The sequence below is a fragment of the Molossus molossus genome, unplaced genomic scaffold, assembly GCF_014108415.1.
Source record: "Molossus molossus isolate mMolMol1 unplaced genomic scaffold, mMolMol1.p scaffold_m16_p_17, whole genome shotgun sequence".
NCBI lineage: Eukaryota > Metazoa > Chordata > Mammalia > Chiroptera > Molossidae > Molossus > Molossus molossus.
Window position 1 is genome coordinate 23,996,121 of NW_023425352.1, and position 115,376 is coordinate 24,111,496.

Genomic DNA, 115,376 nt, shown 5'->3' on the forward strand with positions numbered 1-115,376 from the left:
GAGGAACGTCTCTCCGAGGCCTTCCCCTAGACCGCCCGTCCGCTCCCGGGATGGACCTGTCTCCTGGAGTCTGAGGAGGTCAACCTGCCAGAGGGGGACCTCACTTGTCAAAATGCTGTAGATCTCCAAATGTAGACCAACGAGACAGACCAGACTCAGACTCTGAACTGGGTTCAAATTAAGAGAGCTTTATTAACCGTGCCGCAACTGTCCCATCCTACGCAGAGGAGAGAGCAGCCCCAAGCTTGGGGTTCGCGGGGGAGGGTTGCTCATATAGTTGTCTTAGCCCCTGTTAAGAAATGTGGGCCAAAGGTTTGCGAGCAAGCAAGCACGTACAGAAGCAGATATCTGCAGTTAGCCGTTACGCCCGAGGGATGAATTAACTATACAATGGGTTAACTCTGGCTGATGTATATTTCCTTCCTTGCTTAATGGAATAATTTTTACTGTAGTTCACTTAGCATGTGTTTGTCCTTCACAATATTTTCATTGAAAGGCATCCAATCCCCTCAGTAAATAATACTTACCAAAAGGCAAGCCCAGCAAATGTAAAAATGTGTTAAATGTTAAACGTCCTTTGATATGATTATTATTGTTACTACTATTTTACACTAAATGATCAATAGGATACATTGTGATCCTCACTCCCCTCCCCAACGTCATGCTCTGATACAACCCAGCTCTGCTACCCTGACTCATGAGAAAAGATACTGTCACCAGGAGTTCATTGTACAAGGGTGTATTATCCATAATAACCTATATATGTCCATCAATGGATAAATTTTTTAAATGTGGGGTATCTACCTATCATCTATCTATCAATCTGCCTATTCTCTCCCACACATACTGGAATATTATTTAGCTTTTATTTTTTTATCCTCACCCGAGGACATTTTTCGATATTTTTTTCAGATAGAGTGGGAGGGAGAGAAAGAGAGAAACATCGACGTGAAAGGGACACATCAAGTGGTTGCCACCTGCACGACCCAACCAGGGCCGGGGACCAGCTGCAACCGAGGTACGTGCCCTTCGTGGGAACCGAACCCGGGTCTCTCCGGACCGCAGGCCAACGCTCTAACCGCTGAGCCAAACCGGCCAGGGCATATTATTTAGCTTTTAAGAAAATAAGGCCCTGGCCCATTTGGCTCAGCAGTTAGAGCATCGGCCTGCCGTCCGGAGAGACCCGGGTTCAGTTCCCACTAAGGGCACATACCTCAGTTGCAATTTGTCCCCGGCCCTGGTTGGGTCGTACGGGTGGCAATCACTCGATGTGTCCCTTTCACATGAATGTTTCTCTCTCTCTCTCTCTCCCTCCCATTCTATCTGAACAAAAAATGGAAAAATGTCCTCGGGTGAGGAAAAGAAAAGAAGGAAACCCTGCTATTTACAACATGGATGAACTTGGAAGATATTATCCTAAGTAATATATCAGACACAGAAAGACTTATAATGCATGACCTCACTTACATGTGGAATCTAAAATAGTCAAACCTATAAAAATAGAGTAGAATGGTGTTTGAAAACTGTGCCCCAATTGTTGGCTGTTCAATACTCTCTTTTTCCTCTTAGAACAATGCTATGATAAATATATAGATTTTCGTCCTTTTTCATACCTGCTTAGTGAGCTCTCCCCCAAACCCTTGTCCTGGATCCTTCCTTCTCAGTTTTAGTTGAACTTTAAATCTTACCTCCTCATAGATGCCTGACCTCTCTGTTTTATTAAGTTTTCCCATTATTATCCAACACAGTACTCTTCACGTTCATAGAATTATGCTCAATTTCTATTGCAAATGTAGTTTGTTTGGCTGTTTGCTGCCTAAAACTTGACTCGATTCTACGTTCCATCGGGGCTCCTGGGCTGTCCACAGTGTCTGACACAGTATTGGTGCTTACTAAATAAATGGAAAGAGTGAATCCTTGACTATACCCTAGGTTAAATTTCTAAAATGGAATGGAAGGGGCAAAGGCTAAGCTAAGTATAAATTATTACTTAATTTCTACCCAATCCTCCAGTGGAGAGATTTCACAATAGCATTTATACAACTGCTTGAATCTTCTTTCCAGTTAGCCAAAGAGTATGGCCCTGTGTTCACGCTGTACTTTGGTCCCAAGCCTGTCGTGGTCTTGCATGGATATGAGGTGGTGAAGGAAGCGCTGGTCAACCAAGGTGATGAATTCCTCGGTAGAGGGCCTTTTCCAATTATTTCAGATGTCCTGAAAGGATATGGTATGTTTCAAATCAAAATATGGGTTAATTTCTTTAGCAAGAAATGATTAACTAACAATAAATGTCTGATGTGCACCAAGCAACTGATTAGATGCTACAGTACTGCAATGTAATTTTGATGCTATTACCCAGAGTTAGTGCAGACGCCATAGGTTAAAGGCATCATCCCCAAGACTGCCCTCACTTCAGATGCTAGCCATAATTCAGGGATTCCCAGGTCACCCATGTTTCTGACCAACTGGTGAAAAATTCAGGGGTTCCTGTGACCTCCTTAGGTCTAATAGTTGGTAGACTTATTCACAGAACTCAGGAAGGTGCTAACTTGCAATTATAGTTTTATTATATGAAGGATGGAAATGAAGAGACACATAGGGCAAGGGTTGAGAGAGTCCCAATCACAGAACTTCTCTGTCCTCTCCCTGGGAATCGGAATGTGTCACCCTCTGGGCACATTGATGTGTTCACCAACCAGGAAGCTCACCTGAGCTTTGGTGTAGAGTTCCTATTACATGAGCATGATGGATTGAGTCATTGACTACATGAGTGAACCCAATCTCTAGCTCCCTCTACTTCCTGAAAGTCGAGAGATCAGTTGATATCCTTTGCCTCAAGCCCTAACCTTCTAAACCCATCCTTTGTCTTTCCGCATAGCCAGCCCCATCTTTGTTTTTATTTTGATTGTGTAATATTTGGTATATGTAAAAGAATACAGTTAATACCTCCAAACCACTTAAAATTGTAAAATTGCAAGTCCCAGAGAAGTAGAGTTGATTCTGTTGAAGAACAAAATTCAACTGAGTAAATTTGAAGATTGAATTGGTTTTATGAAGCTATCCAACATATCGGACAGCTTCTGTTCTATCAACAAGAACGACTTCTGAGGGGTTGTACAAAAGGGAAGGTGTTAACAGGCAGACAGGTATGGGAGGGGAGTTATTAGCAAAAGGAAAGAAAGACTTATTCTTAGGTCAAGTCCTCTACTTTTGGGAGAAAGGGAATGGCAGGAGTTTTATCATGTAGATTACCTGGCTGCATAGATTAGGAAATTCCAGACTGATGGGTTTAAAATTCCGCTCCTGGGAGAGGCTGAAACTGCAGTCAGGTTAGTAATTAAGTTTTTTTTTTTTTTTTTTTTTATCCTCACCCGAGGACATTTTTCCATTTTTTGTACAGATAGAGCGGGAGGGAGAGAGAGGAAGGGCGAGAGAGAGAGAGAGAGAGAGAGAAACATCGATGTGAAGGGACACATCGAGTGGCTGCCACCCGCACGACCAACCAGGGCCGGGGACAAACTGCAACCGAAGTACATGCCCTTAGCGGGAACCGAACCCGGGTCTCTGCGGACCGCAGGCTGACGCTCTAACCGCTGAGCCAAACTGGCCAGGGCAGTAATTAAGTTTTGATTTGGTGACGTGGCTTAGCAAAAGTGACTCCATTTTGGCCCGTATTTCTTTTATTAACAATTCCCCCCTTTCAATCAAACTCTCAGACTGAGAGGTACGATCACATTTTAGAGCATGAGCCCCACTCTCCGCGCCTGCTGTGCAGTTCTCTCCGCTTTCATTGATCTGATATTCACGGGTCGCAGCTTCGGGTTCACAATCCTTAAACAGGCATTCCTTTTCTTCTTCTTCTTTTACTTCTTTTACTTTATTGATTTTAGAGAGAGAGGAAGGTTGAGGGAGAGAGATGGAAACATCAATGAGAGAGAACATAAATTGGCCGCCTCCTGCATGCCCCTCACTGGGGATTGGGCCCACAACCTGGGCATGTGCCCTGATTGGGAATTGAACTGGTGACTTCTTGGTGGGTCAACGCTCAACCACTGAGCCACACCGGCTGGGCAGTTTTCTTTTCTTTGTGACAATTATTTCACCCAAACCCCAAAATAGGTTGTGCTCTTAAATTGCCATTTGCTGCCCTGGCCGGTTTGGCTCAGCGGTTAGAGCGTCGGCCTGCGGTCCGGAGAGACCCGGGTTCAGTTCCTGCTAAGGGCATGTACTTCGGTTGCAGTTTGTCCCCGGCCCCAGTTGGGGTCGTGTGGGTGGCGGCCACTCGATGTGTCTCTCTCACGTCGAGGTTTCTCTCTTTCTCCCTCTCTTCCTCCTGCTCTATCTGAAGATAAATGCAAAAGTGTCCTCAGGTGAGGATTAAAAAAAAAAATTTGCCATTTGCTGAATCCCTGCTAAGGGGCAGTGGAAACAGTTGCAAGTAGACACAAGATATTAGCTTTAGGGAAGATCGACTCTGTGACACTAAGTCCTTTCCTGCTCCTTGCTTCTTTCCCTAGGACTCATTTTCAGTAATGGAGAGACATGGAAGCAAATGCGACGCTTCTCCCTCATGACCCTGAGGAACTTTGGAATGGGGAAGAGAAGCCTTGAGGAGAGGATCCAGGAGGAAGCCAAGTACCTGGTGGAGGAGCTCAGAAAAACAAAGGGTGAATTCCACTCCGTTGGGGACAAGGGGACTTCCCACACACACCGCTCCCAGTCAAAGCTCCTCCTTTGGGAATCCCTTTGTGGTCCATCACCTGCTCTCTTTAATCAGGGAGCTGGCTAGGAAAAGGGTTAGGAAGAAAATGATGCAGGGCTTTTAGTTAGGACTCTCAAGTCCTTTAGTTTAGACTCATTTTCCAACTTCAGCACTTACTGGAATATAAATTTGGACAAGTTTCTTAACTTCTCTAAGATGCAGTTTCCACATCTGAAAAATGGGGCTAACACATCAAACCTCTGAATGAGAGTGAAATAATTGAGTTTGCAAGACAGTCACATGTTATCCATTATATAGTAAATGCTCCATAATGTCAACTGTGGCTCTTATGACTACTAAAGTATTCATATAATAACATAATTGATATTATTATTAGCATAGTGTAATACTATCCAGTAGCAGTATTATTAGAAGGTGTTTACATCCTAATTTGGAAAAGTTTATAGGAAATAAATTCTATGTAAACATCTGAGCAGGGAGAAGGTGAAAATTCTATTTTTTAAAAATAATGATTTAAAATTTTTTTTCTTTTAATTTTTTTTTTTTTAATCCTTACCCGAGGACATTTTTCCATTTTTTGTTCAGATAAAGTGGGAGGGAGAGAGAGAGAAAGAGAGAGAGAGAAACATTGACGTGAAAGGGACACATTGAGTAGCTGCCACCCTCACGACCAACTAGGGCCGGGAACAGCCAAGGTACGTGCCCTTAGCGGGAACCGAACCCAGGTTTCTCTGGACCGAAAGCTGACACTCTCTAACCACTGAGCCAAACTGGCCAGGGCATGATTAAAAATTTTTTTGATTATATAGATTATTTATTTACTTAATGTTTATTTATTGATTTTTGTTACAAATGTTCCTCCTTTTTCCCCCATTGACACCCTCCTCCCAATTCCCCCACCTCCAGCATTATCGTCTATGTTCTTGTTTACACATACATGCATATAAGTTCTGTGGTTTATCTCTTCCCTCCCCCGATGTCCACCTCTTCTGAGGTTTGTCATTTTGCACCCCACTTTCATGTCTTTGAACTTGCTTTGTTCATTATATTCCACAAATAAGTGAGATCATGTGGTATTTGTCTTTTTTATTTTTTATTTTAATTTTGTTACAGATGTTTCTCCTTTTTTTTCCCCCATTGACACCCTCCTCCTCATTCCCCTCACCCCGTCCCCGGCTTTGTTGTCCATGTTCATTGGTTATGCATATAAGTTCTGTGGTTTATCTCTTCCTCCCCCCACCACCCCCGTTTCTGAGGGTTGTCAGTCTGTACCCTACTTCCATGTCTCTGGGTCTACTCTATTCCTTAGACTGTTATGTTCATTATATTCCACAAATAAGTGAGATCATGTGGTATTTGTCTTTTTCAGCTTGGCTTGTTTCACTTAGGATAATAGTCTCCAGGATAATACTCCTCCATGTCGTCTCTAAGGATAAGAGATCTTTCTTTCTTACTGCTGCATAGTATTCCATTGTGTACATGTACCACAGCTTTTTTTTTTTTTTTTTTATCCTCACCCGAGGACATTTTTCCAATTTTTGTACAGATAGAGTGGGAGGGAGAGAGAGAGAGAGAGAAACATCGACGTGAAAGGGACACATCGAGTGGCTGCCACCCGCACGACCAACCAGGGCCGGGGACAAACTGCAACCGAAGTACGTGCCCTTAGCGGGAACCGAACCCGGGTCTCTCCGGACCGCAGGCCAACGCTCTAACCGCTGAGCCAAACCGGCCAGGGCCCACAGCTTTTTTATCTACTCATCTACTGATGGACACTTGGGCTGTTTCTAGATCTTAGCAATTGTAAATAGTGCTACTATGAACATAGGGGTACATACATTCTTTCTGATTGGTGTTGTGAAAATTCTATTATGTTGTTCATTTTTCACATCAGCTCAGCCCTTTGACCCTACTTTCATCCTCTCACTTGCTCCCTGCAATGTGATCTGCTCCATCCTCTTCAACTCGCGTTTCCAGTACCACGATGAGAAGTTCCTTCACCTGATGGGTTTGTTAAATGAAAATTTTCAGAGAGTAAACTCTCTATGGAACCAGGTAAGGCCAAGGCTCTGTACTCTTGGTTGATCTCATTGGTCCACTGGCAGCTTGCAGGCTGGGTAAAGGGCTATGAGCTCCACTCCCCTACTCCAGGAATAAGGTGCCAACGTCAGCATTCATGGTCACCTTCCCTCCATGTATGTCGAGTGAATGAGTGCAAGGACAGTTATCCCAGCATTATCAGAAGTTGCCCTCTGCTTGCCTCTATGGGTTTACTCACACAGAAGAAGACAGATAAGACATTCCCAGTTGCATATATTTCTTTTAAGCCCCTCCACCCATTTTCTCCTGTATGACTCCGGGGTTGGCCAAAGCTGGGATGAGCAAGGAGATGAACAGGGGCTGCTCTTTTGTATGTAATATTTATCTTCCCTTCTCTTCTGCTTGGAAGTAGAGGAAGGGATTATCTGGTTAGACCACACAGAGGGTTAGACACGCCATTTAGAAACTCTGGCCTCTTTACAAACTGAATGTCCTGTGTGTTTTCCCCTCATACTTAGATGTATAATCTGTGGCCGAACCTCATAAGGCATCTTCCCGGAGAGCACAGATCATTTTCCAAAAGGATTCAAGATGTTAAAGATTTCATTCTGGAAAAAGTGAAAGAGCACCAAGAGTCCCTGGATCAGAATAACCCTCGAGACTACCTCGACTGTTTCCTCAGCAAGATGGAACAGGTATGTATGCACCGTCTCCAATACCGCGTCTCCTTCCCCAGAGAGCACGGTCACACCGTGTAGGTAATTCTTGGTATTTTGATTTTTATGGCAATGGGGTACACTATTATCAGTAATAATAGAACTTCAAAAATGGTCTGAAGCCCTCTTTTTCCTTTGTATTTTTATTTACTTCCTATACTTGTACATTAGCATTTAAATATTCTCGATACATATTTAGGACGACCTCCATGCTATACATACATACATAGAAATGCATGTTTCTGAACATATATTTACCTTGGGGTGGATAAAACACATGCATTTTCTTTACGCTTCACTTACACACATGTAGTCAGCCATTTTTGCAGTCTGTCATAGACCCATACATTATAAAAAAACGGATTGTGTTTTCTCATAGAAACAACTTCGTTATTTGAAATGAGTGGAGGCTAGCCCTGGCCGGTTTGGCTCAGTGGTTAGAGCGTCGGCCCATAAATCAGAGAGTCCCGGGTTTGGTTCCTGCTAAGGGCATGTACCTCGCTTGCAGTTTGTCCCTGGCCCCCGTTGGGGTTGTGTGGGTGGCGATCAGTCAATGTGTCTCTCACATCAATGTTTCTCTCTCTCTCTCCCTCCCTCTCTCCCTCCTGCTCTATCTAAAGATAAATGCAAAAAGTGTCCTTGAGTAAGGATTAAAAAAAAAACAGAGAAAACAGTGAAATGGGTGGTGGCTAAAGATTCTACAGCAAACACATTATACATTAACCATGAGTGGTATTAAAACTATTGAATAGTTGCCCTGGCCGGTTTGGCTCAGTGGTTAGAGCATCGGCCTGGGGTCCAGAGAGACCCAGGTTCAGTTCTTGCTAAGGGCACATACCTCGGTTGCAGTTTGTCCCCAGACCTGGTTGGGTCATGCAGAAGGCAGCCACTCGATGTGTCCCTTTCACGTCGATGTTTCTCTGTCTCTCTCTCTTTTCCCTTTCTCTGCCTCCCACTCTATCTGTCCTCAGGTGAGGATTAAAAAACTATTGAATAGCAAATACTCATCCACCCACTAACCCTCAGACTGTCTCAAAAAATACTAGTATGACTGTGCACAAGTACATCAGTAGGAAAGCAGCCAAGATGGTGAGCAGCAACAGATTGGAAAAATGATATTTCATGTATAAACATATATAACAACTAAAAATATGAAAATTATACTTTGAACCCTATAAAACTAACATTATCTATGCAAATGTCCCTCAAGTATATTTAAATGAAAGAAAAATACCATTCAATCATTATCAGAAATGTGCAAATTATAGCAAACATTTAATTAATGATAACTTGTTTAGTCTTAAGTTCTAAAGGGCTGGTTTGGATAGCCTGTTTCCTTAGAAAACATGTCTAAGAAAGGTGTGCCAAAGCTCCTTTACTGCTCAGAAATTTCCTTGGAGTCAGTAGAGGCATTTAAACTCATCAAAATATCCTCTTCACTCCAAAGGAAAATGTTGTGATGTAAAGGACATCCTGGAGGGGTCAGCAGTAGATGCAGAGAGAACAGTTAGGAGTTGCCTGAAGGTCAGTTTCCTGGTAGCAGAGCCTAAAACAGGGATTGATATGAAAATTATTTAAGGGAGATCTTTCTTTCTTACAGCTGCATAATATTCCATTGTGTACATGTACCACAGCTTTTTTATCCACTCATCTATTGATGGCCCCTTAGGCTGTTTCCAGATCTTAGCAATTGTAAATAGTGCTGCTATGAACATAGAGGTACATATATTCTTTCTGATTCATGTGTCAGGCTTCTTAGGATATATTCCTAGAAGTAGGATCACTGGGTCAAATGGCAGTTCAATTTTTAATTTTTTGAGGAAAACACCAAAGACCACATGATCTCACTTATTTATGGAATATAGTGAACAAAATAAGCTGATGAACAAAATAGACCCAGAGATGTAGAAAAAAGTAGGATACAGTCCAGCCAGTGTGGCTCAGTGGTTAGAAAGAGATACAAACATTGATGAGAGAGAACATTGATTGGCTGCCTCCTGCATACCCCCCACTGGGTATTGGGCCCACAACTTGGGGATGTGCCCTGACCAGGAATCGAACCGGTGACCTCTTGGCGCATGGGTCAATGCTCAACCACTGAGCCACGCTGGCTGGACTGTTTCTACTTCTTTCTACATCTCTAGGTCTATTTTGTTCATCAGCTTCTTTACTAGTAAAGAAGCATGATTGTGGAGCTCTGATGAGTCATTGCCTTCCTTTTAACTCATGTAGCCATTAATTCTACCATCTACAGGAGAAACAACCCAGTGTCTGAATTTCACTTGGAGAACTTGGTACACTGTGGATCCAATTTGTTTGCAGCAGGAACAGAGACAACCAGTTCCACCCTGAGATATGGGCTCCTGCTCCTAATGAAGCATCCAGAATGGAAGGTACAGTAAATATTCTAGTGGCCAAATAAAAAATAAGATCCAGGCACCAGATGAGGGTGGAAAGATACTGCTCACAGTGACTGCTTCGCTTTCTCTGAGCTGCCTTGTAGAGCATCATGCGAAGGACCATCTATGTGTTTTTGCTTTGGTAGACCAGAATTCTAATAATACTGATAAGGAAGAAACACCTTTAAGAACTCAAAGGCAGTCATCTAAGTTGAAAACAGAGGGTCTTCTGAATCCTTACTCTTATATACGAGGTGCAGTGCCACAGAGTAAGCCCTGTTTTGATGAGGGACTCATGGGTCGCCATGCTGGATCCTCATCTCGGGCCTGTCAATACCTGGCTATGTGACTTCAAACAAGTTACTTCATCTTTCAGGCCTCTGTTTTCCCGACCTGAAAATGGACCAGATTCCCCAAAGGGGATTTTTATCTTTGATATATCTTAACATTCAGAAATGAAATTGTAGTAGCTCGATTTTCTCAAGCACATTCTCAGAGCATAGGTCTTACAAAGCCAGTGTTTATACTGCTCAACAAAATGGCATTTACCATTCCTACAAAACATGTACAAGACTGGATGAATGTGACAAAGGAGATGCTCCCACTAGAGTGAGGATCAAACATTTTCCTTCAATAGCTGCTTTGCCAGGAATCATGGGTTTAACCATAATCTCTGCCACAAAGGTCCTCGCCTCACCTGTATATGAGAACAAACTAATGAAGCCAGAAGGCTGAGAACATAGTTAACAAGCCTTTATGTTTCCTTCAGCAAACTTTCTGGTATTTACAGCAAAATAGAAAGGAGAAATTCCATCAGGAGCAGAGCAAAGGGCTGTTTAGCAATATGTCTTTGACCTTGGGGACCTTTTCTAGACCACTTTCTGTTGTATATTGCAAGCATTTAGGTAATTTCCAGGTATCCAGGGAACACATCTCTTGAGTGGCATTCATGATTCATGTCTCTGCAGCCAAAGTTCATGAAGAAATTGACAGAGTGATTGGACACAACCAGAGCCCCAGTATGAAGGACAAGATGAAGATGCCCTACACAGAGGCTGTGTTGAATGAGATACAAAGATACATCAACCTCTTGCCTTCTAATTTACCCCATGCTGTGACCCGGGACACGAAATTCAGACAATATGTCATCCCCAAGGTTAGATGTGTCTGGGGAAATTGACTGGGATAGAAGGGGTTGCACGGGCCCTCAGTGGGGCCTGTGAGAGGCTCTCAGTTCTATTGCCAGAAGAGAGGCAGTTGTGCATAATGGAAAGCACACAAGGTCAGAGTCAGATGGCCTAGGTTTGAAATCTGTCACTGCCATGCAGTGTACCCTCAGGTCATTCTGTCACCTCTGTAGACCTGTCTCTGCCTTCCTAGAATGGGAGGGGCTGACCTGGGGCTTTGAAGGCCCTTCCCATTCTCATAAAAAAGGTATTATGGGAGCAGTGATTTCCATTCATGAGAATCTTATGGGAAATGAAATCTGATTTTTCATGATAGATTATATAAAAGGGGAAGTGGAGCCCTGGCTGGTTTGGCTCAGCAGTTAGAGCATTAACCTGCGGTCTGGAGAGACCCGGGTTTGGTTCCCGCTAAGGGCACGTACCTTGGTTGCAGTTTGTCCCCGGCCCTGGATGGGTCGTGCAGGTGGCAGCCACTCGATGTGTCCCTTTCACATGGATGTCTCTCTCTCTCTCTCTCCCTCCCTCTCTCCCTCCCTCTCTCCCCCTCCCTCCCTCCCTCCCTGCCTCCCTCCCACTCTATCTGAACAAAAAATGAAAAAATGTCCTCAGGTAAGGATAAAAAAAGGGGGGGGGGGATGGAAAATGTGTCTGTGGCTTTAAGGTAATCAAGCCAAATGTCAACCTTCTTTGACCGAAATGTGCTCCTCCCAGGACTTTATGTACCAGGACATTTGAGGTATTGCTGCCCCTAAAAGTTAATATTTATAGAACACTTAGTGTTTACCAAAACCTTTTCATGCACACTATGGATGTAGTCAGTCTCCTGTAGTGATTAGGGGCTTGGATTTAAATAATTCCATTTAATTAATTCCAGAGCATAGAAGAGGAAGAAAGGTGCCAAACTTGATCAAAGTATTACAGAACAGAATAAAAATGCTACAAAACAGCCACCAATCTTACTTAAAATATCAATACAAAATTCTGTTAGCACGTGAAGTCTAGCATCACATTAAAAACACTACTCCAGCCCTGGCCGGTTTGGCTCAGCGGTTAGAGCGTCGGCCTGCGGCCCAGAGAGACCCCGGTTCCGTTCCCGCTAAGGGCATGTACCTCGGTTGCAGTTTGTCCCTGGCCCTGGTTGGTCGTGCGGGTGGCAACCACTTGATGTGTCCCTTTCACATCGATGTTTCCCTCTCTCTCTCTCTCTCTCTCTTCCTCTCTCTCCCTTCCACTCTATCTGAACAAAAAATGGAAAAATGTCCTTGGGTGAGGATTAAAAAAAACAAAAAATACTACATCTACAAGTGGAGATAATCAAGAATACAGGAATGCTCTAACATAAGGAAATCTAGTTTAATAAAATTTATCATATAAATAGAATTTAGGAGAAAATTACATGATAATCTCATTTATACAGAAAATGCTTTTGATAATATTCAATGTCCATTAACAAATTTTTTTCTTTATCGATTTTAGAACGAGAGAAAAGGACAGGGAGAGAGAGAGATAGAAACATCGATGAGAGAGAACATTGGTCAGCTGCCTCTTGCATGCCCCGCACTGGGGATTTGGCCCACAACCTGGGCATGTGCCCTGACCGGGAATCAAACCGGCGACCTCTTGGTGCATGGGTCATTGCTCAACCACTGAACCACACCGGCCAGGCTCAATGTCCATTTTTAATTCAAAATTTTATTTTCCAATTACAGTTGACATTTAATATTATATTAGTTTCAGGTGTACAATATAGTGGTTAGACATTTATATAACTTACAAAGTGATCCCTCTGATAAGTCTCGTACCCACCTGGCACCACACACAGTTATTGCAATATTATTTGACTATATTCCTTATGCTGTACTTTATATCCCTGTGACCATTTTGTAACTGCTGATTTGTATTTCATTTTTATTTTTTTTAACCCTTAATAAAGTAGGAATAGCCCTGGCCGGTTTGGCTCAGCGGTTAGAGCGTCGGCCTGCGGTCCTGAGAGACCCGGGTTCGGTTCCCGCTAAGGGCACGTACCTCGGTTGCAGTTTGTCCCCGGCCCTGGTCGGTTGTGCGGGTGGCAGCCACTCGATGTGTTCCTTTCACATCGATGTTTCTCTCTCTCTCTGTTCCTCTCTCTCCCTCCCACTCTACCTGAACAAAAAATGGAAAGAGTCCTCGGATGAGGATAAAAAATAAAAAATAAAAAAAAAGTAGGAATAGATGAATAGCTCTTTAGCCAGAAAAAAACCCCATATATTTCCCAAATCATGCTTATTGGTGAAAGATTAAAAGTATTCCTAATATCAGGAATAAAGCAAGGCTATCTATCATTACTAATATTATTCACATAGAATTCAGAAAAAAGTAATGATAAAACATTTAAAAGAAAGAAGCAACTTTGTAAATTATATAGTGGTATCTGGAAAATACAAGAAAATTAGCTGAAGCACCATTACAAAAACAGAATTATTCAGTGGTTAGTTACAAATTTATTATTTAAAAAATCAATTGCCACCTATATAAAATAAAAATAAAAATATAATGAAAATGTTTTCATTAGCCCTGGCCAGTTTGGCTCAGCGGTTGAGTGTCAGCCTGCGGACCAGAGAGTCCCAGATTTGGTTCCTGCTAGGGGCACGTACCACACACAAAAAAAAATTTAAATAATAAAAACAAGGACAAAATACTTAGGAATAAGCTGAACAAAAATATTCAAGATTTATAAAAAGAAAACTTTAGAATGTTAATGAGAGACATAAAATGTTTGGATAAATTATAAGACTTATTCTGTGTTTGGGTAGAAAAATAACAATTGTTCCCAAATCAATCTATACATTTATGAGATCTCAATGAAGATATTTATCAGATTTTCTTGGAACTAAACTAGCATATCCTAAATTTGATATGAAAAGTAAAACATAGTCAGGGATAGATCCTTCCAAATGTTAAAATAGAATATAAAGTCACAGTTATTTAAGCAGTGTAATACAGCTTCTTGAAAAGACAGATCAAATGAATAAAGTCTAGAAATAAACTTAATTATACATGAAAACTTAGTACTTGAAAAAGGTGACTTTCCCCTACAGGGAAAGTATGGATTATTCAAGAGAGGTTGGAAAACTCCTGGAGGAGTGGAAAATTAATAATAACAGACTCCTACCTCACACCTAACATGAAAATTTATTCTTGGTGGCTCAAATATATATATGTGTAGAATATTAAAGTACCAGGAATAAAACCAATTTTTTTTTGAGAATTTCAAAGTTCCAAAAGACTTCTAACATTGACCCTCCATCCCCCAAAAAAGAAGACTAAGAAGGCCATGTATTTAAAAATCAATAAATTTGGCTATATGCAAATAAGAAAAATCTGCCTGGAAAAAGAAACAAAGTCAAAAAATAAATGACAAACTTAGAGGAAATGTTGCATAGTTCATAAGAGGAAAGGACTAATTACTGAAAAATAAAATGAACTCCTACAGTCAGTTTGAACAAACCCAAAAAGCAACAGATGTAGTACAAGAAAGACAATTAAAATTGGAATAGTAATAGTTACAAATGGTTTTTAAATGTGTAAAAAATATACTTACACAATGAGATATATTGAAAATAAAAATTATAAAGAAAATTCTTTTTATTATAATATGTTGGCAACATATTATAATATGTTGGCAGGATTGTAATATGTGGTTCAGTGGTTGAGCATGGACCCATGCATCAAGAGGTTGTTGGTTCGATTCCTGGTCAGGACACATGTCTAGGTTGTGGGCCTGATCCCCAGTGGAGGGCATACAGGAGGCGGCCAATCATTGTTCTCTCTGATCGATATTTCTCTCTCTCTCTTCCTCTCACTTCCTCTCTCTCTAAAATCAATAAAGGGGGAAAAAAGCATATAGTTTTGCTAGTGGTATAAATTGGTGTAACTTTTATGGAAGGCAATATGGTACTATCTATAAACATTCAAAACATACAATTTGAATTCCACTACTAGGAATTTATCCTTTGCATGTATTTTTTTCCAAATAAGATTATTTATAAGATTATTTATTGTGGGCAGGATAGGGAGGAGGGTGTCGTGGGGGGGGGGGGGACAGGAGAAACATCTGTAACAAAAATTAACTAATTAATTTTTAAAATATTATTTATTGCAATAATAGTTGTGATATTTGAAGACTGAAAAATCCCCAAATGTTCATTTATAAAAGACTTTAAAATTTTCTTTATTTCTATAAAGTGGAATACTAAGCAAGCTATAGCACATTATAGGATGCTACTATTTGTGTGAAAATAGTGGAGGATGTATATGTGTGTCCTTTTTATTTTTTAATCCATAAAATATCTCCCAAAGGATATATCATAAAATGGTAACATTAATCATATCAAGAAGAAAACCAGGAGATGTGAGTATAAGAAGAGAAACTTATTTTTACTTTTTTATACATTTTTGGGGTATTTTATTCCATGTGCATGTATTGCCTACTCCAGTGATTCTAAATTTATGTTTAAGAACATACAAAATAAAGTAAAAATGAGAAAAAGAAGGGGTGCTTGGGTCAAAGTCTAAACATGTCACCTGCTAAAAGTATAACCTCAAGTAAGCCATTTTTTCTCTCTGCATTGCAATTTCCTCACTTATACAATGGGAACAAAAAGAGCCTGCTGGGTACAGTTGAAGTGAGAATTAAATAGTTTATAAAGAGCTAACTAAGCACAGTGTGTGGCAAATGTGAAGCATCCAATATAAATGGTAGTTTTCAATATTATTTTGCCATTTAAGCCTCACAAAAATCTGTAAATTAGGAGAAAGCCTGTGTTTTTGTTACCCCACCCCATTTTACAAATGAGGGAAGGAGAGTCTGATTCAGTAGATTCAAGGTTTCATATCTCTCGTTCTCCCCTTTACACCTGAATTGAGAAAGGAACAGATTGTGAAAAAGTGGGGTCTTCCCACGTGAGGCAGCAGTTCCAGTAAAGTTCATGTCTAGACAATGTGGGTTGCAAACCCCCATTTATCAACAACAATTCGATTATTGCACATTGACCATAACAGCACTCTTACCAAAGAGAACCATCCTATTACTCGATAAAACATGTTGTATGATAGCGTGTGTAAAATAGCCATAAATCGAGACAATCACTCACCAGGCAAGCTTAAGGGTGTTCAGTCCTGTTCAGTCCACTATAATTACGAGTGTTAGCCTTGTTTATGAAGCCAGGATAGGCATGATAAAGTACAACTCCTCTCTTGTTTCTTGGTTCCAGGGCACGACTGTATTCCCGTTGTTGTCTTCGGTCTTACATGATTGCAAGGAATTCCCCAATCCAGAGAAGTTTGACCCAGGCCACTTTTTGGATAAAAACGGCTGCCTCAGAAAAACAGATTACTTTGTACCTTTTTCCCTTGGTAAATACAAATAAATCCATCCATAACACACACATGTACATTTTGGACAACTTTTAGTTTCACTGAATTTAGGACATAACTAAGTGATAGCAAAGTCAACCAAGTGAACCTTACAGTTTCTGATGTAACTGCACAGAGCCTTTAAGTCTGTGCACCAGCCCTGGCCGGTTTTGCTCAGCTGTTAGAGCGTTGGCTTGCAGTCAAGAGAGACCTGGGTTTGGTTCCCGCTAAGGGCATGTACCTCCGTTGCAGTTTGTCCCGGCCCTGGTTGGGTTGTGCAGGTGGCAGCCGCTCGATGTGACCCTTTCACATCGATGTTTCTCTCTCTCTCCCTCCCACTCTATCTGAACAAAAAATGGGAAAATGTCCTCCAGTGAGGATAAAAAAAAAGAAAAAAAAAGTCTGTGCACCAGTAGGATTAGGCAAGTCACCCAGGGACTCTTGTTGTTGAGTGACTGAGTATAATGTTCGTTTTTAAAGAAACCAACAATCCAATTCAAATGTCACCTATTACCAGATGACAAAGAGACCTGCTCTTGCAAACTCTTATCTGTTGATTTCCCCTTTGTAATATTGACTTTTCCAAAGCAAATGCACAAGTTTTTTCCCCTTCTTTTTAAATTATTAACGATTATTAACTTTCTGATTCTTAAGAGTCAGAGGCCATCAAAGAAACCTCAGCTACTTCATATTTTTTCTCCTCTGAAATCGGAGCCCCTCATACTCTTGCCTCTTTGCAAGAGCTAGTGGGCTCCCCACTACTACTTCCCATAAGCTCATAAAAACAATTTAGGATTGGTCAGCAAACATTCTTTTTCTTCATCTTATTTAATCATTTGCTAAATATTTTCAAAAATAACAGCTAATATGTTTTGTTTCTACAATGATAATACATGTTCAACATAAAAGATGAAAAATGCAGAAAAGCAGAGAGAGAGAAATAAAAATCATTTGCAGCCCTGGCCGGTTTGGCTCAGCGTCGGCCTGCAGTCCTGAGAGACGCGGGTTCGGTTCCCGCTAGGGGCGCATGCCTCGGTTGCAGTTTGTCCCCGGCCCTGGTTGGTTGTGCAGGTGGCAGCCACTCGATGTGTCCCTTTCACATCGATGTTTCCCTCTCTCTCTCTCTCTGTTCCTCTCTCTCCCTCCCACTCTACCTGAACAAAAAATGGAAAAATGTCCTCGGGTGAGGATAAAAAAAAAAAATCATTTGCAATTTCACCCCACAGAGATAATCACTGTTAATTGTCTAAGTATGCATAATGAATGTATATTTTAAAATTTTGGTTCCTTCTGTACAATCTTTGATCATTTGTTTTCATTTAGTTTGTTGTGATAAAAGACAGACTGTAGTATTAAATAATCTTCCACATAAACTTATTTAGGTTGCATTGTATGATAGATGCAGAAGGATTTATTTCATTAATTCATTTTAGATGGATATACAGTGTTCATCTAACTCATCAATATCATAAATAGGGATGTGACATCCTAACAGGTGCATCTCTCATTCCTAAGGATAAATCCCCAGAAGGAGAGTTACCCACTTAAAAAGAGAAAATTTCTTAACAGAGTTTTGACATATACTGACATGTATCCCTGTACAGATTTATTGTCCTCCCTCAGTTGATAAGCATCCCTTTTCTGGTCAGTGTTTTCAATGGCTCTTAGGGGCATACTGTATTTGTTTTTTGTTTGTTTTGTTTGGTTTTGTTTTGTTTGGCATATTGTGTTTGAATTTGGAGCAAGCTAATGGGACTGTTTCCTCCTTCCAGGAAAACGGCTCTGTGTTGGAGAGGGCCTGGCCCGCATGGAGCTGTTCCTCTTCCTTACCACCATCCTGCAGAACTTCTCCCTGAAGTCCCTGGTGGAGCCCACGGAACTAACCACCAAACCCCTTGTTTCTGGGCTTCTCAACCTGCCTCCGCCTTTCAAGCTGTGCCTTGTTCCTAGATGAAAGAACTTTCCTCTTTCAACAATTTAATTCAAAGTAATTGCTTTTTCTCTTACTCCCTGCATCCCACCCCCACCCCAACAGCCTTTCTCTTCATTTTAAAAACTGCATAGAACAGAAATACTACTCTCTAAAAACTTGATGGACATTTGTTTAAATCTGTAAATCCCTTGACAAAAAAAGAGCTGTGTCCTGAAAACTCCAAGGATACAAACAATGTATTTATATCCTGTACAATTCTTTATAAACCATGCTGTAGCAGAACCAAGACCAGGCCCGCAAAAGGCTCTTGTCAAGCACAATCAGCAATATGGTGGGGCCTTCACTCTTTCTTTGGCTTTGGACATATACCGATTTTCTGTAGATTTTTCAAACAGAGAAATTAATAAAATAGCCTATGTGTATGATTTCTATTTCCAATTGAAAGCATCTGTATGGCCCTGGCCGGTTTGGCTCAGCAGTTAAAGCATTGGCCCACGGACCAGAGAGTCCCGGGTTCAGTTCCCACTAAGGGCACGTACCTCGGTTGCAGTTTGTCCCCAGCCCCGGTTGGGGTCATGCGGGTGGCAAACACTCGATGTGTCTCTCTCACATCGATGTTTCTCTCTCTCTCTCTTCTTCCCTCTCTCCCTCCCATTCTATCTGAAGATAAATGCAAAAAATGCCCTTGGGTGAGGATAAAAAAATAAATAAATAAATAAATAAGAAAGCACCTGTATGATTTGTGCCACATTCACAAAATAAATCCTTACTTCCACAATAGATTTTCTTTGTATGTTTGACTTTATTTCAAGTCAAAAATTCCTTTCCTTGATATGACCTCTCTAGGATTAGGATAAAATAAATAGATGAAATTGAATGGTAATCTATCACAAATCTCTCCCTGCCCCACCCCCATCTATTTGCATGGAGCTCAAAGAGCCTTCTTGGATAAGAAGTCACACCACATCCGGCAGTCAGGATTCAGACACACATAGCCGTGTCCTATTGAGAAAGAGGTGAGAGGTGGGGCTGAAAGTTGAAGAGCAAGAGGAATTGTGAGAAAAGACTAAGCACTTCCAAGACAACAGTGACCCAGAAAATAGCTGCAACTACCCCAGCAGTGGCCCAGCTGTGAGCAGCAGCTGCCACAAAAGGATGGCTCAGACACCGGCAGGCAGCCCGACCTCTAGGGACACTGAGGGAAAGGAGCTTTAAAAGTAGAGCTGAGCCCTGGCCGGTTTGGCTCAGCGGTTAGAGTGTTGGCCTGCGGTCCTGAGAGACCCGGGTTCGGTTCCTGCTAAGGGCATGTACCTCGGTTGCAGTTTGTCCCCGGCACTGGTCGGTTGTGCGGGTGGCTGCCACTCGATGTGTCCCTTTCACATCGATGTTTCTCTCTCTCTCTCTGTTCCTCTCTCTCCCCCCCACTCTACCTGAACAAAAAATGGAAAAATGTCCTCGGGTGAGGATAAAAAAAAAAAAAAAAAAAGTAGAGTTGAGCATCGTATAATCTTTGTGCTATGTACCATTGCATGTATTCATATTTGATAAATATTATTTAATTTGCCTTTGTTTTATCAAACAATATTTCTCCTTAGTGAGTTCAAGATTTATTTTAAAAATCTGTAGAATAAATATTTCCCATAAGACATCAAAGTAAAGCTAAGACTTTCCTTCACAAATGATGTCCTTCACAAATATACCTATATTTGCTATTTTCCAATTTACATAAAAATAATTTTGTATTAAAAAAAAAAAAAAGTAGAGCTGAGCTTCTGGGTAAATACCCCAAAGAATTGAAAGCAAGACTTGAACAGATATTTATTTATACATCCATGTTCCTACAAGCATTATTTACAATAGCCAAAATGTAGAAACAATCCAAATATCCTTTGACAGATGAATGGATAAGCAAAATATGACTGCACATATATGTACAATGGAATATTATTCAGCCTGAAAAAAGGAAGGATATTCTGACACATGCTACAACATGACTGAACCTTGAAGACACTATAAAAGTTGAAAGAAGCCAGACACAAAAGACCACATACTGTATTACTCCTTTATATGAAATATCCAGAATAGGCAAATCCTTAGAGATAGAAAGTGGATTAGCTGGAATTTTCTTGGGGGGTGGTGAAAGAATTAAAAAGTCAGATTGCAGTACTGATTGCACAACTCTGTACATTCTCAGAACCACTGAACTGTATCCTTAAGTGGGTGAATTTTTAAAGTATGGAAATTATATCTCAATAAAGCTGTCTTTTCAAAAAAAAAAAAAAAAGGGATATGTACGCAAGCACAAAATCGTTAATAATTAGCATACATTGTCCTGATAAATGGAAGCACAATGACTAGTAAGTACTTTATGGCTAATTGGTATCTTTTAAACCCTGCCTCAGGGCATACAACAGTCAAAACTCAGGTTCAAGACTGTATCCCAGCTCAAGAAAATCTGGAACATCAGTATGGAATTGGAACAGGCCAGCAAGGGGAAGGGAAGATCCTAGCACCAGGCATGACCAGAACTAGAGGGTGTTGGACCACTTATGGGGAGTTAACAATCCAATCTAGAGTTTCCAAGGGGGCTGGGCAAACAGAGACTAGGTTAAGGCTGACACTAAAATGGGAGAGAAAGAAGAAACGGATTGAATTTCATGCATAGGTAAATAGTAGATATTTCTACAAATTTGCAATCACAGCAAGGCAGGTTTAGGACAAAATATCTTTGACCTTAGTGATGTATGTCAGTATTAAGTCTCACAGACCTTACTAAACAATCCAGCACTAAAAGTTATAATATATTAAGAGTGGTCAGTTCTAGCTGTAAATTTTTTGTGAAGCTGCATTCTACTTCATATTTACGGTCATTTTGGATGAAATAACCCCGATACATTTCCAGTTCCGGGGCTTTTATAAACCAAGCCCAAGAAGCTTGTTCAGGCCTCTCTCTCCTATTTACTTTCTCTGTTAGTTTCTAACACATATATATTTAATCTTCAATGATGATCCAGTTGCTCAAAGTGAAAAAAATGTTGGTCTTAGATCATTATTTTTATCTTCAGGGTTGGTGCTTGTTTCAGGAGGGAACACAAAACAGAATAAAGCTAATAGGTTTTAAAAGCTTATTATATCATATTTTCTAGCTGTGTGGCCTTGGGCAGGTCCGGACTTGCTCTAATCTTCATCTAAAAAAATGAAATTAGTAACACCTACCTTCTAGGGGGGTTAGGGAATTGAGGATGTATGTATTTTCCTTGGCAATTAGGAGAAGCTCATAGATTATGGTTGTTTTTTTTCTTAGTTATCAGCTCATTGAAAACTCTATCACAATCAATGCAAATTCAGGTTTTAAGTTTTAAGCCATTCATTGCTTTTCTCTAGTCTGTTTCATGTTTTGTTTTGTTTTGTTTTCTTTATTGATTTGAGAGAGAGAGGAAGGGAAAGAGAGAGAGAGAAAGATAGAACATTGATTGGCCGTCTCCTGCATGCCCCCTACTGGGGATCTGGCCCACAACCTGGGCATGTGCCCTGACCAGGAATTGAAATGGTGACCTCTTGGTGCATGGGTCGATGCTCAACCACTGAGCCACACTGGCCAGGCTAGTTCATGGTTTAATGTGTAAATTCTAGGCTTGGTCACAATCCAATCAATTAATATTTGTTATTATATTTCTCTGATATAATATTGACATGTTGGATTTCTTTTATACTTCATATCATAATATTGTATTTCTCTGAATCTAAGATGTTTTAAGATACACTCCAGTTTCAGAGACATTAAAATGTGAAATAAACAGCACCTTAGAATCGATGAAATATAGTCATTCCCTACTATGTTTGGACACAGGATCCATCACAGGTCCACTTAACAGAGCTGCTCAAAGTCTAACTTATGTTAGTCCCTTCATGACTAACTTTGATTAGATTACTTTGAATCAGACCCTTCCCGTTAACCTTCCCGTTAACCTTCTGCCTGATACCCTGACACCCAATAAGACGTCATATCAGTAAATACACATTACATTAGTTTTTTTGAACTCAGAAAGAACCCCTTGACTCCCAACAAGGCGGATCACACAGGTACAGGGTATTTACAAATTAGGCAACACTGGTACACAGAATAGATTCAGAGTCCACGCTCTTCAGGCTTTCCATTGGCTAGAGGGCAATGTGAATCAACATGTCACTGAACCAATGATGGCCCTGTTGGAGGAAGGGTTAGTGGGGACACGTGGAAGAGCCAGGATTACTGCAATTCCATGTAATCATTTCCTGTCCTGTTCTAAAGTCAACCAAATGTTAATGCAGAGGAGATATTTCATTATTTATTATAGCTTTTCAACATGTATTTAATATATGTTATATACCAGGTATAGGAGGGACTGGAAGTCCAGAAGCAAATAAGATATTTATTGTCTCTGGCCTTAAGGACCTTATATTTTAATCAAGGAAGACAAAACAAACAAAAACAAAACAAGCCAACAATTACGTATAATACTGTTCGTAGAGAAGTTAAGTGCAGAGTTTTTTGGAAGCACAAAGGACAATGAAGTCGGACCAGTAAGTGATAGGAAAGGTTTAGAGAAAATGATGCCTAGACTTAGTTTGGAAACGCAAATAGGAGTTAGCCAAACGGAGGGAGAAGATACATATGTTCGAACCCTCTTTTCTGTTGGTGTATTTTACCATAATTTTTTTTTTTAATCAGAGAAAACATATACAGAGACTTTTGAAAGATAGCAAATAGTTTGGTGTGACGAGCAGGAAGAAAGGGTGCTGGGGAAGATCATAAACATCAGGTCATGGGGTCCCTGCTGAGGGAGAGGAGCTGGGCCTGCACCAAGGAGAACGGAGAACCAGGCAAGGAGCTGAGCAGTGGCCGCAGGGCAGGCGGAGACACGACGCGATTGGCTGCGGGGGCGCCGGGGGAACACCCGCGGGCAGCGGCGTGCCGTGCGCAGGGAGGGGGCTGGACCCCGGGCCGGAAGTGGCTCCAGGGAAGGATGAATGAGAGCGCCACGAGGCGGCTGGCAGTGGAGGTGAAAAACAAGGGCCAGTTACGTGGTGAGGATGGCAGGAAAGGAAACTGGGCGGGCTTAGAGGTCGAGAGCACTTGGGAAATGGGTGAGAAGGATTCAGAACGGCTCCCATGTTCTTCACTTGGGCAACAGGTGGTGCCATTGCCCAAGAAGAGCTGCTGGGGGAAGAGATGCTGCGTGTAGATGCAGACAGGTTGTATTTGAGGTCCCTGGGGAATAGGCAGCAGGGGAACGTATCCTGGTCAAGGCAGTAAGAAAATAATAAATATGACTAATATATAACAGCACTCTATAGTATATCCAAAACTTACTGAAATGAGGCGTGATTAGTAAAGACAATGAGGGGGATGGGGCCCCAGGGGAGTTTATCTGGACAGGAGGAGCAGCCTGGTTATAGAGAGCACTGAAAATCCGACACTAGAGGTTGAGCTGGATTCAAAAAGTAGAGGAAACCTCAGAAGGATTTACCTTACTGGAAACCTCTGAAAGGCACATTTAGAGAAAAACATATTCGAGAATATTTGTTCTGGTTGAAGATAGTGGGAACGGGGCATTTTGAATTGACTTCCAACTGAAAGCAAAATAAAAGATCGAAAAAGAAAAAGAAACTTCCACCTTTAATAAATAAGGGAAAAGTTATAAAAACAAAACTATGAAGAATGACTGCCAAATGGAGAGAATTTTGACCTTATACCTGTGAGGACACAGAGCCAGCACATCCCTGCACAGACTTCAGGAGAGATCATTCTAACAGTAAGTGTCAGGTTGCTGAGCATGGATTGAAGAATCACTGTCTAAAGGCGAACTATGACTGAAAAAACATAGGAGCATACCAGTCACCACCCCTTAATGAATTATATGTTCTTTCTTTTAGGGCCATTAGTTGGCAACTATCATTACATCTTTTGAAGAGACATTTTTCTAAAGGTAAGTAATTACTTGAGCTTTCTTTCAACTTCTTTTTCTTCTGTTAAATATAAAAAATAATACCATACTTTTTATTTTTAAAAGCACAAAGACTGTGTTTTATTTTTGAAAGCATAAAGACTTTTCTGTAAAGTTATTTATCTAGCCTTCTATCTGTGTTCCCTGGAATCAGCTGAGTAGGGTATCAGGCTCACTGTGCCCAAAGGCTCAGAGTCCAGGCCCTCCTTCACCACTTACTAGTTATGTGACTGGGGAAATCCCTCCTCTGGACTGTTGTGGGAATAAATAACTAAAACTAGCTGGGACCCTGTGAAGCAATGTGGAATTGTGGAGTATTATTCATGTTTGCCTCAGGCAGAGTGGAGACTTGGTATTCCAGGCAGGGTCAGCTTTGAGGACATTGAGAAACCAGAAAGAAGGAAATGCCTAAAATTGTGGTGAGGAGCAGAAACAGAAAGAACCCTGAAGATGCCATTTGACCTGGGCCGATGGTCATGTGCAGGGCTGGCTTCCAGGATTTGAGTCAAGACCCTGGGAGGATGTCAGAAAAGTAAGCGTTTTGCTCCAACCTCTTCTCAAGATCCCGATTCTGTCTAAGACTTAGGGTATTGGAAGTATATTCATTTCCTATTGCTGTAGTAAAAAATTACCACAAACAATCCAGATTCATGATCTCACAGGTCTGGAGTTCAGAATTCGGGCATGAGTCTCACAGGACTCAGACGATGGTGTCGGCAGGGCTGTGCTCCTTTCTGGATGCTCTGGGGGGAGTGTTTCCTGGCTTTTTGCAGTTTCTAGAGGCTGCCTGCCCTTGGCCTCCTTTCTCCATTTTCAAAGTCAGCAATGTCTGCTCCAGTCTTTCTCACATCTCATCACTCTGCCTCTGACCCTCATGCCTCCCTCTTTCACTTATAAGGACACTGGTGAGTACGCTGGGCCCACCTGGATAATCCCTCCATTTGAACATCAGCTGATTAACAAACTAAACTACGTCTGCAAACTTCATTCCCCTTGCCATACAGTGTGTCATTTTCACAGGTCCCAGGAATTAGGATGTGGGCACCTCTTGGGGGCCATTATTACACCTACCATAGGGGGAAACAAGACTCTCTGTAGCTCAACTCCCACATATCCTACAGCAAGTCCTCCTTGACTCCCCAAAACTAAGTTAGGGGATCCTGCTTGGTGTTCCCATGCGGTTACACCCGTCACTCTTCCCCTGTGTTGTGCTTGTTCACTCATCTGTATCTTTTAGGATAGAAACTGCCTTTTTCACTCTTGATTGTCTGACTCTTCACTAGAATGTAAACACCGCATAGTCAGGGTCTTTGTTGGCTTTATTATAGATCTAAAATAATAACATAAGTAAAGCCTTTAGTTGTTATTAGTAAAAGATATATATATAATTTGTTGAATGAATGGTTTCCCATCATCTAGCATGGCCTCTAGCACAGAATAGATGCTTAATGCTGCTACTACTATTAATGCTGCTAATAATATTTACTAAGTCCTTACTATGTGCTAGGCACCATGCAAAAAGCCTTACATATATTATATTATTTGATCCACACAGTTTTTTTTTCATCCTATGCAAAAGGAAACTGAGGTATAAAGAAGTTAATTCATTTGCCTAAAGTCAGATGACCTAAAAGGAGTTGAACTTATATTTAACATCATGACCCTCTGCGTTATGCTAATTGAAATAAGTCAAACAGAGAAAGATAAACACTTTTATGTGGAATAAAAATTTTAAAAACCTTGTAGAAATAGAGGTTGCTAGGGGCTGGGGTGGGGTGGGGGAAATGAGATGTTGGTCAAAGGGTACACACTCCCAGCTATAAGATGCGTGAGTTCTGGGGATCTAATGTACAGCATGGTGACTATAGTCAACAATACCATATCATATACTTGCAAGTTGCCAAGAAAGTAGATCTTAAATGTTCTCACCACACACACACACACACACACACACACACACACACACACACAACTATGTGAGGTGATGGAGGCGGTAACTAACCTTATTGTGGTAATCGTTTTGTGACACATACGTGTACCAAATCATCACATTGTACACCTTAAATGTATACAATGTTATATGTCAATTGTATCTCAATGAAGCCAGAAAAAAATTTTAATATCACATTTCTCTGACACTTAAAGTCCTTTTAGATCTGGTTGCATTGAGAGGCATTGTGTGCCCTCTGGCTTCAGGGCACATGCTCTGGTACTCTGGAATCCGGGGAAGGAGTGCCAACTCAGCCCTGATATACAGAAGGTATTCTCTGTTTACAAAGTTCAAACAGGCAGGGAGGGTGTGTCTCTCTCCTAGAGAATGAAAGTCATCTATTTAGCATTAGCAAAGTCCCTGTAAGAACTAATGGGAGTTCTGTGGAAGAATAATTTGGGATTATCTGGGGCCTCTAAGCCAACTTTCAGTAGTGACAGTAGCTATTGTCCTAGATCAAGGACTTAATGTGTGACAGCATTAGTGACTCGTTATCCGCCTCCTCCCTTAGCCCTGCCTTCACCACCTGGGGTGTCAGAAAATCATGGGATCTTAGCAGCAGGTATAATAAGGCAGTAGCCCTGTGGTCCTGCCAACTTGGTACTTATCTTGGGCCAACCCTCTGGATCATCTGTGGGCCAGATCGGCCTGGCTACAGAGTGTTCACCTAATAAAGCCAAGAGGGAATAGCTGTCTTTACTGACAGTTTATAAAAGCCTAGGCTTTCCTTGGGACAGTTTGCTGAAGGCAGAGCAGCAGGGTGCAAGAGGAAAAACCAATAATGGGTTTGTTCATTGGTTCATTCAACAGATGTGCACCTATACCAGGCTCTGTGCTAGAGACTGGTGATCATCCGGAGGGCAGGCACAGAGTATCAGCAGGGTTGCCCTGTCTTCCAACACCTAACACCTGGCACAATGGCTAAGTGCATAACAAGCAAAGTAGTAAGAACTGGAGACACAAAGACTGATTATAACAACAATTGCAAAAGGACATGAGGAAGACCAAGATTTAGAGCTGGGCGAAGCTACCTGGGCAAACAGCAGGAGCACTTGCGGGAGGCAGGTGATGAGGGCATGCTTAGGAAACAGTAGGCGTGGCAGCGGGGCTGCACTGGAGTGAGGAACAGGACAAGTCACAACTGGACCGGGTAGGAAGGACTTGAAGACCAGGCTGAGGCCTCCGCTGAAACTTAGTTTGTATTTTAAACAACATCATTGAGATAGTATTTACATACCATAAAATTCACCAATTTTAAGTGTAGAATTCAATGCTTTCTAGTAAGTTTACCGGGTTGTGCAACCATTCCCATCAGCCAGTTTTAGAACATCCTCATCACATTTCCAAGATCCCTTATGCCCATTTACGGTGAATGCCCATCCCCAGCCCCAGGCAATCACTATTCTACTATGTCTCTGTAGCTTTACTTTTTTTTTTTTTTATCCTCATCCAAGGACATTTTTCCATTTTTGTTCAGATAGAGTGGGAGAGGAAGAGAGAGAGAGAAACATCGACGTGAAAGGGACACATCGAGTGGCTGCCTCCCGCATGAGCCAGGGACAAACTGCAACTGAGGTACGTGCCCTTAGCGGGAACCGAACCCAGGTATCTCTGGATTGTGGGTCAGCGCTCTAACTGCTGAGCCAAACTAGCCAGGGCTGTGGGTTTACTTTCGCAGGAAATTTCAAACAAATGAAATCATACAATATGTGTTTTTCACTTAGCATAGTGGTTTTGAAGTCCATCCATGTTATGGTATTTGAATTTTATTCCTTTCTATTGTTGAACAATGTTCAACTGTACAAATATACTACATTTCATTTATCCACTGGTTGATGGACATTTTAGTAGCTTCTACTTGGGCTATTATGAATAATGCTGCTGTGAACATTCTTGTGTCTTGTTCTCTCAGGTAGGTTCTCAGGAGTGCAATGGTTGGGTTGTATGGTAAATTTATAGTTAACTTTTAGGGGCTGTACTTGATTTAAAAAAAAAAATTTACTTTATTATTGACAGTATTACAGATGTATCCCATTTTCTCCCCTATCTCACCCCTCCACCCAATCCCCACCCCACCCCAGGCTGTCCCCATGCTAATGTCTGTGTCCATGGGTTATGCATATATGTATATATATTCTTTGGGTAACCTCATCTTGTCTCCACCCCCCCCCCGAAGCTCTGTTATTCTGTTTCATGCATCCATACCTCTGCACCTATTTTGTTCATCAGTTTATTTTGTTCTTTCGATTCCACTTATAAGTAAGATCATGTGATATTTGTCTTTCTTTAACTGGTTTATTTTGCTTAGCATAATAGTCTCCAGGTCCATCCATGCTGTCTTAAAGGGTAAGAGATCCTTCTTTTTTTTATAGCTGCAGTATGTAAATGTAACACAGCTCTTGTATCCACTCATCTACTGATGGACACTTGGGCTGTTTCCAGATCTTAGCTATTATAAATAGCGCTGCTGTAAACATAGGGGTACATATATTCTTTCTGATTGGTGTTTTGGGATTCGTAGGATATATTCCCAGAAGTGGGATCTCTGGGTCAAACAGCAGATCCGTTTTTAATTTTTTTAGGAAACTCCATACTGGTTTCCACAGTGGCTGCACCAGTCTGCATTCCCACCAGCAGTGTATCAGGGTTTCCTTTTCTCCACATCCCCACCAGCAATTGTTTGTTGATTTACTGATGGTAGACATTCTGACAGGTGTAAGGGGATACCTTATTGTAGTTTTAATTTGCATATCTCTGGTGATTAGTGACATTGAGCATTTTTTCATGTGTCTATTCGCCATCTGTATGTCCTCTTTGGAGAAGTGTTTATTCCGGTCATTTGCCTTTTTTTTTTAAATCCTCACTCAAGGATATATTTCCACTGATTCTTTCAGATAGAGTAGGAGGGAGTGAGGGAAAAAGAGAAAAAGAGAAACGTCAATGTGAGACAGACCCACGGAATGGTTGCCTCCTGAATGACCGTGACCAGGGTTGGGGATCGAACTCGCAACCAAGGTACGTGCCCTTGACTGGAAATTGAACCCATGACTCTTTGGTCCTCAAGCCAGTGCTCTAACATCTGAGCCAAACCTGCCAGGGAGCTTTATCCATTTTTAATTGGGTTGTTTATCTTCCTTTTTTTGAATTGTATGAGTACTTATATATTTTGGAAATTAACCCCTTATCCGATGTATCATTGGCAGATATATTCTCCCATACAGTGGGTTCCCTTTTCATTTTAATGCTGGTTTCTTTTGCTGTGTAGAAGCTTTTTAGTTTGATGTAGTCCCATTTGTTAATTTTTTCCTTTGTTTCCCTTGCCCCAGGCAATGTATTGGTAAAAATACTGGTACGTGAGATGTCTGAGATTTTACTGCCCATGTTTTCTTGTAGGATTTTTATGGTTTTAAAAGCTACATTTAAGTCTTTTATTCATTAACATTTTTTATATGTTTTTATTGATTTTTTTAGAGAAAGAGGAAGGAAGAGAGAGATAGAAACATCGATGGGAGAGAGAAACATCAATCGCCTGCCTCCTGCACACCCCCTACTGGGGATTGAGCCTAAACCCAGGTGTATGCCCTGACCCAGAATTGAATCCGGACCTCTCAGTCCATGGGATGACACTCAATCCACTGAGCCACACTGGCTGGACAAGTCTTTTTTCCATTTTGAGTTTATTCTTGTGTATGGTGTAAGTTGGTGGTCTAGTTTTATTTTTTGTCCTGACTTGTTTTTAGAGCAGCTTTTTTGAGATATAATTTGTATACCATAAAATTCACCTGCTCTAAGTACACAATTCAATGCATTTTGGTATGTTTGCAAAGTTGCACAATCACCACAATCTAATTTTAGAACACTCATGGAGAAGAAACCTTGTGCTCATTTATAGTTGCTCTACATTTCCACTGCCAGCCCTAGGCACCTCCAGTTTACTTTCTGTCTCTATATATTTGCCTTTTCTAAACATTTCATGTAAATTACATTATATGATACATGGTTTTTGTGTATGACTTCATTCACTGAGCATAATATTTTTAAGTTTCATTCACTCCTTTTCATGCCGAATGATATCCCAGTGTATGGATAGGCCATATTTTGTTTACCCAATCACTAGTTAATGAATACTTGGGTTGTTTCCACTTTTGTCTATTTTGAATAATACTGCTATGAACATTCACGAACACGTTTTTGTGTGGACATATGTTTTCATTTCTTTTAGATAGATACCTAGAAGTGAAATTGCTGGATCATATAGTAAGTATATATTTAATCTTTTAAGAAATTGCAAAACTGTTTTCCATTTATATTAAAACTGTTGCACCATTTATATTCCCATTGGCAATATATGGGGTGGGCAAAAGTACGTTTATAGTTGTAATACAAATAAAAATACAATAATTAATAAATAAAAATACAAGAATAACCTACTTTTGCCCACTCCTGTATGTGGGTTCCTGTTTCTTCCTATTCTCACCAACACTTATTATTGTGTCTTTTTTATTATAGCCATTCTAGTGGATGCAACGTGATACCTCACTGTGGTTTTATTTTATTTTTTTTATTCTCACCTGAGGACATTTTTTTCCATTTATTATTCAGATAGAGTGGGAGGGAGAGAGAGAGAGAGAAACATCGACGTGAAAGGGACACATTGAGTGGCTGCCACCCGCATGACCAATCAGGGCCGGGGATAAACTGCAACCGAGGTATGCGCCCTTAGCGGGAACCGAACCCAGGTCTCTCTGGAATGCAGGCTGACACTCTAACTGCTGAGCCAAATCGGCCAGTGCTAACTGTGATTTTATTTATTTATTTATTTATTTATTCATTTATTTATTTATTCTGACCCGAGGACATTTTTCCATTTTTTGTTCAGGTAGAGTGGGAGGGAGAGAGAGGAACAGAGAGAGAGAGAGAAACATTGACATGAAAGGAACACATCGAGTGGCTGCCACCCGCACGACCGACCAGGGCCGGGGAAAAAACTGCAACCGAGGTACGTGCCCTTAGCGGGAACCGAACCCGGGTCTCTCGGACCGCAGGCCGACGCTCTAACCGCTGAGCCAAACTGGCGAGGGCCTAACTGTGATTTTAAATTGCATTTCCTGCCTGGCCAGTGTGGCTCAGTGGTTGAGCATTGACCCATACACCAGGAGGTCGCTGGTTCGATTCCCAGTCAGGGCACATGCCCAGGTCGTGGGCCAAATCCCTAGTGGGGGGCATGCAGGAGGCAGCCAGTTGATGTTCTCTCTCATAGATGTTTCTAACTCTCCCTCCCTCTCCCTTCCTCTCTCTATAAAGTCAATAAAGAAAAATAAATTAATTAATAAATTGTATTTCCTTCATGGCCAGTGATGTTGAACATCTTTAAATGTGCTTGTTAGCCATTCATATATCCACTTGAATAAAATGTCTATTCAAATCTTTTGCTCATTTTTAAATTGGGTTGTTTGTTTTATTATTGCATTGTAAGAGTTCTTGATGTAGTCTGGATATACTGTCAGATATATGATTTTAAATTGTTTATTCCCACCCTGTGGTGTATTTTTCATTTGTTCAGTGATGTCCGTTGAAAGATTTTGGAGGAGGAAGGGGCAAGACAGAGCTGTGCTTCAGAGGATGGTCTCGCAGCAGTCTGTGCGGCGGCTAGAAAGGCACAGAGAGCTCGGTTTCGATTCAGTTCTTTATGATATAATACAGGGAACAAGCAGAGGCCACGTTTCTCAAAATTCTCTGGGAATCAAAGGGTTATAAGCAGCTATTTATTGAAGGCTGTTTCCAGTGCAGTTAATCAGTAAACCAGAATCAGTGAAACTACCCAGTCTGGGGAAGTGCAAAAACCCTTCAAAAGGTTTTCCCGCATTAGGAGAGGCAGAGAATGGGGGAGGGGAGCTGAGTGACTATTCCAGAGCTACATAGTAACTTCACGCTCTGGAAGGGACAGTTCTGAACCTCCTTCCCAGGTGCTGACCCGCTGGTGTTTACGGCAGGAAACTGGGAAGAGCTGGTTCCCAGCCCTTGGATTTTGACTGGTGAAGAAGACAGATTTTGGGGAGCGGCGGGGCTCATTTCAGTGGTTCTCTCTGAAAAAGCCCAGCAAGATGTCAGGCCTGCTCTCAGTCTTCCTCCACCTCCTCCTTCTCTTCAAGTTGGGTGCCCCAGTGACCTTTCGCCACCACCACTACGATGACCTCGTGAGGACGCTGTACAAGGTGCACAACGAATGCCCCTACATCACTCGTGTTTACAGTATCGGGCGCAGTGTGAAGGGGAGACACCTCTACGTGCTGGAATTCAGCGACTACCCTGGAATCCACGAGCCCTGTAAGCCCTGAGCAGTGCTTGGAGTGGATAGGGCAGGACCCTTCCTTACAAATCCAGTAATCGGGGTGGGGGGGGGATGTCACCTCCACCTATAAAATATCACCTCTTTTTTAGCCTGTGCTAAGTATTCTTTCCTGCGAAGCTCTCAAACAGCCTCTACCTTTGGGAGCTGCAATCTCGGTTCAGGCTCCAGTTCGTCCCTCTGTTTTAGGTTCTAGTTACTCAAGACCTTAATGGTAAGATGAGTCTTCTTCCCTGCTCCCATCCTGTCCCTTTCCTTTCCTCCCATTACCCCCTTTCCCCCCTTGCTATAATTCTGTCTGTTCCTATCCAATGCCCGAGGAGACATAAGCAGAAACAATTAGCTCTTCTAATTCTGCCAGGAAACGTAGAAGGGTTCAGGGATATTTCTTTGGAATGCTGGAGAGGGCTTGAGGTCTGGGGTATTAGCTTTATTCATTGGGTTATTTTTTGTTAGTTTGTTTCTATTATAAAAGCAATCAATGTTTGGATTAAAATTAGAAATTAGAGAAGGGAAAAAAAACCTCACTCATAATCCCACCACTCACAGATGACTGTTGTTAATATATTGATGTATATATTCTTCCAGACTCTTTTCTATGGATAGTTAACCCCTCCTCACACATACATAGTTTATTTTCCAAAATTGGAATCGTACTATAGCTACATTTCTCATTTCATAGTACTTTATGAATGGCATCCATGTCTGTAATTGTAGAGCTACATCATCATTTTTGGCTGTATAATATTCCACAGCATGGTTGTGTTTTACTTCATTTATTGGTGGATATATAAGTTGTTTCTAATTTCTCACTGCTTTGCCTATAACAATTGTGATATTCAAGTGATATCAGTTCCTCCTTCAAACTGTCAACCTCAACTTTCTTTTCTGCTCCATTTCCAGGCCCTCCACCCTAGGCCCAACCTCATCATGACCTGCCTAAATGATTGTACTGGGCTCCTAGCTGACCTCCTAACCCTGACTGCTCCCCACTCTCTGAGCCTTCCATTCAGCAGAGATGCCAGAAGGATTTTCCTACATGCTGATATAATTTTCTCACCCCACTGTTAAAAACCTTCAATGACAACCTCACACCAGTGGGTTCTGTCCATGGCAGCTTCAGAATATTACATGGCCAATGGGGAGGGGCAGGGGTGGTGAGAGGTGGCTCAAGGAAGGTGCGTGAGTTATTGAGGATCAGGGCCTTGCTTTGAAGCTTCACTAACACAGAAAGTACCTGCTTTTACTCTTGCCATGTGTTCATTGTGGAAGCTTGTGGGTGCTAATGGACATTGTAGGGTTAGACCCTCTGCATGCCCCCTTCTGGGCGCCCCCTCTGCTTTCCAGCATTCAAGCCTTGCTTGAGGCTTTTTCATTTAGATCCCTCTTTTCTCTGATACCTATAACTTAGCTATTCATCCATTTATTCCTTTTATTTATTTGTTATTCATTCCACAAATATTACTGATTATCTGTTATATGCAAGCACTTTTGTCAACTCTGAATATACAACAGAGAATAAAATGAAGACCCTAATTCTAACTGGGTAAGACTGACAATAAACGGCTCAGTATATGTACAGTATTGGGAGAAAAGTAAGTGCTATAGAAGAAAACAGAATATCATAGAGTACTATGGATTGAGTAGGAGAGAGGTCAATGCTACTTCGAAAAAGCTTTGTCAAGGTGATATTTGAGCATGAGATGGTCAAAAATCTGGTATTGGGAAAGAAAACACTGCAGACAGAGGAAAGAGCAGGAGCTTGGCAAGTGTGAGGAACAGCAAGGAGGCCCCTGCAGCTCCAGCAGAGTGAACAAACAATGGGAGAGCACGGGGTAGGTCAGAGCAGTATGGTCAGGGAAACCGGCAGGAAGAGATGGCTTAGGGTTTTATAGGCTTTGGTAAAGATGTTGGCTTTTCCTTTGAGTGAAGTGAGAAGCCACTGGAGAGTTTTAAGCAGAAGAGTGATATGATCTGACTGAAAAAAATTTAAAGATCACTCAGAGCAGTAGTCAGCAGACTACAGCCCTAGGGCCAGTTATCTGCTTTGGTAAATAAAGTTTCTTTGAAACACAGTCCCGCCTATTTGTTTTTGTATTGTCTATGGCTGCTTTTCCTGCCAGAGTTCAGTAGCTGTGACAGAGACAATATAGCCCACAAATCCGAAGTATTTACTATCTGGCTCTTTACAGAAAAAGTTTGCAGACCCCTGACTCAGGAGAATGCATTTTAATGGGGCTGGGCAGATGCAAAGAGTTAAATTAGGAGATTTATTGTAATAGTCTAGGTGTGAGAGTATGGGGGCTTCAACCAAATGATAGCAGTGGTTGTTATGAGAAATGGTTGTATTCTGCATATATTGGAAGTAGAGACAAAAGAATTTGACATTGAGCACCTACCAAGTGCAAGACCTTATGCTGGTTTCTATAGGGCAGTAGTTGCTAAATTTTGGATTTTGTAGAAGTTAAAAAAATTTTTTTTTATATAAATAAGAGAGCTTGGAGGAGAATAAAATATATTTTCCAAATTTTATTTACTGATCAAAGATGTTGAAGAACACTACCTGCTATCTGCTATCACCATCCTTTCCTAAAAGAAGGGATATTTTATCACCAAAAAAAGTGAGAAAGACATAACCTAAGATTAAAGACTACACATTATGGAAAATTTACTACATGATCCTTGTGGGGCATAGACATTTGGGGGGGGGGGGTGAGACTGCTGTAGGTATACTAAGATAAATAACAATTCATGTCCTGAAATTTTAAAAATTTGTATATGTTGCAAAGACCAGGTGCAGTAAAGAAAATAGTTATGTGCAAAATTAGGCAAAACTCAGTAGAAAGTGGTGAGTACCATAAAAGGGAAGTTCAACAGTGAGTTCACTCCCAACAGAGAAAGCCCAAGATGGCTTCCCTACAAGGATGTTGAGAAGGACTTGGAAGTATGGAGATGAAGAGATGCAGGATTAGAAAAATCATGGAGGCAGGAAGGTGGGTGGAAGGGAAATCATGGAGGGTGAAAGATAAATCAAATGGCCAGAGCTTTTCTCTTCCTTTTAAAAGGGGGCAAGAATGATTTTCTTTAAGTGGTTCTAGAGGCTCTTTTCATGACCCAGGTTCTTACGTTAATTGAGCAATTAATATAGCTGATGAGAAGATTAAGGAATGAGACATAGGTAGATTCCTTACTACTCTGTGCCTCAAAATACAGCATTCTCAGATATTAAGGAGAGATTTTAGTTTCCTAACCAAGATGATTAGAAACTGCCATGCTATAACTTAAAGAATTTTGGGGAGCAGGTCTTGGGAAAACACCATTATGCTAAAAGATTTGTCTCTGAGAAGCAGTGAGCTACTGTACATGCTTCCTGGGCTTTGGCCTCTATCAGATTAATTAGCTAGGTGACTTCAGATGAGTTACTTAACCTCATCCCTCCCCAATATCCTCATCCTGAGGCCAATAATGACCACTTTACAGGTTTTCTGTGAAGATTAGTTGTAGTGAGCATAAATGCCAAGTATGCAGTAGGGATTCAATAAATGGTTGTCATTATTATCCCTGGCACAAATTTTTGTAGCATTTGTAATTGCAATTTGTTCAAAAGGGGCTCAGGGATGATTGGAAAAGACCCAACAGAAGCATGAGATTCTCTTTGATTTGCTATTGAAAAGGTCCCTTTGCAAGGTTAGGGATCAATGGCACTTGCACGCTTTCCCCATCTTTTATCGTTCTGCGTGTTTTTCTCACACTTGCAGTGGAACCTGAAGTCAAGTACGTGGGGAACATGCACGGCAACGAGGTGCTGGGCCGCGAGCTGCTGCTGCAGCTGTCGGAGTTCCTGTGCGAGGAGTTCCGGAACGGGAACCTGCGCATCGCCCGGCTGGTCCAGGACACGCGCATTCACATCATGCCCTCCATGAACCCCGACGGCTACGAGGTGGCCGCCGCCCAGGTACTGACCGGTGCAGAGAGTACAGCCCTCTTAAGGAATAAAGTAGAAGCCAGTAAACAATGTGTCCTTTCTGTTCCACTGTCAGTGTCACTATGTAATAGAGAAAAAAAGAAAAACCCACAATAGAAATGTACTAAAGTATGAAGGCTTGGGTTCAGGCCTATAAAACCCTAGCAATGAATGTGGGCTCTCTCTGAGCTTAGTTCCCTCAACACCTTTCCAGCTGACCTCCTGGTTTTATTGGGAAGGTCAAGGAGGTAATATTTGTGACAACACTTTGTAAACTGGAAAATACTATACTGGCGTGAAGGGATATTGCAAAATAGACCCCCTTTCTTGAACTTTCAGCTTCGAATCCTAGATGCTCTGCTTCCTCCCACAAGACACTTACCTTTGCATTGGGTGGGTGGATGTCAGAGAGATCATCAAGCTTTTCCCAGAACTGCAAGTGAGAAGTTAATTTTAGATACTTTGTTTTATTTCTGTAGGTTTTTTTCTTCTACTAGTATAGTACTCAGCTTTTAAAATTTATTTTAGAGTTGCATTTGCAGGGGAGAGAGGAAAAAAATGTCTGTGAGCTTTTACTTTATTCATTAACATAAATTCGAAATGTCAGTGTGCCTAACTTGAAAGCAGTGATTTTTTTTTCCCCTGTGGCTATGCATTAGAATCATAAATGAATATTTTGAAATACAGATTCCCAGATTTTCCTCCCTCCCCATTCCTGCAACTGATTTAGCATGTTCAAGGGTGAAGCCGGGCACCTGCCTTACACAATGAATACGTTCCTTTGAAAACGATGTTCAAACAGGATTTGTTTTGGGGGGGGATGGGTAGGGGGTATATAAATTTAAAAAAAAATTTTTTTTTAAATTTAAAAATCTGTTTCGGGTAGTCTTGAAACTTTTTCTTATTTTTTAAGATTAGACGTCACTGCTTTACTTAAATTTTATTTTATTGTGGTAAAAACACTCGAGATGTGTCCTCTTAACAACATTTTAAGTGTATGATACAGTATTGTTAGCTATAGGTACAGAGTTCAGCAGATTCCCAGCACTTATCCTTCCTGCTCAACCAAAACTTAATGTCCATTATTTAGTATTAGTTCCCATTTCCCTCTTCCCACAGCCCCTGGCAACCACCCTCCACTCTGATTCCATGAATCTGACCATGCTGTCCCATAAAAGTAGAACCACACAGTGTCTGTCCTTCCATGACCCAAGAGTATTTTAAATATACTTGAGGATAGGGCTGGAGGGAGAGTAGAGGCAGGAAGGGAATGGAGCCAAGATATTGAACCCAGCACAAATGTGACCTTTGCAATCTCACAACTTCCTGCTGATGTGACCTAACAAATGAAGAAGCAAAGCTTTTCCCCCTCACTGGAAATCAGAGGTGCCCAAGATTTGAATTTCCAAAAGAGTAGGAAGATTTGAAGGAGGTGTGGGGGTGGGGGAACCCCAGCCTGCCTGCTGTCCTCCCCGTGGTCCTTCCCTGTGCTGTGGGGAAACCGAAGAAGCACTTAGACCTGCCCACATCTCTTGGGGGATGAGGTAGGGGTGGGAGGAAGTGGGGGAAACCCCTGCCAGCTCACTAAATCCTATAGGTATCTTTGGAGAGCCAGTCCCTTCTGCTCACCTGCTGTATACTTGTTCAGAGGGAGCAAATCTTGAACCTAAACCCAAAGAGGACCCATCAGGTTCTCCAACTCCCAGAGCTACCTGCCATCCCCGGAGGAAACCTGTCCGCATGGCCACATAGGGGGGGCCAGCCTGGCCACCGAACTTTAAAGCCAGCTGTGGGTAAGGCAGAATAATGCCCCATCCCACTCCCTCAAAGACGTCCAAGTCCTAATCCCTGGACCTATGGATGTTGTGTTACATGCAAGGGGGAATTAAGGTTGCAGATGGAATGAAGGCGGCTAATCAGCTGACCTTAACATTTCCTGAATGCTCTGGGTGGGCCCAGTGTCATCAATCACAAGCCCTTTAGATGTGGAACAAGGAGGCAGAAGGTCAGAGTCAGAGATTTGAAGATGTTGTGCTGCTGCCTTTGAAGATGAAAGAAGGGATCATGAACCAAGGAATGTGGGTGGCCTGTAGATGCTGAAACAGATTTCCTAGAGCCTGTGGAGGAAACACAGCCCTGCTGAAACCTCGATTTTAGTCCCGTGAGACCCACCTCAGTCTTCTGCTCTCTAAAACTCCGAAGGATAATGAACTCGTGCTGTTTTAAGTCACTAAGTTGGTGACAATTTGTTATAGCAGTAATAGGAAACTGACACACCACCAACCCTGTTTATGGGAACCTTCTCTTAAGGGAATTCCTTATCTGCCCGCCTAGCTAATGAGCCTGTGAGAGTGGTAGTACTGATAGGTAAATTAACATATCTGTTCAGGCGAACAGGTAGAGCTAGTTTCACACAGACAAGTAGTGAAAAACCCCTAGAAGCATAAGAAAAAAACCATTATCTTATAGAAGTGGAAAATCAAGCTCAAAACTGAAAAATCAGATAAGTATTTTTCACTGGAATTGATGTAGGCAAATGTAAGAGAACTTGAAAAAAATAGTATGTTCTCAATGAGATCTAAGAATAAAATCTGAGCAGGACGCCATAAAAATGAAGAAATCTGCAAACAATAATAATAATAATAAGTTTCTTAGGAAAATATGAGACTGGTAACACATCTGTGAGTTTTCAGCTGCCCAGCATTGAGCCACTCACCTTACTTCTAGGAACAGCCACCAAATGGGGTTCTACTCTCTCAGCCCACAAAGCTCCAGTGGACACTCTTGCCCTTCTTCAGTGCCATCAAAACCATTAAATGGAATTTATGTTAGTTATTTATGTGAATGTCTGTCTCCCCATATATACTATGAATTCTTAGAATGATAAAATAATGTCTCATTATCTTTCGCCAATGTCTGTCAGAGATGGACTTGAATAAGTGTTGGTTAACTAAATGGATGAATGAATACATAACCAAATACATGATAAAATTTCAACTGTAAGCATGAGGTTGATATTACTCAGAAGAAAGATAAGCAAGGATACTAAATTTAAAAAGTGGTGGTGGGGTTTTCATGGTGCAGCCACTTTGGAAAATAGTTGAGCTATTTCTGAAACAGTTAAATATAGACTTGTCTTATGATCCAGAGTGCTGTTAGGTGTCTACACAAGGGGAATGAAAACACACGTCCACACAAAGTGTGGACAGCAGCATTATTCACAATAGTCAAAAAGTGTAAACAACAAAATTCCCCCCAAATTCATGTCTACCTGTAAATATGACCTTTTTTGAAAGTGAGGTTTTGCATGTGTAATCAAGTTAAGATAAACTCGTACTGGATTAGGGTGGACACTGAACCAAATATGCCTATTGTCCTTATAAGAAGAAACAAATTTATACAGAGACACAAACAGATGGGGGAGAAGACCGTACGAAGAGGGAAGCGGAAATTGGAGTGATTCATCTATAAGCTAGGGAACACCAAGGCTTGCCAGCAGCCACCAGAAACTAGAAGAGACACAGAAGGATTCTCCCCTAGAACTTTAGCTAGCAGGCCCTGCTGACACTTTGATTTCAAACTTCCAGCTTCCAGAATTGTGGGAGAACAAATTTCTGTTGTTATAAGCCATCTAGTTTGTGGTAATTTGTTATGGCAGCCCTAGACAACTAATACAGTCTATTAATTGGTGAATGGGTAAACAAAATGTGGTAAATTCATATAATGAAACTATTCATCAATAAAAGGGAATGAAATTCTGACATATGCTACGAGAGGAGCCTCGGAAACATTGTCTAGTGAAAAAAGCCAAAGGCGTAATGTATGATCCCACATATGTGAATGTCCAGAAAAGGCAGATCTACAGAGACAAGGGATTACCTGGGGCTGGAGTGAGAATGAATGACTGTAGGTGGGCATGACGTTTCTTTTTAGGGTGATAGATTATGGTGATGGTTGTCCAACTCAGTCAGAATCCAAAAATTCATTGAGTTGTACACTTCAGATGGGTAAATTTTATGGTATATTAGTTATATTTTAATAAAGCTTTTTTGGGAAAACAAAATAGGAGTTCCCATTATCCTGAAACACCCTATTCTGGTTAGAGCTTCTCCTGGGATCTATACCTTCAGCACATGGTCTACAGGGAAACTTGAACCACGCCACTAGGACTTTGGATAAGTTAAAGAGGAAAATGTTATATCATTTGATAGTAGACTAAGCTAATACCTAAAAAGAACTATATAGTACTCTTAAAATATAGGATTCAGTCTGAAATCTTCACTTCTCATCTTTCCATTTTCACCTTAGGGCCCAGACACTTCTGGATATCTGGTTGGCAGGAACAACGCAAATGGAGTGGACCTGAACCGCAACTTCCCCGACCTCAATACCTACATCTACTACAATGAGAAATATGGAGGCCTCAACCACCACTTGCCCCTTCCAGACAACTGGAAAAGCCAGGTATGAGAAGACATTTGCATGCAGAAGCAGGTAAATCAACATCTGGAATTTCTTCTGGAAATCTTCCCATCAACTAAACAAGCAAGAATTCGACATCAACTCAACTCCATGTTGTGTCTAGAGCAATAATAACTGTCTTATGCCTCTTTGTATTTATTCCCTCCCCAGTGTAGGGACCTCCATGGGGCACCTGCTCACAGAGTGTGTGATGTTAGTAGCCATAGTAGTGAGGGAAGTGGAAGAGGGTATCACACAGTTGCACAGTATTTTATGATTCTTCAGCATTTTAGTTGATCATCGTAACACTGTGTGGTGAATGCATCTCTGTTACTCATCTCTGTTTTATAGATATTACACTTATAGAAAAGACAATTTAAATTCATACAGCTATAATTGATGGAGTCAGGGTTAAAACCCATGTCTTCTGACTCCTAATCCAACATTCTTTCTACTGCACTGCACTGTAAATCTCTTTTGCATGTGAACTGCGTGCTCATCAACAATTAGCAATAGAAAGAAGTTCAGAGAGTCTTACCCTGATGTGTAGTTCCTCCTCTTTCCTTTCTGTATGAGCCTTCACCACTTTACTGCACTCCCATTCCCTTACTCTCCAGGCGGAGGACCCCATTTGATGCTCCCAAGCCTCTCCCCAGGAGGCCTGCAATGGCAGCCCTGGTGATGTGAATGGTTTCATCCTGCTGGTGGGCCTGCTCGTGAGAATAACTACTGTTATCCTCAGTATCACTACCACCTGTTTTTCACACTGTATGGGATAATTCTAAAAGTTCTGTTTGTGAGTAGCTGAACTTAGAGATGGAGGAGAGAAACATGAAACAGGTGTTAGGCTTTCTATTGGGAGTTTTCCAGATGGAACAGTCTCCGTTGGAAATGAAGCAAAAGTCATGCTGACATGTTTAGATTTCAGCAAGCGGCTATGCTCTTGGCTCAAGTAAATAATAAATAAAAATAACTTTGTGCTAGTTAGCATGTTCAGCCAGAGGGTGTTCTGCTTTACTAACTTGTTGAAGTAAAATAAAGTGACTGAGCCAATAATAATCTGAATCTTAGACGATCAAAAAGAGAAGGAGCCCTGGCTGGTTTGGCTCAGTGGTTAGAGTGCCAGCCCGCAGACCAAAGAGTCGTGGGTTCGATTCTAGTCAAGGGCACATACTCCAGTGCGGTTTGATCCCTGGGCCTGGGTCGTGCAGGACACAACCAATTGATGTGTCTCTCTCACTTCAATGTTTCTCTCTTTCCTTCCCTCCCTCCCTTCCACTCTATCTAAAAATCAATGAAAAAATATCCTCAGGTAAGGATTTAAATATGTGTGTGTGTGTGTGTGTGTGTGTGTGTGTGTGTGTGTGTATGTATACCTATATATATTTTAGAGGGAGAGAGAGAAACATTGATTTGTTGTTCCACTTACTTATGCATTCATTAGTTGCTTCTTGTATATGCCCTGATCAGAGATCGAACCTGCAACCTTGGTGTATGAGATGACACTCTAACCAACTGAGCTATAGAGCTAGGGCCATCCACTTAATTTTTATTTATTTTTTATTTATTTATTTTTAATCCTCACCGGAGGACACTTTTCCATTTTTTTGTTCAGGAAGAGTGGGAGGGAGAGAGAGGAACAGAGAGAGAGAGAGAAACATCGATGTGAAAGGGATACATCGAGTGGCTGCCACCTGCACAACCGACCAGAGCCGGGGACAAACTGCAACCGAGGTACGTGCCCCTAGCGGGAACCGAACCCGGGTCTCTCAGGACCGCAGGCTGACACTCTAACCGCTGAGCCAAACCGGCCAGGGCCATCCACTTAATTTTTAAAACCATCATGCAAAAGGTCAAAATTTCTCCATCTACACTTCTCATATATGTAGGACCTGTCCTATTCAGACATGCTTTCTCCTCAGGCTACTTTCTGACAAATGTACTCGAATGGCTCTCATCTCTCCATAGGTGGAACCTGAGACCCGGGCTGTGATCCAGTGGATACGCTCCCTCAACTTTGTCCTTTCAGCCAATCTCCATGGAGGGGCAGTGGTGGCCAATTACCCGTATGACAAGTCCCTGGAACATCGGGTCAGAGGTTCCCGCCGTGCTGCCAGTACCCCCACGCCTGATGACAAGCTTTTCCAGAAGGTATGCAGAATGGTGGCTTGTCCAGCCAGGAACGTGGGGCCCAGGAGAGTGACACAGGTCAAGTCTGTAACACAGGACTCTGTTAGGTACAAGTCCACAGAAAATAATTGAAAACACTGCTTGCTCATTAGGAGCTTACAGTCTAGTAAATTACATTTTGTTTGAGTGATCAGCCAAAAATTCATAAAAAAGTAAATATATAAGAAAGCTTTATAGTACAATTACCACAGTATAAAAAAGTACTTAAGCTAATGACAAGCAAGAAATATGCCAAAAGACTAATAGTGCTGCTGATAAACAAGTGGCATTAAATGTTAGTTTTAGGGGCTCTGATTTGCAATGTTATGATAGTAAGGCTATATTAATGAAAAATAGACCATGCACATAAAATGGTTTACATGATAGTTCAAAACAGAAGTAGAATAAAATTAACAGATTAATCTTTTTTTTTTTTTTATCCTCACCCGAGGATATTTTTTCCATTTTTTTGTACAGATAGAGTGGGAGGGAGAGAGAGGAAGGGAGAGAGAGAGAGAAACATCGACGTGAAGGGACACATCGAGTGGCTGCCACCCTCACGACCAACCAGGGCCGGGCACAAACTGCAACCGAAGTACATGCCCTTAGCGGGATCCGAACCCGGGTCTCTCCGGACCGCAGGCTGACGCTCTAACCGCTGAGCCAAACTGGCCAGGGCCAGATTAATTGTTTTATAGTTAATGAATTATTAATAATACAAGTTACATAAATAATTACTGTTACAATTACAATAACATTTATTATCAATTCATCAATTAATGTATTGCATAGAGAATAATGCCAGTTGTTGCTTTGTGAAACAAGTATATCTCATTTTGTTCACTGATATAAAATAGTAGTGAAAGAGAATTAATAGAGATTCTAAGTATATTCCTCTCTTTTTAGCACACAACTCACCCCCAAAACACAGTTATTTTCTGGCAAAGTCCTATCTTACTTGCTTCTTTCTTTTACAAAACTCAGCTAGAAAACAGTACACTTAGAAAGGGATTAAGACGTACAAATTGCCAGTTTTAAAAATAGCCACAGGGATGTAAAGTACAGCATAGGGAATATAGGCAATAATATTATAATGACTATGTGTGGTGTCAGATGGGTACTAGACTCAACAGGTGATCACTTCATAAGGTATGTAAGTGTCTAATCATTATGTTGTATATCTGAAATATAATACTGTATGTCAACTGTAACTGAAAAAAAAAGAAATGGTACACATAGAAGGGAGCTTATGTATCATCTAGTGCCACCCCTCACTTTGCATTTGGAGAAATTTAGTCCCAAGATAGTGGAAAAATCAAAATACAGGTTTCTTAACTCTAGTCCACTACACACACACACACACACACACACACACACACACACAGCCCATCTCTATCTCTGCTGGTATTTTCTTTCACTAAAGCAAATAATCAGTTGTTTATACCTAGTGGGATTTCTTAGCTTTACCCTACTTCTGAGTATGAACATTGCCCTATGAGTTGGGTACACTCAAGGTCATTTCTGCCCACTTTTCCTACAGCTGGCCAAAGTCTACTCTTACGCACATGGATGGATGCACCATGGTTGGAACTGTGGGGATTACTTCCCAGACGGCATCACCAACGGGGCTTCCTGGTATTCTCTCAGCAAGGGTAAGCGGGGGGCCTGGTACAGCGGTGCTGCAGCTCAGTAAGGTGGAGTTCACTTCTCCTTCTGAATTATCTTTTCTCCCCCTCAGAGAAATGATTGGAATATTATAGAAACTTGCATCCAAGTAGAGATCTGAACATGGCAAAATCTTAAGTGAGCTTTTAATGGCATGTTAAAATGAAGGCAGGGACACCTTATGGCCTTTTTAAAGCTGGTGGTTTTGCCCGGTCATTGTGACCCAGTAGATTGAGCATCATTCCACGCATCAAGAGGTCACCGGTTCGGTTCCCAGTCAGGACACATCCCCAGTAAGGGGCGTGCAGGAGGCAGCCAATCCATGGTTCTCTCTCACATTGATGTTTCTATCTCTTTCTCCTTCTCCTTCTCTATCTTTAAAAGTCAATAAAATATATATATATATATATATTTTTTTTTTCTTTATCCTCACCCGAGGACATTTTTCCATTTTTTGTACAGGTAGAATGGGAGGGAGAGAGAGAGAGAGAAACATCGATGTGAAGGGACACATCGAGTGGCTGCCACCCGCACGACCAACCAGGGCCGGGGACAAACTGCAACCGAAGTACGTGCCCTTAGCGGGAACCGAACCCGGGTCTCTCTGTACCGCAGGCCGACGCTCTAACCGCTGAGCCAAACTGGCCAGGGCCAATAAGAAATATTTTTAAAAAATAACAAAACAAAATAAAACTGGTGGTTTGCACAAAATATTGGGGCACAGGAGGGAAATAATATAGTCAGGTGGTTAAGTGTGGGCTTCAAGGGTACATTGGATTGAAACCCAGCTCTCCCAGTTACCAGTTATGTGGCTTCAGCCTAATTACTTAACCTCTATGAGCTTTGGTTTTTTTTTAATCTATATTAAGGATAACAATATGTGCCCCATAATTTTTATGTAAATATTAGATAAATAATGCACATAAAGCATTTGGAAATGCCTGGCTTATAAATGCTAGCCTTTTTCTAAGTAGCACAGAGTTATGCCTCGCATAGCAACAAGTGAGCAGAGGAGCTGGCCTGGACACACAGTTCCTCTGGTATACGCTGCATACCCTGCCTGCCCATCTCCCGTGATCAGGAATCTGCCCGGCCATGGCCATTGGTAATGCAGCAGAAACCTCTGCAGGAGGCTTCTCTCTCTACTCCCTGGGCCTTCCCCATCAGTGTTGAGATAGAACCTCTGTTTATGAAACTCCAGTAGACAGAGAACCTAAGGGTAGGGAAGAGGCTGAAGCAGGAAGCTGGGATCTTTTAGGAATCATGTTTTAGCAGTTGTCTTTTCCTATCCTCTCAAATCTGACCTGACCAGAGCCCAGGCAGCAGAAAGCTCACTAGTGAGGACTGAGCTGATAGCTGGTCCTGTAGAGAGTGGGGAGGAAGAAGGTTAGGGAGTCACATATACAGGGAAACTGGCTGAAAACTCACTTGAACACAAGGCAAGATTTTGTTGAACTTTACTTTTTTTTTTAATGCTAACCCGAGGATATGTTTCTATTTATCTTCAGATAGAGTGGGACGGAGAGAGAGAGAAACATCAGTGTGAGAGAGACGCATCAACCGGCTGCCTCCCGCACAACCCCGACCAGGGAAACTGAGGTACATGCCCTTGGCTGGAATCGCACTCATTGGACCGCAGGCTGACGCTATAACCGCTGAGCCAAACGGGTCAGGGCTGAACTTTACTTTCTTTAGTTTGCATTAGGAAAGCAATAGGTCCCCCCTCCAAAAAAAATGTGGAATATACTTTTTCAAATTATACTTGCTCTTTCCTTCTTATCCTCTGGGAAAGCATGGCCCATGCCTCCACTGAGAATCATTGCCCTAAATTAAGCTAGGACAATTTCAAGATCAAGTTCATTAAAACAATTGTTCCAACAGTGTGGTCTCTGGACAAGTAGCAGCATTGCTCCATACTTGTTAGAAATACAAATTTGGGGGCCTCTCCATACCTACTGAGTCAGAAACTCTGGGCTAAGGCCCAGTAATCTGTATTTGGCTGGAAGGTGCAGACTTCTAGACTATTCCGATGCTGAGAGAAAAGTGGTGTAACAAGCTCTAGTTGTTCTCTAACTTTCTATAACAGCTGCTTGCACGCATTAGCTCAGAGAGCAGGTGAAAGTTGATTAAGTGGATACTTTTTATCATTTTATTAGGGAGAATAAGTATACACTGAAAACAATTACAGAACAGCAAGTAAAGTACAAGAAAATGTCAAATACTATGAATATGTGGTGAGTCACTAAATAATCAGAGTTTTCTGTATAAGCTTCCATCAGTTGTCAGAATTTTAAAACTAAAAGATTTAATATAAAAGCCTGGATTTCCATTTTAACATGACAAATTAGGTGTAGAAGTTTTCCTGTGACGCCTTGCACTAGGGGACCTACTTTCTTGCAAGGTATAAATGGATAATTTTTAACCCAAATAAATTTGTGACATAAACACCATTCTGGTCATCAGAAACATATTTTTAAATAATTAATTCAATTGAATAATAAGATAGAAGCAAGCCAGCTTTGATGGAGGACACAGGGTTCTGTTTTTCTTTTCTTTTTTTTTTAATCCTCACCCAAGGACATTTTTTCATTTTTTGTTCAGACAGAGTGGGAGGGAGAGAGAGAGAGAGAAACATTGACATGAAAGGGACACATCGAGTGGCTGCCACCCAAACGACCCAACCAGGGCCGGGGACAAACTGCAACCGAGGCACGTGTCCTTAGTAGGAACTGAACCCCGGTCTCTCTGGACCTCAGGCCGACGCTCTTACTGCTGAGCCAAACCAACCAGGGCGGGTTCTGTTTTTCTTGAATAATTATTTTTCAGGTTAGTGCTGTATTCTCAGGTAGGACGGTGGGGGTGTGTGAAAGCAAGATATTTGTCTCATCTGTAACCTCCCAGGTCTGAAGGACATCATTGTCCAAAGAAGAAATCTGTTCCCTAGAAAGCAGTACATATGCATAGACTAATGTCAAGGCACAATTGCCTGGCCAGTGTGACTCAGTGATTGAGCGTCAACCCATGCACCAAGAGGTTGCCGGTTCGATTCCCGGTCAGGGCCCAGGCCCAGGTTGTGGGCCCAATCCCCAGTGAGGGGCATGCAGAAGGCAGCCAGTCGATGTTCTCTCTCATCAATGTTTCTATCTCTCTCTCCCTTCCTCTCTCTAAAATCAATAAAGAAAAAAATAATTTTTAAAAATGTTTTAATGTTCAGGCACAACCAATAAGCAGACTTTGGACATGCCAAGAGGGACAAGAACTGACTTTAAATCATTAAATGGAAAAAGAGTTGAGGGGAGAGATGACAAAATGGGCATTTACAATGAGACAAAACTAGAGCAACAGAGAGGCATGTAAACTGGGAAACTGGGGAAAGGTTTTATGGAGGAGAAATAAGTGGAGATCAAGAGGTAGAACGTGATGAAGTGTGTGTGGAGAAAGTGTGGTTAGGAGAGTTGAAATGGGGCATCGGGTGGTAACCGGGTTGTGCAAATCTGCCGGGGCTCTCATCCCCCCAGGAATGCAGGACTTCAACTATCTCCACACCAACTGTTTCGAGATCACACTGGAACTGAGTTGCAACAAATTCCCCCCCCAAGAGGAATTACACCGAGAGTGGCTGGGTAATCGGGAAGCCCTGATCCAGTTCTTGGAACAGGTAAAATTGAATTCTTTAACTTTCATGATTATGGAAGGAGAAGAATTTTCCAATGAAAGGCAAGGTTTTCTGGCTCAGGCCTGACTTTTGCTCTGACTCATCAATCGATTTGGGTTTCTTCTACCAATGTAATTTATCCATTCAACATTACTGAGCATAACTATCCATCAGAAAATGTACTATATGCTGGGGGTTGTGAATATAAACAAGCAAACAAATATTTCTGTTCATATGGAGTTTATATTATAGTGAGAAGAGATAAAAAGGCAATAAACAAAGTAATAAGATAAATTTGATAATATGTCAAATGCTATGAAGAAGGCCTTCCAGAGGAGGTGACATTTAAACAGACTGAGGAGGTAAGGGGGAGACTCATGCCGATGTCTAGAGAAAAAGGGCTTCCTCAATAAGGATACAAAAGTAACTGCAAGGCCAACAAGCAGCCCATGAAAGATGCTGAACATCACCAATTATTAGGAGAATACAAATCAAAACCACAGAGAGATGCCACCTCACACCCATTAGGATGGCTGCTATTAAAAAACAAACAAAGCTCTGACCAGTTTTGCTCAGTGGTTAGAGCGTCGGCCTGCAGACCAGAGAGTCCCGGGTTCAGTTCTTGCTAAGGGCGTGTACCTTGGTTGCAGTTTGTCCCCGATCCCAGTTGGGGTTGTGTGGGTGGCAACCAGTAGGTGTGTCTCTCTGACATAGATGTTTCTCTCCCTCTCTCTCTCCTGCTCTATCTGAAGATAAATGCAAAAATGTCCTCGGGTGAGGATAAAAAAAACAAAAACAAAAAACAAACGACAACAGAAAATAGCAGATGTTGGCAAGGATGTGGAGAAATGGAAACCCTTGTTCATTATTGGTGGGGATGTAAAATGGTGCAGTCACTATGAAAAACAGATTTATAGTTCCTCAAAAAATTAAAAATAGAACTGCCATATGAGCCAGCAGTTTTCTTCTGCATAGATAACCCAAAAAACTGGAAGCAGGATCTCAAAGAGATATTTGTTCACAGAAGCAGCATTCATGAGAGCCAAAAGGTGGAAATAATCCGAGTATTCAATGAGAGATAAATGGATAAACAAAATATAGTATATACATAACATGGAACATTAGTCTGCCTTAAAAAAGAAAGAAATTCTACCAATTGCTACAACATAAATTAACCCCGTGGACATTATACTAAGTGAAATAAGCCAATCACAAAAAGACGAATGCCCTATAATTTCACTTATATGACCTTTCAAGAGCAATCAAGTTAATACAAAGCAGAATGGTAGTTGCCTGGGTCTGGAGAGAGAAGGACATGGGACTTGTTTTATGGGTATAGAGTTTCAGTTTTGTAGGATGAAAAGGTTCTGGAGATTGGTTGCACAGCAATGTGAATATAATTAACACTTAAAATGATTAAAGTATTTAAGCTGAACTGAACTGTACATTTAAATGATTAAAATAGTAAATTGTATGTTATGTGTATTTTATCACAATTAAAAATTTTTTTAATTTTAAAGAGTACAAAGTCAGACCACCAGTGTGGCTGGAGTTATCACGAGAGTATGGGAAAGGGTAGCAGGAGCTGAGATCAGCCACCTAACTGAGGGTACGGCTTTATAGACCATCGTGAGAACTTCAACTTTGCTCTGAGTTGGGTTTTGATGAACCTATGACATGATTTGACTTAGATTTTAACAGGACCCTTCTGACTGCTCTCATGAGAAGAAATTATTGGGCATGAAGAGAGGGGACAGAGAGACCAGTTAAGGGGTTATAAGGATTATCTTGGTGAAGATCAAATGTTAAAGCATGAGCTAAGGCCTTGGGGACTCTGAAACACTGGACAATGTTTTATGATCATAGTTATACTGTGAGTTTTTTCCTACAGGTACACCAAGGTATCAAGGGAATGGTGCTTGATGAAAATAATAATAATCTCCCTGGGGCTGTGATTTCTGTCAGTGGGATTAACCATGATGTCACTTCAGGTAGGTGGCGCTGCCTCTTGGGGTGAGAAGGGAGCGTCCATTCCCTCTTCTTCTTCAGCATAATCAGGAGGCCAAACTGTAAGCCAGTGACACCAGCAGGGACATCAAGGCCATGGGGGGGGGGGGGGGAAGGAAGGGTCATAGAAGTGGGGACAGTGAATTAAGAAACAAGGACCAGGAAGAGGCAAATGTATCATCTCTCTCAGCGTTCAGGAGCCACTTCCTAGTATCACTTTGCTAAGGGTGTTTTCTGGGTTGGAAGGTATTAATAACTCACACACTGTGTGAAATGGGTTGGGAAAAGAAAGGACTGTAAATTGATGTTTGATCTTATCCCCGGACACAGGCGCCTCACTACACCTCCATTCAGGGTAAAGTAAGCAAGATGTAGTCTATCAACTTGTTGCAGGGCAGAGTGATGGAACCTTCTGGAATGCTGCAGGATATCACATGGCACAATGTTATTGCAAATTGCCCCAGCCCAGTTTGATCCCACACAACTTGTACGGGTTGTTTGGTTTTTAAAGTAAAGCAGTGACTACCAAAGGTTAGGGCAGGTGAGGTCTGCCTGCCTCCCCCAACCTCATGCCACACCAAACAGGCATCTTACAGTTCAGACAGTCTGTTTAAACTGGATGAAGTCACAACTTTAAGGAGGTAACTTATGTTCTGTAAGATGATCCCAACACATCTCACATGAAAGGCTCATTCAAGGCCAAGGCAGTGATATTTTAAAGGCAGGATTCTGTAGCCTCATAGTCAAGCATCAGACCACTGGCTGGACCCAGGACTGTTTAGGGATCAAACCTCAGGCATCCCTTAGAGCTTTGGGGCTTGCTAGATTCTTATACCTTATTCACGCAAAGGTGGGGAATGATTATGAAACATCCTAGCCAATCGACATATACCGAATGGCACTAATTTCACCAATAAGGGCCTACTTCCAATACCCATTATGTTAAATTAATAAATTGCTCATTTTACCATTGAAAAAACTGATTGCTGATGTTCATTATACTACTTAGCAAAGCATCTAATGTTGATTAGAGACCAAGATAGTCGAAGCCCTCATAATAGCTGTTTCTGGAACTGGACCTTTCTGATGCAATGTTAGCTACCACTCCTGGATGTGAGCCCCCAGTTAAGAAATAATAACCCGCCCTGGCCGGTTTGGCTCAGCGGTTAGAGCGTCAGCCTGCAGTCCACAGAGACCCGGGTTCGGTTCCCTCTAAGGGCATGTACCTTGGCTGCAGTTTGTCCCCGGCCCTGGTTGGGTCGTGTGGGTGGCGGCCACTCGATGTGTCCCTTTCACATCGATGTTTCTCTCTCTTCCTCTCTCTCCTTCCCGCTCTATCTGAGTGAAAAATGGAAAAATGTCCTCGGGTGAGGATTAAAAAAAAAAAAAAAAAAATTAAAAAAAAAAAAAAAAAAAAAAAGAAATAATAACCCTGGGGTACACTTAAACTGTCCAATGTGTGCATAATAAACTAGTGCTTTTGCTAAAGTCTTTTAAAGTAAATTACAGACATTTAATAGGGGGCAGAAAAGGAACTTTCTCATTATTGTCTGTCTCGTTCTTAATTGCATTTATTATTTCAATTATTCATTGCTGCACATTTAAAAGAAATTTAAAGACATGGTCACAATTGATTCAAAGGAGATGTAAAGTCATTAGCCAAAATGCTACATCCCTGCCACAGAGAAACAGGCCTTCTTTTGAATTTTATTTTCCCCTTTTGAAGGTGATGGAAGAAATATTAAAAATAGGATTCTCAAAATCAGATCTTTATGGTCATTTGGTCCAGCCCTCCCACTCAGTATAAGATTACACACACACACAAGACCGCAGACAGCTGCTGTGGGGCCTGGGGCCACCACGCCGTCCGTGCAGGTGGCGCACTGCACAGCTGTGTCGCTGTCCCGGGGCCCTCCTTCACTCTCTGCCTAAGTGCTCACAATTTCACAAAGCAGTCCATTTCATTTTTGGAAGGTCTGTGTATGTCACAATAGTTTTTGCTTCTGTTGAGCAAAATCTTCCTCCAGGTAACTTAAGCCCAAAGTTCTCATGCTTATTTCTTTAGGTGCACGTTTCTTCGTGGTGATTTTTCTTTTTTAAATTTTCTTTAAAAAAATTTTTTTTCCTTTATTGATTTTAGAGAGTGAAGAAGTAAGAAGGAGACTGAGATAGAAACATTGATGAGAGAGAGCATCGATTGGCTGCCTCCTGCATGCCCCCAAGGGGATCAGGCCCACAACCTGGGCATGTGCCCTGACCAGGAATTGAACCGGTGACCTCTTGGTGCATGGGTCCATGCTCAACCACTGAGCCACACTAGCCGGACTGTGGTGACTTTTCAAACAGTGAAACAGAGGTCTCACGTATTCTCTCTACGAGGCAAAAACATTTATAGACATTCAACCTTTCTCCCTGGAACCCTTTACTGCACATGAGTTTTAAAAATACAGGGTCTAGAGTTAAACACAATATCCTCCGTGCAGAGCACTGTCAAACTCTTACTTCCCAGAGCCGAGGCCCACACTCCCCTTTTGTAAAATAGCTTATGATTATTTTAGACCTTCACCAGTTTCATCATGCAATTAAGAAAAATCAAGCTTGTGGTCAGCTAAAACCCTCAGATCGTTGTTCATGTAAAGGCTACATTTGGGGCAGTTTCTAACCAGCAGACCAAGTTATATCCTTGTGACGTTTAGGTGATCAAGGCGATTACTTCCGGCTGTTGCTTCCAGGCACCTACACTGTCACTGCCACAGCACCTGGGTTCGACCCAACGACAGTGACTGTGACCGTGGGTCCTGGGGAACCAAAACTGGTGAGTTAAGCTGACCTTTTCAGAGCCTGTAAAGATCACTTACACAAAGTCACAACCGATGGCACAGTTCTACTCTTTGCCACTCTTTCCTTTCACCATAAATAAAGTTCATTCCTCTCACATGCTCATTTATCTTCTGTCACTTTCATATCCTTCCCACTCCCTTTTGACTTTTCCTCTTCTTCTATTTAATATAGTTTAGTGATTAAAAGCATTGTCTACCTATAAATACAGCTCATGTCCACAGACAAATTTCCCAATCGCTCTCATCCTCAGCTTCTTCCTTTGTAAATTGGTGATGAGAACGTGCACATAAAGCATACAGTACAATGACTGATGCATAGCAAGTGCCCAACAAATGTTAGTTTGTAACATCGCAAGGACCTTGCCCAAACACATGGGCTCCCAGGAGTTGCGTTCTTCTGTGCCATCAGCAAGGACCACCACCAGGTGGCACTCTGCCCCCTTCTGGTGCCTCCTGTGCCCAGACCCCTTTGCTTTCCTCTCACCTCTGCCAAGAACCAGCTGCTCTCTGATATTCAACTCTCCATGGCACTTTTTTTTTTTTTTTTAATTGAAATTTTAGAGAGAAGGGAAGGGAGAGAGAGATAGAAACATCGATGTGAGAGAGATACCATCAATCGGCTGCCTCCTGCACGCCCCCACTGGGGATAGAGCCAGCAACCCAGGCATGTGCCCTGAGGGCCAGACTTGAATCGGGACCTCTCAGTCCATGGGACAACATTCAATCAACTGAGCCGCTCCAGCCGGGATCCATGGCATTCTTTATATGAGAAGCAAAGAACTTTTTTTTTATAGCCTAAACCGTTTGAGCTTTGGTCATATTAGATTGGCATCTTAGAGCTAAAGAGGCTCAGTGATCATGAATGTGAATCCTCAGATTTTTCAAGAGGAAAAGATAATCAGACAGTCCTGTTTAATGAGCATCTACAGACCTGCTTTCCCACACGTCAGCTCTTCTCTAGGGCCTCTTCCCTCTTTCCAGTTCCTTCTCTGTTCAACCCTAGAGCTTAGCAGAACCCCCTCCCTTTTCCCTGTTAACTCAATACAGTCAAGTCAAGTAGCTTATCTTTTCAAATACAGTTATAGGTGGGATTTTTAAAAAACTATTTATTGAACAGTTATGAGGTATCAGACACTGTATGAGAGCTTTCCAAAACTACCTCATGTAACCTTTACAACAACCCTGTAAGGTAGATATAAGTATCCCCATTTGTGACTGAGGAAATGGAAATTTCCAGAAGGTTAGAAACTTGTCCAGTATTACAGCGAGTAAGTGGCGGGAGCCATGATTCGAACCTCCAGGCTTTCAGGGCTATCTTGTTAGCCAGCATGTTACCGGGTCTCATGCTAAGTTTGTAACCTGTATTTGTAATCCTCCTTTTTTAACACAAGGATCAGAGGAAAGAGTTTTTAAAATCCTTTGAAAATTCCTCAGAAATTTCTAGAGAGTTTTCCTTTCTTCTCTCCCAGCCCCTCTACTCCCATCTCCTGCATATTATAAATGACTTCCATGCAGAGGCAGAAAGCAAAGAGTAACTCTTCCATCGCAGCCAGTTTTTCAATCAACATAATCTCTTTCCCTTTTTCCTTGTGATACCCCTGCTCCTCATCTACCCTAAAATCAAATGACCATTAGCAGCTGCATGCATGAGTCTTGCCTCAAAGCGAGTCTACTCAGTGCCAACTGCAACCAACTGGAAATCTTCCTGAGCAATATACTTGGCTTCAAAATGTTTCAATTCCTTTGTCATATAGCTTTTAAATAAATTAACATAATCCACTGATATACCGACTATAACTCAGAGGGGGTGAAATCTGTCCTTTGGATACAATTCCCAGATACTGTAACAACTATGAATCCATTTGCTGACCACAGTCGAGTCTCTCTTCCCATTCTAAAGGAGAGATCCACCTGGGGGGGGGGATGGGGGGGATCATTGATTGACTAGAGGGTTTTCATGTTACAATGAAGACTCTCAGATTACAAGTAACACCTCCCAGAGTTCAGTGTTCTCCCCTTTGCTTTTCCCCACAGCCTTCTAGATGTCATGTTCCTGTCACTTCTCTTCGTCTTGTCTCATTTTGTTGTTGCTCCTCCTCCCCGTCCCCTCCCCCCTTCTCCTTTTTTTCTAGATCTCTGTATTGCTATTACAGTATAGGAAATGATAATGACAGTGCCATTGGCTCTGACTTCCCCCACTTTGGGGAACTAACAGAAAAGCTGGCTGTGGGTTTTGTGGAAGGGGCAAGAAATAACCCCATGGAGAGTCCTCTTAGTGGCAAAATTTTCAACTCCCAGCTGGCTTCAGCAGCTCCAGATGTTCCAAGGACTTGAAAGCAGAGGATGCCGCAGGGGAGGGTGGTTAGAACACAGCCACTCCCTCTCCCTCTGTGTCCTGGGATGGTCCTACCGCTCCTGCACCGCCGGTCTATCCCAGCTTGTGTGTCAACACCATCTTACATCTGTGTGTTGTTTCGATGTATTGCTGGACACGATGCATTAAGGCATATGGAAATTTGGAGTTTAAGAATCCATACGTTAACAACCTATATCATCTCTCCCATCTATAGTTCTCAATGACTATGGCAGAAAGTTTAGTTCTAGGGATCTGAGGCAAATGCATGCCTGAGCACGACACCTGTGATTCACACAATCAGCATAAAGGGGATTATTACAACACCATCAATCAATCTTAGTTGTTGTCCTAGGCAACACTTGGTGAAATCATGGTATGAGGTGTAGATAGAGGTTTTTTTCCTAATACATATAAAATAAATGAATGTTAAGTTCATCTAGATATACCCTATGTGTCACCAGTGATTATGTGCACTTTTGGGGGAATATCAGCCAAACCTATATGACACCGCCAATGCCGCTCTGGGCCATTGCTGTGATGATTATCCTTAGCCCCCTGTCCTCAGAACCTGCAACTGTGGTGAAACCAGGTCCAGACAGGTCTTCCCCCAATTTCAGTTCTAGGAAGTTGAAAACTGACTCCTCTACTCTCCTAGCTTCCTCTTCTTTTCTTCCAGGTTGACTTCCAGCTGAAGAGAAGCATCCCTCAAATAACGGAGTTGCCAGTGCAGCACCTGGAGGCGGAGTCTTACCAAAGCAAGTACGGCCCCGGGTAGCCAAATAAAAAGATACAGAGACGGCAGCGACAGAGTCCCTGCCTGAAATCAACAGCCATTCACAGCGGCCCAGGGAACACTTCAGAAAGGCTTTGGTCCTGCTATCTGATCAGATGAAACATTCTATTTTATTATCTGGGACATATTTAAATACAAACATATTCAGAACAATTCAGAATGGTCTCCGTCTGTTCCAGGTGTAAGCCCTCTCTGATGCAGTAGTACATAGACTCAGCGGTGTTCAGTAAGATTTTCCGGTTGTGGGGGAATGGTTTAGGCCCTGAAGGCTCCCTGCCAGTCCACACTGAACCCAGAGACTGGTTCTGGCTAGCTGGCCACGCTGTCACCAGAGTCTAGCACAGAGTCTGCAATGTCATCGGTACTCAGGGAAGATTTCTGAATGAACAGCCAAAATGCTGGGATGATTCGTCATTGATGTTGTTCCCATAGGAAGACCAGGTGAGCAAATTTGAACCCCAGAGGACCCTTTCAGCAATAGCCAGTAGTTTCTTGATAAGAAAAGGATTTCACACACAAACATAGTCCCACTGCCACCCATTTTTGTGCGTGGGCATGTTAAGCAATGTGCATCTGCTAGCACGTATTCTGGGTCTGTGGGTGTAGTGAAGAGGCCCCTGTGGAACGGCTCTGCCCTGCCGTGTCGGCGACAGCGCTCTTGCTCAGTTTCCCAGAATGAACTCGTTTGTTCTAAAAGTGTTACTGAGCACAGTAGCAGTCACTAACGATCATGGAGGGTTGTATAGTCTTTCATCACACTCCACACAGCACACAAGTTTAACTGGGCATGTTAGGGGTCCAAGTGTCCTATCCCCTGGGCTTGATAGGGCTTTTGTTTGTTTGTTTGTTTTTACCATGCACTGAGCCTCAGGTAGGGATAGGGCAGGCTCCAGTTTGCCCCACTTGCTTCACCCCCCAGCCTGTAAGCCTCCCTACTCCCCACCCCAAACCTCTAACTAACCCAACCCCTTTTTAACATTGAACAGTTTAGCTCCTCTCAACAAGTAGTCCTACCCATCAGAAGACAGAGGTGCTCTGGCCGAGACAGCCCACCCTCTGCGGAAGGCCATTCAAGGTTAGGATGGCCTATTGATTCATTTTTCTGTTACTTGAACAATCTCTCAATCTGTGGTCAAAAGGAAAGCAGACAAAAAATGTATCTTTCCCATTTGGAAAGGGTATTCTCTCTCTGGTCATTAATCCTTTCTCTACCTTTTTTCTTTCTTCCCAATTTTAATCCCATGTTCCTTGGTTCCCTTCTTGTTGCTATGAAGAAGCAGCTACCTGAGAGGGCTCTTTTCAATTCAGTGACACTTTGTGCCTCAGGTTGCCAGACACACTCAATTTTTCCAGACGGTCTAAACATCATTTATTTGTTTTCTGGCACATAGTCACTTAACAGAGCTGATGTTTGCAAAATGTGGCCACAGTGCTTTCCCGGGCGGAGCCACACTCCTTCGTTCGTTCATTCATTCGTTCATTCATTCATTCATTCATAAAGAAGATACAGCCATTGATCTCAGGGCAGCTATGGTCTACTTGGGAAGACAATAGATCGTAACACTGCGTTGTCATAACTGCTATGGTTCAGTAAACTCTGGGGTGGGGGACAGGGAGCCCTTGGAAGGGCCCTACTATCTATTGGAAGATCAGGGAAGGCATCTCAGAGCGAGTGGAGTTGAAAGTGAGATACCTGAGGTCAGATGAAGAGGCTTTGGCCGGGTGGGAGCAGATGGGGGAGCACGAGTTAGGCTGAGGAGACCTGAGGTGCAGAGTCTGGAGGCCCCAAGGGTGTGGCTTTCGGGAACTGCCAGGAAACTCAGGGTGGCAGGAAGGGGTGACTGGTGGGAGCTGAGTGAGGTGTGGAACGCTGAGGCCAGTGGGGACCTGAGGGACCAGGTCATGAAGGACCTTTGAACCATATTGCAGAGTTTGGACTTTATCCCAAGAAGAACAAGAAGCCATTGAGAGGTTCTAGTGCGGGGAGTGGCAGAATCAGATTAAATGGTCGCCCTGGCTATCGCTGAGGAGTAGGCTGGAGCAGGGCCAGACTGAGTCAGGGAAGAGGCTGCTGAAAGCCAGGTGAGAAGGTGGCCTGAACCCAGGCAGGGCAACACAGCTGGGGAAATCACAGTACTGAGTCCACCCTGGTTATCAGCCCCTGTCAGCCCCTCCGGCCCCCCGCCCCTTCAAGACTTCTGGTCCCCTCTCTGATCCTTCCTGCCGGCCACCCTGAGGATGTCAAGCACTAAAGGAGATGTGGGTTTTCACATCTCCTGAAGACTACCCTCAGAAAACTCATTCACCTTGGGTGTGATTATTCTGTGTGTATACAGGGTGTGGCCATGGCTGTATAAATGTTTCTCAGAGCATATTGAGGAAGCATGTGAGGTCACAGCTAATAGGGGAGAGGGAAGGCAGGATTCAAAGGGCACGAAGGAAGATCCTTCAGCTTCGAGTTCAGCATTTTCCTGGCCGTTACCCTTTCTATTTGTTTTTTATCTAGGATTTTATCTTAAAGAGGAAATCTTCTGCACAGAATGCCAGCCTAGAGAGATGGTGTTTCCTGCGGGCTCAGAATACTGTGGTTAAGGGCATGGGTTTTCAACTCTGACAGACCAGGGTTGCTCTTGTTCATTGACTGTGTTACCTTGAACAAGTAACTTACCTTCTCTGAGTCATAGTTACTCAAATCTGGAAAAATATAAGGAAGATATCTGCCTCCCGTGGAGTTTGTGAGAATTGAAGATGATACTCTCATGAATCAGTCACGAGGGAAGAACAGCTCCTGCCCCAGACCTGCCTCAGAGGATTGTCACTTGTCAGGTTGGTTGATGATAAGCCTGACAGGGGCATCAAGGACTTGGGGGTGCAAAGGGGAGTTTAGAAGTAAAGGACCTGAGATGCTGAACCAAGCCCACCCTCTCTTTTAAAAATAATCTCATGTACTAGACGGTCTTTATTAGTTTCTTATTCTTCCTGGCACTTTTCCTTCTGAATTGAAGATTTCATAACATAATTCTCCCCCTCACATGACTAGATAGGAGAGTTTCTAGTTTTCAGACAGGATGATACCTAATAACTTTTGACCTGGTTCTGGTTTCCAAAGAGGTTTCTGCCCTGATAAACTGTAACCACGTTGTCTTTTCATTGTGGTGCAAAGACACTCAGCACTCAGAGTACCGGCTGTGTAAGCTCATCACACGTACTGGCTGAGTGAATGATCTCTAGGACTACTTCACACATTTTCCCTCCTTCTCTCCTCTTTCATTATTTTTATTTTATCTGGTGTAAATAGTTTTGAGCATCTTTTTTAAAATGATGATAAACCGTGGTAGGCCGAATTCTAAAATGATTCCCAATGACCCTTACTCAGTATAACCTCTTCCCTTGCATGTTGGCAGACCCTGGGGCTACGGGACTATAATGAGATATCTCTCCCATGACTATGTTGCAGAGGTAATCAAGACCCTAAGTCAGTTGATTCTGAGTTCTTCAAAAGGGAGATTATCGTGGGTAGGCCTGACCTAATCAGACGAAGTCTTTGCAAGCAGTGGCCTTGGAGAAAGAAAGCAGACAGCTAAGTGTAAACTGCTTATGAAGAGGGGCAGCCCCTAGGAGCCGAGAATGGTCCCAAGCAACAGCTAGCAAGAAAATGGGACCACGGTGATGCAGCCACAAGGAAATGAATTGTGCCAACAATCTGAGTCAGCTCAAGCCCGCACCTGAGTGCAGCCCTGTGGGAGCAGATGGTCCGGCTCACAGTGCCCTGACTCTTGACCAATAGAGCAACTGCGAGATAACGCATTTGTGCTGCTTTAAACTTCTATATTTGGGTTGATTTGTTATGCAGAATAGAAAACTAATGTATAAACTATCTCAGAGTTTTTGTAAATTAGGTAGGCTATTAATAAGCAAAACACAAATAACCGATTGTGACCACTGTACCAAGTGATAGAGCTGCCAGGCTCCTACCTCGAGTGAGTGTATGAAAAACAAAGCCCAGAAATGAACAAAAACATTTAACTCTTTTTAAATAAGAGGGCTGAGTAGTCAACTCTACCCAGTAGGCGATGGTGACATCCTTTCCTTTCTCTAAGGAGCACATGTCTCTGACAGCAAGGAGTTCTGCCTTTGGATAACTGTAGTATCTTGCCTCAGTTAATTCCCATTATTTGCACTAAATTACATGTTACTGGGTTGTGGACATGCACCATTGGTACAAATACTAAAATGAGAAAATGTAAAGCATTTCCTGAGACTAGGGCTCTTCTCTTTCCCAAAGGATCAATAAAAGAACAATGAGTAACATCCCAACCTTTTCTACCCACTTCAGGACACTTGGAAAGAAAGCAGGAGCAGGAGCAGGAGCCCTCTTAAATAGCCAAACATACTTTCCCACAGTTTGAAATGTTATTTATAATAAAGCGATAAGATCCCAATACACTGGTGTCACGTTTTTATCTGTTAAAAATCCAGGATATGAATTCACAGCAGCTTTTGTATTGACTTATTCATTAGACAAATAGTTGTGTCCTGTTTCTGAATCAAGTGCTGTGTTAAGAGCTGGGGAGACAGTGGCAAACCAGAGAGACATGGTCTCTACCTCTTTGGAGGGGGAGGGATATGGAGGGAGAGACAAAGAATAAAGTTAATCAAGAACTATATACAAAGAATTGGTATCTGAGAAGCGGTGCTGAGGGAGGAAGTGCCAGGGGGCCTATTTGAGATAGGATGCTTAAGGAAGACTCCTCTGAAGAGGTGATATCCAGGCTGAGATGTAAAAGATAAGGAAAAGGAAGGCTGGCAAAGAGTAGGAATAAAAGTTCCAGGTGGAAAGAATAGCCAGCTCAAGTACCCTGTGGCAGAAAACAGCCCGGCTGGTTCTAGCAGATGCTCCTGGGGGGGAGAGAAAGGGAGGGAGAGGGGAGGGGGAGGGGGAGGGGAGGGAGAGAATGTGTAGTTTTCTGATCTATGATCTAACATGCTAGAAGCCTAACCCAGCACAGGTCCAAGAAACAGGATCACATCCAAACCACATTGAGTCTAGTTATAAGTGAGGCAATGAGATTCACTTTTTCCATGGCCACAGAAAACGCCCCTAACCGGACCAGCCATTTCAAAAACAAGGATTGAGAAAGTGGGACCACATGGCGTGGGACAAATCTGCCATCAGAATGGGAGAAGTGAAAGGTCAGGTGTCTGGAGCATCCTCTTCGCATACGTGGTACTATGATTTGTCTGATACACACACCCTGCACTGACGGTCCATCATGCCCACCTCCTGCCTGGAATATTACTTCATTTCTAATTTAACACTAACTCCGTTCTTTCATAAACCATGAGTAAACATTCCCCCTGGGCAAATGCCCAAACAAACATCAATCCTCTTCCTCTTCCCCAAAGTTAGGTTCCACTATTTATAAAGGCTCTTTTCCCTCTCACTTTCCCTAATTCCTTCCCTCACCATTTAATGTCCCTCCCCACCCCCTTCCCCTCAGGTTCCTTCCTTCTCTCCCCTTCACTTTCTTCCCCATGTGCCCCCTGCACTCCTTACCCGCCCCTCATCAAGGCCCTGCTGCATGTGGGATGACACATCACCTAGAAGCAGGGACCTTGATTCATTGCTGGACAGATGACGGGCAGCGGAGGAGAACCCCGCAGTGGTGCTTGTTTCTGTGGACACACTGCTTCTCATTGCACAATCCCAAGGAGGAGGCAAGTCAAGTCATCCCTTAGATCTATGTCTGCTCCCCAGGAGGAGGGCGGAAAGGCCTCCGTGACTTCCTTTTAGATCGTCCCTTTGGAATGAAGCATTCATCCTGGGCACTAGATCAAAGGAGTTGAGTGAGTTTCCTTAAATCCTTTCTGGAATCCAATTAAGTACAAAGAAATAAAAAGATCACAATTTTATTATTTTTGTTTGCATATCGAAATAAAGTATTTTACACACACTGTAATTTATAGAAAACTCATTTCAGACTGATGAACAAATTTTAATGGAGGGTGCTATGGACTGAATGTTTGTGTACCCCCAAAGTTTATATGCTAAAGCCCTAATGTGATGAGGAGGAGCCTTTGGGAGGTGGTTAGGTAATGGCAGTGGGGGAACCCTCATGATGGCACTAATGTTCTTACAAGAAGAGGAAGACAGCTGTCCTTTCCCTCTGCCATGTGAGGTTACAAGAAGACATCTACAAGCCAGGGAGCAGGTCCTCAGCAGAACCCCACCAGGCTGGCATCCTGATCTCAGACTTCCCAGTCTCCAGAGCTGTGAGAAACAAAAGTTTGTTATTTAAACTGCCTTATGGTGATTTGTTATAGCAGATGGAACAGGCTCGGACAGAGGGGTAGATATAGGGCCCGATCACTTTCTGTTTTGGACTTTTTAATTTTCTATTAAGGACAATTAGAAAAATACAATTGCTATCTATTATCATCATCAATTCACAAATATGGCTTAAAATTATAATCTCAAAATAAATTCTCCTTTTGCTGGGACTAGCAAATATTTCATCTCAGATTGGAATTTGTGAACCAATAGTTTAAAAATTAGACCTTGCCCTGGCCGGTTTGGCTCAGCGGTTGGAGCGTCAGCCCACGGACCAGAGAGTCCCGGGTTCGGTTCCCGCTAAGGGCATATACCTCGGTTGTAGTTTGTCCCCGGCCCTGGTTGGGGTTGTGTGGGTGTCAGCCAGTTGAAGTGTCTCTCTCACATCGATGTTTCCCCTCTCTCTTTCTCCCTCTCTCGCTCCTGTTCTATCTCAAAAAAATGCAAAAATGTCCTCGGGTGAAGATAAAAAAAAAAAAATTAGACTATTAGTGGCTCAATAAATAAAAATGTATAAGAGGGTTTTCGGACACAGTTGGATCTAGGTGTCCTAGTTATGTGGTCTGGAATCTTTCTCCATTTCTGGATTTCATTGTCTTAGGTGGTGACATCAGTCTCGCCCAGGCTCTTCCCATGAGAGGACTAAATGACAATAGCAGCTTCTACCTTGGATTCTACCAGCCTAGCAACAAACTATTGATTCTTGGGCCTGACTCAATAGCACAAACTGGGTTATGTGCCTGTCCCTAAACTGTCATATTGACTATGATTGGTCAGTCCGGGGTTATATGCCCCCTCCTGAAAAGAAGGGGGTGGGTATGGGAGACTGATAGTGAAGGAGAGGTGGTTCCCATTTAAAAAGGAAATAAAACACTGTTACTAAAGAAAGGATAATAAATGGCTATGGACAAAATAACAAAGGACATTACAATTTTATTCAATTCAAACAGCATGTCAATTTCACTGTGACTCTTAACTCAAGCAAACTCAATCATTCAACATTTATTAGGCCCACCTATGTGCCAGGCACTTTGCTAGGCAGTAAGGATACAAAAGCGAATTCACTGGTTCCTTTGAGGTAGACAACTTTTTACAATAGTGTGAAGCAGTTGAGATCAACCCTATCACAGGCCAAAGAATCATAATGTACGTTATCATTCAGTTCCCTACTTTGCTTGGCCAATGTAGAGCTGACTTAGTATAGTAGGAAGTCGACAACTCACTTCTGTGCAATGCTGTACACTAATTTAAGACAGATGATTCTCACAGTTCCACAAGAGATAGCAGTGTTGCCCAGCTGCGTAAGCAGGCAATGCATTCCCAGCCTGAGCTGGAGAAGCACAGCATCCCATCCAAATAACACAGTCCTGCCAGGCCCTACAGGAGTCAGGCTTCCTCTGGAGTGTGCCATATAGCTCCTGGTACATGTCCAGGAAGGACCTTGAAGGTCGTATCACTGCTAAGCCTCGCGGATGCGCCAGGATAAAATATTGCCAAGGGAAGACAAATGTGGCCAATTCACAGCAAAGTTTTTTTAAAAAATAGTTTATTGATTTTTAGAGAGAGAGGAAGGGAGGGAGGGAGAGAAAAACATCGATGAGCGCAGAACATGGATCGAGCCCAAAACTCCACACTGCAAAGTTTTGAAACCAGCCGAGTCAGAGCCCACACTGCACAATAGAAGTACTTTGTAATCGGCAGGCAGTGGTTTGAATACAAGCTCTGTCCTTTACAAGTTCTGTTATCTTGGGAAAATCAGGTAGTTTCCAAAATACGGGTAAAGAACCACAAGGAGTACTCCAGATGTTTTTCAGGACAATGCAGGTCGTGCAGGAGCCAACTCTGGGTGATGCTCCAACCAGGTGATAAATCACTTAGTGGGAAAGTTATTCTCCTACCAATTTCTTTAGATCCTTCTGAATATGTCAAGAAGAAAGATTCTACTTGGTCCTAACTTTCTAATACTGGCTAATTTCATTTTTCAACAAATGGAGCCCTGGTCAGTTTGGTTCAGCGGTTAGAGCGTTGGCCTGCGGACCAGGGAGTCCTGGGTTTGCTTCCCGCTAGGTGCATGTACCTTGGTTGCAGTTTGTCCCTGCCCCAGATGGGGTCGTGTGGGTGGCAGCCTGTTGATGTGTCCCTCTCACATCAATGTTTCTCTCTCTCTTCCCCCTCTCTCCCTCCCACTCTATCTGAAGAAAAATGCAAAAGTGTCCTTGGGAGAGGATAAAAAACAAACAAAAAACAAACAGAGAGTAGGCCTCAGGCTGAGAACTAGAATTTAATAATCATTTTGTTTCCACTTTATTTATTTTTAAAGATTACCTCCTATGAATTGCAATCTATACTGGTTCGCATTTATGGGAATGGTACAAAATTTCTCTTTAAAACAAGTGAGTAAGTTTAGGTAAAATGTTTTTTTCTAAAGGAAATATGTCATTTAATCAGGAATTATTGTGAAGGTTTTCTGAGAGTTCGAGGTTATGACAAAAAGAGGTGTGAGAATATGAAAGTGTGGGAAGTGTGAGAAGCACTCGGCAAGTGCTTGACTTCAAGCTGCCTCAGTTCTCATTTATAAGCTAAGAATAAAAACAACTATGTTGCTGAGTTGTCATGATACCTTCTAAGAAAAATGATACTGATATCATTTGGAGAAGGAAAATGTGAGCTTGGTTATTTTGCTTCATTAATGTAGACAACCCAGAAAAGAAAATAAAGATGATTTATGAATTCTTTTTAAAAAAACGACTGATTCCATTCAAATTAGGGAAACCCTGATTCTATTTATTCCAATGAATAAAAGTAGAAGAAAGAAACTATATGGTAAACTCTTAACATAAGGCCAGGTCCCAGTTAACATTTACTATAAAATTGTCTTTAGGCCTGGCTAGTGTGGCTCGGTGGTTGAGCGTTGACCCATGCACCAAGAGGTCGCTGGTTTGATTCCCGGTCAGGGCACATGCCCAAGTTGTGGGCCCGATCCCCAGTGGGGGGCATGCAGGAGGCAGCCAGTCGATGTTCTCTCTCATCGATGTTTTTATCTCTTTCTCTCTAAAAATCAATAAAGAAAAACATATTTATAAATAAATAAATAAATAAATAAATAAAATGAAATCAAACTCCTTACCATGATCCACCAGGTCCAGGATGATCTTCACTCCTGTTGGTTTTCCGATTCCATCTCCTAATACTTGTTCTCTTGCTAACATTGGCTTCTTTTCTATTTCTGAAACTTACCAAGTTGTTTTCCACTTCATGGTTTTGTGCCTTCAGTTTCTCTGCCTCAAAGGCACTTACTTCCTTAGCTTTTTACATGGCTGATTTTTTCTCATCACTGAGGTCTCAAGTAAATGTTACATCCCCAGAGAATTCCCTCACCACCACTATATTCCCAGAAGATTCTCACCCCTTACTTTGGCCCTCTGCAGATCAGATTCTCATTTAAACCACAGAACACAGAAACTGTTTTCTAGAATTTCTTTCTCAGTTCTTTCAAGGACTGTATATAACTTGTATCATTCTCCCTACATAGGAGAGAAATTAGTTCATTACATACAATGGATGCCCCGGGCATTAGAGTTTAATTCCTCCGGTGTAGTCTATTATATCATCTAAGTTCTTTCTTTCACAGTATTCACCACATACTGTAATTATCAGATTTACTGTTTATTTATTTATTGTCTGTCACCCCGCTTTAGAATGTGAGCTGCACAAGGACTGAAACCCAAACACCTGCACAACACTGGCTGCATCACTAATGTACAGAAAGCTTTGTTGATAAGTGGAAAAAAAACACTATTATGCCTTTGATGATTTAGAACCTTTGCAATGCCTTAAGGCAGTGATTCTTACACATTAGCATACTCACTGAGGAGCCCACCTCCAAAGACTCAGATTCAGTAAAAGGATAGTTTTGAAATGGACTCTTAAGTAAAAGAAATAAAAGTTCAGGTTGGGTTGGGTGTATGTTAAGGCATCCCAAATTGTTTTATTTTTAAAACAAAATGCTTGATTTTTATTTCATCTTGATTTCATATGGAATTCTTTACTCTTTGCCCCCCCAAATATTAGAAAAGTATATCCTCAGAACACAAAATTGTGGTTAGCTGAATAGTGACAGTATCTTCAAAAAGAAAGGCAATAGACTTACAATGTTAATTACTTACTATTGAGAGAAGAAAAGTCACTGTTTTATAGGCTAATGAAGCATTCGCTAACATATTTGTAAAAACCCAGAATACTGATATATATATATATTTTTATCCTCACCTGAGGACATTTTTCCATTTTTGTTCAGATAGAGTGGGAGAGAGAGAGGAAGTGAGAGAGAGAAACATTGATGTGAAAGGGACACATTGAGTGGCTGCCTCCCGCAGGACCCCAACCAGGGCGGGGGACGAACCGCAACCGAGATACAAACCCTTGACCGGAATTGAACCCGCGACTCATTGGTCTGTGGGCCGACGCTCTAACAGCTGAGCCAAACTGGCCAGGGCAGAACACTGATATTTTTACTAGAAAGTTTTCTGGCCACAATGTTCACATGCATCGAAAAGCAAAGGAGGGCCCCTGTGTCATGTGAGGTCACAGTGAGAAGATGACTGTCTATGAACTAGGAAGCGGGCCCTCACCAGACAACAAACCTGCTGGTGCCTTGATCTTGGGCCTCCCAGCCTCCCGAACGCTCCTGCACAGACCCACAAACTGCTCCTCCACCGCACCCCATTCCTTAGCCATTCATGTCAGGTTTAAGTACATCAGCAGTCTGGTAGAAGACTAGAGCTTGCTTTTTTTTAAAAGTTGAAATATAAGGAAACTTGTTTCTCTTAAAATATCTGTGACTTAGAGCAATTTGATAAATTACATCTTTGTAGGCAGCACTGAAACATTTATGTTTTACTCCCTACTTGATCCCTCCAGAATTTGAAAACTCTTAATGAGTATTATTATTTTCATGGCAATATGGTTGTTCGCGTAAATTCAATAAGAATCTGTTCTTTTATAACAGGACACAATTGGTAACTGGTTTTATTAACCAAGACTGGAATGTCAAGTTTGAGAGACATGCATACATAAAATTGGAGATGACCAGAAAGCTTTAAGGAATTAAGATTGACTTTGGAAGCCAATAAAAGTCCCTTGGGAAAAGAGACTAGTTCACAGCAGTCCTTTCAAGCAAGAAACAAAGGTTGCTTTCCTTGGAGATGGCAAAGGAAGAACATGAAGATATTGTGAGGGGACTTGAGAACCTGAGGAATTCACCCTAATGCATAGGTACTACAGGCAAAGGCTGATGGCAACTACGTGGCTTGGCTTCTTAGCCTTGAGAGGCTAATTCAAGTTCAATTCAGAGATTTCTCATGACAAATTCCAGCAAACCTGATTTTTTAAAAGAGTCTTTATGATCAATTGTTAATCTTGTTTACTTATGCAGATAATCAGGCCAACTTAACTGAAACAAGAATTATGTAATAAATAAATTAGTCTTAATTTGATCAAGGTGATTTTTGAGAGAGAAACTGTGTTTCAATGAAAATTATAATACACAGTTGTGGATATTAGATTCTAGATCAGCTCATTGTCCTTAAAGTTTTATTTTTGACTTGTAAACTGGACTGGATCCTGACTTTTTCTAGTTTTCTTAAATATTTGGCTACAATCTTCTGAATTAATGTTTCATTTTTCTCCCATCCTTTGCCTTGGAATTATTGGGAGTTAAAAGCGTGGGTTTTTTTTTTTTTTTTTTCCTGAGTCTTGCAATTGCAAACTGATGTCAGACAACTCGATATAAACTTCAGAGAAATCGCCACAGCAGCTCATGCTTAAACAATCCCAGTGGCTGATGCTGTGTAAGCCACTCAGAGAACTGACCTGAGCACTTGGTGACATCATCAGAGACATTCGAACTGCAGACCAGAAGAATCTGATGGTCACTGTCTGCCTTCGTTCCAGCAAAAGAAGCCTCGAGCCTTATGTCTAGAAATCTTCTCAACTAACAGTCTTACAGACTCAGAAACTGGTTTCTAATTTGTTCTGATCACTAAGTTTTGTCTTTCTATTGTTTTCATAGACATACCTCTTATTAAATACCTGATTGCTTATTTACACAATATAGGTCTCACTTTGGGAACCCATCTATATCACTGCCTCCTGAAATAAGACTCAACAATTTAACTGAACTGACTTAATCTCAGGACTGGATGATTAGATCAATATATATGGAGGAATTTACCACCCAGCCAGAGTGGCTCAGTTGGTTCGTTCTGTGCACCAAAAGGTTACTGATTTGATTCCCCGGTTAGGGCGGACACATGCCCGGGTTGCAGGACCGATCCCTGGTAGGGGCATGTATGGAAGGCAGCTGATTGATGTTTCTCTTTTGCATCTGTCTCTCTCCTCCCACCCCACCCCCTTCCTCTCTCTAAGCATGTCCTTGGGTGGGGATTTAAAAGTAAAATAAAATAAATATGGAGGAATCTACCAATTTAGTTTCTGGAATGCCAAACTTTTAGTTAAAGTTTCAAAGGCAGGACTGAAAGAGACCAAAGTTTTGCCACCCTGAAGCTGCCTTTTGGGATATTGATTTTAATCTGCTTATTAAGAAACAAAAGCCCTGGCCGGTTTTGCTCAGCGGTTAGAGCATCAGCCTGCGGTCCGGAGGGACCCGGGTTCAGTTCCCGCTAAGGGCACGTACCTCAGTTGCAGTTTGTCCCCGGCCCTGGTTGGTTGTGCGGGTGGCGACCACTCGATGTGTCCCTTTCACATCGATGTTTCTCTCTCTCTCTCTCTCTCTCTCTTCCTCCCGCTCTATCTGAACAAAAAATGGAAAAATGTCCTCAGGTGAGGATGATAAAAAAAAAAAAAGAAAAGAAACAAAAGACTCATAAAGAACCTTTGGTCCTCCCCATTTTCCTGCCCAAGAGATTCAGCCAGAAAAACCTGCTTTAGGAAGGGAGTCTTGGTTTAATGCTAAGAATCTTTACCCCAGCATTTAGTCAGGAACACTCCAAGCCTGTTAGCTAGATACCCCTGTATCGCATTGTTTCTGAGTTGCCCAGCAAGAATATTCCTGCTGTATATGCTCCGCTCTTCCTCAACTACCTATAAACCGCCTATTCTCACTTCTGAAATCTAATATTTCATCCCCCTCCTTTCTCTTTTGTCCGAAAATGTCATATATATCCAATGTTGCCTCATTGTCTTTGAAATTTTCATGCTTATGTGAATTCCCCATGTGCATGTATTAAAAATTTGATTTTTATCCTGTGTGTTTTTTTTTTGGTTTGTTTGTTTGTTTTTAAGCAAGGAAGGAAAAGAGTACAATGATTCCTCAAAAAAATGAAATATAGAATTACCACATAATCTGGCCACTCCATCCCTGGGTATATACACAAAACAACTGAAAACAGATTCAAACATATCTGTAACACCCATGTTCATAGCAGCATTATTCATAATAGCCAAAAGGTAGAAGCAGATGTTGAGTGGGAAACATCCATTAACCTATGCGTAGGATAACTGACAGGGGTGGGGAAGTTCCAGCCCTCGGACCATATAAGGCCTGCGAAATCAATACCAGCTAACATCACAGGCCTCAACAAATTAGCCTGACCAATTATAGCAGGTTGGTTTTTAAGTTGATAATTTTGTATGGCCTGTGAATGATGTTATAAATATTCAAATGGCCCTTGGCAGAAAAAAATGTTCCCCCCCTTAAATGGAATATTATTCCAACTTAAAAAGAAAGGACATTCTGACGCATGCTACAATATGGATGAACCCTGAGGACATTATGTCAAGTGAAATAAGCTGTTACAAAAAGACGGATACTGCATTATTCCAGTTATACAAGTAAGAGACGGTAAGTAGAATGGTGGTTGCCAGGAGCTGGGGGAGAGAGGAATGAGCAGCTAGTATTCAATGAATACCATTTCAGTTTGGGAAGATGGAAAAGAACTGGAGACGGATGGTGGTGATGGTTGTACAACAATGTGAATGTATTTAACGCCACAGAACCATACACTTAAAATGGTTAAAATGACAAGTTTTATGGTATGTATATTTTATCACAGTTTTTTTGTTTTTGTTTTTAAGCAAAGGAAAGGAGAACCGCTACCCCGGTGAAGTTTTTGAAATAGACGTCTCTCTCTGTTTTGCCCAGACAGTGATAGGTTTCTTGCATTCCTAAGAAGCTCCTACGTAGATACCAGAAATCTGAGGCACAGACATTCAAGAAAGCGTGACTGTGAGTTAACACAGGCAGATCCACTAGTTCCTGCATTCTGCTGTTCCTTGGTTTTGCGTTCTCAACGATGTGCTGAGAGACTCCGGGAAGCGAGGACAGAATGAACGTCCAGGCTGCGCACGGTGATGGAGGAAGGGCCCGGGGCAGCACAGAGGACAGCACCACTGCCGGCTGAACTGGCTTTCTCGCACCAGAATCTGGACTTTTCCTAGGTCGGAGGTGGGTGTGGGTGCGGGCGGGAAGGAGGGGAGGAACTCAGCACCGCAGCTGCGCGCAGCACTGGCGCCCCGCGCGCAGAGGGCGCCCGCGTCCCACCGGCGGGGTGGGAGCCGCGCGGCCGGCGCTCCGCTCTCCCGGGTGGAGGTCGTCCGAGCGCCGCCCGCTGACGTCACGGGCGGGCGGGCCTGGAGGTGGGCTCGGGCGAAGTGTGGTGCCTCCGGCGGCGCGGGGCGGAAGCCTGGGCGGGGCGGCCGCTCTGAGTCACATTGGATTGACCCGCCCGCCGCTTGCAGGAGCGGAGGTGACAGCGGCCCGGGACGCGCGGCCGCAACTGCCCGCCGCGCCGAGGGACCGCCGGGCGGCGGAGAGCAGGTCAGGGGCCGGGCGGGGCCGGGCGGAAAGCTCGGATCGTTGTCCCGGGCCGGGGCCGCGGGCGTAAGGGACCCGCGCCCTGGGGACGCGCCGCGCGGCCGGGCCTGCGCCGCCCCTTCCCCGCGGCGGCCGTGCCCCGCCCGAGAGCGCCCGGAGGGCGGTGGGCGCCAGGCCCTCCTCGGCGGCAGGTCCGCGGTCAGCTCCGGTCTTGGGAGGTCCCGGGGAGTTGGAGGGGCAGGGTGGCCCGCAGGCAGAGGGACGTGGACGTGGGCTTTTTAAATAGTGTCACGCAAGCCGAGGGCTCTGTTCATTGCACCGCCCTGCCACTCGGGCAGTGAGGCGGAATTCGAGAGCTGGGAAAGAATTCAGCCTTCGCCCGGCATCCTTATTTCACAGATGGAGACATTCTTCTGGCATGCTCAGAGTCACATCCAGGCGATATAGGAGTTAATGAATCTAGGTCAGGGAGGCCGAGAGGGATGCTTTCCAAAGCTGGAGTAAGACCTGTTGGGCTAGAGATGCTAGTTTGATTATGGTGGAGTCACCGCAGACACCTGCATTCCTGCCACAGGTACTGATGTCCACCGGGCATCCGTTTCTCAAGGCACGTAACCCGAAAAGGGTGACGATGCTGTCAGCTGAATGAGATATGGGGGCTGCAAACAGGCCAGGTCTGCTGCAAATCAGGCGCTGGAGAATGAATGCTTGGGGTACAGAGTTAAATTTTAAACGTGAGAGAAATCCACTCCACTTTAAAAGCAATCTCATAACCCTTAATTGTCTGTCTCATTAATACAATCATGAAGGACACTTACAACGTTAATCTGTAATATTGGTAGCTTGCCTTTGGGTCTTACAGTAACAAGAGTATTGTGTATTGAAACTTTCTTTTCATAATTAGTGATGTTGTGGTACATGGCAAGCCATTGGTAGCACGAATATTTAGGGTTTGAGCATAATTTAGCTTCAACTGTTTGTGTAGCTGAGTTACAGGGGAAGAGTAAGACTGATTAATCCCTAGTTGTATTTTGCAAGACTGAAGTACTTGTCAGCACACAGGCGTGGTTTCTCAGAGTTAGTGCTGCGTTTTACTCTCAATGTGAATAGACTCCATGTGGTGAGTAAATTAGTTTATCCCCTAGTACTTATTTTTCTCTAAATTATTGAATTAAAGGATCACTAAGGCCCCCTTCCATTTCTAAAGTTCTTTGATTTTACATGTTAATTTGAAACATATGTATCTCATTGTGACAACAGGTTTAAAAACCAGGTTCAAAAAAATTCTGTATGATGCAGAGCGAATCTTCAAATTCATTATTATTCTCAACCCTCCCATTTGCTTTATCAGTGTTGGGATAATGTAAGTGAAAAGTGACTTTTCAAGTTACAGATCCTACAGTGTTAAATTCACTTAAATTCAGAGGCTGGAATGGAGTGCTTTGTGTATGATAGAGAACAGCTAAAATCTGCCCTGGAATGGGGCCTGTGCAGTGCACAGTATCTTCTGCAATAAGACAAGAACATTCTGCCTCAGAAAATGTGATAAGATGTCCTTTCAACAGTGTTCATATTGTGTGTATTTTCAGCTGAGATACAATAATAATCTTTATAGACAATCTGTCCAAAAATATACACGTTATTTATTTTATCTTGCGGCCCCGAAGCACAGTCTTCCCTGCCTCCTGTTGCTTCTTTTCTGGCTCCTTTCTTCTGAGTGCCCCTCTTAGTTCAGAGACCTTTGTCACATTCCTTTCACCCACATTGTAATACTCATAGCCTCCTTCAAGGACTGATTGAACTTATGTTACTTTTTCTCCACTCAAAGAATAGAAGTCATAATTCTTGAGTCACCATTTAGACTAAGGATGGTTATTCATTTTTAGAACATAGCACAATGCCTGGCTGGGGTGGCTCAGTGGTTGAGTGTCGACCCATGCACCAAGAACATAGCACAAGATTCCATGAAATTCTGGTTCTGAAGGTCAGGTAGACAGTGTTTAGATTTTTATCTTCCCTGTGCTTAGAAACTACACTCTAGAAAGCCTCCAGGGCCAATAGAAGTCATTTGTATCTTCCTCAGAGGGAAATCTTTTCTGCAGGATACCTAGTGAATCTTCAAGTTCATTATTACTCCCAACCCTCCCAGTCACTATCAGTGTTGGGCTAAAATAAACGAAAAGTGATTTTTTTCAAATAACAGATACTTCAGTGTTAAATTTGTATGGAGACATTTTTAAAAAATGCTAAACACAGTTAAAATGGAATGCAAATGGAGATTTGCATAACTATTGTCAATTAAAAGGCTTGAATTATTTTTTAGGTTTATTATTCTATTGTTTCCTGAAGTCAGTTAATGTATTACCTACAATATAGCATTATTATAACATTATCTGCTCTGAAATTTTCAAGTGTGCTCTTCAGCTAAAGCATCCTGAAAATTCATTCAGAATACTTACAAAAAGTTTCACATCAATTAATATTAAATAGTGTCTTTATTATACTTAGCTCAGGAAAACATCTGAATAGACTGAATTTCAAGATTGGATAACTTAGTCTTGTTGGTCAGGAGTTAATTATGAGATATCAGTCTCTCACCTGGAAAGGCAGAAAGGTCTAAAGTTGCAGCCATAAAATCAGATCACAGAACTGCTCTATAATGAAAGAGCCGGTATACAAACCAAGGTGTTAACTTGGGGTTGGATGCTTTATCCTTGGTGCTATCAAAGTCAGCCATAAAATAGACATAGAGTAAAAGTGTATTATTTCATTTTTAGATTTGTAGTTTTCTTTTAAGGTTTTTTATTGATTCTCAGAGAGAGAGGAAGGAAGAGGAAGAGAGAGAGAGAAACATAGATTCAAGAGAGAAACATTGATCAGCTGCCTCCTATATGCTCCAGCTACCCCCCGGATGGAGCCTGAAACCCAGGCCATGAGCCCTGACTGGGAATCAAACCAGCAACCTCTAGGTGCACAGGATGACTCCCAGTCAACTGAGCCACGCCTGCCAGGGCTGTAGGGTTTTCTAACATAAAGGATATGACCACCAAGAACAAGGCAGCACAGTGGAGCAAACAGGGCATTGTGCTAGGAGTGTGAAATTTGAAGGCATGGGTTTTGCTCCTGACTTGTTCGTTCATTCACCAAATATTCACTGAGCATCTGTATGTGCCAGGCACTGTTCTAGGTGCTAGGGATACAACTGTGAATAAAACAGACAAAGCCCTACCCTCATGCAATAGACAATCCAGTGGAGTGGAGGTAGACTGTAGAGAATGGTCACATAATCATGAGTGTTATGGAGAACTTTAAAGAGGTGTAAAGTGGGAAAGGATGTGCGCGCACGCGCGTGTATGTGGAGCAGGGTTACTTTTTATACAGAGAGGTCAGAGAAGGCCTCTACTAAGATCACTTTTGATCCATGACTTGAAGGTAGTGAGGGAGTGACCAGGGGGCAGAGGGGTGAGCAAGTTCCAAGCTCAGATGCAGGAGTATGTTTGACATGTGTGAGGGATGGCAAGGTCTTGGTGGCCAGGCAGTGCCAATGTGGATGAGGTGTGAGTGGCAGCAGATGAGAGGCAGTGGGAGTGGGAAGGGCACGTCATTGTAGGCCATTGTAAGGACTTTGGCTTTTACTCTGAGTGAGGGGGAAGCAAGCCATGAGAGGATTTTGAACAGAGGAGCTCCTGATGACTTATGTTTTAACAGGATCACTGTAGCTGCTGGGCAAGAATAAACAGAAGGAGGTCAAGGGACTTCCCTTTCATACTAGCTATGTGATCCTAAACCATACTCACTCCAGAATATTATGAATCTAAATAGTATGGAATATTTTCATGGAGAGGCCAAAAGATTGTATGTGAAGAGGTTCTGAAAGTAAAGAGCTTCAAATGACCGGAAAACTTGACTCGGCTGACACACCTTTAGCTGAATCATTCCAGATCGAGGTAATCAGGTCTTTTCACTCAGGTTGTCAGGTCATGAGAACAAAACCACTGTTTCGTGAATGTTCTCTGCTGATCCCTTTAGTTCTCTGCTGATCCCTGAATTTTCCCTTCCTGCTTGAAAAGGGATGAAAAGCTGTTACTCATCAACAGAACTGGCAACCAAAGTAGCTTTTGTTGTTAGGAAAGTTGGAAACTTTGGGGAAGGAAACAATTCTAATTTTCTTTTTATCATAGGTCATTTGAATTCTTCTCTTTTAACATGCAATGAGTCCAAAAGATTTCTTTCATTTTTAATTCCCTTATCCTCTTCCCATTCACCTTATGCCTCGTAGGTATTCATTCTAATGAATTTAATGTGTTTCTTTTTGTCTGTATAGGATCTTGCAAAGTGGTAATGTTTGTTTTCTATGTGTGTACCTATCTTACTTTATAATGCTGTATTTTATTTTGCTTTCTTTTCTAAGAACTGTTTTTAAGATCCCTCCTTATTTCTATATGTACATCTAATTCTTTGTTTCTGAATGCTGCATTATGTGTATATACAGTAATTGTATTTACCTACTCTCCTTGTGATAGATACTCAGGTTGTCCCAACACCATAAATGTTGCTGCAATGAGCAGCCTTATAGAGCTGTATAATTTTTCTGTGGGATATATACTTAGAAGGGGATTGCTGAATTATAGGTTTAGTGTGTACAGAATTTGAGTGAATAATGCCAGATTACTGTCCACAATGGTGGTACCAGTCTCTCTCCCACCAGAAGTATTCGAGGGTTCCTTATCCTTAAGTCCCACCAACACTCAACTTCATCCAACTCTTCGCCTTTTCATATCTCTTAGGTGCAAAGTGATATCTTGTCCTTTTAGGTTGTATTTCTTTGATTACTAATGATTTTAAACATTTCTTATACATATAGCTTCTTATTTATATCCTTGACCATTTTCTATTGGAGTTGCTATCTGTGTTAATTGCCATTGACTTGTAGGAGTACTTTTATAATATAGATAATCACTCTTGGTCACATTTAGACTTTGCAGATGTCTTCTCTTTGGTCACCTATTAATTTTGTTTTTGTTATCCTTTGATGAAAAGTTCTAATTTTGATGTAATCAAATAAATGAATTATTTGACTGTTTTGCCTGTCAACTTTTGTTTAAGAAGCCCCTCCCAATCCCTAGGTCACTGCTGTATCTTTAATTCATCTAGAGCCCACACTGCATGTGGTGTTAGATAGTGATCCAGCCCTATTATCCTCCATGTAATGAGCCATTTTTTCCAGCAACATCTCCAAAAAATCCATGCTTTCCTCCACTGAAGTGTGCTACCCTCTTTCTCATATATGGTATCCATGGATACACTGGTCCATCTCTAGGCCTCTGTTCTGTTCCATTAATCTGTCAGTTCTGGCCTGGTTGGTTTGGCTCAGTGGTTAGAGTGTTGGCCTGCGGTCCAGAGAGACCGGGATTCGGTTTCCACTGAGGACACGTACCTTGGCTGCAGTTTGTCCCCAGCCCTGGTTGGGTCATGCAGGAGGCAGCCACTCGGTGTGTCCCTTTCACATCCATGTTTCTCTCTCTCTCTCTCTTTCTCTCTCTCCCTCCCACTCTATCTGAACAAAAAATGGAAAAATGTCCTCAGATGAGGATTAAAAAAATCCTCCATTCTTTTTTGCTCCATTCTTTTTTCTTTATTGATTTTAAAGAGAGAGAGAAACATCAATGAGAGAGAACATCGATTGGCCGCCTCCTACATGCCCCGCACTGGGGATCAGGCCCACAATCTGCGCATGTGTCCTGACCGGAAATCAAACTGGTGACCTCTTGGTGTATGGGTCAATGCTCAACCACTGAGCCACACCGGCCGGGCTTTGCTCCATTTTTAAAAAAAATACTCATCTGAAAGTGCTTTTCTATTTATCTTCAGATAAAGTGGGAGGGGGAGAGAGAGAAACATCCACATAAGAGACAGACACATCGACTGGTTGCCTCCTGCACAACCCTGACCAGGGCCGGGGATGAACCGTAACCGAGGTACGTGCCCTTGGCTGGAATCGAACCCGTGACTCATTGGTCCATGGGCCAATGCTCTAACCACTGAGCTGAACCAGCCAGGGCTTTGCTTTATTATTATTCTGTTTTTATTATAGTGATTTCTGTAATGTGTCCTCATGACTATCACAGTAAGTGCCCTATCTCTGGTCTTCATTTCTTTTTTAATGTTTTTTATTGATTATAGAAAGAGAATAAGGGAGAGAGAGACAGAAACATCAGTGAGAGAAATCAACATCAATCGGCTGCCTCCTGCATGCCCTCTACTGGGGATCTGTCTGGAAACTGGGACATGTACCCTGGCTGGGAATCAAACCGAACCTTTTCTTTCTTTTCGTGTATGGGGTGATGCTCAACCACTGAGCCACTCTGGATGGGCTTGTCTTCATTTTTTTGTTTTTAATCCTCACCCGAGGATACCTTTCCATTGATTTTTAGATAGAGTACAAGGGAAGGAGGGAGAGAGAGAGAGAAACATCAGTGTGAGAGACACACATCAGCTGGTTGCCTCCCGCATGACCCCGTAGGGCTGGGCATCAGACCTGCAACCCAGGCACATGCCCTTGCCTGGGAATCAAACCCTAGATACTTTGATTTTTTTTTTTTTTTTTTATCCTCACCTGAGGACATTTTTCCATTTTTTGTTCAGATAGAGTGAGAGGGAGAGAGAGGAAGAGAGAGAGAGAGAAACATCGATGTGAAGGGACACATCGAGTGGCTGCCACCCGCACGACCAACCAGGGCCGGGGACAAACTGCAACCGAGGTACGTGCCCTTAGCGGGAACCGAACCCGGGTCTCTCTGTACCGCAGGCCGACGCTCCAACCGCTGAGCCAAACCGGCCAGGGCCCTAGATACTTTGATTTGAAGGACGACGCTCTAACCGCTGAGCCAAACCAGCCAGGGCCTAGTCTTCATTTTTTTTTTTTTTTATCCTCACCCGAGGATATTTTTCCATTTTTTGTACAGATAGAGTGGGAGGGAGAGAGAGGAAGGGAGAGACAGAAACATCGACGTGAAGGGACACATCGAGTGGCTGCCACCCGCACGACCAACCAGGGCCGGGGACAAACTGCAACCGAAGTACGTGCCCTTAGCGGGAACCGAACCCGGGTCTCTCCGGACCGCAGGCCGACGCTCTAACCGCTGAGCCAAACTGGCCAGGGCTTCATTTTTAAGTTTACTTAGCTATTCTGGAATAAATTATCTTTTTCATATAATGACTTTTCCATATAAAATTTGGAATACGTTTATCAAGTTCTTCCAAAATTATATTTTTGAATAATTTTTATTTGGATTACATTGAATTTATAAATTATTTAGGAGAGGCTTGACATCTTTTTGATATTAACTCATTTCCTCCAAGAGCATGTAATGTGTCTCTCCTTCAGCTCAGCTTTTTAAATAATTTTTGTTTTATTTGGAAAAGATTTAAAACTAACAGGAGAGTTCTCAGATTAGTACAAAGAGCTTCTGTATATTCCTCACCTACATTGACCAATGCTAGCATTTTGCCATATTTGCTCTCTTACTCCCTCTCACATTTCTAGGCATATTTTTTTCTTGACCCATTTGAGTTAGTTGCAGACTAACATCATGCTCCTCTATCCCTACATACTTCATCAGCTCATTTTTAAGTTCTTTATTAGAACTTTAAAGTTTTCTTCATAAAGGTCTAGGAGGGTATTCTTTGTTAAATTGATTTCTAAATACTTCATAGGTATGTTGCTATTTTGAATCATGTCTCCGAGGCTAAATGCCAAAATCCTAAACCTATGTCAAGGTGAAGTGTCAAACAAAAGAAGATTAATAAGTGTTCAATATTTCTGAACCCTACATATATAAATGTATGGTAAATATCTCATGATTCCAACATAAGTTTATTTCACCATTAAATCAGCTTTTTTCTCCTACTTTAAGAGTCAGAATTTAAATAGCTGGTGTGAAGAATGAGAGGGAGAGAGCCATATTTAGTAGCATAGCTATAGTTAGTCATCAGCATGATTTAAATATAAGATATGCAAGATTATAGTTTTCTTACTCTGTGGATCAGCCTCTACTCTGGGTATTAGTCTAACCTAAGTATATTTCACGAAATATTGAATAGTTCAGCAGGTAGTTCTTCAGAAATCATAACTGTTAGGGTGTTGGGCCATTGATTTTCATGGCCATCTCTCTCTTTTTTTTTTTTTTTTATCCTCACTTGAGGACATTTTTCCATTTTTTTGCTCAGATAGAAGGGAGAGAGAGGAAGAGAGAGCGAGAGAAACATCGATGGGAAAGGTACACATCGAGTGGCTGCCACCCGCACGACCAACCAGGGCCGGGGACAAACTGCAACCGAGGTATATGCCCTTAGCGGGAACCGAACCCGGATCTCTCTGGACCGCAGGCTGACTCTCTAACCACTGAGCAAAACTGGCCAGGGCCATGGCCATCTCTTTTGGCCATCTCTCAAGTATCTCTATATGGTTGGGTTGTTTTTCTCTAATTCTGAAAATTATACCTTCTCATTGTAGAAATTTGCAAAATATAGAGAAGTAAATCTTTAATCTTGACTTTTTAGCACTAACTATTGTTGTTGATTTTTTTCTCTTTCTCTGATTCTTTTTTTTTTTGGTCGGGGGGACATGTTTGTGGGGGAGTAGAATGCACTTAAAATTGGGCTGCATAATTTGTATCACCCCTTCTTTTTTAGGGTTAGGCTATCAACTCTTGTTTGTCTTGCTTTGAGTGATCCTCTGGGAAAAAATAAGAAGAAAGATAGCATTAGTTTATAGGAGTTGGGTAATAACTTGCTAATCACTTGGCAGTTCCCAACAGGCTATGCCTGAGGAAGCCACTGTGTGTCAGCTCCATCCTGATTGTCACAGTATGGAGCAGGCGTAGCATAAATGCCAACAAACCACAGACTAGCTCAGGGGAGGAGAAATCTGTTTGGTGTCACTGTGCTTCAGTTCAGTTAGTACCTTCCTTCTTTAGACCACATTGGCTTTCATCATTCAGAAAAAGAGTGTGGAGAAAACAGTTGCAATTTATTTATTTATTTTTTACTCTAAAATAAACCCAACACAACTGTCTGTTTCCCTGATCACCTTTGCTAGTGTGATGAGTGGTGAGGGAGAGTGGTGACAGAGGACAGTGGCTGAATTCGCAAGTTAACATTCCCATCCACTGGTAGAGTCAGTATCGGACTGCCTTCCCCTCCTCGGACCCCACCCCTTCACCTTGTTCGGTTTCGTTCATTTTGCAGGCACACCTGTCAGTTTCTAAAATGAAAGTGTCTGTCTTCGTCTTTCCTCAAGGAAAAAGTTCTTCAAGGGCAGGAATCTGTTTTGTTCCCTGGTAGATCCTAAGCACCATGAGCTGTGCCTGGCACGTAGGTGTCCTCACCGAATGGATCCATAAAACAAAGCAATCCCTAGAGAGGCAGCACTAGGATACAGAGAAGGTGAATCTAAGGGAGGAAGTGAAGAAAAAAATCGCTTCCTTGAAATACATAGGTTCCATAAGCTAGTAGAATCTCGTTTCCACATTGACCTTGAAAGCGTAACTGTCAACCCAGCCACAGGGCTAATTTCTTGACATCCGTTGCAGCCGTTCCGTCTGTGGGCTCTGAAAGTGGTGTGCCAGGAGACAGGCGGTGTTGCTGACAAGCACCTGGTGGAGTCGGGCCGGGAGAGGAGTCAGTGCTGACGTTCTGGCCATGGGTTCTGGCCCAGCACATGCTGCATTGTTTTCATGAGGTGATTCTCTTAGGATAAATGATGTGCCCCATCAGCAGAAAACGTGCCAATGGATGTGCCGAGTTGTGCTGAACTCCCTAGCCTCATGCCCCATGTCCTCCCTCATTCCAGTTTATTCTTTCCTCCCATTCGCAGCAGTGCAGAGACCTTTGGGCTTTTCCGTCATTTCTGGATCTGGTTCAGGATTGTCACGATAAACAGTCATGCCGTGTGTACCCAGTCACGTTATTGTAAAGCAAGGCCTCAAATCATATTAATATACAATGCGTATAGGGTGCTAATAAAAATAAGGTTGCCACAATACCCCATAATGCTTTCTCATATTGACCATTATTAGACTGCTTTCATTTCTTACTCTGTGGCTAGACTCTTGTCACCCACCACTTCCCCCAACAATCTTAACCTCTGCTGCCTGGCCCTCAAGTCTGATCCAGTTCTACCATATATACTAATTTACTTCCCTGTCCCCACTTTTTACTCTAATCAGATGGTTCTCTTTTTCTTTCCTACAACAATAATGATAGCAATAAGTATATTATGAATTATAATTATGAGTATTTCTTTTTTCCATTTTACCGGGTTTCATTAAAAAATGAATAAAAAAGAATAAGACAAATATCAATGTACCCAACATTCTATATAAGATCTATAAATCTGAGTTGGTTTCTGTATTCCACCTCCTTTTCCCCTCTGGTTCTAAAGACTTAAAAAAAATACCATGATTGTCACCTAAAAAGAAGGAGCAGTGGCCCGGGCCGGTTTGGCTCAATGGTTAGAGTGTTGGCTGTGGACCAATGAGTCACGGGTTCGATTCTGGACAAGGGCACGTACCTCGGTTGCAGTTTGTCCTCGGCCCTGGTGAGGGTTATGTGGGAGGCTGCCATGTGATATATCCTTCTCATACCAGTATTTCTCTCTCTCCCTCTCCTTCCCACTCTGTCTGAAGATAAATAGAAAAATATCCTCGAGTGAGGATTTAAAAAAAAAGGAGCAGTGATTCCTTTATATAATCCAGAATCTTGTTGATGTTCAAAATTTCCCTGTTCATCTCGATTTTTTTAAACAATTGATTTATTTGAATGGAGATCCAAGGAATATGCACACACTGCATTTAGTTAATGAGATTCTTAAGTGGCTTTTAATTGATAAGTTCTCTTTCCTTTTTAATTTTCATGTTTTTTTGTTTTTTTTTTTATCCTCACCCGAGGACATTTTTCCATTTTTTGTACAGATAGAGTGGGAGGGAGAGAGAGGTAGAGAGAGAGAGAGGGAAACATCGATGTGAAAGGGACACATCGAGTGGCTGCCACCTATACGACCAACCAGGGCCGGGGACAAACTGCAACCGAGGCACATGCCCTTAGCGGGAACCGAACCCGGGTCTCTCCGGACCGCAGACGGACGCTCTAACCGCAGAGCCAAACTGGCCAGGGCTAATTTTCATGTTTTGATTATAGTTTATTTGTTAAAGAAACTGGACTTTTGTTTCCCACATTCTGGATTTTTTAAAATGACTTTTGACAAAACTTTTTTGACCTGTGGTGAGTTAACTTACTTTTTCATCTGAATCGACCACTACAGGGGGTTCCAAGTTATTCAGCTTCTATAAATAGAAGGGCTATACTGACCCACATAGCTTAGTCTGCCTCAGAGGTCATTTCTGAGTCTTCCAAAATGTCCCAGGTGTCAGGGAATGACATTATTAACAACAGACCATCCCTATTTCAGAACATTTTTGCCTCCGAATGAATTCTGTAGCTTTGACTTGGCAAGGCATCTTCATGTTCCCTTGCGTTAGGGCAGAGAGTTGAGAAGCGAGCGAGTCGTCTGCTTTTCGTCTTTTAGACAGCGTTTGTTGCTTTAAGGATTGCTGGGCTCAGTGCCAGGACCTCCTTGGGATATTATTGTCTTACAGTTTAGATCTGCTTATCAGGAAACAGAATCCCTGGAGGGTCAGGTAAGAGGAGAATGAGTTTACATGAAAACCAGACTTTTGTTAGTGCTTGGTGGGGTCCTGTATAATTGAACAGCTAGCTAGACTATGGAGCATAATGCCAATACCTATGTTTTTCAAACCCATAGTTTTATTTTTTTATTATTGTTCTCTCATTGTTCTTTTTTTGGTTAATCCTCACCTGAGGAAATTTTTCCATTGATTTTTAGATAGAGTGGAAGGGAAGGAAGGGGAGAGAGAGAAAAACATCGATATGAGAGATGCACAATGATATCACAACCATGACCTGGGCTGCGGATCAGATCTGCAACCCAGGTATGTGCCCTTGACTGGGAATTGAACCCATGACCCTTTGGTCCATGGATCAGTGCTCTAACTGCTAAGCCAAACCAGCCAGGGCTCAAACCCATGGTTTTTGTTACCTATTCTTTTTGCTGCCACTTTGTAGATGTTGTTCAGTCATTATAATATGTGGACCACTGTAGACATGAAGAGAACCAATTTTCTTCTTTTTTTTGGCCTTGCTGCCTTGACCTGTTAGTCAACTGTGATAGTTCTGCAGGGTAGTGAGAATGAAAATTGTTAAAGTGTGAATCTATGTCTGGATTTACTTAGTGATTTGAAGGTTGTAAGAATAAAGTATTTCAATGTCAGTACTTTCATCTGGTTTTAAAACCAAATACTTAACCCTGGCCAGTTTTGCTCAGCGGTTAGAGCATCGGCCTGTGGACCAGAGACTCCTGGGTTCGGTTCCCGCTAGGGGCATGTACCTTAGTTGCGGTTTGTCCCCGGCCCCGGTTGGAGTCTTGTGGGTGGCAGCCAGTTGATGTGTCTCTCTCGCATCGATGTTTCTCTCTCTCTCTTCCTTCCTCTCTTTCTCCCGCTCTATCTGAAGATAAATTCAAAAATGTCCTCAGGTGAGGATAATAAATAAATAAAACCAAATGCCTACTAAACCAGGGCTAAAACTCTAATGCAGAATGAGAAATACATTTATTAAATGTATCTTTCTCACATTGATGTTTCTATCTCTTTCTAAAAAAAAAATCAATAAACATATTTAAAAAATAAACTTATTAAAACCCTACTTCTGCTTTTATTATGAGGCTAATTGGTTATTTTAAGTAATTTGTTTGCTTTAAGTAAAGGCATTGATGACAGTAAATTAATGAAAATTGTGTTAAATTTTACCAGTCTGTCCATTCTTATATTCCATAAATGAGAGTCAGGCTTGGTTCTTCTGGTGTCTCTGAATGTTTAAAAATTAAAATATAATTATTATCCACAATAAAAGTATTAACCAGAGGTGATTTGCTGGTATGTTGCTTATTCTTCCTTGCAGTGATCAGTTCATAAAAATAGGCACTGCATATTCATACCCAATCACAGGTAGCAACCGCACAGTGAGATAATGTGGGTGAAAAGCAGTCTGTAGATGTGATTGTGTTGTATTGTAAAGCTGTGCCTTGCAGAGGACTGCCAGTATTTTGGTGAGGCTAGAGCTCAGGGTGTATGTAGGTGGAGAGTGTTCAGGAATGAGGCAAGAACCAGGTCATGATGAGCTTTGTATGATCTGCAAAGGTGTTTCAGTTGTAATTAACCACAAGTGATGGATGGGAAGCCCTGTGGAACTTCAAGCCGTAGAGAATTATGAGGTTTTGTACTTAAGAATCTAGTTGCAGTGTGGAACAGAGGGGGATGAGACTGGTAGGTAACCATTTAGGAAGCTGTCACAGTAGTCCCAAAGAAGAGATGGCCAAGAGCCTCAAGCAGAACACTGGCAATCTCAAATGTGTAAATTTCAAATGTGTAAATTGTTTGTAAAAAAACACAATTTTTTACAAGATTGATGCATTTTAAGGATTTAGCAGTAGTGCCAATGGTTTTCCTAGAAGTATGGGATAATTTTTTTAGAAGAGTAAATCAATTAATTTCATATCCTTCTTCTATCCCTGGAAGGCTTTTGGCAAAGGTTTTCTTGGACCCATATTCGGGGATCTCATTTGTAAACTGCTGCCAAATCCTTGTGGGTCTGTTGTGAATCCACAGCTCATTTAGAGCTTTGAGTAGAGGGGGGATGTCAATTGCTTTGTCCTTGTGTCCAGTAACCACAGAATTACATTACTCCCCTTTCCTCTCAAGAAGACAATAGCAGTTTTGAGCAATTAGCCCCACCCAGAAGTTGCTGCCTCATCTGTATTATTTATGTTACAATGAGTCTGGATGATGATGATAGTCTTCCTCCTCCTCTTCCTCTCCCATCTTTCTCCCCACTCCCCCCTCACCTCCTCCTCCTCCTCCTCTATTGTCATCAGACCTTTCTCATAACCAACATTTACTGAGTGCTTACTGTTTGCCAGGAACTGTATTACATGCTTCACCCATATTATCAAATGTAATCCTTGTAACTGCCTATGAAGTTAATTACGATTACTTTTCTTAAGTTTACAGATGAGGAAACTAAGGTTCACAGGGCTTTAAGTAACTTGCCCAAGGGCACCCAGCTTGAGAAAAGGCAGAGACAACAACTGCCCCTAATTCTCTCTGACTTTAGAATCTGAGCTCTTAACTGTTAGGAGTATAGTTATTACTTAATACAACTTAATAGCAAATATGATTTCTCTTCTTAAGTTTGACCTTTTACATATACCAGCCCAGTGGAAGTCCATGTAATCAAACACTGTATTATCTACCCTATTCCCAGCTCATAGCAGGTATAAAACGCTAGTGCAGAACATTTTTAAAACTTGAAGTGCAGGAAAAATTCACGAGGTAGGGGTGGAGGGTAGAATAGGTAAGCTATTATGACTTCTAGGTTTTTTTTTTTTTTTCTTTTAATCCTCACCCGAGGACATTTTTCCATTTTTTGTTCAGGTAGAGTGGGAGGGAGAGAGAGGAACAGAGAGAAACATCGATGCGAAGGGACACATCGAGTGGTTGCCACCCACACAACCAACCAGGGCCGGGGACAAACTGCAACCGAGGTACGCGCCCTTAGCGGGAACCGAACCCGGGTCTCTCAGGACCACAGGCCGACGCTCTAACCGCTGAGCCAAACCGGCCAGGGCGACTTCTAGGTTTTTTCAAGGCCGAATATTCATGTATGCCTTCACTGTTTTGCTTGAAATATAACAATTTCTGAAACAGAGATACTCTTTTAAAAAATTGATATGATTCACATAGCATAACCTTTACCCCTTTAAAGTATGTGACTGAGTCGGTTTCTTTCTTTCTTTCTTTTTTTTTAATCCTCACCCGAGGACATTTTTTGATATTTTGTTCAGATAGAGTGGGAGGGAGAGAGAGAGAGAGAGAGAAACATCGACATGAAAGGGACACATCGAATGGCTGCCACCCACACGACCCAATCAGGGCCAGGGACAAACTGCAACCGAGGTACGTGCCCTTAGCGGGAACCGAACCCAGGTCTCTCCAGACTGCAGGCCAACACTCTAACTGCTGAGCCAAACCGGCCAGGGCGAGTTGTTTTTTTTTAGTATATTCATAAAATAGTGCAACTATCACCACTGTCTAATTCTAGAATGTTTGCATTGCTTTGAAGGGAAACCCATTCTCAGCAGTCATTCCCATTTTCCCCTCCTGAGATGTTCATGTTCAAATCTGTGATATACCAACACACATCACAAAGCTACAAAATATATTTTGAGACTGTCCACAATCCCCCTCTCTAATACAACAGCACTTATATATAGTTAACTGTGCGTAAGGTACTATTCCAAGTGCTTTGCATATTTTTACTCACTTAAATTTTACTATGACCTAATGAGGCAAGTCGTGTTAGGAAACCTCTTTTACAGATGGGGAAATGAAGGCACAGAGAAGTTAAATGCATTGCCTCAAATCATTTAACTCTGATAAGGTTTGGAGCTAGCATAAAAATCCAAGCAGTCTGGCTTTGTAATGTGTGCTCTGAATTATTATATATGTTTTAAGCTGATCATATTTATATTTCAGAATGGTGTGACGACCTTGAAAACATTATGCCAAGTGAAAGTACCAGTCACAAAAGACCCACATAGTGTATGATTTCATGTACATGAAATGTCCAGAAAAGGCAGATGTATAGAGGCAGAAAGTAGATTAGTGGTTGCCTCGACCTGAAGGGGGGTGGCTATTGGAAGAAATGGGAAGTGACTGCTAATGAAAATGGAGTTTCTTTTCAAGATGATGAAAATGTTTTAAAATTGATAGTGTTGAAGTTGTGAATATACTAAAACCTATGAGTTGTACACTTTAAATGAATTGTATAGTATGTGAATTATAACTCAAGAAACCTGTTTCTAAAATATGATATGAAGAAAAACAATCAGAATGAAATCTTTTAGGCTACCTTTATCTTTTTTTTTTATCCTCACCCGAGGACATTTTTCCATTTTTTGTTCAGATAGAGCGGGAGGGAGAGAGAGAGAGAGAAACATCGACATGAAGGGACACATCGAGTGGCTGCCACCCGCACAACCAACCAGGGCCGGGGACAAACTGCAACCGAGGTACATGCCCTTAGCGGGAACCGAACCCGGGTCTCTCTGTACCGCAGGCTGACGCTCCAACCGCTGAGCCAAACCGGCAAGGGCCTACCTTTATCTTTTTTAAAAAAAAATTTTTTTCTTTGTTGATTTTAGTGAGAGAGGAAGTAAGAAGGAGAGAGAGTTAGAAATATCAATGAGAAAGAACATCGATTGGCTACCTCCTGCATGCCCCCCCTAGGGATTGGGCCCACAACCTGGGCATGTGCTCTGACCTCAAATCAAACCGGCGACTTCTTGGTGCATGGGCCGATGCTCAACCACTGAGCCACACCAGCCAGGCTAGACTACCTTTATCTTTATCAGAAAAAAAAAATTATATATGTATACATACATCTAAGCACATTTTTCTTTTTTCCTTTTTATTTTGGGTTCTCAGTCACTTGCAACCAGTTCTAATTCTAACCATTATACTTTCCTACTCAAACATTGTGGGTGCTTCCAAGTGCCTAAAAATCAAAGTCCAACATTCCTAACCTGGAAGTTAGGCCCATGAGACCCTGTACAGCTCTGTGGGAAAGAGTAGCATGATCACTGGGAATGGGAATATATATTTTGATATTTAACTTAAAGTAGTTCAGTGTTAAATCATTCATTCTGCAAATATTTATGGAGGGCCTTCTATGTATCAGGTAGTGCTGTAAGTGCTTGATAGACATCAGTGAATAAATTAGGCAAAAAGAATCCCTGCCCTGTAGGGCATACAGGGGATAAGGACTAATCTTATAGGCTTCACAGAGGAGGTATCATTTAAATTGGATCTTAAAAGATAAATAGGCCCTGGCCAGTTTGGCTCAGTGGTTGAGCGTAGGCCTTCAGACCAGAGAATCCTGGGTTCGGTTCCTGCTAGGGGCACATACCACACACACACACACACACACAAAAAAAAGATAAATAGAATTTTATCTAGGTGATGATTTATGTGTGTGTGTATGTGTGTGTGTTTAAGGGTTTTAAATTGATTTTTAGAGAGAGAGGAAGGGAGAGGGAGAGAAACATTGATGTGAGAGCACAATCCTTAGCTTCTTCCTGCACGCCCCCTACTGGAGATCAATCCCTGCATCCCTGGCATGTGCCCTGACAAGGAATTGAACCAACAACCTTTCCATGCACAGGACGATGCCCAATTAACTGAGCCATACTGGCCAGGGTAACGTATGTGTTTAATGGAAGGGTGAGGTATTCAGCCATCTATTCCAGTCAAAACATCCAACATCTATATTGGATTTTTTTTTTTTTTGGCTATACAACAAGTTATTACAAAATCTCAAAAACTTATCGCAACAACCATTTGCTTCATTTTTATAGGTCTGAAGACTGGTCGCAGTTTGGTTGATCTAGTCTGGGCCAGGCAGACTTTTGTAGGCTTCCATTCAGTTTCAAGTCTTTATCTCCTTTTCTTCCTTCTGGGGGCACAGGCTGAAGGGACAGTGACTTCCCAAGGCCTGCTCTTCTTATGGTAAGTTGTAGGAGAACAAGGGGACAGGCTAAACCATAAAATGTGATTTAAAGCTTCTGCTCATGTCACCTCTATTGTCACTTCATTTCTCAAGTCACATTGCCAAGTCCAACAAAATGTTTCAGGGAAGTTCACTCTGCCCACAGTGGGAGGCACTACATAATTATACAGCAAAGGGTATGGCTACATAATTCTGTTACAGGAAGGGGAAGATTTTGAATAGCAATTTGATCTACAGAGTATATATTATATGCACAAGAAATAGCTGAACCTTGCATGAACACAGATGTGAATGGACATTGGTTTGTGAATGACTAAAAATTATCAGTATATGTCAAGGATGTTAGAGGACTGGGGGAGGGGGGATTGTGAGTTACAGTGATTCACTGATTCTTGACTTATTTTAACCCAGTGTTACCAGTATGAATTTTAACTCACAGCACTGTGGTATAAAAACATTGAATATATCTTGATTTATCTAACTCATATTTTACCTATTCAAGCACATTGCCACCTTTGTAATAGGTTTTGGGGTCCCCAGGAGGTTTTAGCTGCTGCTTCCACACTTTAATTACACCCCTGTTGCAGGGGTTGCACAAACTGGGACCCAGGAGCCAGATTTGATCCACTTGGGCTTCTGTAAATAGTTTTACTAGCACACAGCCATACCCATGGTTTACGCATTGCCCGTGGCTGCTTCCCACTACGGTTTTGGGGCTGACTGACAGTTACAAATACTGCATGGTCTGCAAAGCCTAAAATATGAATTGCCTGGCCCCTTACCTTAAGTTTGCTGGCCCTGCCTGAATGCATCACTTCCAAATTTTGTAATTCCTCCAACAGCCTGGAAGCTTCTTGGGAGGAGTTCGCTGTTCACTGTCAGCCCCTGGATGGTGTCCAAGCACAGCACCGGGCACTGAGCAGACACTGAAAACTCTAAGCTGGCTGATGGATGAATGAATAGCAAGACATGTCCACGCTCTGTGCTTTCACTGTTAACTGATAGTCAACCCAGACACTGCTAACCCTGGGAATCTAAGTCAGGGCTATGGTGCCTGAACCTTCCACTGAGGAGCCCCAAGGCACAGCAGCAAATGAACTGAGTATTACAGCCTATTTAAAATTTTCAAAGCCAAGAAAGTGTTATCTGTTCAGCACTGTCAGGACCTTTAGCTCAATAAAGTTCAGTTTCAATGCCAGGTCATGCTGCAGAAACTTCAGTGATGCCATGTCTCTGTGAAGGGGAGAGAAGGGGTGTTGGTCACCGTGGTAAAACACAAGTGCCATCCAAACCTCAGTGAAGAAATGAAAATGAGCCCTGGCCAGGTAGTTTAGTTGGTTACAGCATCGTCCCAATACACCAAGGTTGCGGGTTCGATCCCCAGTCAGGGCTCTTTAGTGTGACAGATAGGAGAATCAACCAATGAATGCATAAATAAGTAGAATGACAAATCAATGTCTGTCTCTGTCTGCCCCACCCTTCTCTCTAAAATAAAAAAATTAGAAAGAAAGAAAGAAAGAAAGAAAGAAAGAAAGAAAGAAAGAAAGAAAGAAAGAAAATAAGAGTGGAAGTATCCTGTTTCCAAAGTTTGGGAAGCTATGCAGTCCCAACAGGTAAATACATGTGGCTGTTTAAGAATAAAATAAAAAACCCTGAAAAGAAAAAAAAAAGAAAGTTTAATTTTAGGTATCATTGAAACTTTTCTTTCTTCCCTGTACCCAGCAGTATCAGAGATTCCTAGCTCTACATGGTTCTAGAAAACTGGAGGAACAGCTGTGTCTTTAGGCTACAGTGGCTGCTTCCTAATATTATGGAAAAACCTACCATTCACATATACAGAAGTTTTAATCTGTGTACCCAAGAAACTTAATATGAAACATTTACAAATAAAACTTATTATGAAATGCTTCTGTCTTTCATGGAGTAACCATTATTAGACTGATATTCTCACTGTAAATTAAACAACTATAAAACTGGGAAAAATATGTGAGGCAACTTTTTTCAGGCATTGAGCAACAGGCAGTACAGGGGTGTGATCTTGAGAGAAAGGAAACACCGGATGAGCCCTATAGTCACCCCAACTCTCTGCCTGAAGCATTTTCCCAACTACAGCCTAGGGACATGGAGCAAGTGAAAGCAATGATCTTACTGAACTGAGGAGGCAGATATCAGAGTCTGGGACTAGTGAGATGGCTGAGATTTGTAGGACAGGGTAAAAGAGGAGCAGCCAATGGATGCAGGGGCAGGAATTTGCTTGGGGATATACCTCAAGTCCTTGGCCAACTTGGCCAAGAGCTGGGTGTGCCATACATGAGGCAAGACTGTCAGGTCTGACACAGAGTGGCTAATGTGGAGCTGAGAGCTGAACAGAGACACCCGAGGCTGTGCTCAGAAATGTTGGAGTTCTAGACCAATCAGAGTGAGATACCTTGATAGGCTCCTAAGGCATTCATTTAAAATATGTTTTTATTGATGTTATTTATGTTTTAAAATATGTTTTCTTGTACGCCCCCTTCCCCTCCACTGGGGATTGAGCCCACAACCCAGCATGTGCCCTGACCAGAAATTGAACTGGGACCTCTCAGTCCATGGGATGATGCTCAATCTACGGGGCCACACGGGCCAGGCTTAAGGCATTCATTTTAGACTCCAGATAAGACAACTTTAAGAATGATAACATCCTTGAATAAGGGCCAGACCTGAGGACAAAACCAAAATAGACCCACCCTATATGGCATAGAACCAAGCCTAACAGGATCAAGAGGATCTTCCAGTAATTTAATGGCTTGTCAAACCAAAAGTTCAACATTCATTGAAGGAATCAATGTAATCCAGACCATCTGCAACATATTATCCATATGTGTAGCATACAGTAACATTTACTAGAATACAAAGAAGGAAAAATATGGCAAATAAGCTAAAATATGACCCATACTATAGAGGAAAAGATACAACACATGATGCAATGGCCCAGATGATGGATTTAGCACACAAGGAATTTATAACAACTGTTGTAAATATGTAAAAGAAGAGATGAACATAATGAATGAATAGATGGGGAAGCCTCAGTAGAGAAATGGAACTATTAAAAAGAGCCAAATGGAAATTCTAGGACTGAAAAGTACTGTAGCTGAAATAAAGATTAACTGGCCCGGCTGGTGTGGCTCAGTGTTTGAGCTTCGACCCAAGATGTCGCTGGTTCGATTCCCTGTCAGGGCACATACCCAGGTTGTGGGTCCAGTCCCCAGTGGGGGCAATGCTGGAGGCAGCCAGTCAATGTTCTCTCTCATTGATGTTTCTATCTCTCCTTCTCCCTTACTCTGTCTCTAAAATCAATAAAGAAAAAAACATTTTTAAAGCAAAACAAAACATCAGCCCACAGATCCTAAAAACTCAGTGAACCTCAAATGGGGTATAAGTATGAATAAAACTATACCTACGCACATTATAGTCACCTGCTAAAAACCAAATATAAAGAGAAATGGGGAGATGTTGGTCAAAGGGTACAAACTTTCAGTTATAAGATGAATAAGTTCTGGGTGTCTAATATATAGCATAGTGATCATATTTAACAATACTGTATAATGTACTTGAAAGCTGATAAGAGAATAGATCTTAAATGTTCTTGCCACCAAAAAAAGAAAAAAAAGTAATCATGTGAGGTTATGGATATGGTTACTAACCTTATTATGTTAATCATTTCATGGTATAGAGGTGTATCCAATCATCATGTTGTACACCTTAAACTTACAGTGTTTTATGTCCAATATATTAAAAAAAGAGATGCACTTTATTTATTTATTTATTTTATCCTCACCAGAGGACATTCTTCCACTTTTTGTTCAGATAGAGTGGAAGGGAGAGAGAGAGAGAAACATCGACGTGAAAGGGACACATGGAGTGGTTGCCACCCGCACGACCCAACCAGGGCCAGGGACAAACTGCAACCGAGGTACACGCCCTTAGTGGGAACCAAACCCGGGTCTCTCTGGATTGCAGACCGATGCTCTAACCGCTGAGCCAAACCGGCCAGGGTAAAAAAAAAGAGATGCACTTTAAATATAAAGACATAGATTATGTTGAAAGTTAAAAAAATAGAAAAAGAGCCCAGATGGTATGGCTCAGTGAATTGAGCAATGTCCTATGCACCAAGAGGTCATTAGTTCAATTTCTGGTCAGCCCTGGCCGGTTTGGCTCAGCGGTTAGAGCGTCGGCCTGCGGTACAGAGAGACCCGGGTTCGGTTCCCGCTAAGGGCATGTACCTCGGTTGCAGTTTGTCCCCGGCCCTGGTTGGTCGTGTGGGTGGCAGCCACTTGATGTGTCCCTTCACATCGATGTTTCTCTCTCTCTCTCTTCCTCTCTCTCCCTCCCACTCTATCTGAACAAGAAATGGAAAAATGTCCTCGGGTGAGGATAAAAAAATAAAATAAAATAAAATAAAAAATTTCTGGTCAGGGCACATGCCCAGGTTGCAGGCTCGATCCCAGCATGAGGCATGCAGGAGGCAGCCATTCGATGTTTCTCTCTCGATATTTCTATCTCTCTCCCCCTCTTTATCTAAAAAATTAATAAAAAATATATTTTAAAAAATATACTATGCAAACAATAAGCAAAAAAGCTGGTATGGCTGTATAATGTCAGAAAAAGTAGACTTCAAGGTAAGAAGCATTACCAGAGATAAAGAAGGACATTTTATTATGATAAAAGGGTTAATTCATCAGGATGATATAAAAATTCTAAATGTGCATTTAACCTAATAACAGAGCTTCAAAATACATGAAGCAAAAACTGATAGAATTAAAGAGAAAAAATCCCTTTAAGAATTAGATATTTAACACCCCCTTCTCAGTACTGATATAGATTAAAAAATCAGCAAGTATATATATGATCCGAATCATGCCATCAATCACCTTAACCTAACTGATAATTGTGGAACACTATTCTCAACAACTGCACAATATAAATTCTTTTCAAGTATACATAGAGCACTCACTGAGAGCATGAAACATGGCAATAAATTTAAAATAATTAAAATAATACAAGGTATGTTTTCTGACCACAGCAGAATTAAACTGGATAACAGAAGGATCTTTGGATATTTGGAATATTTGCAAAGTAAATAACACATTTATAAATAACATAGAGTTAAAAGAACAAATCACATGGAAAATTAGAAAAAATTTTTGGTTGAATAAAAGAGAAAGCACTACATTAGAATCTGTGGAACGCAGCTAAAGTAGTATTTAAAGGGAATTCATACCTTTAGATGCGTATATCAGAAAAGAAGAGGGGTTTAAAATCTGTTATATAAATATTTATAGGAATGAGAAAAAGAAGAAAAATTAAACCTAAAGTTGAAGGAAGAAATAACAATAATAGAAGAAATCAGTGAAATAGAAAACAGAAAAACAGTAGACATTTTACAAAACCAAAAGTTGGTTCTTGGAAAAGATAAACAAATTGATAACCCCCTACCAAGACTAAGGAAAAAGGAGAGAAAACACAAATTTCCAATATTACTATAGATCATACAGATATTAAAGGGTTAATAAAGGAATACTGTGAACAACTTTATGCCAGCAAATTTAAGCTTGAATTAAATGGACAAATTTCTCGAAAAATATAACTTATCAAAACTGAGACAAGAAAAATGGAAAATTTAAATAGCCCTATATATCTGTTATCTGTGTAGATATATTATTTTCTTTACATCATACTGTTGCCCCTCCTCTTCTGTCAGAGATCTCTTATATCAGGCAAACCTTTCTGTTGTTGAATTTTAGTTTTGAACATCCTGATTTAGACATTAAATCCTTCTCATGACATTGTCTAAGGAATCTGCCATTCATTGGGTTTGCTGTGTTTGGCATAACTCTGGTTTATGTGAATAGAAACTGGAAGATTCCATATACACGTTTTCCTTCCATGTTTCTTTCCTACTTTCTGTGAGTGGCAAGTTTTATTTTTTGTCCTTTGTACAAAGCTACTGGTCCCTGTTTTCCATGGTGCTTGGATGTGGGTGCTCCTTAAAACGATCTAAATCACCCATGCGGAGGATGGAGTTATTTTTTGCCCCCTATTTTTCTCAGTTTTTTTTTTTTCCTTCCCTATGTTTCTCCCTCCGAATCTTTACTTTTCTGGATTCCTTTCCTGATTCTTTTAACATATCAAGAATACTTTGATACTGTAAGATAGGCCAAGGAGTAGAGAAACTTGTCTTTTTTTTTTTTATCCTCACCTGAGGACATTTTTGCACTTATATTCAGATAGAGCGGGAGGGAGAGAGGGGAGGAGAGAGAGAGAAATATCCGCAGGTCCACACTGTAACTGCTGAGCCAAACCGGCCAGGGCATTGTCATGTCTTTTTAAATCTTTTTCTTTAGCAGAAAAACTAGCTTGTACTTAAAACAGATAAAGAAAAGAAGCAAGATGCCTATCTCGCAGATCTCTGTAACATTTATCCTCATTGCTTGAAACACTGGCAATAACCATTCTTGGCCTTTCCTGGAAACTGTCCTAAACTGCCTGTTTTCACATGCTTGTTGTGCTCCTTGCTATATGCAGCCTCACCCTGAAGTTTCACCTTACTCTGCACTTCTGCAACTGCTATCATATGTATGATCTGGGCATTGTTACGTAGGTAGCATAGGGGAACTGTTAATTTTAATGTGTCACTAAGTTACTTAGCTCAGACATGTCCAGGGTATTTACCTATGAGTCACTGATTCTTAAATTTCCTCCCATAATTGAGATTCATGCATAAAAAATGTGACTCTGAGTCCGGCCGATGTGGCTCAGTGGTTGAGCATCCACCCATGCACCAAGAGGTCACTGGTTCGATTCCCGGTCAGGGCATATGCCTAGGTTGTGGGCCCAGTCCCCAGTGGGGGACATGCAGGAGGCAGCCAGTTGATGTTATCTCTCATCAATGTTTCTTTCTCTCTCTCCCCCTCCCTTCCTCTTTCTCTGAGATCAATAAAGAAAAAAAAAAGAAATGTGAATCTGAGAGGGTACTTAAGCAATTCTTAAGTTCACCCATTTGAAAATGTTTCTTTAATGTAAATTTCCTCAAATTTGGTAGGTCTTGGGACCTTAGCCTTAGGACCTTCCTCCATCAGTGCACTTTTGTCAAAAAGTCAAAATTGATGTAGAGATTTACATGCAAATTTTTAAAAAGTAGCTTAAAAACATCAGCTTAATATGGGGGTGGGAGGTGAAGGTAGAGTCCTTAAGTTGGTTAAAACAGCTATACCATAAGAGTCAATCCTGAAACTTCCTAAATTTAAATATGTGTGTGTGTGTGTGTGTGTGTGTGTGTGTGTTTTAGATAAGACTGTTCAGCTTAAATCCTGAAAAGGACTGAAGGGCCCTTCCGTGACTGGCAGAAACTCTGACGTATTTCCAATTCCATCTGCTGAAGTTACTGCCTTCAACTTGGGATGTTTGAACGAAGCAAAATCTAATATAAATTATAAGACATTTTATGATAGCAGATTCCTTTCCTTTTCTTCTCGAGTTTCTCTGATCATCCCACCTAAGTCAGAGCAGGCTTTACATTCTTTCTCACAGTCCTACGTCCCATAGCCTGTGTAACCAAAGTACACGTGTGAGTCAGTGCAGCTGTGTCAGGAAAGCCGAGTAGGCAGGAGGACACTCGGGCCCAGGCCATACCCCTCATCCTCATGGGGTATGGGAGCATGACCAAGGTGGGTCCACGTTTCCTCTCACCCGGTGCTCGTTCTGAGTAATCATCTGTCAGTGACTGGTGGTCTTCTGTCCAAAAGGAACCCCAGCCTCATAAGCCGGAGAAGGAAATGCTGTTTTCCTAGCTTTTTGCATTTCCTTCCTGAAACAGATTTAGACTTCATTTTCTGACACCTCTTATCTTTCCTCACGAAGGCAAGAGAGTGTTCTTTTTAGCCCTCTGTTGTCAAGAATAAGAAAACTATACTGTTGCTTTTGAGGTTAAATATTCTCATTGCTAGGACTTGAAATTTTAAAAAATGGATTTCCATTCCCAAAAAATAATGTTTTCTGGAGATTTCAGTTCCAAGACATTTGGAAATTTCCAGATGCTCATGAAAGCATATTCCTCTGAAGGAACCGACACTGCAGAGTCCCCACAAAGAGCACCCCCTTCCCTGCTTTTCCTAGCGAGGCAGAGACTAGTCCGCTGCTCCAGCACCCGCTTCTCAGGAGCAAACAGGAAAGGGGAAGCCACAGTCTGCCGTTCAGTTAAGGACATCCCTTCAGATATCTTCCTGTGGAAGTCTAGAATTTCGACTTACGCTATGAATTGGGCAATAAGGGGAAGAATGTAGGTGTCATTACTGCTTTTTGAAAGAACATAGCAAATTTTCAAAACTCTCGCACATTGTGTCCTGCTTTTCTAGTAGTAAAGTAGATTGCTCAGAATTTCAAAATAAGAATTTAGAGTCTATGCACCAAATTATCAAAAGTGGGGTTAATTTTGGGGGGTGGGATGGGTGTGGGGAAACCCAGGCATAAATATTTTTCTAAATATTTTTTAAAGCCTTCAAAATTTATATCTCCAGCTCTTACCTCTAACCTGGTAGATTTAGGAAACTAATTTTGTAGTTTTCTATATTCTCCCTTTTTTTTTTTCATGCATAGTTCTCATAAATCCCCCAAATCCTGTGGAACGTATCCATTAGGGGCCCAGCAGAATGTAGAAAGCACACCAAAACTGGGTGATTTGAGGAGGTCCTGCTTAAACTGGAATGGGCGGGTTTAGGGAAAATAACAAGGAATTGTATTATACCCCACAGCTAGCAGGAGAGCCGCCCAGGCCTGAGGGCAGGGGACTGCGAGGTTACCTGACTCGAGAGGAGCTGTTTTGGGGGGGCCTTCTGATGGCAGCTGTGGCCTGTAGTAGAGCAGTGCAGCCTCACTGCCCTCCGCCCTCAGATCTCGTGCTGGTGTTGCGCATCGACTGAAGCAACTAGAAGCCAGAGGCAAGGGAGCCCCTGGATGCAGTTCTTTTTTTATTTTTTTATTTATTGATTTTAGAGAGAGAGGAAGGGAGAGGAGAGAGATAAAAACATGGATGAGAGAGAACATAGATTGGCTGCCTGCTGCATGCCCCGCACTGGGGATTTGGCCCACAACCTGGGCATGTGTCCTGACCGGGAATTGACACGGCGACTTCTTGGTGCGGGGGTCAATGCTCAACCCCTGGATGCCGTTCTTATGGGTCAGCCTCCTGGAACACAGAGCAGGGTGGAGAAGGCGGAGGACAGACCTAGGAGGGGAAGTGGGAGGCACAGCAGTTCTTATCATTCAGTGTCCTCACCGTGTCCCAGGTTCAGATCTTCTCACAAAATACTGCATTAGAAATTATTTATTATGTTGTATCATATCAGTATCTATCAGGGTAAACATTTATAGTTTGTGCTCCCAGGAGGCTTTTAGTGAAGTATGCCCAGACTTGTAGATATACTGCTTATGAAAAATTACTGAAGTTTCCCAGATCTTCCTTCACACTCTCTCACATTTTATGACATAGATATAAAACAATATTTTTATTGTGGTAAAATGTACATTATATATGTAAATTTTTAAAAATATATTTACCTATATATGTATAATGTAGAATTTACCATTTTAAGGGTACATTTCTGTGGCATTAAGTACACTCACATCGTTGTGCAGCCTTTACCACCATCCAGCTTCAGAACTTTTTCATCATCTCATTGAAGCTGCACCCATTTCCCCCTCCCCCACCTCCTAGGAACCACCATTCTACTTTTTCTTTCTATGAGCTTGACTACTCTTGATACCTCGTGGCAGTGAAATTATATAGTATTTGTCTTTTTGTGACTCGAGAGCATGATGCCCTCAAGTTTCATTCATGTTGTAGCACATGTCGGATTGTCTTTTCTTTTAAAGGCGGAATAATATTCCATTGTATGTATACACCACATCTGTTTATCCATTTTTCTGTTAAAGGACTCCTGGGTTGCATGATACACATTTTTAAATGTTATCTTCTTTCTGAATATGAATACGTTCACTCTCATGGTTTTTCCTTTTACATGTCCAGCCTGTAGGAGCTGAATGGTGAGGTAGGCTAGAGAGCAGGGCATCATTCAGAGGAAGCAGAGAGTAGGAAGCATTTAAATGTGTGGAAAGACAGGAGAACCCATCATGGATAAAAGAAATAGCATATAAAAAAAGGAACAAGTTCTAGACAGAAAGAGCTTTATGGGAGCAAAGAGTATTTTGAATGGATAGGACTGCCCTGAGGACTATTTATGAATCAGTGGGTTGAGAAACAGTCTAAAAAATGTGAAGTTTGACCTAAAAAAAAAGTGTGCTGTGCCAAACAAGTTTAGAAGAAGATTAAAACGGGTTCTTCGCTGGATTTTCTCAGTCTTTGATATACTAGTATATTTTATGCCCCTCCAAGACAGAATATGGTTTATAGCCTTCCTCGAGTCAGCATCTCTCTGTCTGTCTGTCTGTCCGTCTGTCTGTCTCTCAGATAAGTCTGAGAATTTCCTTCTAAGATGCAAGGTCTGATGGTCAGGTTATCTGCAGGATTTTATTTTTTCCTATGTGGGGTCAATGCTTTGGGATAGGAGTCCAGTTGCTTTGGACAATAGAGAATGCAAATGCTCTTGTCAGCCACCAGCAGGATTAGAGAATAAATATTTAAAGAATACTGGGTTAAAGGGCATCAGATAATTAGCCTGCCCAGTAGAGTCAAATTTTTTAGGCTGCATGGGAATTTGACTCCATTTGGCTTGATAAATAGTTGTTGAACACTGTGTATGAAAATAGGAAGACCTTGTAAATTCCTCAAAAGTGACAATTTAAAAGATTAACCAGGTTCAGACAGATTAGTGAGAAGAAAAGAATTATTGTCTTTGGCCAAGAAAAGAGGAAAATGGTACTTCTAAAAGACCCTGTAAACAAATAATAAACTCTAGTTAAGATAAATATGCTGACAACAGTACTGGGGGGAAATGCCTGTGGTATACTTTTTTTTAAAAAATCCTCACCCAAGGATATTTTTCCATTGATTTTCAGATAGAATATGAGTGAGGTAGAGAGAGAGAGAGAGAGAGAGAGAGAAATATCAGCGTGAGAGAGACACATTGCCTGGTTGCCTCCCACATGACCCAGACCAGGGCCGGGGACGAACCGTAGCCGAGGTACATGCCCTTGACTGGAATCGAACCCAAGACTCTTTGGTCCATGGGCCGATGCTCTAATCACTGAGCCAAATTTAAAAGTACAGTGATACCTCGGTTCTCGAATATAATTCGTTCCAGGAGGACGGTCGAGAACCAAATTGTTCGAGAACCGAAGCAATGAAACCCAATAGGAAATAATGGAAACTGGATTAATTCGTTCCAAGCCCCAGAAAATGCCTATTTACTGGCCTAATTTGTATATAATATGTAGAAAAACATAAGTCTCAACAAGAAATAAAAGTGTACAGTATGTCTAAGGGTTAAATTCAGTGTAAAGCGTGACTCTCTCCACAAAGCGTGACTCTCTCTCTGCACTCACACTGATGACGCAAGCAAGGCGCGCTGGGCCGAATGAACGCCATTCGGCTCAACTCGGCTCATCTCGGAAGTTCGAGTTCCAAATATTTGTTCGGATTCCAAGACAAAAGTTTCTCGAATCTCCTGGTCGAATACCGATTTGGTCGAAATCCGAGGCGTTCGAGAACCGAGGTATCACTGTATACCACATGCCCTGGCCGGTTTAGCTCGGTTGTGGTTTGGTCCCCAGCCCTGGTCCGGTTTGTGTGGGAGGCAATTAGTCGATGTGTCTCTCTCACTTGGATTTTTTTTCTCTCTCTCTCCCTTTCTTTCTTTCCCATTCTATCTGAAGATAAATAGAAAAATATCCTCAGGTGAGGATTAAAAAATATATATTTGAAATGCATAAAAAATAACATGAATTGATAAGTGGATAAAGAGATAGATGATAAGTGATAAAGCGACTACAGTAAGACATTAAGGGTAGAATCTAGGAGATAGGTGTAACATTGTTTTCAACTTCACTGTTTGAGACTTTTCATAATAAAATGTTGGAGAACCAAAGGGTGGAAAAGGGAAGTCTAGGAGATTTTGAAGGAAGAATCAGTGAAATTTAAAAGAAGCGGTGTTTATAGTAAAAAGAACATGGACATCGGCGTCAAACAGACCTGAGTTCTGGTTCTGACTCAGCTGTTCGCGGAGAGTTAAGTACATGGCTTAGTGGTGGCACTGGGGTTTGAACCCATGCACCGTGTCTAGCTCTAGTGCCTGGTCTTGGCCTTGCAGTGCTGCGATGATACAGGCCCCAGCTCAGTGTCGGGCTGTGACAGATTCTCAAATGATAGCTGTTGCCATTGATTAGTGTGCCGTCCGGGGCCTGGAGAGGATGAAGTGAAGTCTAAGACTTTAATGTTCGGTCTGGAAGATTTATATGACACTGCTCTACAGGCTGGAAGGTGAAACGATTTGCGGAGAAGAGATAGTTTAGTTTTAGATAAGTGGAAGCAGAGATTTTTATATGGATGGTTTCATGTATTTTCCCAGAGTTCAATAAATCATTTGCTCACCAGATACGTGAGGGTCGTGTATGTGCGAGAACTGCCCTGGACGGGTGAACCGAGCAGGCCCGGATCTCTTCCTGCGTGGAGCCTTACTCCAGGAGGGTGTGCGGGGTTCAGGGGCTCGGAGAATGCCTCTCTGCAGGCTGTTCTCATCGCAGCGCTTCTGCTGTCCCCGCGCCTGCCTCGAGGGAAGGGGCCTTTCCTCTGCTCCCAAGCCCATCGTGTCCCGGTTTCCTCGGCGGTCCCCTTGACTTCCATCCGGAGTCGGTGCAACCGCTTATATAAGCTACTTATGATTGAAAAGGATATGTCCAGGCTTCCAAAATGGGTCAGACAGGAACAATTACAGTTGCTTTTCATAGTGTATTCTATGAACAGAGAAGACTGAGGTGAAATTCATGATATTCCATGTGAAACAGAGGACATTAAGATCTCCTGTTTGGTGGCAGGCACGAATCCTGTGATTTAGCCAGGCTGTGACTTCAGCGCCGTCCAGGGTGTGTATCCCTCGGCGATTGCACACTCGTTCCCGTGGAAGTGTCTATCCAGCCGGACCTCCTGTGCTTCTGAGTCACTTTCTGGTAGAGCAAAGACGTTCTCAGGGAGACGCTTTAACCCTTTCAGATGGCAGAGGTCACTCCTCAGTGTGACGGGGTAGCTCTATCAGTCATCCCCCGGGCTTATACCAATTCTATACTTGGCATTTAGACAGTGAGGTATATATTTAGTCTGACAGGGAGGTGGAATTTGAGAAAATGTTGTAGAAGGAAAACAATATATACCTTGAACCAATTTTGAGGAGTTGTTTTAATAATGTATAGATGGATAAGAGGTTTGCAAAATACTATGTTTTAGGAAAAGAAATATTTATGACACCACCCTTATGTGGAAATCTGACATCTGGCTGCTTCGGCCCTTTGGAAGACAGCCAGAAACTAAGAACAGGGCCTCAAAGCACATAAAAAATAACTGTTGAAAAACTCTAGCACTAACACATGTATTTTACCATCACAGAAGAGTTTGTTAGCCTCTCATTTGGATTTTGTTTACTTTTTATTTATCTGGGAACTTTTAATAATTTTGGCAGTGTACGTGTGGTCCCCCTTCCCCAGGAGACTATAAACAACAGTCTAGGAAGAGGTTGGAAAAATTGACAGAGGAGATAAACTGATGGCAGAGGGAAGGCTGACATCAAAAGAGGACGACTTAGAAGCTATACGGTGCTGGTATTATGTGTTACAACACAGTACAGTCATGTATGGTCTTCATAATGAACTTGGCATCCATCAGCCAAAGAATAAGTCATGTGCAGTGTCTTCTTTTGAAGAAGGCAGAGGGATACATAATGTGTCTTTTTAAACATGGTCCAAGTTAACCAAGTTTTGACATGTTGAAGTGGTAAATTTTGTAGTGTTTATATACTTGGAACAGCACACTCTCTAGTGATGCCATATCAGAGACACTGATTTGAGCTTGTAGCCGATTATGGAAATAGTGTTTAGTAATAATTGCTAACATTTATAGAGCATCTACTATACCAGCCCAGTCCTAGGCTTTGGAGACAGATCTGGGTTCCCAGTTCCCTCTTTGACTCACTGTGTGACCTTGGACAGATTACATCACCTCTTTGAGCCTGTGTCCTCACATGTAAAATTGAGAATTAATAATATATAATAGGGTTGTTGTGAAGACTCAGTGAAGGACCTACATAGTACAATGCTCATGTAAGTGCTCATTAGATATTAGGCATAATGATAATTTTACCATTATCATCATCCTCTTGATGATTGTTATGAAAGTATGATTATCTCCCTTTTTCTGAACAAGGAAACCAAAGTCCAGAGGGTTTATTTGAGTAATATGTCCAAGGTGAAATGGCTAATCAATAGTGGAGCTGGAATTGGAATGCTGGTCTCTTTGCATCCACATTATGCTGCCTTCTCAGTGTCTGATTATAATTAGATTTGTTTTTGCTATTTAAAGAAAATCTGTGAGGGCAGAGGATGTGGGAAATATTACTAGTCACTTCTCTTTTTCACTGTAGACCCACGTCATCTCATTACAGAAAGAGTTCCAGTACCACAAAGATGTTTTCACTCAGCAGTACAAATTACATATATAATGTTTAATTGTGTTGCAAAATATATATTATGCAAGATTCATTAAAATCTTATCAGTACTCTGTGTTAATATACTGAACTATTTATCATATGCTCAATGTGTTTGTCCATATCATTGTTTTTTTAGATTATAAACTTAACAGAGCTATAACCATCTTTTTTCTTTTTTGTAATTAGACATTTAGTGCATTTTGATGTGATTATAGTTATAGTATATGAGATGAAAGTTAGAATCCTCATCTCTATCAACACCAAATAAATTCTTGATAAATAAAGAAAGAAAAATAGACTTGGGGCCTGGACACTCTGGAGGTCATCAGCTACTCCTTGTAAAAGGCCTAGGGGGAAATGTAGCCAGTCATGGCTGATTGTTTATATGTGGGCATATGCTCTCTGATTATGTCTTCCATTTCTGTTGCTTAAGCATGTACCTAGGCTCCCTGGCCACACATCAAGGTAATGGATACATCATCTTGTTATAGCACAGACACCATAACAAGGCAAGGTTGGGCCATAGATGTTTTGAACCGAAAACACATTCTTGAACTGGTGTAGTGTAAAAAATCTTGTCTGGAGGTGCCATCTACATAGCCCGTTTTTGTTCTTTTTATGAATTTTTACTTTTTCAGTCTGTTTGAAGTCTGAGCCGTTAAGACGTGGTCCTGCTGCTATTATTTGCTTCACATTACTTTTTTTTTTGCAGACACAGTTTCAGCAGATAGGAGCCAGAATGCCCTGAGTCTGAATCCTGGCCCTACTGCCATGAACTAATTCTGTGAGCTTAGACAAATTAAGTTTTCTAACTTGCTGAGCCTCAGTATCCTAATTTTTTTTTTTTTTTTGATCCTCATCTGAGGATATTTTCCCACTTATCTTCAGATAGAGTGGGAAGGAGAGAGGGAGAGAGAGAAACATCAATGTGGAAAGACATATTGACTGGTTGCCTCCTGCATGACCCTGACCAGGGCCAGGGGCTGAACCACAACCGAAGTACATGCTTTTGACTGGAATCGAACCTGAGACTCTTTGGTCTGAGGGCCAACACTCTAACCACTGAACCAAACTGGCCAGGGCGGTATCCTAAGTTTTAAGATGGTTATGGGGAATAAATGAAATGCCATATTTAAAATTCCTACTTTTTAAAATAAATAATTGTGGTTTTTTTTATCCTCACCTGAGGACATTTTTGCATTTATCTTCAGATAGAGCTGGAGGGAGAGAGGGAGGAAGAGAGAGAGAAACATCAATGTGAGAGGTACACATCGACTGGTTGTCACCCACATGACTGCAACCAGGACCGGGGACAAACTGCAACCAAGGTACGCTCCCTTAGCAGGAGCCGAACCCGGGTCTCTCCGGACCGCAGGCCGACGTTCTAACCACTGAGCAAAACCAGCCAGGGCCAAAATATCATATTTTTAAAATACCCTGTTGCCTGGTACTTAAAAAATGTCAAATTTTCTTATAACCCTCTTCAGGAATATTGAAAAAATCTATTTCTCAACTTGTATCTTTTTAGTCACTCACAGATCACTTTTTTGTTTTTCAATTCCAGAATGACTTTGAGAATCAAATGAAAAATGTATGAGGAAGTTATTATTTTAAAAGAAATAAATGACAATTGAATCTACAAACAAAATGAGCAAGCGAACAGAAACAGACACATAGATACAGAGAGCTTTTTGTTGGTTGCCAGATGGGAAGGGAGTTGGGTGAAAAAGATGAAGGGATTAGAAAGTACAAATTGGTGGTTAGACTGATGAACCTCAAAGGGAAGGGGGGAGGTGGGGTGGGAAGAGAGTAACCAAAGAATTTATATGCCATGTGCATAACCAGAAGACACAGACAGTAGTGTGGGGAAAGCAGGAGCGGGGCGGGATTAGGGAGGAGGAGGTCAAGGGGGAAAAGGGGGACATCTGTAATACATTCAACAGTGAAGATAAGTTTAAAAAAAAAGAAATAAGTGAGACTACTTTGATATTTTTAAGTATAAACTTTTTATTTGCTTAGCTTTGACTTTATTATAAGTATCTTTATATCTTAAGCATATCAATCTTAAGATATAGATCTAAATTACAGTGTCTTAAATATTTATGCTTTCCCTTTCTTTTGACTTTTCTGCTCAGGTTATAAACATGGAGGCTGGCTCAGTGGTTCGAGCCATCTTTGACTTCTGCCCTAGCGTATCAGAAGAACTCCCACTCTTTGTGGGAGATATTATTGAGGTGTTGGCAGTGGTGGATGAGTTTTGGCTTCTAGGGAAGAAAGAGGATGTTACAGGTAAGAGGCTCCTAATTCTTTGTATACAAAATGGACCACAAGCCCTCCCTTCTTTCCATATTAAAAATAAAGAATCAGGGAGAAACCCAATTCTGAGTTCAGTAAACTCAGAATCCTTTTGTGTTTTCCATATATATTCACTGTGATTTCTACCAGCAAGGCGAGAATGTCTTATTATTCCATCTCTCTTTTGGTTCCTTCAAAAGGTTGAAGTGGTTAGATACTAGCTTCCCCAAGCCCAGTTTTCCATTAATTTCTTTTCCATCTTTTTCCAATTTCTTCCCAGGTCTTTAGCCTTTATATTCAGCACCATTATTTGTCTTCTGAACATATGCCTTACTCCTCCTTTCAGAACTCCCCTCTCGTTTGCCGTTGCTTTTCACTAGCAGTTTTATCTCTGATTTATGGAATGTAAGGTTTTCTCCACCTTGTTTTCTCTGGCTGTCTTCTTATTTTTTATTTAATATGTTTTTATTGGTTTTTTAGAGCAAGAGGAAGGGAGAGAGAGATAGAAACATCAGTTGGCTGCCTCCTGCACGCCCCTCATTGGGGACTGAGCCCGTAACTTGGGCATGTGCCCTGACTGGGATTGAACCGGGACCTCTCAGTCCATCAGACGATGCTCAATCCACTGAGCCACACTGGCCGGGCAAAGGCTGGCTGTCTTCTTTTAACATTTCCACCCTTCTTTTCATTCTTTTTTGTTTGTTTGTTTAATCCTCACCCGAGGACATTTTTGCATTTATCTTTAGATAGAGCAGGAGGGAGAAAGGGAGGAAGAGAGAGAGAGAAACATGGATGTGATACACATCGACTGGTTGCCACTGCATGACCCTAACCAGAGCCAGGGACAAACTGCAACCGAGGTACATGCCATTGACTGGAATCGAACCCAAGACTCTCTGGTCTATGGGCCGACACTCTAACCGCTGAGCCAAACTGGCCAGGGCACTTTCATTCTTCTAAAGGGAGTGTGATGCCTCCTATTCACTTCTTCCTAGATCCATGATTGGCCCACATTTATTAAAGCTGTCTTTTCCCCTAGATGAACCTACCTCCTGTTTTCCGTGGACACTTAACCCACATTTGGTAGATAACCGATTATTTCCCAGTAGAAATTATATCTCAGCTGAGACGGAAATGATGAGTTGGAGTTAGCAAGGCAAAGAGGAGGATAGGCAGAGAGAATTGCTTGTTCAGAGGCCCTGGAATAGTGGTTCTCAACCTTCCTAATGCCGCGACCCTTTAATACAGTTCCTCATGTTGTGGTGACCCCCAACCATAAAATTATTTTTGTTGCTACTTCATAACTGTAATTTTGCTACTGTTATAAATCGCCTTTGGAAACGTGTTTTCCGATGGTCTTAGGCGAACCCTGTGAAAGGGTCACTCGACCCCCAAAGGGGTCGTGACCCACAGTTTGAGAACTGCTGCCCTAGAACAAGAGAGAACTCGGAGGGACTGAGAAAAGTTCAGCATGGCATAAAATGTGAATGGTTGGGGGGACGGGATGGTGCTCAGGAGATGAGCAGAAGTTGGACCATGAAGGACCGAGTGTGGTAAGTAGTTACAGAAAAGGGAAATCATCAAAGTGATTTAAGATTGTTACCAGATTTTTAGAAAGCTCGCTGCTGCAGATTGAAGGATGATAGGAAGGGGTTAAACCGAAGGCAGGAGGCGGGATGGGAGGTTGCTGCAGTAATCTAGGTGAGAGTTGCTGAGGCTTGGACCAAGGTGGGGGGTCTGGAGGTAAGTGGGCAGATACCAGAGATATTTAGAAGGTAGAATCAGTTAAACCTGATGCTTTCCAACTGACAGGCCCTGTCTCTCTACCACTTCCTATTAAAACCCTACCCATTTTTAGATTCAAATGCTATCTTTTTTTTTTTTTTAAAGATAGAATGGAAGGAAGGGAGGGAGAGAGAGAAACATCGGTGTGAGAGAGATACATGGATTGGTTGCCTCTTGCGTGACCCCCACTCGGGGCCGGGGATTGAACCTGGTGCAACCCAGGTATGCACCATGCCCTTGACCAGAAATTGAGCCTGGAACCCTTCGGTCTGCGGGCAGACACTCTAACCACTGAGCTAAACTGGCCAGGGCTCAAATTTTATCTTTTTAATAAAATTTTCATATTCTTTCTGACCTATTCTCTCCCTTCTCTGATATCCCATAGAAATTTGTGTACCTGTGCTGTGACACTGGATTTCAGAATTTACTTTTTTGTTAATGTGTAAACTAGAGTTTGGACCAGATCTTCAGATCTTTGAGGGCCCCACTGTCTCCTTCATTTTCCCTCTGCAGTGTGTGCGCCTCACATAGCGTGACACCCAGTAAATGCTTATTGGATTGAATTGCATTTCTGTGTTCTTACTCAGTGAGGTTTTAACTGGGCTCTATAAATGGGCCTAGAAAGGTGTTTTTTTTTGTCATGGTACACAGACACAAAAAGAAATTTCAGTGTTGGAAATTTTTGCTTTTATTTTCAGGACAGTTCCCCAGTAGTTTTGTGGAAATTGTGACCATCCCCAGCCTAAAAGAGGGAGAGAAGCTGTTTGTCTGTATCTGTGAATTTACATCCCAAGAATTGAACAGCCTTTCCCTCTATCGAGGTAAGTTGATCATCAAGAATAGACTATTTAAAATGAGAGGAGTGGAGTTGGTCCATGTGACAGCTAGATCTTTTTTGGAATTTTGTAAGTGGCTAATATCTGGAAGGTCTTCTTCAATATCTTCCTCAAGATAGAGCGGACAATGACAATGCCTTATGTTTTAGCAGCATTTTATAATTCCTACAGTATTTTCTCACAACTACATTCGTATTTGTCCTCAACACAGTCCTGGGAGGCAGCAAAGTGGGTGTGATTAACTGCATTGAATACATGATGAAAATGAGATGCAAGCAATTTACCTGCAGATGAGAAGTTTGGGCCTCAGAATGTGAAGTCCTATCACTGGATTATAAATCCAGTATTCTTCCACTGCCCCATGCTGTGGCCTCTTCACACTACATTTATCTTTTTTCTCATAAAAACTCATATGGTTTTGCTAACCACATTGCTATTTATTAATGCATTATAGTAGGGCAGGAATTGTGGTGTGGAAATTAAGAGGCAGACGTGAAATAGCCCCAAACTACTCCTCTACATTAGGTAATGTTATTCAGGTTCTCATCAGAACCAGTTTAAAAGGAAGCAGTTTATTTGTGTTTTATTTTTTTATTGATTTATTTTTGTTACAGATGTTTCTCCTTTCGCCCCCCCCCCCCCCATTGACACCCTCCTGAAAGGAAGCAGTTTAAAGCAGAGTCATAGCCCGCTCTCAGTGATATCCCAAGTATTTCTCATGTCTTGAACTCTGATAGACAGGTGAACTTCTAAAGGTGGACTATAAACTGTTTCAACAAGTATACTTGATGAAGTCCGTGCATTTCTGCATGAGCACAGACACCGGTACTGTTCCGCACAGACACTTAATGATCAGTGCAATTCTGTGATGATTCAGAGAACAATCTCAAAGTGGTAGAATTTATTGGATATGTTATTATGTTGTTACTTGCTCTTCTGAGTATGGCACTAAAGGAGTAGGTTAAATTTTTTTTTTTCCACCCATTAGAACCGTATCTCCTTTTATTTTTTGTTTAACAGAAAACATTTTGTCTCCTTAACAGTAAAGGATGAAATGACAGAAAATAAATGAGTTTCTAAATTTAAAACAAGCATTTTGTTGCCAAAGCAACCAGAATCTAAATTATAGAATGCAGATAATCTTCTGTCATAAGAACACAACCAGATATATACTAAAAATACATTGATCTTAGAATTATAATTACTGAAATAAAAAATACGACATTTTATAATTTACTGGAGTACAGTAACATCTTGAAGTGATAATCTGTATTTGCTATTTTTATCTTCATGAAAATGAAAACAATTTTTTTATGACATACCTTTGATACAGAGCAGATAAATATAAAAACAACAGGCAACCCAGGGGGATATCACATGTACTCTAAGATCAGCCACATTTATTACATGGCAAAAGTGGCTATGGTAACTCCCGGATTCACTGACAGTCAAGTTGACCCTGGCCTTCATTTTATTTTAAAGTTCAGATACTAGAAACACAATAGCCATGATCAAATGACTGTATGTTCATGAATGGACAAACACAGTATCAAAACTGTAAAAAAAGTAATGACTAGCAATGACATTTCAATTGAGATTGAGCTAAGATTTACTAAAACTCCTTTGTGTGATATGAGGGTTATTTTTATTGTCAGTTGTTTAAGTCTTACTTTTTTTTTTTTATCCTCACCCAAGGACATTTTTTCATTTTTTTGTTCAGATAGAGTGGGAGGGAGGGAGAGGAAGAGAGAGAGAAACATCGATGTGAAAGGGACACATCAAGTGGCTGTCACCAGCACAACCAACCAGGGCCAGGGACAAACTGCAGCCGAGGTACGTGACTTTATAGTGGAAACCGGACCCGGGTCTCTAAGGACCACGGGCCAACCACTGAGCAAAACCGGCCAGGGCTAAGTCTTAGTTACTTTTTCTACAATATATATATATATTTTTTAATGAATTTTTATTTATTTTTTTGTTACAGATATTTTACCTTTTTACCCCATTGGCACCCCCCACCCCACCCCCCTCCACCCTGTCCCCGGCTTAGTTGTCCATGTCCATTGGTCATGCACACATGCATATAAGTTCTGTGGTTTATCTCTTCCCACTCCCCCACCCCCCATCCCCTCTTCTGAGGGATGTCAGTCTGTGCCCTACTTCCATGTGTCTGGGTCTACTGTATTCCTCAGACTGTTATGTTCATTATATTCCGTATATAAGTGAGATCATGTGGTATTTGTCTTTTTCTGCTTGGCTTCTTTCACTTAGGATAATACTTTCCAGGTCCCTCCATGTCGTCTCAAAGGATAAGAGATCTTTCTTTCTTACATCTGCATAGTACTCCATTGTGTATATGTACCACAGCTTTTTTATCCATTCGTCTACTGATGGACACTTGGGATGTTTCCAGATCTTAGCTATTGTAAATAGTGCTGCTATGAACATGGGGGGGTACATATATTCTTCCTGATTGGTGTTTCAGGCTTCTTAGGGTATATTCCCAGCAGTGGGATCACTGGGTCAAATGGAAGTTCAATTTTTAATTTTTTGAGGTAGCACCATATTGTTTTCCATAGCAGCTGCACCAGTCTGCATTCCCACCAGCAGTGTTTTAGAGTCGGAGTAGGTTAATTTTTTAAACCCTGTGCACAATGAGAGACAGACAGACAGACAGACAGAGAGAAGGTGGGGAGAGAAAGAAACCTCACAAACTTCCTTAACCCCTCGTCAGTGAGATGAAAGGAATACTGGATTTTGACCTTAATCTCAAAATCTGTTTTGAGAGTTTCTTGCCCTTCTCTTTTCACTGAGACTGCCTGTGTTCTAGGTACTTCCCTTCTGGTCAGTGTTAGGAAGGCAGGCAGAGGTGATCAAGACGATGTAGCAGGGAACCTGTCTGTCCCCGCTCACCTCCCATTGGAGGACTGTGACCCCCGTCAGGCCAGTCAGAGGGCGTGGAGAAAGGGCTTCCCCCAGAGCTAGGCATGGATGTGGATGGCGTGGACTTGTCCTTTCCACACCTGGCTCCTGCAGCAAATCGTGGGTATAAGAATACACTACGTGGCAATATGAGTATGTCTGCAACATTTGAGGAATTTGAGAATGTGGCTTCTGAAAGTAGCTTTTGTTTTGCTTCATAATTAAATCTTATGCAATCAAGTCTTGGGTACTAAAAAGACATTTTCTGCTGAATGCTTTCCATGGGAAAACTAGTCTAGTGTGTTCTGAACACGCTTTGACGTTAAAATGCACCTCAGGAATCTCAGATTCTCAGGAAGACCCTGGCATGAGTCGATCAGTGGTATTATCTGGTCCTCTTCTCTCATACTCTGCTGCCAATAAACACACTGACTATTCAGCTCTCTTCCCTCGATGCTTTTGGCTCTATATGTCTTCTGATTGGAAGGCACAAGCCTTTGAGGATGGGGAAGTTAGGTGTACGTATGCAATCTTTCTTCTCTGGGGAGTGTAGCATGAGGGCACTTGTTTTCTATACATGACAGTCTATATTAACAGGTATTAATTTTAGTAGTTGGAAACAAAATTACTAAAAAATTAAAGTATTTTTTTATACCACATACAGTTTATAAGACTCAAGTCTAGGCTTCCTGACTTTCAAGTCTAGTGCTTGGAATGGTCCTTCTACTTTCTAGACTAAAAATTGCTCTTCCCATTAGATCAATGTCTCAGCACCTGAGTAGTATACATTTTTCTACCTCTGTATTCTAGTATTACTAACCCTGTTGTTTCTTTACCTTTCCTTAGTACCTACAATGTAGCAGCGAAGCTTCCCCTGTCCTGTGAAAATGATGATTTAATATATGTCAGGAGGAACATGTGGGATAATGTTTGAGATCTGTTTTGTTTTTATTGTACTGCCTTAAGTTAATTGTTATTTACTTATCTTTCAGAAATATCATTGAGATTCATAAGAGAAAAATACTACATATTTTTAATTATAAAATTATATAAAAATTATATCTACACATAATTACATATATGTATTTAAAGCAGACAGTATACCTTAGGGGATGAGAATTCTGACTTCCCTAGATTTAAATTCATCTCCACAACTTAATAGCTGTGACTTTGGGCTACTTACTGAAGATCTCTCGACCTCAGTTTCCTAATCTATAAAATGAGGATAAGAATGTCTATCTCAGGGTAGTTGTGAGGATTAAATGAGGTTATACATTTAAAGTATCTGGCACAAGGTAAGCACTTAATAAAGATGAGCTCTTATTATTATTTTTAACCTGGAGTTCCTGGAGTTAATGGATGTGCTTTGGGGGACTTTGCTTCCCAATAATTAGGTGAAGTTTTGTGTGCATGTACTTTTTTCCAAGGAGAGTCTAACCGGCATCAGACAGAACCTCAGAAGTTCTTCCAGTAGGTGTCACCCTTTCTCCTTTTCCCAAAGCTATCCTGTTGTTTTGGGCTATTCCCTGTGTTCTGAGTTCTATTTCAACTCAGCAACAGGGCTGTCTCTTAGAAGAATCAATGTAGCCAGGGCCGCTGACTATCCTAAAAAGAATAAAGAGAGGGGGAAAAAAAGAGAATCCTTCCCACCAAAAAAATGAAACAAATTGAGAGTATTACAAGGAAAAGATAAAGAAAAGAAAAAAATTAGTGGGAGAGATGAAATATCACTAATCATTGCCCTACATAGCACAGAATGCTTATCCCTTGCCTATAACTTCATATTTCTAGGCCACCTCCTCACCCTCCAAAAGGGGCCAATAAAAAATAAACTGATGCCCTGGCCGGTTTGGCTCAGCGGTTAGAGCGTCAGCCTGCGGTCTGGAGAAACCCGGGTTCGGTTCCCGCTGGGGGCGCGTACCTCGGTTGCAGTTTGTCCCCGGCCCTGGTCGGTCGTGCGGGTGGCAGCCACTCGATGTGTCCCTTCACATCGATGTTTCTCTCTCTCTCTCTGTTCCTCTCTCCCTCCCACTCTATCTGAACAAAAAAAAATGGGAGGATGTCCTCAGGTGAGGATAAAAATAAATAAATAAATAAATAAATAAATAAATAAATAAATAAATAAAATAAACTGATTGCTGGGCTGGTGTGGCTCAGTGCTTGAACATTGACCCATGCACCAAAAGGTCACGGGTTCGATTCCCTGTCAGGGCACATGCCCAGATTGTGGGCCAAATCCCCTGTGGGGAAGGGGCATGCAGAAGGTGGCCAGTGGATGTTCTCTGTCATCCATGTTTCTATTACCCTCTCCCTTCCTCTCTCTCTAAAATCAATAAAGGAGAAAAAATTAAAAATATAAAAAGCAGACATCTTTTAAAATAAAAAAATGAACTGATCAATTTATTTAGAAATAAATTGATAAATGATATTTATCAGTCAGATCTGTCATGTGAGATATCAGGATTAAGGTTCTGCTATGGTTCATATGTAAACCAAAGTAAAATATATGGTTAATCCCATAAAGCTCATAGTCCCCGTACATTAGGATTCAGTGAGGGACCTAAAACTCAGAGTCAGACTACTTATATTCAGATTCTAAGAAGACTTGCATTTGTTCTTATCATCTTATTTCTAATGCATTTCTTATTTAAATAAAACAATCTAACCAGAAGAAACAAGCAGTTTAGCCTCTGGAATTAAATGTGCATGAGTGAAAGGCTTAGGCTGACTAAGAGTGACCACACTTCTTACTTTTTCGCTCTTGAAATCTGTATTTCGGGAGCTCCTCGTACTGTTGTTTCAGAAGTCTAGAAATGACCACTCGGTAGCCTCCATGCCTAAGAAATCACCTTGGATGCCAGGGAATAGCTGCATGACTCTTTTAGATGAAAATGAGAGACTTATGCAAAAAACATTCAGTAAACAGGACTATAAAATAAGGGTGTTGGGCAGTTATCTCTAACGTGCTTTTCATGCCCTGGCCGGTTTGGCTCAGCAGTTGGAGCATTGGCCCGCGGACCAGAGAGTCCCGGGTTCGGAATGTACCTTGGTTGCAGTTTGTCCCCGGCCCCGGTGGGGTCGTGTGGGTGGCAGCCAGTCGATGTGTCTGTCTCACGTCAATGTCTCTCTCTCTCTCTTCCTCCCACTCTATCTGAAGATAAATGCAAAAATGTTCTCAGGTGAGGATAAAAAATAATAATAAAATAAAGTGCTTTTCAGAATCTAAATGGTGATTTGTTTAAAAAACAAAACACGTTTATTATATAGATAACCAACAGAATGATAATGTACCAGGTAATAAAGCTTAGTAAAATAGTCACCCATCTGAAAATAGGAAAACAAGGCTTGTAAGGGT

At 41.8% G+C, this 115,376-nt stretch overlaps 3 protein-coding genes across 3 annotated transcripts in view; all 3 read left to right on the top strand.

Moving 5' to 3' along the window:
• Window positions 1-299: 299 nt before the first annotated feature.
• LOC118632707 (cytochrome P450 2C23-like) lies at window positions 300-18,413 on the top strand. Its single transcript, XM_036265932.1, has 9 exons — window positions 300-332; window positions 2,065-2,227; window positions 4,518-4,667; window positions 6,618-6,778; window positions 7,282-7,458; window positions 10,648-10,783; window positions 10,847-11,034; window positions 16,318-16,459; window positions 18,232-18,413. Exons 1-9 carry the CDS (start codon window positions 300-302, stop codon window positions 18,411-18,413), a joined length of 1,332 nt encoding a protein of 443 aa, XP_036121825.1.
• Window positions 18,414-32,179: 13,766 nt separating this feature from the next.
• CPN1 (carboxypeptidase N subunit 1) lies at window positions 32,180-56,610 on the top strand. The gene is made up of 9 exons (XM_036265551.1): window positions 32,180-32,696; window positions 36,477-36,673; window positions 40,991-41,146; window positions 43,112-43,294; window positions 44,853-44,964; window positions 48,496-48,635; window positions 50,524-50,623; window positions 53,336-53,454; window positions 56,512-56,610. The coding sequence occupies exons 1-9, from the start codon at window positions 32,474-32,476 to the stop codon at window positions 56,608-56,610; spliced, it is 1,329 nt and encodes a 442-aa protein (XP_036121444.1). The 5' UTR covers window positions 32,180-32,473.
• Window positions 56,611-106,327: 49,717 nt separating this feature from the next.
• LOC118632527 (dynamin binding protein) overlaps window positions 106,328-115,376 on the top strand; it is an 88,176-nt gene continuing 79,127 nt past the window's right edge. Inside the window, exons 1-2 of the mRNA XM_036265715.1 lie at window positions 106,328-106,472; window positions 108,962-109,084. Of these exons, the coding sequence (XP_036121608.1) occupies window positions 106,328-106,472; window positions 108,962-109,084 (268 nt within the window). The remainder of the gene's footprint in view (window positions 106,473-108,961; window positions 109,085-115,376) is intronic.

Bases quoted from the DNA above. Each gene is read 5' to 3' on its own strand.
- LOC118632707 (XM_036265932.1), top strand. From the start codon at position 300: ATGTGGGCCAAAGGTTTGCGAGCAAGCAAGCAC. The intron at 4,668-6,617 runs GTGAATTCCACT...TTTTCACATCAG, and splicing joins GGAGCTCAGAAAAACAAAGG to CTCAGCCCTTTGACCCTACT. The intron at 7,459-10,647 runs GTATGTATGCAC...TGTTTCCTTCAG, and splicing joins TCCTCAGCAAGATGGAACAG to CAAACTTTCTGGTATTTACA.
- CPN1 (XM_036265551.1), top strand. From the start codon at position 32,474: ATGTCAGGCCTGCTCTCAGTCTTCCTCCACCTCCTCCTTCTCTTCAAG. The intron at 36,674-40,990 runs GTACTGACCGGT...TTTTCACCTTAG, and splicing joins ACGAGGTGGCCGCCGCCCAG to GGCCCAGACACTTCTGGATA. The intron at 53,455-56,511 runs GTGAGTTAAGCT...CTTTTCTTCCAG, and splicing joins GTCCTGGGGAACCAAAACTG to GTTGACTTCCAGCTGAAGAG.